General features: G+C 43.9%; 2 protein-coding genes across 4 annotated transcripts; one reads left to right on the top strand and one right to left on the bottom strand.

Annotated features, from left to right (window-relative positions):
• Positions 1-1,359: 1,359 nt before the first annotated feature.
• LOC124470431 (cadherin-7-like) lies at positions 1,360-56,696 on the top strand. 2 transcript variants are annotated; one of them, XM_047024309.1, is made up of 12 exons: positions 1,360-1,736; positions 5,973-6,625; positions 20,096-20,390; positions 26,174-26,293; positions 33,474-33,641; positions 35,955-36,142; positions 37,236-37,489; positions 39,038-39,174; positions 40,981-41,102; positions 48,337-48,454; positions 50,262-50,510; positions 54,692-56,696. In XM_047024309.1, the coding sequence occupies exons 2-12, from the start codon at positions 6,359-6,361 to the stop codon at positions 55,213-55,215; spliced, it is 2,442 nt and encodes an 813-aa protein (XP_046880265.1). In that variant the 5' UTR covers positions 1,360-1,736; positions 5,973-6,358; the 3' UTR covers positions 55,216-56,696. The 2 variants fall into 2 exon arrangements, with proteins under 2 accessions (XP_046880265.1, XP_046880266.1); XM_047024310.1 differs by lacking the exons at positions 1,360-1,736; positions 5,973-6,625 and adding an exon at positions 19,727-19,832.
• A 14,297-nt stretch (positions 56,697-70,993) lies between these two features.
• Positions 70,994-88,238, bottom strand: cdh19 (cadherin 19, type 2). 2 transcript variants are annotated; one of them, XM_047024312.1, is made up of 13 exons: positions 88,012-88,238; positions 80,881-81,278; positions 80,458-80,752; positions 79,083-79,202; positions 78,309-78,476; positions 77,142-77,329; positions 76,271-76,524; positions 74,761-74,894; positions 74,239-74,360; positions 73,641-73,758; positions 73,124-73,375; positions 72,711-72,757; positions 71,875-71,956 (listed from the first exon to the last, which is right to left on the bottom strand). In XM_047024312.1, exons 2-12 carry the CDS (start codon positions 81,112-81,114, stop codon positions 72,744-72,746), a joined length of 1,899 nt encoding a protein of 632 aa, XP_046880268.1. In that variant the 5' UTR covers positions 81,115-81,278; positions 88,012-88,238; the 3' UTR covers positions 71,875-71,956; positions 72,711-72,743. The 2 variants fall into 2 exon arrangements, with proteins under 2 accessions (XP_046880267.1, XP_046880268.1); XM_047024311.1 differs by lacking the exon at positions 72,711-72,757 and having other exon boundaries at positions 70,994-71,956; positions 88,012-88,235.
• Between the last annotated feature and the right edge of the window lie 46,157 nt (positions 88,239-134,395).

Here is a 134,395-nt window from a genome sequence, read left to right on the forward strand (position 1 = left end):
GACCTTTTGATACTTTACTTCATTCAGTGCGTCCGTGTAAACTTAAAAACTTGATTGCAGGTGTATTTCAAGAAACGTCAGTTCAGTGCAAGTGACAAAACACATACTAATGACACTTAACTCCCCAATTTTCTTTTCACTTTCCTGGAAGCTGTTCTCTTCTAATTGGACATGCTACAGTAGGCTACTTGCAAAGCTACTCTCTGAAACAAAATATTGTTCTTGTTTCACACATTTAATGCCCCCGACCTCCACCCCAACCCCCCCCCCTCCGATTGGACTGCGACATCTGGGCTTCATTAGACTACGTTCACATAGTACGTAAACTGCAGTACCAAGGGTATATTTAATTGGAGACAGTTCTGTATATTCATTTACTGCATGTTAACGAGGGGTCTGGAACAACATTCTGTCTAATATTGGATTATTTTAGAAGATGAGCATTGCATCAGCAGGGTCAGTCTCCTCCCGCAGTATCTGCAGCCCAAGGAGATGTTTTACTAATTGGATAAAAAACAAACCTTTGTTGTGACACAACATATTTTTAGTTTGGAAATGAGGGATACTAAAAGGATCAATTTCAAACCTCGAGACAGGCCCCACGGGTCAAACTGGAGTTGCAATTAAAGAAAATGTAGAGCATGTTCTGTTACAAATGTATGTTTCTGTTGTCCTTGTACATTAATCAATCATTTTAATTCTTGATTAAAATTCAGTAAGGCAATCTTAAAGCAAATTAGACAAATAGTTAACACTCCACTGCAAGTGAGTTGAGACTGCATTTTTTTATAAAATGAAATTTTGAAAATAGGAGCCATGCATTTTGGCTAGAAGGAGTTATGATTATTTTGATAGATGGAAGCGATAAATTCATTTAATCCCTTCACAATTTCAAAGTAGAGTAAAGTAAATGTTGATGTCATAACTTGACTTTCAAGGTCATTGACGACTTTGTTCTACTTTGTGCATATTACTGTAAATAAACACATTTTATTTCAATTGATTGTGGCAAGGTCAAGACCTTCCTATAGGAGTCTTGACTTTATGTTTCATACTGTAGAAACTACAGAACATACTGTAGGCTTACATTCCAGAAGAACTGTCGTTATAATTGCATGTAGCCATGTCAATCTTAGCCTGTTGCGTATGTTAAGCCATTGCTTTGAGTTAACACGATTGTGCGTTACCAGCTGAGGTTAAAAGTAAACCGTGAAGGTGTCAGAAGTATGCTTCCTCGGCGTTTGGTATTTCTAGCGGTTTCTGGTGTTTTTCTGGGCTTTTCTGCCTCAGTGTTTGGTGTGTCCGCGTGTGTGGGAGTAGCCAAAAACCTCGCAGCTGGGTGCCACCGAACGGAGCAAGCACTGGTCAGATACTAGCGTTCGGAACAACTCAGAGAGCATCGGCTCGTTTGAGTGAGTGACTGTGAGAGGGCGTGTGTAAGAACGAAAGAGAGAGCAAGAGAGGGACAGTCAGAGAGAGAGTATAGCTGATCGGACTTGAGCGCGGAGTGACTGCGCCGCATCTCACTGCTCCTGCTTGTGTGCGCATTTACGCGCTGTTTGGTTCGTAGTTCAGTTTCGTCCTAATTACTCTGTATGCGACCAGGAATAATTCCCTACGATGCTCACAAGTGGTACGCCGCACGCATTAGAGGGACGCGGTGAAACCTCAACTTTTATCACTCAAAACCAACCTCGGCTGACAAATGTGTGATGAAGTTGAATCCTTTCTACTCGGTGAGTACATTCTAAACGTATTTGAGCATGTGCGTGCAGTTGCGGCTCGCAGCAGTTGCGTTTCAGTGATAGATCAGTTTTCCATAGGATCTACAGAAGTTGTTGTATGGTTAGTTCATGAAAAACGGTTTGGTGGCTAATTCTGTAATTAGTATTCAGAAGACATGGGGTTCCTGCAGCGGTCGGTCGTTAACTAAGATGTTGACTAAGGTTTTCTGTGGAATGTTTTGCCATCATGGGTCTTTGAAATGATAAATCCAACTCCTCTTTCCTGTACGATTACCTTCCAGCGGACCCTGAGCTGATATGTTGATAAAATGTTGTCAGTCTAGTGGAGGATTTCGAATGGAACAGTCTAGGTTGAATATAGCCTACAGTAAGAATGAGGTTGATCGCTCTACGCATGCAACAAGATGATCTTGGAAAACAGGTGCGTCTTTGTTGTATACTGAAATAAAACAGTATTACATAAAAATTGAATGACAAAAAAACTTTTTTATAACGGTGTATGGTTTATTTTGTACTCCGCCCAATGGCATTTTGTATGATCTTAACATACTACAGCCCGGCGTTCTTGATACTTACAGAAGTATAAAGGTAGCCTAGGGGGGAGGTAGACGCTTTTTTAGAGGCTGAGAGCTATTTGAATTCTGCTCGTCTGTTGGTGGGAAGATAGACTTGAATTGAGTTCCCAGGTAGCCCAGCCTCGATGCTTCCATGGGGCACTCAAGCATGACAGGATTGTGTGCAAAACATCCTGCAAACGTACCAAGGACTTATTCTGTCTTCGTTTTGGATTAGAGAAACTATACTGCCTTTAAGGGGAGAGCTGAACGTAGATAGCCTAGGTGGGTGTTCAACACGGAATAGTTACAGCCTAGATTTTAAGATATAATATTAATGTATACGTTTTCATGCTCTCCAGCTATAATTGATTAATTTCTTCGCCAATAAAGGGTTGAATTAATAAGCAATGCTTTCATAATTGAAAAATGAATTAAATGAATGAATGTCGCTTGAGATTGGAATCTTTATAGTGTTATGAATCAGCAGTTATTCTGCCCTACCAAATTAATCAGCTAATTTTTGATTAGAGCAATGCTATTAATCACTGCAAAACCTCATTTCAAACGTTGTTTACTGTTGCAGGTGGACACATTGCAATTTAAAAGATTAATTAATGAATTCATTTATTTGTATTCGTTTGTATTGGCTAATAATGTATTCATTAATTCATATGGTAGGTTGCACCTGACTTTTAGATTTTCTTTATTTGTACTGGACTCACTAAATAGCCTACTTAATCTCTATGTCTTCACTCAGGCCAATTGTTATTTCTAATAACCACTTATTCTATGTTGCCGTGATCAAACCAAGAGGATCACGGAACTTGAATTACAGTAAGAGCTTGGTTATAGCACACCTCCTCATGTACCATAGAAAATTGCCCACAGACCGCACCAAAACTTTAGTACTACTAAAGTCTGAGTCATTCAGGGAGCCTTCTTCCCTGGTTTGAATTCCCTTATTGAATTGGGGTGAAAAATACACTATTTTGAAGGATATGAAAGAAATAAAGTGAATGATTGGTTACTAAGCAGTTGTAATCCTGTTTCTGGTAAATGGGATTTGGCCCCTCAGTGAGAGACGAAGGGATAGAGAGAGGAAAGAGAGAGAGAGAGAGAGGGAGAGAGAGAGAGAGAGAGAAAGAGAGACAGATGGAGGGGGAAAGAGAGAAAGCGATATAAGGAGAGACAGGCAGAGGGGGAAAGAGAGAATTGGAAGTAGAGAGAGAGAGAGGGGGGACAGAGAGAGTGGGAAGGAGAGCGAGAGAGTGACGGAGGGGGAAAGAGAGAGTGGGAAGGAGAGAAATTCAGAGAGATGTGTTGGTGTTGCTACATCTTTGCAAGGACAAATAAAATAAAATTAAAAAAAAGTAAATGAGTTTAGAACGCAATTCATCCTATCGTCTTTTAAAAACCTCACAAGATGAACAGAGAGAAGGAAGTCTCAAAGCTGAACACTGAATACAGCTGCCCAAATCCCCCCCCCCCCACACACTCCCCATCGTCCCTCCTAGTCTTCAGTGATGCAGATCACATCAAGCTTCTGACTCCCCTGACAACTCACTCCCAGTTCTCATCTATATGGCTGTGGGTTAAGTACAAACAAGGGGCATTAATTCTAGACTCCACCTCAGCCTGACCCTTTGCCTAGCTTCTCCACCACAGAGTTATCATCTAACAGAGCCCACCTCCACGGGCTTGACTCTGCCTCAAGCTGAATGTGCTCCACTTTCTGCTGCTTCCATTAAATTCCCATGCAGAGGCATTACTTGTGTGTGTGTGTATGTGTGTGTGTGTGTGTGTGGATGGGGGTAGGTCCATTTGTGTCCGTCTACTGTATGTTTGTATGTCCAATTTGTATGTTTGTCTGCAAAGTGTGTGTGTGTAGATATATCTTCTGCCTGTAAATTTTGTATGTGTGTGCGTGTGTGTGGGAAGAGTGGAGACCCTTTCTTTATCAAGCACAAAGGCAGGTTACCCTGAAGGTTTTCTTGTCTAAAGGTTTGTCTGTCTGTGTGTGTATTTGTGTGTTTGTGTGCACACCAGCTGGGAACAAAAATGTCAGAGAGGTGGGAGGGGTCTTCAGAAAAAATGCCCAATGCTGTCATTGGGTAACAAATGAGCATTGTTGTTAGAGTTATAGTTTTCAACCTACGTAGATGAACTAAGATGTCTTCCTGAAATGATTTGTTAAACTGTGACATATTTCACAAATGCAAGCCATACATGATTCAACCCCTTTTGTAAATCCAGAGTACCTATGGCAAAGCCTAGTGCATGACTTCCACAGGATTTGATGGTGACACATTTTGCTTGGAGGGGAAGAACAGACAGCCAAATGAGTGTTTCGAGAGTGTGTGAGGGAAAGAAGAGGTCACAATGTGCCAAGGCTATTATCTCCATTGCCCAGGCACCTGCCAATACTATTCGTAGAGGAGAGGAAAAAGAGAGGTCAGTGAGGAAATAAATACATGTGCGGTCAAGCTCTCAGTTTCTCAAGAGTCTGTTTTCAGCACCTCCCCTGCAGACTGTGTGTGGTTTCTGACCCCAGCACATCCTCATTCAAAGTCATGACTGGAGCTGCGATCTTGTTACCCTTCCATGTTTCCTCTGCTGCAGTCACCTGTGGATAAAAAATTATACCAAACATACCACTATTGGCAACACTTCACTTTTTAAATGATCTGTTACCTAATTACTCTTCAGTATGGTTATTGCACAAGTTGAACTTGGTGTGGGTAGGTTGGAATTTGGAGGGGTAAAATGATGAGTCTACATGCTAGAAACACAGTAGGATTTTCATTCACTCGATAAAAATACACTTGTCAAGTTGTTTGCAGAAGAACTGTTCATAAATCACCCAGATAAAAAAAAGCTTTAAAAAACAGAAATCGTCCTCTGTCATGCCGTGTTGTGACTACACCTCATCCTTTAAACATGATATGAACCAGTTGGATCCATGTCTCTCACTGTGCTCATCGTTGAACCAAGGCTTGTGTGGCTGGTGTCTGAGAAACAGCTCTCCTAGCCTCGTCCTGGCTAGCGGGCCCCGGGGACCAGGGGTCAGGGGCGCTCAGGTCCATCATGCTGCTGACGGCTCCGATTTATTTTTAATTTGGGGGATGTTGAGGGCTCGCCACGCAGATCCTGTGGCTTGTTAGGTGTTAGTGGTGAGCTTTCCTGCCCCCTGCTTTGCTCTCCCATATAAAATAAATGTGACAGAATAGCGACCTTGGTGGATTTGCAGGAGAGGTGATGGGAGCCCTGCAGAACGACACTAATTGATATTCCAAACACCTGCTATTGTTACCCTCTACGGGGGAAAAACTCTGCTTGTGTGTGCATTGAAAAGGCAGGCCATCTCCCCCCACTTATGCTCTAAGTAACATTTGACCTTATTCAATTTCCTTGATTTATGCATGCAGTGGTGTATACAGTCAAGTTCCCCAAAGGATGTGTTGATTGTATTTACTTTATTTACTGTCTATTCATTTTTTGCCAATTCCTTTTATCATTGCCGAAAAAATGTCATTATCGTTGCATCAGCAAGCACATTACTTGCTGTCGAAAGTGGCTGCGGTCACACAGGCAATTTTGCTGACAGAGATTTCTCCCTCTCTCCCCTTCTCTCCCTTTGCTTCTCGTTTTCTCTCTCTCGCTGTTCTGATAGGTGTCAATTACTTCACCTCTACAGTGAAGAATCAAGCTTGTCCATCGTCATCGACCTCCCCAAAGCAGCCTTCAATGTCAACTTTCTTCAGAGTGGAGGGAGATACCACATAGCCTTTCAAGTTGCCACACCGAGGACCACCAACCACCACAGCCGACAGTACAGCTGGACTTCCTCCTCCAATCGCAGCCCTCCAATCCCAGCCCTCCAATACGGTCCTTCAGGGTAGTATTCTCTCCGAGTCACCTTTTTCTCTGGAGAAACTGAGACTCACTACATGTGTGGATAAGACCCGTTTTTTATCCTGACATTTGTACTCCCCCATTCGTTGTTTTTTTTAACCGGTTGATCTGGAACTTGAGCTGCTTTTGGGAAACGGGGCCCAGATGAGGTGGTGTGGCTGGGGTGTGTGGAGAGCCTCCGTGACTCTCCTGGTTCTGCTGCTCCCCCTGTGGGAGAAGGCCTGCTGGGGGGTGAGCTCCATCTCTGGGGCCCTGGAGGAGGGAGAGTCCCCTGAGGATAAGCCCCACAGGCCTTGGAGCTCTTCCCTAAACCAGCGGGACGGCCTCCGCAGACAGAAACGCAGCTGGGTGTGGAATCAGTTCTTTGTGCTGGAGGAGTACACTGGCAATGAGCCGCTGTACGTTGGCAAGGTACGTGTTCACATCCCTGTTTTGCTCGGTAATCACATCTCAGTGGATTTGCAGCTTTGTCAAAACATGCCGTCGATACTGTTGCATGTGTTTTGAAATCCTTAACAAATTTGGAAGATTTAATCAGAGAAATCACTGAGAAGAACCTGCATTCCATTTAGATAACTCTCTGATTTTCTTATGTTTTGTTTGACACGTTGTTACATATTTATTTACAGAGTTCAATTCAGCAGATGGTACATATTAGCAGCCTTGTTTGCGCTCTTACATGCCTAACTTTAGGAGATTTTCTATTTTAAATTGTTACACACAACATAGCAACACATTGGACATATGTCTCAATACAGCCATCATCTACTGTATTTTACTTGGTGTGCCATTGTAACAATAACACCTGCTGTGTCATATCAGGAACAAGCAGTACAATGTGAACCTATTTATCCATTACTTTACATATTATACATACCGTTCATTCACTTTCAGATCATACAGAACAGGTTTGGCTTCCAAACTGCACATTGTATGGGATTTTACATGGATGAAAAGTTCTGTTGATGACACAGAAGTGGTTCTAGAATGTTTGTGTCACTGGCCTCTTCTAGACAGACGCATAGTTTCACATAGAAACATTGGTTCCTCAAAGTGTTGTTTCAGCACCACGTAGCAGACGGACAGCTCCTTCACACAGAGTTGGCTGGTATCTCAGTGTCGGCCAGATGGGTCGTGTGTGGGCTCCTGGATCCATGCATCCTTGAGGAATTTTCTAGTGTTAATATCAGATCAGATCTCATCTTCCAGCTCATGTGCAGGATAATCTTCCAGGCCTGGGTGTTATTTACTGGGTCTGGACTCCAAGACACATTTGCTCCTCGACTCTGAACTAGATTACCGCCTGCAGCAGGAGTTTAAAAGAGGGTTGGTTCTCACAATACTCTCCAGTCTATTGCCTCCTATCTCTGTATGCTGGAGCAGGAAGCAAACCAACATTAGCATATTTATGAACATTGTTATGGAGATAGTTATAGACATGGTTAGGGATTGAGGCACCGTCCCTTCCTGAGTAAGCATCTAATGATGTCAACTCAGTTGCAAAATATTATTGATGTGTTTTGTCATGTATGTTGGTGTGCACTGCATCAACAATCAGGCTGAATCTGCATTTAACCTTTGAAATAACTTTTTATATGCATACACTTTGAGGTGTGCTTGTGTAGGCCTTATTCTGACATTTTAAATTAGCATGGGGAGGTAAACCAAAGGTACGACTGATCAGGCTCAGGCTTTTCCGGCAGGTTCTCGTCCCAAGAGGCAATGTTGAAGATCCACTCCCATTGCTGAACTCATATTGAACAGTTACAACGAAATCTCACATGCAGGGATGTGAGACAATTAGAAAACCCTGATAAACCTTTCCCTCAAATATTCCAGATGAAAGTTTTAAAATAGCACAATGTTGGTTCTATAAGGTTTTTTAGAGTGTTCTGTCGAGATACAAAAGTCCAAACCCTTGTGCTCCTGCACATATTTGATACACTTGATATTACTGCGAGCTTATTGGTGTTGGGTGGCTCCGCCTCCTCCCTGGCCCGAATCCCCCCTCAGCTCATGCTGACCCTTTCACACCCCTGACAGATCAGATCTATTTATTCCCAGAGGCTGTGCGAGTTGCCTGGGAGCTGTCACATTACTCGTCCTCTAAGATCGCGCTTGTCACACGGCGTGTGTGACATGGCAACAGCACAGTGCTGCGGAGGCTTGTGTGCCGTGACCTCATGGCGTGGAGTGAGGGACGAACTGACCCCGTGTCTTGTCATAGAGAGGAACTTCCTGATACGCAAGATAGTTTGATATATGCTTTGACTCGGGAGCACAGAATGGCAATTCTAATTCAGATCATTTATAAAGTGTTATCTTGGTTGGATTAATCCTGCATGTCATCGACATTTTGTTACAGAGTTTCACAAGACTGCAATAGAATTGCTTCTGTCAGTCCAAAACACTATCTAATATAGTCAATAATCCATAGTATAATCTTAATTCAAGGACTGAACTGTATCTAACATGATTCCCTCAGCTTTTTTAGGCCATTTGTGGGAAAGAATAAAGAAGAAAAAAAAGAGTAACGATGGAAATCTCAATTGCAATCTGACATTTGAGTGCAAACAATGTAACAGCCACCACATGGATCCGGCCATTTGTGTAACCAGAACTGGAGGGAAATATGATGTAATGGGTAGGAAATGAGAAGTCATCACTTTGGCCTGGCTGCTCCCTCTGCATCTGCAGTCTGTTGGGCTTTAATGCATTCTGTCAGATTCCGAATTTCACAACCAAATGTCTCATTATGCCTTGGCTCCCTGCCTGGGGTAAGTGCACTGGCCTGAAATCAGCTGCAGTCACAGAAAGCCAGAGAAAACATACATTAAAGCCTCACAAACTACACAGACTGAACTGAAAATTGGTGACAAATATTTCTTTTTTTTAGGGAAGTGACATGGCAGAGTTGCTCATCCTCTTAAGCAGGCATACGCTGGTAAACACGACTTGATTATCATTTTGCGAAGGGTGTCCATGTGACAAAATATTTGCCACAGTTTGAATGAGATGATCTGTAGCTGGTGCCAAATTAGTGATCTAACTATCCATGCTGTGAAAGACAAATATAAAACAGCACTTTTTGGCTAATTGACTTATTTTCCCATCATTTCTTTCAAGATTTTATTAGATTTGTTTTGCCTCAGCTGCATTTTCAAATACAAAACGTGTTCAGAACCTCTGGCTTCTCCAGAAACAACTTTCAACAACGTCTATGTGTTATGTTGTGGCTCTGTTGACAGCAACCCACAAAGACTGCTTCAGCCGTCCTCGTGGCTCTGTTCACGATTCACTGAGTACAGAGATTTTCCCATCATGCCCGAGGCAGAAGATCTCCTCCCTCAGATCAGATGGTTGGCCGAGGAGCACATCAGACCGGACCCTTGTGTTCCGTCTTGTGCTTCTTCACAGAGCCATGTCCAAGACTAACCGTCCAATTAACCGACATACTTATTTTTACTGCTCATGCTCTAATGGCAGTGTTTGGGAAGCAGTGAGTTTTGTCTTCCTGCCTAGCACGCAACATCATGCCCCATGCTATAAAGAAGCATTACATTACATTTAGTCATTTAGCAGACACTCTTATCCAGAGCGCCTTACAGTAAGTACAGGGACATTTCCCAGAGGCAAGTAGGGTGAAGTGCCTAAAGACACAACACCTGACTCACACCGAAGCACAAGATTATGTATGATGGTTGACTTGGTCCATTATTGAGTGGCCCAAAAACGTTGATGCCATGCTTGAAGAGTCGTTGCATGTATAGTTAAATGTGGCTGCCACATGAATGACTGGGCTGGTTTCTATGGACAAAATCTGGTAATTGGGTCACAGAATCATGTTAATATATCATTGGTTGACAGATTTTTTCCCTCCTTGGCCGAGCTTTTCCCACCGGGTGGCTGACACTCTGTGCTGTAAGCCTGTAACGACAGTCATTCAATTTAGATGGGAACAAAAAAAAAGAAAGAAAAAAACATCCTGCAACATGTGTCACGGGCATTAAGTGTGGCCCTCGCAGGCACTAACATCGGAACATGCAGCTCCTGTACTAGCTGCGCCAGCCAGCTAACTCATTAGCATTCTGTTAGGGGGTTCTCTTTCAAATGGATTAGCATCAGCGCGCGGCGCTACCACAGAGGGGGTCACTCTCAATAGCTGCTACTCACTCTCCATACCTAAGCACAAACAGACCAGCACAGCTGGCGATTGGGCAGAGAGCAGTATGGCTAGCCTGGGAGGACTGGATGCAAGCTGACAGGGGGGACAGTATACATGAGGTACCCAGGTAGGAGATCAGGGGTTGGGGGGAGCTCAGTGCCGAGGACCCCATGGGGACGTGGGGAGGCCTATCTGTGAAGCAAAGCATCAAAGTGGATGAAGACGGAATGAAGACGTGATGCAACTGACAATCAGTCATTTTTTTCAAAACAGAGAAAACATGTTTGCATGATGTCTAATTGCAAAATTGGACATTTGCATTGTCACCTCTTATTCACGATACAGTATATCAGTAAGCACTTAGCAGTTAAAAACTCCAGCAAACTCCGTGGAGTGTCAGGGAAGGTTTGATCTGGTCATAATTAAATACAATACTTTATGCCGAATGACCATATTATCATGTTTGGGTAAATTGATTGAAAGCATTGAAGGGTGCAGACTTCAGTTACAAGTTTGAGTAGTTCTTGGAAATGTTGATGATGTAATTTCTCTGCCTTTAGTACAGTCCTCCGGGTTTATTTCTCTCACTTTATAGTATTCTTTTGTTGGGTTGCTAAGAAACAGAGGTATGAAAAAAGAAGCAAAATCATTGTTGAAATGATTGTACCATTCGGGTTTGTTTGATGCCCTTGTTAACAGTGTTTCCTCATACTGCATGGGTGCAGCAGATAGGCGTTCATGGTGTTAATGTAAAATAGCTACTTGTTTATTCATCACCATACACACACATTTCCGTTTTCAACTGTGTTTGGAAGTTTGTTTTAGATTTTGGGGTATTTCAACAATACAGATCTTTTGAATTATTAATAAGGTGGCCTCAAACAATGTAGAAATGATTGTTTGAAGAAAATGTTTTTTGGGGGTACAAACACACACACTCCATCTTTTTTTTCCAATACAAACTTTTTTTTCTGTTTGGATTTTAACAGACTTTAGATAAAGAGTCATGGAAGAGAAATGATGATTGTCTTAGACCTGCCAGTGGAAATTAGACTGATAAAGTAATCTGATCCAGTTGTATACATGATCCAGATAGTATGAATTAGAGGAAGTCAACCTACATTGTCAACTGTGTGTCTAACTTAATAGGACGAGTCAATAAAGGAGGGCGTCCATTTTCATGAGAGCAGTAATTAGATTACAGTATTGATGTAGAAGAGCTGATGAACGTCTTTTTCTAATGAAAGCAGTCAGATCTGGGTGTATCAAATATCAGTTAACTGGTAACTATTTTCATTTGTTGTCTAATTTACCATATTACAGAAGAGACTCTGGAATAATGATAACATTATTTAAAAGTAAAGGGATTTAAGGCAAGATGCTACTGTACTCTGTAGTGCACACTGCGATTCATACAGGTTTTCAAAATAATGTATAGTTTTTTCAGTTAGTCTAGTTTTACTCAGCTGAAGACAAACACACTTTCATTCTAAAAGGTTCCTGTATATTCTTTATAAATCCAACGCTATGAGTTGTCATTTGATCACTGTAGCTTAAATTCACATATGCTCCACGGTTGTTTGATATGTTTCTGAGCAGTCATTCTATTCTCAGCTCATTCATTTTCAGCAGAGGTGATGACTCTCTAGTCTTGACAGTGTTAAATTATGCCCCTGGCTGACACTTTGCAAAGACTACAAGATGATTCACAGCTGGGATGGCCTGTAGTCCACAGTAAGGTGCTTTGAGCATATGTGCTGGAAATGCATCAGAAAGGATGTGGAAGTGGAGAGAATGATTCACTGTGTTTTTGTGGACAGGACTGAATGTATTCACTTCTGGAGGTAGTGTGTTCTCTCCCAAAGGCGCTCTCAAGCTGAGGTTTAAGGTAGTGTATTGTTTGAAGTGCTACTGCTTTTGTGAGACGCTTTTAATCCCCTCAGCTAGAGCCACTGTACTTGGCAGCAGCACTGAGAAACTGGCATTGTCCTTACATCCACATCACTACACCACAGGTATCAACTTTCACCAACATTCTCTAAGTATTAGAGTTTCGGAAATGAAACATTTCACCCAATTTATAGTCTATTTTCTCTGAACGGGGCTACATCTTCTATCTCAGGACAAAAGACAGATATGGATTTTAAACTAACTTGATTGGATGGTGGCCCATAGTGTTCTATTGCCACCTTGTTCTAGACCCCCTATGTTCCAGTACGTTAGTCACAGTGTGGCTCATGCATTTGTTTACCCCTGGGGGATCTATGATGGTAATGTATGTATTGGATTCTCCGCCGTGCTTGGTCCATACGCACTATCCAATCAATATCTTGTTTCAGTTTCTATTTGACAAATTAGTGGCTTAATGAATCTAATACAAGCTGGTTTAAATTAGACTGAGCAGAAGTCATTGATAGAGTACAGTATATACATTACAGTATTATCTGCATGCAATCAGAGGATGAACAGGAGTTAAAGTTGGTTTTACCTTGATACAAAAGAGTTGAGTTAATGACGGCAATGTCTGAAACCTCTAAGTTTTTTCGTAAAGTAAAATAAGTACTTGCACAGAACTAAGAATGGGATCTGAGAATGTGTTTTTAATCTTTTCAAATACTTCAATGTTGATTTAGCTTTTTGCAACTTGACCAATGGGCTAGTCCCAACACATCAGAATCAGCTTTACTCGCCAAGTAAATTTGCACAAACAAGGAATTTACTGTGGCCGGAAGGTGCATACGGTAAACATATACGAGTTTTTAATATAAAATGTAGAAAATATAAAATGTAGAAAACTGACAATAGTATCTGAGATAATTCCAACCACTACTATACAATGAGTTTTTTTTAATATGCAATACAAATAAAATAAGATATAAAGAAGAGTGCAATGTGATTTGTGGAATGCGCAATGTGATCCAGCATCCACCTCACTGTCTCGGCAAATTCAAATAAACACAGGGTATTTGAAAGGATTTTTTGTCCCAATTGATTTACGTTGTTCTTCCTTCCACCTTCCACAGTATTGTAGGAGAAGGCCAGCCTCATCTCCAAACCTCTTCACGCCTCAGCTATGACTTTTACTAAAGGCCACTTTCAACAAATGTCAATCGCCACCGAACATTGGTAAACAGTTTTAGTTCTGACCAAATTTCAGAGCACTGACATACATGCTAAGGTTGCCATTAGGGTAGAAATACCACAGTTCAGACCTGAAGAAAAAGGGCATTTTAAAATGGAACATGTCTCCAGTGACTTGATATGTTTATTTAGTTATGGGTTGATGTTTTTCCAAGACTCTTGTTCAGAGTTGTGTAAATGTTGACAGTCTTAACGTCTGACAGACTTGACTTCTGGTGAATCAATCACCACAACCCGATGCAATGCAATTTGAAGTGTAAAGATTTAAAAATGCAGAAATGTGCTTCTACAGTAAATGTGTAATGGCATGCAAAACATAGATACCTAAGTTGGTACAATTATTGAAGGTATACTTATTATTTTATAAACAACTGTTGATACGTCCATGTTTAACTTTTGTAATGTGTGGCAAAGACGCTGCACTTTATACAGTTCCATCAAGTACAAACAGTAATGTTCCAATTCAAGGCTTTGTATTTCCCTTAGATTAGGAATTCCCTTTTTCAACCTCATGACATCCTTCCCTCACAAATACTCTTCTGACAAAATGTTCTGTACGAGGATGATAAAGTTGCCTGGCTCTTAGAGGAAACTATTGATATAATTGCTGTCAAGTGGTTACATGGAAGTTCTTGTCGACACAAGAACCCTTCAATGAACAGGTTTTTAATCTAAATAATCTGTGTCAAGCTTGGCTATCACAACATGTTAACCATGAAGAGCACTCGAGAGAGTGTGTGCGAACGCGAAGTGTAAACAAACACCTGCAATTATATTTTAGCCCTTGTACATATGTAGATACATTATTTATATAGAACACAGAGATTGTTTGTATTGCCTGTTGAAGAGAGGGATTGAGTAGTTGAAGTAGTCCTTTTGGCAAGGACATTAGCGTTAGCAGATTGTAGCTATGTTGTTAACATAGACAACGACTACAGAATTCATTTTATCAAAACGGTTTGAAATGTTTTAGTCCTTTTCATTGCATTTGAAAAGCAATATATGTTCCAAAGACCCATTGTTGTAGATTGGCTTCTTTCCCTAATTTGAATGAATGGAGCCATTATAAGAAGTGTCAAAGGTCTGTCTAGACAACTTACATTTCACCTTGCCAGATGCAATGAGATGATGTTGTTCACGTCTGAAGGAGTGGCATGGCCAGTCATTGCAGCATAGGCACTCTCACACACACCTACACATACGCACACACACACACACACGCCTACACATGCGCACACACTCACACACACACACACACACACTCACACACCTACACATGCACACACACCTACACATGCATACACACACACACACACCTGTATCATCCATTGCCCATCTCAGCCTTCAAACAAAGGCTTTACAGTAAATCTCATCTCATGTTTTCACAGCAACCATCTGGCTGTCTTTAGAGTTGCCCTTGACATGTGTTTGTTAATTAAAGACATGTAGGAGTATGTGTCTCTGAGGCCTTTAAATCCACCTCCCCCAAATCCTCTCCCCCCCCCCCTCCTCCCTTGTCGCCTCAGTCTTGTCATTATTGCCACCGTGACAATTCGTCATCGCCGCCAATGAAAGTCATCAAGCTGGCTTTCCCTGTTTTCCTTCCTCACAGTTTCTGACATTCGGCTGGCTGCCCCCATCCCGTACAGGCTCACACACAGAGGACATGAATAGGCGTCACGCTCAAAGGGGGGAGGGAATCAAAGCTCTTTCCCTCACTAACAGGCTCCTTAGATACAATCTTTGTGACCTTTGTTCTGTTCTGGGAGCAATACGGGTCCCGAACTGACAGCTCACTGACATACACTTTTGAGTGCGCCCACAGAGCGCTTCCATGAACAGAGTTGCAATACATGAACCTGGAATTTGCATTTATATTATTTTCCTCTATTGACAACCCTCATTCTGCCCCAATAGTAGGAGCATCATGTGCTAGACTTCAAGTGGATTAGGAGGAGATGACAGAAAAAGGAAATTTCAGAACAAACAGCTCCTGACACCAAACAAACCACCAGAGTAATGAGAAGACCTGAGAATTGAATCTTGGAATTCATTTTATGGACACAATTCATGCCTCCCCCCAAAAAGCCTTCTGCTGATGGTGTTGCAGGTAAATGATGGATAAATGGGACAACTTAAAACCTTCAGTAACATTCACTGGGCGCACTGTGTTGTGTAAATACCCTGCTTGTGCTTCTGTGTTTGGTCGACATTTTCTCAGTTTCTCATTGTCCATGATCTAAGTTTTGTATTTGAAATCTTGGCTATATATTAACACCCTCCCTCCCCACCAGCCACAATTTCATAGTCATTTCTTATTTATTTTTTCCCTTTGGTAACTGGGCTGTGTTCTTGAGTTATTAAGAGGCTGCCAGCAGGTGCACGTACTGTATGAAGTCTATCTCCTCTGAGGGAGACGAGACAAATGCATAAGTGGCAATCAGAATAGTGAAAATCATTGATTGAACGTTGAAACGTTTCGACGTTGATTGAAAGGCGATTCGCTCATGTGCTCAGCAGCAGAGATCAGTGAGGCTTGCATTACCCTCACTGGGGGGCTGGCTGTGTGTACTTCCCCATGTATCCTGTGAAAGAAGTCATCTCCAGATTCTTTGTAGCTACTGTCAAGCATTTATTCACATGGTGGTGCCAGCCACATGGAGTCAGAGGGCTGATAAACGACCTTTTAACTCACTTGAATCGGTTTATTCAGAGAAGAAAATAAAATTTGTATTTGCTGCTTTAGCGAGAGGGAAAAAATAAATTTTTGTGATTCTGTATAGTTTTCGATACAGTGTGAATTTAAATGTATTTTTCAAGTGTCTGTGTTGATGTGTGGTCTCAATCCTGAGAATCCCCAATGAATATTCTCTCTCTTGTTCGCACAATCAAAATCAGACACATTACTCAACTCACCTCAGCTTTCTGAAGCTTTGCCTGGTTTCATTTGCTAGTCAAATCAGTGTTTTACATCTTTAAGCCATGACGAAGAAATAGGTAGACTAACACTAAAGGAACTGGAAGCACAGCCTCTACATTAAACACTTGGAGCTGATGGCTGGTGGCTGTCCCAGATAACTCAGCCAGACAAACGGCTTGTCTCTGTCTGACACGTAGAATCCCTACGCTAATTTACTTGATGCATCATAGGGGCAATATGTTCCTCATGATAACCTTGATGGTACTGTTTGATGGATATTACCGCAATTGTGACTCTCTTTGGCCTTTCTCTATTACCGCACCTCGGTGTCTGGAGCGACAGGTCACTTTATTTGAGTATGAACCTAATTCACCATGAGATTCTATGGTGTTATCCCTCACACCCAGAGAGACAGGACCATCTCTCCACCTCTCCATCACACCTCAGTGTTATAGTGGGAACGTGCCATATGTTGCTAGATCTCTCTAATGAGTGGGTGTACAGTAGCAGTCTGATGGATTACTGATTTATGTTTTTGTGCAGTAATGCTCTAAAAGGTTTTGGTTGGTATTGATACAATCAATAATTTATACAATGATATCGAAATGAAAAGCGGTGCTGGCTTCAAGTCAATGCTGGTGTCACAGTCCTTGTCATCAAACACAAAATGGTGTTTACATGAGGAGACTCAGAGCACATAATGGGAAATTAACTTAATTACATTCTAACTGCATGTGTCTCCCAGATTGAAGAAACATGGGTAGGAAACAGATGTGCCGTGTGGTTTTTGGCTGAGGAGTTCTCAGCATCCTTGTGGTCTGTATTTGTTTGTGTGGGGGGGCGTGTTTGTTTGTGTGTGTGTGTGTGTGTGTTTGGGGTTATTGAGCATAAAAGACAATTGCCTCTATAGATCCCGGCAGAGTAAATAGGAGAGGATGTTGTGACTCCCCGCCACCCCAACCTTTTTCACTGGGCCTCATGCTTATTTGTAGACTCCAATTTGACAGTGGGTGACTACATTGGCATTGTTGTATTGTAATCGCTGCAACTATGTGACGAGAGGACAACAGGAAAGCATATACAACTGGTTCACAATATTGCTTTCTTACCCATACATGTGTTTGACACTGTAGAGAGACAGAGATATATTTTGACTGACAGCGGGGGAGGCTGTTTCTGTTTGACTCTCCACCTTCAAAACGTTAAGCTCTGCAGCGGGGAGAGGCACAGGAGCACACCAGGGCAACATCACAGATGCTGTTTCTTTTAAGGTTTTTATTTTGGGCTGTTTGTGAAACATTTTACAATTCTTGTGGAAACCCCATTACACTCGACCGTTCGAACCGCGCTGCGAAATGTTTCTTTGGGGCGATTGTTGATTAAGGGCCTGTAGCAGCAGTGAAGACTGTTTGGCTGTACCGGAGCCAGTGTTGCTCATAGGATGCTTCTGGGTATGGACTTTGTATCTGTGCTTGCCTCAAAACTGTGTACACAGTCCACTGAATGGAAGAAAACACTGCCTCCTCCTGAGAGGGAAATGATACAAAAGCTGAAACAGTTTTTTTATTTATATATTCAGTTTCCCCATTTTTATTGCCAAAGGCCTCCTTTCTTTCTCCATTTCTTTGTATCTGCACCGTTAAAAAGAGAAATGCATCAGGTGCAATTTTACTGCAAGTACTGTCAGCCATGCTAGATTGCTAACAGAGACATTCTTACACACATACTTCTTATACACATATTAACTATAAGACACTGAAAATTGCATCCATCGGGACCAAATTTACTGAAGCGAAATAGGTCAAAAAGAGGTACAGCAGTGTTCGCCATACTACCCAGAATACATTGCAGTGGAAGTATCATTCTGTTTATCCCTGAAACTGGATTTAATGAATTCTCTAGAGAAGTGCCAATCATTAGGTACAAAAATATTCAAAAAGGCAGCAAAAAATATCATGGTTTAAACTTTACATTAGCTGCTGTCTTTTTTCAGAGTATTACGGTATCTCCTGCTTCTTCTACAATCTGACACATTTTCAACAAATTCCAGGCCCAGTCCTGTGCAGACAACCACAATGTAACCTAGCTGAGAACATCACACAAATAGAACAGTAAATCACACTTTCAAGTCACGCACCGCCATTCAAAACCACACATTGCCTTATCGTTATCATGATGGGATGCGTGCCCCACATTATACTGTGCACAGTAACCAGGTGCAGCAGTGAAGTTCTGTCAGGCTGCTCACCTGTACAGTTTCCGCTTTCTTATTCCACGCCCCCGAGGTAACAACACAAACACAAAACCAGTGTGATTGTCCCAAGGGAGAGCTGCCTGAATACAGATTGACGATAAGTGTCAGCCTTGATTCCACTTCTGGTTTTGCTTTCAGATCTGGCTGGCTCCAGCCCCTATGCTCTCTGGCGTGTTTTTCAAGCAAGGCTCGCCACCACGGCCCGCTGAGCTATGCTCCCCTCCAGGGAGGCAAAGAGAGGAATTATAGAAAAAGCTATTTACATTTTTGCAAGAGAAGCAACAATGGCTCTAGATGAAAGTCCAGCATAACGAGAGAGGAGGTTTCAAACACCACCTGTAAATGAGCAGCGACGGTTCAAAAACGGGCGAGATTAAGGAAAAGGGGTGGAAAGTGTTCAGCTTGGGTATTCTTTAAATAAGACGTGCTGGTACATGCGGTTTTTCATATGCTGCTCTTACTGTTGATTAGATCTGAATATAAAACTCTGGAGGGCAGTCGTTTCCACACTCTATCTGACTGCTGTACTAACACAGTGGAGGAACTGAATTACAGAAAGCAAAAAAAGACAAATTATACAGGCAGCTGAACCCAGCGAAAGCCGTCAGAAGACTACATATAATCGTAGGACCTGTGACCCTCAATTGCGTGCTTTGTTGGCTGACAGCTTTGTCCTCCGTGGTATTTACCAGGACAAACTGCCACGGTTGGCTTGGCCGAGATTAAATGTTGACTCCCGCCACCGCAAGACAATTTGCCTCAAGTTTTCTCCTGACAGCAGCATTAGGTGAACAAACATACTGAGGCCATTTTGAGAGTGGCAATTGAAGCAGTTTGAGGCATGAACATGAAACTAGTACTGTCATTATGCCAGCCAACCTGTAATCTATTAAGAGTCTGATGGATTTCTTTAAAGACAAATATGGGTGATCTTGGAATATTTTCCATGAATGAAACTTACATACAGAGTTGAGTGACTCACAGACTCTTTTTATTCAAGACATTGAAACAATGTTATTGACTTGCTGGTTTTGCCTGCGGTAGCGTCATTGACAACGTTTTGTTTGAGAGAACAACCTTGAACATCACCAACTTTGGAAGCATTCAACCAGACAGCAGTTTACTGGACAACGTTGCTGTAAAGTATTTCTTACACAATACTTCTTTTCACAGCACTGCCAATCTTCTTCTCGGTTGTGAAAAAATGCAATATTTTGTATTCGCACTGATGAATGAACAATGAATTCATTTACATTACAAAGAATATGACTTCTGTTTAGGATAACAACAACACACTTGGCATGTCTTTCTGTCATGACTGAATGTGTCAGTTGGTTTGACAACACCAGCCTCCAGGACATCTGTCACACCAGCTTTCTTTTGTGCTCTCTCTCTTTGCAGCTCCACTCAGATGTAGACAGAGGAGATGGCAACGTGAAGTACGTCTTGTCAGGGGAGGGCGCTACGTCCATCTTCACTATCGACGAGAACACCGGTGACATCCACGCCACTAAGCGTCTGGACCGGGAGGCCCAGGCCTACTATACTCTACAGGCCCAGGCGGTGGACCGCATCTCCAACATCCCCGTGGAGCCCAAGTCGGAGTTTGTGGTCAAGGTCCAGGACATCAACGACAACGAGCCAAAGTTTCTGGACGGGCCGTATCTGGCTGGAGTGCCGGAGATGTCTCCCCTAGGTCAGCCTGTGTGACTCTCCCTCTCCTCTCCTCACCTCCACTCTCGTCTCTCTCTCTCTCTCTCTCTCTCTCTCTCTCTCTCTCTCTCTCTCTCTCTCTCTCCCCCCATCTCATTCTCTCACTTCCTCCCTCTCTTTCTCAACCAGCTTCTGTACTGTCTTGCTTTTTCCCAAGACAAATCACCCCTTTTCGCTTTCCTTGTCACATTCTATCTGTTCTCATCTCTCTCTCTCCGTACACTTCAGATGTTAATGACTACTGAGACGGCAAACTCTGTCTCGACAAAAAATGAAATTGCAGATGATAATTTTTCATCTTTCAGGCTATGATATCCGTTACCTTGGTCACAGTAATGGGAAGCAAGATTAGCACTGAAGAGGTCATCTCCCATGCTGTGCACTTCTCATTTTATCAACCATACTTTCTATTTATATACATATGTATGCTGTATATATACAGTATATATGTAGATAGATTATTTATTTTTTACATCCAAGTTAATTGTTAAGTTTTCTATGCTTTCACATTTGTTGCTATTACACATTGTGTAATTACTGTAATAGCTTTGAAGATCAACTAGTCCTGTTCAAACAAATACAACACCTCAAAATAGTGCACAGACTGTGAGTCCAGAGATGCTTAGATAGTTTAAATCCAACAGGACATGTTTGGAGCACCTCCTGAGGTATTTCACCATGGAAACAAAAGCTTAGCTCATGCAGCCGAGGGACCCTGGGAGCCAATCCTGTCAGAATGGAAAATGTGGATTAAGGCTCCATTTAAAATGCATGTGACAATCTGCCAGGAATGGAAAAACAGCCGCCACATGCCTAGTGGCAGACAATGTCTCCCGATCTCAGGGTTAAGTGATATGACAGCTGCAAACACATCCAGGCTCAATATTAGACACAACAAGATGCGATGAGGGGAGGAAACATCCCGGCCCTACGTCCTCCCCTCAGTACAGGATGATATAGGCCAAGATGATGGGAAACTAAGGGACATGGGTCGATCGTGGCATTTTTCAGTATCTTTGCTCATTTGAAAGGAAAACCATTCCAGGCTGGAGGAGGGTGGCAGATCCAGGGAGTGCTTTGCTTGTGATTTCGACACTAAGAACTCATAAGGATAAAAGCGCCTACAGCAAACGGATGGAATGTCTGTGTGTGATGGGTGGGGGCGGGGGGCTGTACAAGGACTCAGGCTTAAGGAACTCATGGATTAGAGTACAAGGGCTGGAGAATCTTGTGTCCAACCGGAGATAAGAGAGAATCTTAGCGTGTCAACGCCACAGAAGAACGCCACGGGAAGCAGACAGAGCAGAGCCCCAGGTCGCTCTGGCGGGGTTATTTACTCAGCCCAGCCCTGTGAAGGTCTTCATCTCAAGTTGTTTGAACAACACGTGAATAATGCATGTTTCGCCTTTTAGAAAATATCTGCTCAAAGCAATTATCAGAGCGGTAAAGCACAGAGGGGTCCTGGAACCTTGTGTGCTCAATATCTCCTTTATAGATGTCTTTAAATCATTAATGGGCAAAGACCTGGACCGTTGATGAATGGCTTCAATTTAGAGGAAATCATGAATTGAATTAATTAAGTAATTAGGTGGTGCTCGTCCACACACATGGAGACCTTAAGGACTGAGGATTTCGGAGGGCTTTTGTCTTAATCACGCCTGGGATGTCAAATAAAAGACAAGAGGGCTCGAGGACGGTTGGCTGTGTGACAACCCTGAGCCCGGGCAGACTCCTGTTCCAGGGAGGACGACCCAGCGAGCGGATTGAGGGCTCATTACAAGAATAGGGAATGTAATGTCAACCCAAGGCCACAGCTTTTGAATTTACTACCCAGAAGTCCTCTATCCACCTGTCATTGTTCCTGTCTAATTCAAGAGGCCCCCCCAGATCAAGGATGGAACAGTCGTTTAATACCGGGAGAGAAAGGGGGTGGGGGGTGTTTTGCTGAAGTTGACAGACAGACGAACTCCAGAAAGCCGTGGTAATGCGACAGTTGATTCCAATTATTATTTTCTTGTGGTTAGAAATGCGGAAGTGGTAAATGTAATATTTGAGTTTAACTTTTTGATAGTGTGTTGATTTTGGAAATGTTCAAGTGAAGATTATGAAAGTATTGCCACCCTCGGAACAAAAGAACCCAAATCTCGAGCACAGCAGGCAATTATGAACTCTAATGGTAACAAAAAGGTAAATTTTGTCATCCACTTCCACTCAGCAAATACTGTAACTCGACTCAGAGCAATAATCCGTGCTTATCTGAAACAGAGGGGCACTGGTGTGTGAGCGTGCATGAATGTAATCAACTAATCATGTATGGCAGTGTTCAATACTCATCAAAGCCTTGCAAAATTGGTGAGCTTAAATGGCTTCCTTGATAGAGCTTTCTTTAAATAGGCAATTATCAGACACAACTACACGTTGAATACCCTTTTTTGTTAATATGTTACAAGTGAGTTTGTTTAAAAGTCGCTCTTCAGTGGTCTCAGACTTTGCGGACTGTTATGTATGTATGTATGTACAGTTTTTTTTGTAATAAACAATACGGTGCAGACTAAACATTAAAGCTTAAAAACATGACATTAAGTATTCTGAAAGAGATGACTAACAAGTTCAAACTTTGGAATGTGCAGAAACGAAAATTCCAAATGACAGTTGTGTCTAACAGTTTCTATCTGTGAGAACATCGCTCTCCCATTCAAATGTGATGTGGTATATTTATTTTCATTACTGTCAGATGACAATTGTTCTCCCAAGAAGCGGAATTGATTAGGCAACACTTTTTGTTGACATTCTCTGAAAATAAATGAAAATATGAAAATTTGATCAATCATAGCAATGAAGATGGACAAATAAGGAAGTGACACGGACAGGAGAAATGCATAAGTGGAGAAGGTGCTGGACTGGAACCGTGTAATGGATTCATATTTCAGGGTATTTATCAGTTTGAGACAAGCACAGATCCTTGATGCCTGTCTATTCTTATATTACTGTTTCTGTCTAAAACCCGAAGCAATCTTCAGTTACTAAACAGCACATACGCCACACAAAGCATAAACACAACCACAACACAGAAACCTTGAGCTAGCCATAATCCTCATCATAGTCCAGATTTAGTGATAACTAAATCCCGATAATAATTTTGAGCCTTCTGTAAAACATTTTCAGATGACATACTGGACGTCAGTGGTACGCTCTTTAATACCTTACTGTAGTCAATTGTTAACCTTGATTGTTTCAAAATGTTGTCATTGAACTTGTCAGAAATGTAGGTGTTAATATAATCTAAGGCTCCACATGGAGCCAAACCTGTTTAAACTTCTTCTGGTCTAAAAGGCTATATCCTACTACCTTCAGATTCAGGGCCAAGCCTGTTAATTTTGGTTTATAGCTCCAACGGGGGGCCCTAATCTTCAATTTCCATGATCACTTCATTCTGTAAAAGCTTGTAAAATACAGCTCAAGCTAGAAAGAGGGATTTTTTTATTAGGGTGTTTGCCACAAAATAAAATATAACCTACTTATAAGACGGCACTTTCCTTTATATGCTTCAGTGTAGGCGATTGCGTAGCTTGCATGAGTGGCTAGTTATTAAAGTGAAATATACAAACATAAAGAACCTATTCATCTGATAATGTTCCAAACAATGTTTTTATTTCAAGGTTACTTCACCAGTGATGTCTACCAAGGATAATGACACATTTTGATAAGGAAAGGGGCGTCAGCTTTTATATGGCCGTTGACGTCAAGTCTGAGTCTTCCTAGGCTTGATTGTCTTCCTCAATCTATTAGACAGCAGGTCTTCTACTAAAACAGCTCAAGAATAGATCATCGTTTTAAAAAATATTTCAAAACAGAAGAAAAAGCATAGAATAGAAAAACATTTGGACTTTTTGGTCAGACGTTTTATTCGTCAGATGTTTAAAAACATCACTTTTCTAATAATGTTGATTTTGGTTAACCTGTAAAAACACTTTATAAACTGTATGCACAATTGCACTAACAGCGTATTCAGCTATTTTTTTTTACAATGTTTTCTCATATTAGCCAAGTAGCCAGTGGCCAGTGTCAAATGCCTCTGCTGTGTGGGATGGTTGAAATGGACCTGTATTTTTGTATAATATACCATGAGTATAAGCATGTCACATCCTGAGGCTAAGACTATAACCCTGTTGTATTCTATGGTTTTGCTTACAAAGCCTTAATGAAGGTCCTCCTAAGCCTTTGAAAAATCTTCAAAAACTGTAATTCAATCCGAGTGGCAACTATGCGTTTCTATGGCCACTGCTAAACTGTGGCACTGAAGCCAGGCCCTCGCTGTAATGGTTCCCTTTATTAATGCTACAGGTGAATAGTCTGATTAGGTTGATTAGCAGAACTGTTCTAGGTGGGATCTTGCACAGTACTTATGCCTCCGTTCCCCCTAGACTGAACTCTTAACCTCAATCATATCGGCTGACATTCTACTGAGTAAATGGACGGAGACTCGAGGGAAAAATATTAGATTTTTCGGGTTGGAAAAAGTCCTAATCAACAATCACTTCAAAAATCAAATCCCATTGTGCTGTGTTGATATGGCTAGTAGGACAGGCTTGTATATTAGCGTAGATGAACAAGGACAGAGTGATTCAGACCTGTGCAATATCAATCAACAGAAAAACTGGTTTAAAGTTCTGACTGTGGGTTGCCAGAATGCTGAATTTCAGAAAGATAATGGAACACAATAGTGAAGAACATCCTACACTACTTCCAGTGCTTCCCTCACCTTCCTCTTTAGTCCACATGCTTCACCACCTAACATCAGCTTGTATTGTTCTACATTGTTCTACATAATACTATATCATTTGTCAAATTGTTCTCTGTTATGGGGGGTCTAAAACCCTCCCCACTTATTGGGATGATGTCAATCAGCGAGCGGAAAGATGAATGACACCTTAAAAGTGTTGGCTTGATTTATTAGAGCGAGCTCGGATCAATCAACCATCAACATATAAGCGTAGCTAGTTCAGGCATGGCACTCGGGCAGCGCGCGTCATCCGCTTATCAACTACACCTGTGTTAGCCAGCACAAGCCCATTGGGCCATATCCGATAAGGCGGCATTAAAAGGCCGCGCGGATACGCACACACTAACCCCCCGTTTCTGTATGATCTGTGCTACTGCCGCCCGTCCCCCACCCCCTTTTCCCTCTTGCTGTCTGTATGTTCTATCATCAGGGGGATTATATCTCTATTGCTTATATCTCTATTGCTCCCTGCCTCATATTTCATGTTTGTGTCGCATCGAGGAGGCAGGGAGTGCTTCCCTTAGATCATCCACTTAAGTCAAACCTATTTCCATGTCATGGTTATCAATAAATGGTCAAATCTAATACGTGAGTGTTTTGACTGAACTAGCACTTGGTGGTCGAATGAGTGAAATGGGTTGGTTACAGAGTGGTTAATATACACTGGAGTACAGTTTTAACATAGGTTCCATAGAATATTTCCTTACTGGGCACAGAATGTAGTCAGCATATTCGTATTCTTGAAAGGTCATACCTGACAGTATCATAACTCATTCATGCCTTGTCTAATACTTTCTCCTCCCTTGCTCCTGTCTGTCTCTATCACGAGAGACCCCAAGTTATATATGGACCTTGTGTAAAGTCCCCTCTTGACCATATACAGACTAAAGCCCTTCTTACACAGAAACTGCACATCAACACTAGAACCCTCTCACTAGGTATGATGTTGTCTTGTAAACTAAAAAGCCCCCTCTGTTTCACAGGAACTATGGTTGTCCAAGTGGCAGCCACAGACGCAGACGACCCCACCTATGGGAACAGTGCCAGAGTGGTGTACAGCATCATCCATGGCCAGCCGTACTTCTCTGTGGAGCCCAAGACTGGTAGGTGCAGCAGTGATGACCTCTAAGCAATGGATTTTTTGGGGTGATTTTCTTCCAGTGGAGAAGCCTGACATTCTACTTAGTCTGGTTTCTTGTATGTTTATCTCGAGGGCCACAGTGGGAGTGCACCCATTTCCAAGCCCTGTGGATGAACATCCAGCTTAATTATGACTCCAGGCTAGCTTAATTTCCATCCCTGATCGACAGTATTGATGGTGTGAAGTCATGTCCTCAGTTTAGAGTTTGGAGATCTAGTACTGCAGCACTGCTGTCGGTGGTTTATTAATTACAGGTCTGTTTGGCTTCTGGACATACTCAGGAACACCTGCAGAACTGTTGTCTTGACATTTTTGCTTGTTTTTCCAAACTCAGTCAAGCTGTTTTTTAACACCTGGCTCCTTCAGTGAAAATGTTTCCCCGGAAATCAGTGTGGTACCATTTATTGTATATATGTATTTTTTACCATGGCTGCTATATGAAGCAGGGTCTTTGTTCCTTGGTGCAAAGTGTGGAAAACGGTGGGAAAATGCTTTTTCAAAATGCCCAAGTGCTTCTCTCCAGGTATTAAAGAAACATGAGGCTGGGATAGAACTCTGGGGGTGATAAAAATATGAGTTGGTTTTAAGACTCTTGGGGTGGTTGGTGTATAGTGAATGCTGGTGTGTGCAGCTGTTGTCCCCCCCCCCCCCCCCCTATATCTTCCTCCCTGGCTCATTAGCCACTGTCCCGCTGCGGTTTGTCTGCCTCATGCAAAGCACTCTGAGAAGAAAACTATGAAAATATGGGCCATCCCATAATATTTGGCTTGTCGCCGTCCTTTTCCTCGGCACCTCACACACCACAGATCTGACCACATGCTGGGGTTGTAGAACAACTGTACCGCCACTAAGACAGTTACTGTGTTGCAGCATTGATGAACCATCATTGCTACTCGGACCTCTTGTTGAGTGAATCTTTGAGATTATTATTACTCACCTGCAGATGAGTTATCATGCACTAAACACTTTTGATAAGATTTTAATGCTTTATATCAAGTGCACTGTATTACTGTGTAATTAACTTCTGTTCTTGTCCAGTACTCTGCATAATACAGCATAGTTACATGGCATAGACACATAATTTTGTGTTTGGACCTGAAGTTTAAAGGCTAGTATCTGCTATTATACCTTTAGAATAACAGATACTAGTCACAGAAAAACTTGTAACTGTATTTGAAGAAAGGTTATGACTGACTCATGATAATGACGTGAAACTTTATTAAAGTAAAGCCACTTCTTGTAATTAGCTTAAGTTTTCCATTAGCTCATGAGCCACTATTATAATTACGTAGTTATATATGCTATTGTAGGTGGCCTTCCCATTCTGCTGATTCTTTGACTTGAAAACACATTAGTGGATAGCAGAATATGCTAGCTCGAGAGTGTTTCGTCATTCGGCCTGCTGTGAGGCCACTCATAATACTGATTTGAACACTTTAATGCTTCTTTTCAATGATCTTTAACTAAGTTACAGATACCAATTTAGCTCAGCAATGACCCTCAAGTGGAACCCCTTGACTTTTATACCAGCTGGAGTGAAGGTGTATGTTCAGGTTAAGGATGTTTCACCAGCATGTCTTCCTCACAAAGACCCATTACTCTCCCACAGTGGCTATGCTAAGCAATGAATGCTTCAAGGAACTTGTCATGCTCTTCACACACTTTCCATTTTATTAGCTGAGTAGCATTCAATAAATTATTACAGGTCAAGTGCTCAACCTGTGCTTGTCATTAGTAATGCAAGGTTTTAGGTTTACAACAGTAAGAATACCCTTCTTATGTTTGTTTTCTGTTGTTTAAAAAGTTATTGTGTTAGAAACTGAAGCCAATCAATTGAAAGGTGCTATGAGAAGAATGAGAATTCTAATAGTCAAACCATTGGATAATTAATGTGTCCTTTTACATGGAAAGAGGATATAACCAATGTACTTTGTGCTACGCTTATCTTCCCATGTTCCTCGATAATCCACGTTGGAATATCAATATTCCACATTGGAATATCGAGGAGAGACTTTGACTAAGTACCTTCTCTGAGGCACACTCTATAAGCTCTGCACTACCATACCGCACTGTCAGTTAAGGGTTTAGAAGTAGTGGACAGGGAGCTGGACGTGAGACCTGGAGTTTGGGGGTGTGCGTGTGTGGGTTGCACCCTGTCTCACATTGGTCCAGCAAGTCTCTTTACTGGGTTTCTTAATCCCAAATTGAATCCGCAAGGTGCCCTTGGGATGGATGCTTAATCCCGAATAGCTCCAATAACTTCCAGGCGGTAAACGTAATGAATAATGTTGTGAACAAAATACATAGGTTGCCCTTAGTAACCTTGTGTGCCTCCATTTTGCGATGTGGGAACTCGTGGAACAGAAGCACACATTAGTGGCGAAAGGTGAAATTACAATGTACGCGCTGGTTGCTGCTTTATAATGGACGAAAGACACTGAAGAATGAAACAGTGTGTGTGTCATGACACCCACTCAGAGGCACACACACACACACAAACACACAAACACAATTTGGAGGCAGATATGCCCAGTGAAGCATATCAGCCTGGATAGAAATGCCTACCTTTCCACAGAACCTGCACGTCCCAAATGATGAGCGGGAGCAAAAAAGCCAGACGCCCGAGTGAGGATTAATGATGTTTTGAAGGGCTATTTAAGACAGAGTCTGCGTGTGTCTCCATGTGACGTACACGGCACTCCTGAGATGGCAGCATTTCTAGATCCAGCCTCATCTCGTCTGTCTGCCGCCGGTCACTAGAAAGGAGATCATTTAATTAAAGATAAAAACATGCTCAAATAAATGAAAAGGCCAAATCGGGTCTATTTTCCAGGTGCTCCGTCAGCTCATTGTGTTGCATGCCGAGATAGTGAAGCCAGGGGACGGTGTGGACACCTGTAATCCCATTCTGATTAAGATATTGGCATGGCCTTTACAGAGCTTTACGGTGGGGTGTCGTCTAATCTGTTCAGATCAGAATGTTTTTTTTTGCTTGAACGCCACTCTGCGGAGCTGAGCACCTCATCCCTGGACTGGATCCTGCCTCTGCACGCTCCAGTGACTGAGAGACACTGCAGCAGATAGGAACAAGACCTAACACCATCCAGACTGGTACACTGCTCCACTCTGTGTCTGAGGCCCCAATCAGACTGAGATACCGTGTACGGACAGAGAGATAAGTAGTCACATCACTGGGTTGTTTGATATACTTTTGAATTGTAGGATGGCTGTATTAGCGCCTTTCGTTATCACATGAATTACTTAGGTCAGTTGAGATGGCACACTTCACTACTCCACTTTGTACCTTTTTCATACATTTATGCAACAGTAGCCAGCCCTGGAGAGAGGGAACTCCTTTGCGGCAAGTGCAGCACAGACTGAAGCTTCCCAAGTTAGCTCTGCAGGTTACAATTACGTAAGATGTTCCAAAAATTGGCTGTATTTGAAAGACAGGTCATTTTGGCATTCAATACAAACCACCAGGTGCCAGTTATTTATTTCCATATGGTCCGTTTCCACGGTACCACAGGATCTTGTTCTATGTAAGTGGGCCACCTGGAGGTTCAGGAAAACACACTGCTCTTGTTTAAGTGTCCATCTCCCCTCTCTACTACCTCTCATACAGCTGCCTGGACACAACAGCCAGGGGCTTTCTCCAAAGCCCCCCCCATCCCCCATCCCCCCTTCCTATATCCCAACACACACACTTTTATTTCCTCTTCCAAAGACAAATGTCAGGGATGTAGGCTTTAGCGGGGAGCGTGGCCCACTCTTCTGCCGCCAGCGTCGGGGAGACAGCTAGATAAATGCGCGGCTACGGCGCGTCTGCCTCCCTCGCACCGGAGGCACCGGGAGTTGCGTTGCGGCGCGGGGCCGTGCCGCGCTGGCAACAGAAGGATTTTAATCATCGCCTCTCCCCAGGAATGACACCAGCGAGGCGCGGGGTACAGAGATAGAGAGCAGAGGGGGGCCAGGCACCCAGCAGACAAACAACAGCCCTGAGAACATAGCCTCACGGATTAGCCATGTCTCTCTGTGAGAAATATGTGTGCTTCTGGCCAGGCGGGGGAGAAAACACATCGCCGTTATTTTTTTTTTGTCTTTCTTTCTTTCCTTCTTTTCTTTTTTTTTTTCGGCGCCGGAATCAGGATTCATGGCATCATTAAACAAGACAATATCTCCCAGGCTCCAAACGCAGAGCTGATATTAAATAAGTATATCAATTGTATGTGAAGCCCATCTTTGGTTAGTGGGATCATTCATTTGTCTCTCTCTCACTGCCGGCTGCACCCCCTCAACAACTCTTCTGCTGGCTTGATCTCAAGTTTGAGCCTGTTTAGTTGCTGGAGTTGTTGTTGTTTAAATACCAACCATTAGGCAACTTTTCTCTGGCAGCCTTTACTCTGAATTTTTAAAAGACTGCTCTTTCAACCTCTCTTTCACTCTCTTGTTTTTGTCCCTATGGTGATGCTGTGTGAAGTTGAAAGGAGAGAAAAGCTGTGTTCGTTTTGTACCTTACCGGGATTGAGGGACCTCAGTTGGAGTGAAGACTTGAAGCATGCTCTCTCATGCGTGTCAGTAAACAGGGTTCACAGGTGTCACAACAGCCGACACTGTTGATGCTCTTTAATTGGCTGCGAGGTTGCTCTGTGGAGGAAACATCCCCCTCCCAAAAAACAAGGGATGAATGGATGGATGGAAGGAAGGATGGATGGATGGATGAAGGGAGGAGAGGATGGCTGCAACAGCAGTGGAGGGCTGCATCTGCACATCCACACAGACCTACTGTAGACAGATGCTTTGATAAATCACATGAAGGGTGCTGGCTTTAAAAATAACCCGATTCCTGGCCTGACATGTTGTGACTCCTTGTCCTGAAAGAGCAGGCAGAGGAGGACGCAGGCAGCTGAGCCTTCACCCTGCATTTCACCCCCCCCTGCTGCTTATTAGCTTCAGCGATATGGAAATGACACGTTTTTGAGGACAGCGACAACACTGCTTTATTGACAGTTGTTATCCAGTAGCTGGCATGTGACAAAGGCCTTGGATAAAAAGAGGCGGACAGCTCGCTCTAATTTCTCTAATTGAACGATTTAGTTAGGCTGGCCAATAACACTTTTCAGCTCGAGGGCTTTAATGGTATTGATAAAGACAGACAGAGAGAGAAAATGAAACACTTAATAGGATGGTTTATTTTGCTGGCACAACACAGGTTTCTTGTCAAGATAACCAGGTACTTCGGCTCCTTGTTCCTCTTCAAGCTTTTAGACCTCATTTAAGAGATTTATTTGTCCTTCTTTCCGGGTATCCAGTTTGTTTTAATTACAAAACCTTGTGAAAGTGTTGCCTTTTCAGCATGTTGCCTTTTGAACTGCAAATGAGTTTTAGGATACGACCATCAGAGGTCTTAATAAATATGCCTTTTCTGATTTTTTTCCCCTCCAAATTCCATTATATTTTGGAAGGGAATCATAGCATACCTACCAAAATCCCAACGTCAGAAGTGGCTATGAGCTTGCTGCTGTGGATAATACAACACTCCTCTACTCATCTCCTTTAAAACACGGTCTTAGAAGAGAACTTTTGTAACGTAATTCAACCCAAATGATCTATATCTTACCCAGTTACATTTACATTTATTCATTTAGCAAACGCTTTTATCCAAAGCGACTTCCAAGAGAGACCTTTACAAAAGTGCATAGGTCACTGATAAAAACAACGAGAGAGCCCCAAAAACATTGCGGGTAGCCAAAACATGAAGCATACATTGTGAAAAGCAAATAAGTGCCAATGGGAAGAAACATAAGAGCATGTAGTTAAACAAATTGAAAATTAAACAACATGAAGCTCAAGTGCAAGAGTGTACCTGTAGGAAAGCAAACAACAATAATATAATTCCACCATTGGGGGGCCAGACAGGGAAAGTGCTTGGATTGGGAGCGGGCGCTCTTGAGAGGTGAGACCACCAGACGGTTGTCAGAAGAAGACCGAAGGTGGCGGGTGGGGGTGTAAGGCTGGTTAAAAAAATAAATAAAATGTTGTCACGGTTTGAGGAGTTACAGAAATCCCTTGGCATCCTTGACTTATAATCACACCTCTGTAAATAACCACAACTCTGTAAAGCACCAGACATGGATTACTGGAGTCAATCACCAGCTATGTATTGTAATAGCATGTAGATCATGTATGGTGGTTCCAAATGTCTGGTTTTCCTCATAAATTGCTCTGTGAAGTCAGACACCCAAAAATACTAAATCTTTGTGCAGTCTTTACTGTAAAGAAATTCTACTTTGCCCATTTTTATAATGACTTTAGTCACAATCCTATTTATCAGCCAGATGGTCAATTATGAGAGTGGTTTTATGGTTCTTTTTGGACTTTTTCCATTGAAAATAATCACAGACATAGTAATTCTGGAAACCTTAAAGATCAGAACAGCTGTACATACAACTTCAATCACAGAGATCCTTACTGGGGTCCAATACAATATTTCCTAAGATTCTGAAAAAGGATAAAAGTTCAATAGAGCCCAAAAAAACGGTGATTCATTTCGACAGGAACTCTAATTTGTATTGTGAGTTATTTAATGGGTAATCTTTCATGTTCTGCAGGACTCCCCAATAAGTGCTTTTAATGAATGAAACAGAAATGTGTTGTAAGCCATTAACTCTGAAAGCAACAGCAATTCCACAAGAGGGATAAGGACAATTTATTGCATAAACGCTTTGTAGTAATTTAGTGGGATTATTTTGATTGCCATCTTTTGAATTGGGGAGATAACATTTTGATTTCCTTTTCATTAGTTGGGATATTATTTCAAAAGCAATCAAAGAAGTGTGTGTGTGTGTGTGTGTGCATGTGAATGTGTGTGTTTACTTCTCTCTAACTTAACACGATTTATTTCTCTCTATCACTCTCTCCCTGTTCTTTCTCTCCTTCCCAACCTGCCTTTCTGCCTCCCTCCCCCTCTCTCTCTCTCTCTCTCTCTCTCTCTCTCTCTCTCTCTCTCTCTCTCTCTCTCTCTCTCTCTCTCTCTCTCTCTCTCTCTCTCTCTCTCTCTCTCTCTCTCTCTCCCTCCCCCCTCTCTCTCTCTCTCTCTCTCTCTCTCTCTCTCTCTCTCTCTCTCTCTCTCTCTCCTCCAGGCATAATCAGGACAGCTCTGCCCAACATGGACCGTGAGACACGGGACCAGTATGTTCTAGTCATCCAGGCCAAGGACATGGTGGGGCAGATGGGTGGTCTGTCGGGCACCACCTCTGTCACCGTCACGCTCACAGATGTCAATGACAACCCACCACGCTTTTCACACAGTAAGATCACCCCTCTCTCCTCCTTATTAGCCCTTTTGCTGTCTCTCTTTCCGTCTCTCTCTCTCTCTCTCCCTCTCTCTCTCTCTCTCTCTCTCTCTCTGTCTCTCTCTCTCTCTGTCTCTCTCTCTCTCTCTCTGTCTCTCTCTCTCTCTCCCCCCCATTAGCTCTTTGGTCTATGTGTGTGTCTGTGTGCATGCAAGTCTGTTCGTCTATCTGTCTGTTCATCTGTCTGTCTGCCTGTCTATATGTCTATCTGTCACTAAGGTTTCTCTGATTCCTGTGGACCTCATCTGACTGTTCACTCTAACTGACCTTGACAAGAGGTTGTCAGGAAGCTTTGACAAGAAGTAGACAGCATACATGCAGTACATGGTATGAGGAGCACATGTATCGTTAGAGCAAGACTAAATCACCCCTCAAACACAGTTCATCCTTTGAAGTGTGCCCTATGTGTAATATCCCCTTCAACCCTTCAACCTTTTTCCAACCTATCTATTTGCTGGAGTGTTTTCAGCAGTTTTTCGACGGGTAGACTTCAAATGCAGTCACCCAGGGGTGTTTGCACCTCTGCCCCCACCCACCCACCCACTGACCCAACTCCCTCATCGCCCAACCACTCCCACCCCCTCCCCACAGTATCTTCCCCTTGCCCCATCTCATGGTCAGAGAGGGGTGGCAGCAGTGCAGGTGGATAAGCTAGGATCAATCAGGCTACTTTTTTTGTCATCAGCCTATTTCACAGACTGCTAATGGGTTCCAGGGCTGGCTTGGGGATTCAAAGGAGCGAGGTGCTTCCCATGATAATCGCTTTACTACTGATAGCCCTCACTGAACAACCGACCTGCTACTGCCTCTCTCTCCCTGCCTCTCTCCCTGCCTCTCTCCCTGCCTCTCTCCCTGCTTCTTTCTATCTGGCTTCTTGCCTATCTTCTTTCCCCCCTGTCTCCCTGCATCCTCCCTCCTTCTTAACCTGCCTTTCTGCCTTTCTGCGTCCGTCCCTCTCTCTCTCTCTCTCTCTCTCTCTCTCTCTCTCTCTCTCTCTCTCTCTCTCTCTCTCTCTCTCTCTCTCTCTCTCCCTCTCTCCTTCCTTGCCTGTCTGCCTGCCTGCCTGCAGCACTCACCGCTGGACTGCATTGAAGTCAAGTCAATTTGCAGGACCCCGGGGGGTGAGGCAGGTTCAACGTTTCGCACAACAAGTCGTCAATGATGCTTTAACCCAGCACCATCACGCTGGGAAGAAAGAGGCTTTAGAGGAGCACAGCCCCCGATGCCTCTCTCCCACCCCCCTCTACCGTCCTTACGGGGTTATAGGTCAGAATCAATAGAGCATTACAGTGCATCTCAACTGATAGACTGTAGTGGCGATATCACTTTCTCTCCCTCTTTTTCTCTTTCTATCTCTCGGATGAAAGGATAAAGAAGGAAAGACAAGGGTGAGGGCATTGGGGGGCCGGGGGGGGGGGGGGGGGGGGGGGCGGCTGAAGGGGGAAAGAATGGAATTGGGAGGGAAGAAGACAAGCGCACAGGTTGAAAATAGAGGTTGGAAAGCAATTTTTGGGGGATGGGTGGGGTGGGGGTCTTTTAAGGAACCGCTATTCCACGGCGAATTAAAAAGCCATTACAGAGATTACACGGACGCAAACAGTGTCAGGCTCATTAGCATTTAGACGGCGAGGGAGGGATCTACTGGGGTGGGGAACACGGAACATTCTAGTAATGAGCTTCACCATGATGATTGGGAAGATTATGATTATGAATATGATTCCTTTATTCTTATGAGAGGGCTTTAACATCAGAAGGTGCAGACAAAAGCTCTGGGAATATTTTGTAATTTTTTTTGTTGCGTTTATAATAGAATCTTACAGTGGACATTTCATCCAATGAAACATTATTACTCTGGAATGATTGATTTGTATTATTCTTGGTCTAAAATGTTTTCCATGGATATTCATATTATTCTGAGAATTTTCAGGGGCGCTCAGATAGTGTTCATTTGGATGTGAATGCATACCATTGTCACTAAAACTAAATTGTACTAAAAGCTGATTCAAAAGGTTGTTATAGAGATGCTGAATTACAGTTGTTATTGAATTATGGACTGTCTCTCAATTTCTTTTGCTGTATATGCTTAGGTTATTAATCTCATTTTTGTTTCGTTCTTTTGGAAGAGATACAGCTCAGTCACCTACATCCGTCCCCAAGTGTGTATGGCAATGTAACACTGCATTCTGACAGGGCTGCTGAACATGGCTGAGGTGTATGAAGACATAGGAAAAAACACAATCTGTAACTCGAATCTCTCCTCTCCTTCAGAGAGCTACCAGTACACAGTACAGGAATCCCTCCCCGTGGCGTCCGTGGTGGCAAAGATCAAGGCGGTGGATGCAGACATCGGCACCAATGCTGAGATGGACTACAAGATAACGGATGGCGACGGCCCGGGCTTGTTCAACATCACCACGGACGAGGACACCCAGGAAGGAGTCATCCTTCTCCTCAGGGTACAAACACCTTCTCCTTCCACATGTGTCACACCTCCTCTCTAGTTCTTCAGGCACCTGTGGGCGAGCGACAGGGGCCACCCCTGGACTGAGAGAGGAACCAACACACTTCAGAAGTTGTGTTGATTCTGTGTGAATGTGTGCTGTGTCTGTCAATCATATCTGCTGGTGCTGGTTATCAAGGTTTAAAAAAAAAAAAAGAACATTTTCTTGACGTTTTTCTGTTGTTGCTTCTTGTTTTTCAAAGGGTTGGACCGGTCTTCTCAGTTTTTTGATATTTTGTTCTCCTCAGCTGAGAGACTATTGTTAGCTATCTGCCACTATTGTCAGGGAAAAACATAGCATCTATTGTGTGTACTGAACTGTTGCTTACTCCCTGACTTTACAAAAGAGAGGCTAGTCTCAGACAATGCATGTCACATCAATGTCCTTCTGCATTGGCCACAACATATCAAGAGTCCAATAATCCAAACAAATGTGAGCGTATTATGTCAACACTTGCCTTGATGTGTGCCTTTTCTTGCAATCAATAGTTTGCCTTCACACCACCACAGTAAGTCAATATAAAAAGGTCTGGATGAAAGATGTGTTTGGTGGGTTCTGATCTCGTGCAAGTCAAGGTTGCCTAGAAGCTTTGGATTCTACAGTCAACATCATTTTCATTTGTTCATATATATTTGTTTTTCAAGTTTGAGTGCATCGCTAGGCCACGACAATGGTTAACACATAGACATGCTTTTATGACTTTGTCCTTCCAGTCTACTGCAAATAGTGCCATTAAGCTGCACTCTGAACTGTCCAATCAGTGGGTAGCATTATGGGAAGTTAGTGAATGGATCGCTTGTGAGCCAATCATGTCCTACCTTACGCTTTCATGTGATGAGGTATAAATATTCCTCCAGGGGCAGTCGTGAGATTTTATGGGCCCCTTAATGATCTTTAATACAATATAGAGACAAAGGATCAGAAAATGTTAGATATGGTGAATAATCTTCTATTGTCTTAACACTCTACATGTGTTGAGGGAAAAAAGACAGCTGTTGTTGACACATTACTTTTTTCTCTCCCCCCCCCATCTCAATGCCGTTTGCAGCCATTAGACTTTGAGACAAAAAGTAGCTTCTCCCTCCGTGTCGAGGCCACCAACCGGCACATCAACACCAACTTCTTGAGTGCGGGTCCATTTAGCGACACCGCCACTGTCAAGGTGATCGTCGAAGACGTGAATGAGCCACCACTCTTCTCCTCACCACTCAGTAAGATGGTGGTATCTGAGGATGCCAGAGTGGGAACATCCATCGGGAGGGTGTCTGCTCATGACCCTGACAACTCCAACAGTGCCATCAGGTAATCACTGTACTTCAGGACTTGTGGAGTAACTCACCATTAGAGGCACCATCTCTCTGTTGTAACTGTTATTTTGATCTGAAGTGGCTGGCTTAATGTTTTCTCAAACAATCCAGCAGCAGTTGACTTTCCTTCAGCATAGTGGCCTAAGCAAAACATTCTACCTGTATACTAGCCCCCTGTGTTTCAACATATACTTTTCTACTATGTGTTCCTGACAAAAGACACCACCATTTACAGAAGTACTACTCAGAACGCTAATTTGCTTATATTCAGCCTTTTCTTTTCATCCATAAGTGGATTTGTTCGTTTAACAACGCCATGGGACTTAGAGTTATCTACAAAACACAGAGACAGACAGCCAAGATCCCTAGATCCCTCTGTGACTGCCATGAACCCAGGCCAGATGGTGTGTGTATTCTGAGCACTGCAACATGAGCAAAAGTAAAATGCCATCTTCAACAGGAACAGAGCCTCCTGAGGGTCAATACTCACAGTTTGTGCTTTGGCATTTCAACCACAAAACAAGCCCTCCAAGAGGCAATATGTGGGTGTCTTTCAAAACACTCCTGCCCATTATGCATTAATTGAAAGAATATTGGGGCTGTATTCACGCCTGGACCGTACGGATTATTCGTAATCTTAATCAGAAAATCAAATTACTCCACCATTGTGGTTGCAAATTGCTTCTTTTTCCTGTCGTGACTGCTATCAGCTTCTGCAGTTCATGCCACTACTTCTGTTGAAATTAACATTATTGTGGAACTAAAATGCAACCCTGAGTCAAATTACATTGAATAATACCCCTTGGATATAGGCTAATTGAAGATCATTTTCTCCACAGAAATGCGAGCCGCACAGTGCCTAAATGGTGTTTGTTTTGTGTTCAGGAACTTATAAAAGTGGATGTAGATCAGTTTCCATCACAATTAAAAGTTAACATTTTTTCAAAGGGATTTTTTTCCCTGTCAACCCAACCCACACACATTCTGCTAATCTGAAATGAAATAATGACACTGAATATTAGGTTGCACCTGGACTTGATAATGATGAGATAATAGCCAGAGAAACTAGCAGGAATCAGAAATGATAGAGAACAAACCATGATGGTGCATGTTAATACAATCTACTAATGGTGCTGATGAACTGGATCCAAATGTTCTCCAAATTGTATATTTGGCTCATGTTTTAAAGGGTAAAAAGGGTCATCGATCTAAAGAATGTTCAGAAGGGGATGCTGGGATTGTTAATTCAATAGTTTTGTGCTCAAGCCAAATATTTCATAAACCCTTAGAAAAAAGAACAAGTTCTTTAAGTTATCTGATAACCCTGGCTCACTTTCAGTTGAACCCATTTGGGTTTTTTATATAACCCCTTATTAGTTATGCCTTTTTTATAGAACCTTTGTTTGATTAGGCAGTTCTGCTTGTGACTCCAAATACATTGACATGAGTTTTTTGGAGGGTTATGTATTCTGTGGAACCCTTCATGATTCTACGGTATAACCTAGTTTTAATGCTGACATAGTGTCTCTCCATCCTTCTCCAGGTACTCAATAGACAGGAACACAGACCTGGAGCGGTTCTTCAATGTGGACGCGCTCAGTGGGGTCATTAGCACTGCCAAACTCCTGGACAGAGAAGTCAACTCAGTCCACAACATAACCATCTTTGCAATGGAAAGCCGTAAGTCCACAACATTCTGTCGGCCCCTTTCAATACATGTACCGGAGAGCAAACGATCGGTCTTTTCGATGTGCAGCGCGGTGGCCCAGTGTTAGCAGCAGACCCATCCAGACACACACAGCCATGCCTCGTGTCAGGTGGCCCTAGTCACAGATGTCAAGTTGTGACTCTTCTGTGTCATCTGGTCTGGATGATTCCAGTCTTCTCATCCTGCCATACAGACAACTCAGTCTCCCATCCTCCCATCCCTCTGTCACCCCCCCCGTACCGTCCCGTCACGCTCCCCCCACCTCTGTGCTTACATTAATACGGGCAGGCGTGCGCCCAGGCATGGGGGTCATGCGGGGGCTGCTGGGGAATGTTAATTTGGAAGCGGAGGGGGAGGGAGAGGGGAGGGAGAGGGGAGGGAGAGGGGAGGTCGCCCTGACCTCCGGGTCTCCCTGAGCCGTAGTGTGTGCTAGGTTGGGAGGTGCTGACTAAGGCCGGGCCAGCTCACCCATTGGTGAACTATGCTAATGTGACGTGGCGAGGTGTCGCCGTGTTTCGCCTTTGACTCGACCCTTCTCCGCTTCAAGGACGAAGACTGCTCCTCTCTGTGTCTCTCCCCCACCGTGTCATTTCACAGCCATGCAAGCACACATGTCGCTACCCAGACCATAAATACCCAGGCCCTTGTCTCCAGGCACCTCAGTGTGCCTTAGAAAGGGCTTAATGTCGCATGATCAGCGATTCCCCCTCAATGCCTGTCTATTGGTCTAAATTAAGTCTTGTTTGTACCATAAGGTAAACATCTCAGCACATAGATCTGTCATCATCACAAATAGTCCTCTGCTTTATTTTGTTCTTGCATTTCAAGTAGGATACAACTCTAAAAAACTCTTCAGAGAATGGCACGCTCTGATGCATGGAGATCTTCCGTAATGACTATGTGGAATGTGGCTGTCATTCACAGACGAGGTTTGGCCTCTGACACGAACAGTGACACTCCTATTCTCAGCGAGCAACTTTAAGGTCCAGAAAGTACACAGCCGTTTTCCTCCGCTCCGAAAGTCATATATTAATAGAAAATTGGCTTTTAATGTTCCTAAAGAGGGCATGAAGGGAGAGAGAGAGACGAAGAGAGAGAGAAGGAGAGAGAGAAAAGGACAAAGATAGACATTGCTGCTGGCAGAGGGATGTTGTGCACTTGCGCTGTGGTCGCTCAGATTTCACCCCTTCTTCCTCCAGCCCCCACGCCAACCACAACAAGCCTATGCCCCGGGGGGGTCACGCGGGCTTTTTATTATCGTCAAATCAGCCACCCCCGAATGTCAGCGACGTGTCAGTCCTCGTCAGGCAAGGCAGGGACGCCAGGCCAAATCATCATCCTGTCCTCCCAGATGAAGCTGCAGCCATTTTGGCCATCAGTGTGTGTGAGCCAGGGTGTCCAGCCCCCAGGGTGCTGGGTGGCTTGTTCTACACAGGCAGCTTCTATGTCGCATCAACCAGGCAACGGTTCTAATGAGCTGCCTGATCACTTTGGCTCCTCGCTCCCAGGCCCGCCAGCTGATAGTAGAGAACATTGCATATTCCATCAGAGCAGCAGTTTTGGCTTAATTTTCTCGTTTCGCCGGACCTTTGTGATTAATTAAAAAGGCATGCGGAAGATCAATATCCCGGAGAGTGGATGAGCACAAGCAAGAAGTTAAGTCAGGGGACGTTTTTGTATTGGGAAATTGGCTGAAATGCACTGATATGAGCATGTCTCTCTCTGGCTCTCTCCATCTACCTCTCCTCCTCCTCTCTCTCTTTCCATCTCTTTTTCAGAGGATCCAACCCAAATTGGAAAAGGTGTTGCTGTCATTACTGTTCTGGACATAAATGACAACGCCCCTGTGTTCGCCATAGAATATCAGACCATTCTCTGTGAGAATGCCATTCCTGGGCAGGTAAGAGGCTGTCTGTCTTATCCAATATGGTGGCGGGGGGACGAGGGGATGGGGGATGGGGGGATAGGAGGGGATGGGGGGCTGGTAAGAGGCTCTTTCCTATTATCCAGTATGGTGAGGGGGGGGGTGTAATGGGGTGCTGGATTTATACTGCATTCACAAACATTACTGCTGCAGTCTTTGTTTTCATCCTCCACAATGAGCGAGATTTATTATCCTGAGAGTTTTCTCCTCCACCTCCAAGGAGCTCTGCACTACTCTGCAAAAAGTATCTGAAAGTTTGTCGCTCGCCTTTATCCGAGTATGATGCCACTGTTTCAGGCCACTTGATGTGGTCTTAAATAGCTTGTGATTTCTCTCCTCTGCTGGAGGGCATGTCAGGGAGACAAAGTCATTTGTTTGAGCCACGTAGCGCAGATCAAATTGCAGGTATCATCTGTGTTCGTACACTTCGTTGGAGATGGTTCCCCCTCATCTCTGCCAGATGAATTAATGTCTGTGTTTGAATTTCCCTGTGGCTCGACTCCACAATGCTATCACACACCAACATGATATTTCATGGCAGGGTGGCATTGGGTGTCTACCCTGGTCTGATTCCCTATTCGCGGAGTGTGTGTAATTAGTGGATGGCGGAAAATGCATCATAACAGTGTACGAGCCGAACGAGGAGGAGAGGGAAGAAGGCGCTCGGAATTCAGGTTCTCTAAAAAGAGGCGTGTAAGGGCTCCCATGAGATGTGCCCCCTCCCTCTCCCCCCTATGTTTAGCCCTTGGTCTCATCATCGCTACATGACTCGTGCGTCCTCTCTGCCTATTTGTCTGCTCCTGGCATCTGGAAAACACAATGAGACGCAGCACGGAATAACCACAATTGATCAGGATGATGCATTTGTATTGGAAATTGGAAATCAGGGCCCCTTTTAAGTATGTTATTTGCCCTCTTTGTTGTTAGTCATCTTGTTCACGGAAGGCTGCACCTGAAAAGCGACATGATGTCATCTGCGAAAATGTTTTTTCTTCTGAGTTCTCTTCTCCATGTTTCTTCTGAGCTGCAGGTGAGGAGGCAGAGTAGAGGTTCTGCCTCTCTGGACTGCACGGGGACTCATCTTGACTTGATTTGCCTTCAGCTCCGTCATGTTCACTGCAGGGGGGTGGTGCTCTGGTGTTTAAACTTATGCCTCCAAGCTCCCAGAAAAAAATATCTAGTTTAGCCAGCATTCAAAGCCATAAACTTTGGACTCCAATTCTGTAGACCTTTACAATGGATTACCCACAGCTTGTTGAATTTCCTCAGCCACATCTCGTGGGGACTGTGTGTGTTGTGTGTGTGTGTGTGTGTGTAGTGTGTTTGTGTGTGATGTGTGTATGTGTATATGTGTACAATATTCGGCAACACTCCACATATGAGGATTTGTTATATGTTGTTGTTTCCATCTCGTTACCCCGGTTGTGTTTCTAGAAGTCTGTACCTTTTATAGGAGCCTCGCATCACTGTCCTATCCTTTTATCTTCTGCTTTTAATAGAGAGCTTTCGGCTGCTCTTTTAACCCAGCCAGTATATCATATACATATGTCCTTGTCACTTGTTACACGGTGAAATTGGTTTGCTTTTCCACACTATCATCTCCTTCACTGGGGTCGAGAGGGTGAAGTTGTAAACCCTAGCGACAGAATCTCCTCTGAAGGGAGATGACGATGGTTACACACACGCGTCGTTGGGAGAGATGCTTTGTAAAAAAAGGTGGCTGCAGGTCTGAGCTTCCTGGGTTGTTGGACCCAACTCTAGGTAGGTATGGTGAAGTCACATGCCAAGCTTAGCATCAAACAGGTGAAACATTGCTTTCCACTGTTCAAGAATTCTATTCTGTCATAATACCACCATGGTGATGGAATCAGTTTGTTTCACAACCACCGTCTTGGATATTTCGGAAGTTCCAAGATACGACATGAGTGTGGTTGTGTCTGAACGAGGCATGAAGGATAAGAATGGCAGACATCTGTCCTTCCACTTCACATCATACTCTGAACCCCTGTGCAACACTGTCTACCATACACATGACGGTCTGCTTAAGACACTGCCTTGTTTTGCCTGTGGCGTTACGTAAATGTACACCTAATAAACACACATTCAAGAAACAAAGAAAAAAAAGACTTGACATTTTGAGTGCAAAAACAGCATTTGAATAACAACCACTGGTCGAATGGGTGGACTGGGTGAGACTGTCAGTAGTCCTATCTCCCCTGCCAGACCAAGACATCCTCATTAATGTGTCTCTCTCTCCGTGTTCACCCCGGGGACGGGCCACAAGTGCCAACCCTTCCCACAGACGGCTCCACACGTGAAGCATCCTCACCTCGGCCAGCTCAGCTCCTATCCAGGTCCGCCCACTTACTTTCCATGGCCTGGCTCGTTGGCACGGCTAGGTCGCCACGGCTCGGATTAAATAAAATAGGCAGATATTTCAGGTGGGGCGGGGGGGGGCCGAGGCGGAGGGTGTGGGCTGGCGCTGTGGCGCTGTTCGGGCAGATTAACAGGGAGCACGGAGGTTGAAATAACCTGCCATCTTTCTGGCTTAATTAGGGCCGTCTCGTGGCGCTAGCCCTCTCCCGAGACTCCACTTGTTACGGATCAGCGCTGCGTCTGTCTCCTGCCATAATATTAATTGATATTAAAACAGTGGGGGGAGGGGGCAGAGGGGAGATTGGGGGAGGGCACAGGCACAGGGGCCGAGGGAGGGGGGAGGTGGGGTCATGTAGATACAATCATTCCCATCAGTGTCGCCATTACATACATGAGTGGATTTTCCCTGGCACTATGATGGCCCCAATCTGCCACCCTGCCCTTCAAGCTACCCTCCTCCCCTTATGTTACCACCCCCCCCCCCCAGTGGGTCCAGCAAGGACTCTTGGTCATCATTTAGTTGAGATTAATTTGTTAGTATTTAATGTTACATTTAAGATTACTTTATGGGAGTCAGGTGGCTGAGCGGTGAGGGAGTCGGGCTAGTAATCTAAAGGTCGCCAGTTCGATTCCTGGCCACACCATGACGTTGTGTCCTTGGGCAAGGCACTTCACCCTACTTGCCTCGGGGGGAATGTCCCTGTACTTACTGTAAGTCGCTCTGGATAAGAGCGTCTGCTAAATGACTAAATGTAAAATGTAAATGTAAGATTATTGTTCCAAATAGGTGGTTGGAATACAGGTACATTTTGGTTTGTCAAAAATATGACTGATTTCAAGAGATGTGTGTTCCATGTTGCGCCCAACCCTTCTTTGTAATTATCAGTTCATTCGAGGTGTTTTTTTGGAGGTGGGAAGTGAAATCAACGATCATACCACAGGCAATGGGGGGTGAGGGGGGGTCAGTGGGTGGTGATTGTGTATACTTGTGTGTGTGCTTCTGAAGAGTGAGTGTGGGGGGGGGGTGTGAGCAGATACGTGTGTGTGTGAGAGAGTGTGTGTGTGTGTGTGTGTGTGATTGTGGTGTTCTATATAAAGGCAGCACCTGGGTGTAGGATCCATGTTCACCCTGTGACAGCAGGAGATTCAGCGCTGCAGTGCAGGTGCTCCAGAACCTCTGCTCAGGCCTGTTCTTCATTAGTATTTGAGGTTTCATCTTGGTTCTAGACCAACTCAGACATCATTTTAGATGATCAATAGAGAAATCCACGGAGCTGACAAATAGAAATGAACGGAGATTGAAAGGCGACATTTGTTGAGAGCTACGTATTGATTGCAATCAAACCCAGCATCTGTCAGAATTAGGGTCCTCAGCAGGGGGGGGGGGGGGGGGGCTGGGGTAGATTGTGGGCTCTGCTTGGTGATTTGTAAGTGCTGGCTGCCACTGATGGGCTGGGTGTTGTTGTGGGTGTTGATGTTGCACATGGGGGCATGAGAGACACAGACAGCAAGGGGTGTGAAAACCACAGCACCCCCATCCTGAGCCCCCTGCCCTCTTTGACAACATCACGCCCCCCTCCCCCCAACTCTCCTCCAAACTCACACCCATCACCGCAAGCAACTTGTCGCCGCCTCCGCGTCTCCATGGCAACAGCCGGTTGTCACTCAGACACTCCGTTGCTCACTCGGATTCGATTATATTCACACTGTCAATCCAACTTTGAATTACTGTGCCCGTTATCTTGTTGTGGTGCGCTCCCCTCAGAAGACAAACCCCTTTCAGTGTCCAGCCTCATCTATATTTGGAGAAAAGAGATTATGCTCTTAGGTAAGGCACGTCAAAGACTTTTGTGCCGACCGATCCTGTCCTGATCCGTCTGTGGCGAACGCCGGGGTCATGACCTCCCACAAGTTCTGGGGGAACTTCTGCGCAAAGAAACAACAATTACTGTACTTATTGCAGCTGAAAACCAACCATGCAATTGGTTTAGAGCCAGATCCCACTCTATAAGTCTGGAGCCCCAACCACACTTAGAGTGCTCATGTCCTAACACTAGCAGATAAGGGCCTCCTTTGCCTTATCTGCCTTTGTTGCTCCAGGCAAACTGTGAGGTCATCCTACATTATGGGAACCAATTTATCTGTCATTTCTATAAGTATGTTGGGTAGCAGCAGTTTGACCTATATGTGTGAGTGTGTGTGTGTGTGAGTGTGTGTGTGGGTGTACTCTGCGAGTGCATGCTAGCCAGTGAATGTGTGCTCCCATGAGTTTATGCTAGCGAGAGTGTGTGTTAGTTGTGTGTGTGTGTGTGTGTGTGTTCTGGGCGCGGGTGTGCAAACAGCCCTCAGCTTTCCCACGTGTGTTTACTCACTACTCTTTGAAAAAAGTAAAAAATGAAACCACGGCCACCCCTTTAACATCTATTACATCTGACACCCAGACTTGTGTAAACTCAAAACCCCTTTAATTCTCTGATTTATCTGGCTGCTCTGTCTCCTGGCTGACAGGCTCCGTTCAGCTGGTGCCGTTAATGTCTCTTCATGGAAATGGATGTTCACAGCCCTGTCTTACTCCTTCCGTATCCTATTCAGCCCATTAGAGGATTCAGCGACCAAAGCCCCATGAAAAGGGTTTGCCTGGAAGCGCTGCTAACGAAAGGCATAAGATGTTACAGGGTTGGATTTACGATTTACGAGCTGTATGAACTAATTTGTTCATAAGGTCAGATACAGTCTGAATCAATAGATACATGTGTACACACATACACTGTATGTGTGTGTGATCTATTGTTAGTTGGTGAACCTTGGTGAGGCACACCCACCTGATGCTAAACACACATTGCACTGCTCAGGCAGGGGAAGATAGGAATGAATTGTCTGTTCAGTATGTTCCTCTGAAAAATAGCATATTTGATGATGGACTGCATAGAACATGTCCATCTGCACTAATGATTCACACAACAGGATCAAGAGCCCAAAAGATGTCAGTTATGTGGGATTAGTCAGGAGGAATGCGTACATATGCTGGAGATAGTGTAGATAACATGTGCTCCGTCAGTCCATGGAAAATATTTGAATCTGACAAGAACTATGTGGAGCCAAGAAAACCGTTCCGGTTTCTGTTTTGATTCATTTATGTTTTTGTTGAGTATTAGAGTGTAAATTATTCAACAAATTTCACTGGATTCTGCCAGTTTTAATTGGCAGACAGTCTCCCCAACCTACTCAGAGTCCTCCTACCTGACAGTCTATAGACACAAGCATTTAATCACAGATGGCAAGTGACAATCCTGGTCGACCACTGCGATGCACTCTGCATGGAAGCCAGAGTGCAGCCATGGAAGACAAGGCTTCTGTATCAGGTCTACTTTAAATGCAGGCCTGAATGTTGTGACTATGTGATAATTAACTGTGAAGGGCTTTTAAGATAGCTCTTGAAGGCTCTCCCTGGGTTTTCATGGTCTTGGGAGAGGTTGGGGTTCGACGTTTAGAGTGTGCGATTAGAAGAACAGAAGAACAGCTGTTAAGTCTGTGAGATGTGCTGGCATCATACTGGAACAGGCAATGTGTTTTTGACTTTAGCTGTGGCCTGGATGTTTGTTCAGAGGTTATTGGTTCTGGAGAAACACCTCTTTGCACAGATAGGTGCCAGCATTGAGATATTCAACCGTGCAGGATTTGCTACTGGATGTTGTTGTCTAGAAGTATACTTGTAAGGTATAACACTGCGGGAGAGTCTTTAGCAGTATGATCAATGAATGTAACGGGAGTCTAGAAGGTCTCTCATGGCCAAGCTTTTAAATACGATTTGTAAGACTTTCAAAGCAAACCTAAAACATCTTAAAACTACAGTATAAGTTGCCCAAAAACACTTACTTCAGGCTGTTTGATTTGTGTGGCAACAATTGTTTAAACATGCAGTACATTATACATGTACAAGGGAGTGAGAACACAATCCACAAATACTGTTTACTCCACATTAAATCTCCCATGAACAAGATACCAGAGATGTTCTTCTTTTTTGCCTGCAGCAAGCAATAAAGCACAGCTCATCACAAGTCAATTTAACAATATGAATTCTGTACAGTTGCTGAGTTGCCTGGTGCGGTTTTTATGGTAAATCTTCATCATGAATAGACTTCTGTGTTTCTGAGCCTTATCGGGAAATAAACCTCGCCTTTCAGCAACAGCAAAATCTGTATATTTATGACTCTGACATTGTCCAGCAGTCTGCTGATGAAGTGCATAATGTCAGATGGAGAAACATTGATGTTGAGCTGTCTCTTGTGTTCATTCTATGTTGAAGACCATTGGTGAAGAGTTCCTGAGTGTAACAACGCCAATAGACAAACACATTTGACTCCTTCACATCCTGTGTCTTTTAGAAAGCGTTAGATTTGTAAAAGGAAATGTCATCCTTAAGAGCCTCAGTGGCTCTTGCCAAATAAGCACTTACTGCAAGTGATAAGTGATGTAAAACCATTGCCAATGTCATAAAATAAATCTTTTCAATAAATCAAATTCAAGTTGATTTGCTCCATTTTACTCAGGCTATTACCTTGGCTTGGTGTTGGGAGCGATTTATATGGGTATGTGCATTAGCCTATACCAGAATAGAACCAAGTCACCCAACCATGTTTTTTCTAACAGAGCTTATTTATACCGCCACCAACAGAGAAAACATGTCCTCGGCTTTAGATTTATGGCCAGAAGATAATCAAGCCATTGGGGTTGGATTCAATCAATCAACCGGCCAATCAGAGGCCGTAATAGCCAATTTGAAGAACAGGGGGAGCCAATCAGGAGTGATTCAGCCTGTCCTCTGCGTCCCCAGGTGATCCAGACCATCAGTGCGGTGGACAGTGACGAGCCACCCAGCGGGCATCGTTTCTACTTTGCCCTCGCTGCAGCGGTCGCAGGAAATCCCAACTTTACCCTGCGAGACAACAAAGGTACCGCTAGTGTCATACATGTGCATCATCCACACACATGTGCATCCTCCACACACATGTGCATCCTCCACACACATGTGCATCCTCCACACACATGCTCAACCTCCTCACACACTCACAGTGCCAACCAAGAACAACACAAGCACATTCACAGTGCCTACATTCAACACACACACATTCACAGTCCCTACATTCAACAACACACACATTCACAGTGCCTACATTCAACAACACACAACTCAGAGTCAGATGGCTGAGGGGTTAGGGAATCCGGCTATTACTCAGAAGGTTGCTGGTGCCAAATGACGTTGTATCCTTGGGCAAGGCACTTCACCCGTACTTGCCCCGGGGGGAATGTCCCTGTACTTACTGTAAGTCGGTCTGGATAAGAGTGCTAAATAACTACATGTAAAATGTAAATTCACAGTCCTTACATTCAACAACACACACATTCACAGTCCCAACAATATTCAACAATACAAGCACATTCACAGTGCCTACAGACACACACACATCCAGTGCCTACTGTTTCTCTGCACAGACTTGATACCACCATACCAACTAAGTCTCCACTGTAGCTCTTTAAGATCACATTTACTAGCTCTTTAAGCTTGCATGTCATTTACTTGCAGGTAATTACGTTCCTACCCCTTCACCATAACAAGCCAATCACTCACACCCTGACCAAGTCTTAACACACACTGAGAGAAGAAATATTGTAGTTCAATGTTGAGCCGTTACTTAGCACCTGGCTCTGCTGGGTGCTGTGTGGTGACAGTGTAGGTTTGACATGCTTTCCACTGTAAAGCAACCATAGCCTTGAAGCCGTACAAGGACTTGGTCTGTCAAACTAAGCTAGAGATTCTTACAAATCCTCAGTCAAGGGTCAATGCTGAATGATTATTTATGTACTTGTTCATTATTATTATTATGATGTGTGGGTGTTAGGTGTATGAATGTTAGATTTATGGTGTATGGTAAATATGCAGAATATGACATGTACATTGTAGTGTTAAATGTTATAGCTAATCAAGGTTTTACGTGTACTATAATGATCCCAATTGTTTTTAATCTGCAAGAGTATCAAGCCCCTTTTACCAAAGAAAAGTAATAATTTTTGTGACAGTTGACTTGGTCGTCTTGTTATTCATTGCTGTTCACATGAGCTTAAATTTCAATGTTGTTTGAATGTGAATGTGGTCATGGAACAAATGGCCAAACGTACTCAATAAATGGTTAATGGAGGACTCTGATGGCCTCTTCATATATGAGATTGTGTTAAATACCAGTCTACGAATGACTTGGCTGCTGCAATATTAAACTTCATGGAAATTACTCTCCCTGACCCCGCAGAACTCATTCTGTTTGTGTTAATGAAAATTACCAGACAGCTGTTCTCATCTATTCCATTAGTGAGACTCCTATGTCTATCTAAATATATGTTGTTGCAGTGGCTCATACAACAGCTGTTGATGAGATGTTACGTAATGATTGACAGTTTTCTATTTAGTACACCTAGGTTGAAAATGCTAACAAAAATAATTTCAAGTATGTAAGTATATTTAATGCGTCTTGTGTGGCACAATGAAACCCCAAACCACCTTTCCCACCTGGCCCTTCAGGCATTCATAAACAAACAGACCAGTACTTTAGTGGGGTTATAAACAGTTAGTGGGATTATTAGTGGGATTATAAACAGTATTTTTATGGGATTGTTGTTCCTAAACTGTCCAGGTGCTAATACAATAATGCTTTGATGGTTCTTGTCTTCCTCCTGATTGACCAGTCTCCTCACCCTCCCTCGCAGATAACACGGCGTCCATCGTGACGAAGCGAGCCGGGTTCAGGAGGCGGGAGCAGTCCATGTACCGCCTGCCAGTGCTGATCATGGACAGCGGTAGCCCTGCCCTCAGCAGCACCAACACCCTATCGGTGAGCGTGTGTGACTGTGACTCGGACGGCGAGGCCCTATCGTGTGGAGCGGTGGCGTACACGGCGACTGGCCTCAGCACCGGAGCTCTGCTCGCCATCCTGGGCTGCATCCTCACTCTGCTGGGTGAGATCACACACATGCACACTTACACATATACTGTACATGTGAACACACACACATACATGCACACTCACACACTTACACAGTACACATAAACACACACACACAAACATGACTAAATTGACATCATCACATTATCTGTCTGAAATCTGCTTATGTTCTATGAAGGTTTAGCAGTTATAGTGGTGTACTTATCTCCTATCTAAGGGCCATCAGGCTAGGTTGTCTGCAGATAGCGAGGTGGGGGTCAATTCCCTGTCAATTCAATTTGTTACAAATTTTAATTGACTTTGGCAGTTCAGCTTAATTGAGGTTATTCATAACGTCTAATGATTTACATGATATTAATGATTAAGAAAAAAACTTGGGGAATACATAACATTTTCCTGGGAGTTGCGTTCTTAATGAAGCACCCACCCTGACCCTTCTATGATAGAAGTAGATCTGTTGGATTGATGACAAGTGATTGGTTAATTAACTCTCTAGAGATGTCTTAGTTTCAGGGAATAAAAGTATCCATCTTAGTCTACTTCACTCTTATTTTTTAACTTAATTTAACCTTAATTTAGGCAGGCAGCTCCTTTGAGAGATAGTGGTTTGTTTGTGTGTGCCAGTCTCACAGTGATAACCGCATCGTTTGGTGAGCTATTTGTAATAATGCTTTGAACTTTTTAAATGAGATTGAATTAACAAAGTTAAAGTAAGATGCAGCATCGAACAATCATAAATGGGGTGTTTCATAGCCAATAAAACCCACATACACAACATTCAACCACACAGCACAGGCAGCCCCATTGTTTTATGCACTGGTACACTTTACTGGAAGTTGAGATTGAGTCTAAGCAGAAACACATAATAACGAAATAAATGTATCTGAGAGGGTCGAAAGTCACTTTTGTTTCAGCTCTCAGAAATGTGCCTCATTCACTGCAACAAGAGAATACTTTGGTGATAAATGAGAATTTCAAAGGAGCAGCAGGTAGGAGAGGGAGTCTGTGGAGCTCTGAACTCAGCATGGACAATGGAACTCAGGCTCTGTGCTGCTCTCCATGGCCCCAGGCCACATTAGAGGAACTAATGGCCTCTAGTTTAATATACCTCCAACCCTGTGTGTGTGTAGGTATGTGTATGTGTGTGTGTGTGCGCACACCTACACCTGCATGTGTGTACCTGCTTTAGCGTATGCGTATACATCTCTTAAACTGCCCTCAACTGTGGCTCCACTGTCTCAGACAGTTGCATTCTCTTCACAATCCTGCAGAAGTTCCCTCCTTTCCTTCTCTTCCCTCATCCACTTTTTTCCTCTGTCCTTTTTTCTCTACCCTCTCCTTTCTTTTTCCTCTATACTCCATCCCTGTCTTCCCCATCTTCTCTCTGTCCCCTTCCCACACCTATACACACACACTTTCACACACACACATACACACTCACACACACCCACACACACTCTGGTGCATTAACACCCCACGCACAGGCTACTTTCCCTCTTCCTGGTCCGTCAAAACCCGGTTCAATCTGCCATCCTGCAGTTGTGCCTGTGATTGCATGTGATTGCATTGTTTGGCCTGCAAGGAAAGCCTTGAATCAGACCTGTGGAGGTGTTGCAGTCTTCCTCAGGTGCTGTCAGCTGCTCAGACCTGGTCTCTCATCACAGCCAACGCTGCAGGCCAATCCAGCCCCCAGCCCCACCTGATTCCAGTCATCTTTCATCATTGTAGTCTAATAGCCCCATAGGATTTCCTTTTGAAATGGAGCCGTGCCTCTCAAGTCTGGCCGCCCCTGAACTGGGCATGGTGTTCATTAGAAGGCACCAGGTAGACCTCCATCTGGAACCTGGCTTAGCTGCTGTAGCTCACTGAACCACCTGTTGTAAGAGGTCCTGTGTCTGTTTAGATCTTAGTGAGTGCCTTTCTGTGTGTTCAATTGTGTGTGTGTATGTGTGTGTGTGTGTTGTGTGCTTGTGTGTGTGTCAGTCTGTGGGTGATAAAAAAGGCGAGAGAGTATATCATCTCACACTTTCACACAAGGCGGTCGTTAGTCATAGTTTCATTCCCCACCGTGACAATGGATTTGATTGTCCTCACTGCAAAGTTTTCACCTGCGTGCACTACTAGACACATCTTCACACTCTCCATCTTAGTTTTATTCAAATGTCATTTCCTTTTATTCCAGATGAATATGCACAAGGTTACTGCCACATTCCACAGAGCAAAGCTGGTTGACACATCATTCATTGAGAAGACGTAGAATGTCTCTCCAAGCCTGAGTGCAGGTCAGGGAAGGCTTCATCTCAGAAATGTCTCATTAAAACAGTTGCCATGGGCCGCTTGTGCTGTCGTGGTGGCATCGGTCATTTGCCTTTTATAGAGACTTGAGTGTTCAAACTGCAGGGCATATTCTTGTTGCCTCTGGGGAGGTGAATTGTATACCTCTGTTTGTCTGTCTGTCTGTCTGTCTGTCTGTTTGTCTGTTTGTTTGCTTTTTTATCTGTTTGTCTGTGTGTGTCTCTGTATACCTGTCTGTCTCCCTGTCTGCCAGTCTGCCTTCCTAGCTGCCTGCCTGTCTGTCTACCTGCTTGTCTTCGTGTCTGCCTACCTGCCGGTCTGTCTGCCCTGTTTAGTGTGCACACATTCAAATGGTGGCATAGCCTGAAACGTGCGGCATAGCATGTCCTAGAAATCACTAAGTGACTGTCCTACCAAGTAAGCGATCAGCCTTGGGTTTGCATGAACTCAGCATGACAGCGTCCAGACGGCCTGCATTCTTCCCCGAGTACAAGACTGCATGCTACACTTCATTATAATCCTGTGTACTGGTTAGGAGAGCGCTGCAAAGAAAACCATCCTTGCTCAGCATTGATTGTGCTTGATGGATCGTTTAAACAATTCAATTACTGCAAATCCAGGATAACACCGAATTGCTGTTTTATTTTCCCCTTACACGGTTTAGTGTCTTCAGTGTAAATCCGACATGAAAAGCGTATTCACTGTGTGATAGTGCTGGGCTTTAGTGGAAGAGGCTAGTGTGCGGATATCATCCAGGCCTCTTCATGGCTGTCACGGTGGGGTAGTTCATATGCCTGGCCACGCTGCTTCCCTCTCTCAATTGGCAGTTGGCCGACACCCAGCATGTGACATACGGCCCCCAGCTCTGAGGTAAGGCACCAAAACGACAAAGAGCTTAGCTGGAAAGTACGGGAAATATTCCATTTTAACATTCCACGTGCCTCGTGATTCACTCAGCCTGCCGGAATGGAATGATCTGGAAATTTTGAACAAGAGCTACTGCGAATGCTGTGACAGGTGACTCTATGTCTATAGACGCCATGCTAGAATGTTTTCTCTCAGAGGCAACATTTACCACAGCCCCAGGCACAGTGCATGTTCACAGTAGGAATGAGCTGAGGTGAACAGGCAGCACTGCCAGGCACTGAGACACTAGGTAGACTGACCACTCCGGTACTGACTAAGACAAGGCTGAGTTCTACCTACATACCACTGCAGCGGAGTACAGCCAGCCAGCCAGCCAGCCAGTCACTAACAGCAGCAAGAAGAGGGCTATCCATTCATCAGCTTCTCCCCCAGCCTTTCATGTGACACTGCCTCCCCTCCTCCTCCTCCATTTGCTCTCTTATTATGAGGTGTGAAGCGGTGTTTGCCTTCGGTTCTACGGTCTCTCTCCCTTGCCCGTGGAGCCCAGACATGGCTAAGGGAAGAAATATGGGGCCATGGAGCGATATTTCACTGGCACCCGCGTGACAGTGATGGATGGAGGATCATTAGACATTTGCCAGTTTGCGAGGGTGCGGAGAGTTATTTTGAGAAATAATATATGGGAGAGGGAACAGGGATTGGAGGAGGGGTTCACGGAACTTCTGAGAAGGCCCAAGATTCCAGTTTGAGGAACTTTCCCACCAGTTAGGACGTTCTGTGCAAAATGGAGGAAGGTGGAAGTAATGGAGTGTATATTACTCTGTGTTGTGCAAGGGTGTCTGTAAAAATGTTTCCTATTTGTAAAATTTGAGTCATGATTCTTATTTCAAATCAAAACACGGATTAATACTCCTCCCATATCAATATTCCTTTAGGTTTAAGTTAATAGTTGCACCAATATATATTTTTTATATATATATATATCAATATTGGACATGTAATGTAAGGTTATGCTGCTGCTCTGGTCCTCAGTGATGGTGCTGCTGATCGTGAGCATGAGACGGAGGAAGAAGGAGCCTTTGATCCTGGAGGAGGAGCGGGACATCCGGGAGAACATCGTCCGCTACGACGACGAGGGCGGCGGGGAAGAGGACACCGAGGCCTTCGACATGGTCACCCTCCGCAACCTCAACGTCATCCGGGACCCCAAGGTCCGGCGCGACGTCACCCCAGACACGCCCACCTTTTTCCCGTACCCTTCCTCCTCCTCTTCCTCGCGCCCCGCCTACAAGACGCTGCCGGACAACGTGGTGTTCCGAGAGTTCATCTGGGACCGGCTGAAGGACGCCGATGTGGACCCGTCCGCTCCGCCCTACGACTCTTTGCAGACGTACGCTTTCGAGGGAAGTGGCTCGGTAGCAGAGTCCCTGAGCTCACTGGAGTCCCTAAGTACAGACTCAGAGCACAACTACGACTATCTCAGCAACTGGGGTCCACGTTTCAAAAAGCTGGCCGATCTCTACGGCAACAGCGACAGCAGCAGCGTCTTCTCATAGCCAAAACTTATTTTCCTCCACACGCCCCCACCCTCCACCCCCGAGTTCGAGCCGAACTTAGAAAAAGCCAACAATAGGCGTTTATTGTTACAGTACCTGAGGATAAAATGATCTCTTCTGCCATAGTGGAGCAAGCTTCAGTGACAACAAACATGAGATTGATAAGCAAAAAAAAGAGAACATACCGATCTTGACTTCAAAGGATGTGGTTTGTTTACTTCCCTTGTTAGGATTTTCAAAAGTGTGACACCACAAGTTCTGAAATGGACTTCAAAAGGGACATGACTGAAGGCAAAACCTTGTGAGCAGAGACATTAAAAGGTTTTGTGATGCTGGACCGGGGTCCAGTCATTGACAGCAGATCACATCCACAGTACAGTACTTTTTAGAGAAGGCACCTGCTCTTTCATTACAGCAATGAGTACAGACCGAGCACTCAGACCCAGAATTCCTGCTTTGATGGGTTTCTTTGCTCTTTTGGCAAAACAAACGAAAAAAAAACAAGAAAAACAAAAATCCCACAAACTTGAACAGAAGTACTGGGCCACTTAGCTAATTGGTAGTCCCTCGCCCGTTCCTTTTTCAAGTCATTGAGTGTGTCGATGTTTTGTTCCGTTGGTCAATTTGAAACAGATCTGGAAGACAATCGCCTTGGACTTGAGACAGATTCCAGACAAACAGCTTATCAGGTGGTTGAACATCTCAGAGTGGTTTACAAGAGCCCATAGCCAGCCGCACACACTGGACCTACCTGTTAGGGGGGTGTATTCACAGCAAAATAATGACATGTTGCCAGTTTGTTTGTCTCCTTTGGTATGGAGGTAAACATGCATTTTATTCCTCTTAACAATGCATTTTTCTGATATTACCGTGTGGTGTTTGCCTTTCAATCTCTTATCCTTAGGCCAGACTTGTTTCTATTGCCAAGTGGAATTTTGTGTAACAACAATGTGGTAATGATGTAAAACACAGTACCAAGATAATTTTTTTCTTTGCCCTTGTTTGCCCTTGTTTGCCAAGGAATTGTTTATGGTCAAACATGTTACATTTGGAGAGCTTTGTTGAAAGGGTTGGCATCAACGCTGTGCAGGGTCCTGAAAGGTTCCTGGAAACAAGACGCTAACGCCTGAAGAACGTCTTTGAATCTGGGAATGATTCGCTTGAGTGACTTAACTGGACAAAAATTCCCTGGTATTTGTAGAGAGTGTATCAAATCTTTCTTTCGAGATGTGGTTGGCACAGTTAGATGAAGGTTGTCTGTGGTTCTTATTGTGTTTATTGAAGATAAAGGACACACTGTTCGACAATGGTATTGTGACGACAAATTTGTCATATTTTCAAACAAAATTGGTTTTGAACTGTTACCACTGGACGTCAAAATGTTAACCGAAAATGTATTCTTATTTATTTAGCAGAAGGCAGAAATATGTGACAGATCTTTTTATCCTTTTTGCTGACAATAAAATGGACATTCAGTTCCTCAAGAGACTGGCCTGACTTCTTTCACTTCTTTTATTTCACAAAACGAAACAAAACCCATTTCCCTTTCCTCAAGAACCCAGATGGGAGGGTGGGGAGGGTGGGGGTATGTGGAAGAGGGAGGGAAGATAGGAGGAAGGTTTTCTGTTTATTTCACGTCTCCTTTCTATGGGGCTTTGTAGTTGAAAGGCCCGCATGAAACAAAGTGTCAGACTTGGCGCTCTGCAGAGGCGTGTGATGAATGGCGGCTGCTCTGCCAGTCACCGTAACTAGCCTTTTGCAAATTAGGCAGGTTCTGCCCCTGTGGTTGGTGAGGCTCTAGGTCAGGGCAGATACCTCTGCTGGGGGCATGGAACAACACACATTTATTGTAGCGTATTTGTGTAATCCCTGTTGTTTTTCCAATTGGTTGTGTGTGTGTGTGTGTATATACTGTACCTCACCCTCTTCAAGGTAATGACTACACACCAAAGCTTAAAGATGTGTTCTTGACCCCATCAGGAATGCAATTTCCTGAGTAACTCAGTCAATTTGCCAAGTAAAAAAAATGAAAAATATATATATTTAAGGGGATTTTATGATTGGACTGTTACAACGAACACATTTGAGATAGATGTTGGTTGATTGGTTGGTTTGAATGCTATCTTTAGTGCCCCTGTCAACATTATCTTGGCCTCTGAATTCTCCCTTTAAATCAACTGAATGTGTGGGAATTTCTTTTACAAGCCAATTCCACACCTTTGACAGCAAGGACTACTACTTATTGAAGTGTAACCCAACATTTAACCTCTTTTATATCAAAGGTAAAGAGCCTGTTAGATGTAATTGAAATGCACCATAACCAGTGTTTTCTTTAAATCCAATTTACTTCCATATCTGTCCAAACAGTTTTTAGGGAATCAACAGTACTGTTATTATTGTGTAGAATCCCAGACAGTGTTCCTCCTATATTGATAACAGTATGTGATGCAACACTGAATACAATGCCTGCTTCGGCTTTCTAAGTCGCCCTCAATAGCTTTGAGTCGTATGAATACAATTGACGGTGCTGTAATTCACCGTGATGCAACAATCAGCAATGGGACTGTTATGCATGCTCGCCCAGGCAGGGTAAATATGCAGTCTTTCTTCTTACAGGTATTGACATAGTTTGCTAAGCTTTGAAGAAAGCAAAAGCAGAACATCAGAAGAGTAGCCTGTGTAGAGGACCCCCACCAAAAATAAATAAAAGGCCGCTATTATGTTCATAGTGGCTAGGGAACAAAGAGGGCTTCTTTGACTGGACGCAACTGGAAAAAGTTTTTGATGTTAGCAACAGGGAAAGTTAGTTGTCTTCTCCAAAGACGTCAATGTCAAATGCCTTTATATTGTCAAGTATTATGTATTCTCAGATTCCAAAAGATGCTACTGTGCACTTTAATAAACTTAACATTTTACAACTTTAACGTTTTGTACCAGGGATAAAGTATGGTTTGAGCAAGTACAATCATTAATCCCAACTTTCTTTTCAGCCATGTACTTTGGCAGCAATTTTACAGTCACACTTCAACATTGATTCTGTAAATTCTCGAGCTGGAAAACATCCAGTAGTACTTATTTGAAACAATGTTTTGGGCTACAGACTGTTTCCCAGGCTCCTTTGTGATCTTGTGTGCTGCAAAATCTGAACAGGTGGTTAGAACCAGAATTATAGTGAAGCTTTGTGCTGAACTTTTTGTCCGGAAAATTGAGAAAATAATGATTAATTGACGTGTCTCATAAGTTCATTACCAGGCTGTGCGCCCGTCCTCCTTGATCTGCTGAAGAATGTTTTCAGTTCCAGGGCAGGAAGGTTCTTTATATCAATCACACAGTGGTCTCCTGTCCCAGGGGCTTATGACACAGATCCAAGTTTTTGTATTTTATATTAGGGAGCTGGTCTGAATCAATACACATCGAGATCTTGCTTTAGCCTGTCTGGGGCTTTAAGGGTTTGAACTTCGCAGACTACTTTTAGAGGACCATTGTATTGTAGATACAGATAGAAAACTTTTCTATCCACAATAATGGAGATGGCCTTTTATCCTGGCACCAGAACCAGCACATTTGGAATCCAGCATTCACCTGTCAATCAAAATCAGAAGAAAGTGTCTTGGAAGCCAAGGGCCGGGGGGTACTTAGTAGCAATCAGGACACTCTGGTATCACAGGCTCAATCTGAACCTGGGCAGATTAAGCTTGCTGGCCCAGGGGCTGGGTAGGCATCAGACCTTTCACTGTGGCCTTATCATAACCATGCATCAGCAACAGATTGTTCTGAAGGCGCGCTGGCCATTTTTAGAGACAAGAGAAAATAGACATCCCCTGCTCCAGACTGTCAGATGGAACATTGCTAATAGAGTCTGACCTCCCTGTATTCGGCTGCAGAAATCACTTGTGTCTAATAGCCTTATCTTCTGGCATGAAGGAGGACTGGTGGAGGGGAGAACATTCATCTGGCAGCCCTCAATCACTGCTGGGACGCAATCATTATTCCAAGACTACTCCTGCAAACACAAATGTATCCAAGTGCATCTTTACTTTTGTGTATTTACCAAAACAGCTGTGATGTCTACCTCTGTATGGTTGGCAGGTGTTGTTGCTACCTGTCAAGATATTCTGGCGAAGTGAACATTAACGCTGTCCAAGTGTGTTTTCTACTGGTGCAGTGAAAAGGACAATTTAATGAGATACCACAGAAATCCCTGCCAACATCTGAGATGTACTGGATAGCAGCAATTAAACAATTTCAACAGCAATTTCTGACCTAAAACTGTCTGATGACTTAAGCTGTAAAGATAATCAGCACAACAGGCATTGCTGACAACATCACATGGAAACAAGTTGCTTGCCCATAAGAGCAGTCAGATATTTTATACTTTTTCTGTGTGTATATTTACCTTCTCTTCAAATCTGACCTAACAACAGCCTGTACCAGTGCTATAATGGCAACACTCACCACATTGTTCTGGCCTATGGCTGAAAATAGATAAAAGCTGGTCTCAGCCTTCACAAACCACATATTGATGCATGTGTCTTCAAAGATATACTCAGCATGAAACTAAACTGCCAAAACTGGGCGAGTTCAACTTTTTGTCCTTCTCCACTGATAGAAAACTTGCCAGTGCTACCCCTGGCCATCCATGGGTGCCTGACGGTGGCAGGTGTGTTCACGGAAGACAGTCTGGGCTCGTCTGGGCCACACCTCTCCCCACAGCACAGTCTTTTGAAAAAGAGAAAAGGATGGAAAGGAAGATCAAAGGGGCCTGCCAGCACCATGTTTTATTCTCTCTCTCTCTTCTCTGCTGCGCACACGGTTCAGCTAGCGCCTTCAGCCTCTGGAGTGTTAGACCGCAGGGCGCTGTAAGGTTCCACTCAAATGAGACCGGTCCTGGACCTGGGCAATATAAATAATTCTCTTGTGAGGTGTGAAAAAGCAACATCTTATCCTAGGGCACCCAGAGAGGCCGAACGACTGTGAAAGTAGACCAGCAATGGGAGAAACTAAAGAATTAACGAGAATTTAAATTTGCCCAAAAAATAAACTTCAATTGAATTTACATTGGACTTATTATTGAAATATCCTTGTAGCTAGGGCCATGTGGTGATTTATTCTACATGTAACTATTTATCACAGAACAGAGTAGAATTGAGGAAGGAGTCAGACAGGAGGCTTTCAGTGTATACTAAGGCTCAGCGAACAATTCTATTATCACTGTTGGCACAGCATCAAAAGGAAACCAACAGTTTGAAACAAGATGTTTAAAGACAATTCTAACTTGTATCCTGTGCAAAAACACAGACAGTTACGTGAATATTTCCAATTACCTGTTACCGGTTTGACTGTCCAATCTAGAACCCCTCTCTAAACATACCTCTTCAGGGTATGTTTGTCAAAATGTTCCTTGCTAAATTATACGTTGAAAGAATGGTCGGGTATGACCAATTAAAAACAAACAAGGTATTAAAATGATTTTGTGGAGTTAACCAGAACCTGAAGATGAAGTCAAATGACCAAGCTTATTTTTATTCGGCAGTAACTGTAGAGAATCTAAAACCCAAATAATAAACATAAAGGTGCTGGACGGTCGTGAGCAAGCCAATGTTGTTATGTTGTACAAACTATAACAACATCGAAATTCAAGTAACAACAATACTTAAATAACATACCTTAGTGATGATTGACAAAAGCCTGTCAAAGTCCTGTCAGTACCTAATGAGCCTTAATGGACCAAGGCCTAATTAGCAGACGTGTATTTTCTTACATATGTTTACTGTGTTATCATTAGCCAAGCTTGGTGAGATACGTGTGGGTGGAGTATGTGCTTGTTTATCCAGTAGACATGGAAAACTGTTACACGCTACAGAGCAAGCATCTCGTCAGTGGGACCTGTTCTGTATTAATGGGTACGGACTTCAAGACTAATTGATCCTCTACAGACTTGAGAAACGGATGCGAGTAACAAAGCAATCTTTCCAAATGATTAGATTTGGGATTTGATCGTTGTACTTTTCGCTGTCTTTGTGTTGAATTGTAAATGCTGGTTAACAAAGAGAAATTGAAAAAGGCCAGACCCAATGAGTCTTATGACTTTTTTAAAGCCTGTAAAACATTTGCTACCCTGTGAGAGTGTTCTTATTTGGATTTTCGAATGAAAAATTATTTTCCCACTGGGAAGTCCTGGAACACCTGTGGTCCATAAGACATGGGTCCACTTTTCAGAGAAAATATTGTCTCAGTTTTTTAGCACTGCAGACCAGACCAACATGATCACTAAAGACAAAAACTTACTCTAACCTTTCTGCTGGATTTTCTGTATGCTGTATTCGTACGTGGCTTTGGATGAAACCTGCTAAAGTGCATTTGGTTTAAAGATTTTCAACCTTGTTTTTTGTGTAACCTACATAACTTAAAAAATTCAAAATTTCACCCAATCCCTCACAAAATCAACCTACCAGTACTCCTTAATTTCAATCTTCAACCAGCCTGTCCCCCGTGCCCACTTGCTGCCCACTTGAAATTCTGGTTATTTAGTTTGTAAGGAGACTGTTTGATGATTTTTGCAAAATTCTTTGTTTGATTATCTGTTGGATTTCATGTTCAGATTGTTGTGTAATAGTTGTGTTTGTTTAATAAATACTTAATACTATAATCAAAAGAGATTTAACCATTTTGATTGTGTGCTCAGATTTACACTACACTACACAAGGATATGTCTGTGCTCTTTTTAAATAATAATTTAAGGTTTACATACAGCAAAACCCCACCTCTAATTGTAGTTTGTCCATCAATACCAAATTATTTTGCAACATTACCATCTGGGTGGTACATGAAAGGGTTGGGTTCAAACTATAATTGACAGTATTATCTTCCCCTGGCTGACTCTTCCCCTGGGCCAAGGAACTGCAGATATGCTGCTCACAGTCAACCTGCACATACACACACACACACACACACACTCAAACAAACACACACACACAAACACACACCATGCACACAAACCAAACACACAAACTCTTTCACTACATCCCCCCTACAACCACCACCACTCACCCCTCTCTCTCCCTCTGTCTGCTTGGTCTACATTATTCATGAGGTGAGGACCGGAGCATCTCCAGATGACCTGTCGTTTCCCCTTAGTCTCCATCACGATGGCCATACGCTGCTGACACTGGAGGCGGCCGGGGGAGATCTATCTGAGACCTGCCTGAGACACTAACACATAAACTTATATGCGGGCAACACCCACTCACTTCCCAAATATGCAGGTGAGGCCTCTCGGGGACCAAGTCTGCCATGGCATATTTCAATCTTGTATCGTTCGCTAACCAGCTTCCCTATGCCACTGTTCCATCCTCCACAGTGCTCTCTCACAAGTAAACAGTGCATGGTTGTTACCTCAGCCCGTTGGTGTCAGTTTGGGTTGCGGAGTTATGTAAAGAAAACAGGAAAGAAGTGATGGGGTTTCCTGTTGTTTTCAGTAATAATACTTATGTCCATGGCAGCCACTTGGATGCGAATGCTTCGCTCAATATCTGTGGACTTTGAAATACTTAGCAGATGCTGAAGACCTACAACGGCTGACAAAAAACACTTTTTACCAATGTTCAAAATGTTTGTTGTCTTGGTTGTCTTGATGCAGCGATGAACAGTAAATGAATCATAGGGAGTCGCAACAACGCAACTCTAAAAAACTTTTAGACTAACAATCATACAACGCTTCTAACTTTCAGACTTTGTCTGGTTCCACCCTTGTGACATCTTGTCAGCTGCCTCGAAGACAGCCTTTTCCAGCCTGGCCCCCCACTTGCTATTTGTATTTACGGAGTTTATTTGCGTGACAAATTCCCACAAGGCCTTTTTCCTCTGAGGTAATTGGGATTGCTGTCATTTGGCCTCCCCATCGTCGAAGAGACAACATTAACATATCATTAGCTCTTTCTGGGACCGTTCACTCAGAAAATTAGAGGTCTCCGTGGACCCCAGGCTCCATCAGAACGGAAAAACACATGACGTCCTCCTTTCATTCCTGGAGTCAGTTTCAAATATTCCCTTCCTCACCACGGAGCGGACAAGGGCAAAAAGCTGACATCGAAAATAAAGAAGGAACTTCCTTGTTTTTTGACAGTCGATGTGGAATATATTTTTATTTTAGAGAGGTTACTTTCACAGATCCATTATTTGAGTTTCATACAAAAATGAAAGAGTGCTAAAGGAGAATTAGCTCAGGTTTGCTTATTAACAAACTCTTGAAAGCTGTGATTTGCACTGCTACCTAATTAGAATTGACTGTTCTTACGTAATGATTCTCAAAGTTAATATTGAGCTAAAATCCGGTTCCTGACAGTTATCGCTTGAGAAAATTGCGTTATAAGTTACACCAGTGCCTCGTTTAAAGTAATTTCTGTTGACAAGACACCAGCAAGATAGAAAATGTGTTTTGATTAAACACCCTTTTGTGTTGTAAATCAACCATGATATCCTGTACTGATGCGTTTATTGCCTAACTTTTGTGTAATGTACTATACCTTGATCTCAACATTACAAGGTGTTTCTTACTGAAGCTTTGTCTAATCAGAATACATTACAAGATGATATTAAAAAGCAATACCATCAAAGGAGATATAAAATAAACTCTCTCTTGTTGTCTATCTGCAGTGTCAGCTGTACCACAAAATCCCTTCTGTGAATTACAGTAAGAGCTGGATCAACGAGAAGACATTCTCCAGAAGGATGGCGTGGGAGTCCCTTGTCCTGATATCTCCTCAGCTGGCTTCTAGCGAGGGGGCTCTGGGTAACTGATCTGTTTCCTCCTCCTCCTGCAGGACACCAATCTGCATTTCCTCTGCATGCTTTGATGAAAGAGCAGCCAAGCTGTCCAGCTCTGTTAGAGGCCTCTCTGATTCTGTACTGCACACTGACAAGCTGCTGAAAGAGAGAGAGGAGAGGGAAAAGTGATGGGAGGAGAGAGGGAGGGAGGGAGGGAGGGAGGGAGGGAGGGAGGGAGGGAGGGAGGGAGGGAGGGAGGGAGGGAGGGAGGGAGGGAGGGAGGGAGGGAGGGAGGGAAAAGACTGCAAGAGAAGCAGACGGGGAAAAAAGAAACAGAGAGAGCGCAAAAGAGAGAGAGAAACAGAGAGGGAAAGATAGATATAGAGAAAGAGAGAGAGAGAGACATAGAGAGAGAGAGAGAGAGACATAGAGAGAGAGAGAGAGAGACATAGAGAGAGAGAGAGAGAGAGAGAGAGAGAGAGAGAGAGAGAGAGAGAGAGAGAGAGAGAGAGAGAGAGAGAGAGACTGCATGAATGTGTCCAGTGAGTGCGTGGGTGTGTGAGCTTGTTTTTGTGTTTGTGCTTGTGTGTGTTTTTCTTGTATGTTTGTGAGTAACTTACAGTGAAATTCATAACCGGAGCTGCCAGCTTTCCCTATTTGGACAGCATGAAGGATTTAGGTGGAAACTTCAACAGAGCTGTCCCAAATGTTCAACATTGTGACACCACACGTGGGAGAAAAAGTCACACATTCCCAAAATGTTGAATATTCTTGTTCAGAAAAATAAACTATACAGAAGAATTTAGATAAGATTTTGACCTCTGGCATTTTGACTGTTTTTTGAAAAGGAAATGGTATTTTGACATTTCATCCCACATTGGCTAATATGCCCCCTCTCACCACAGAGCACCATTTCAAAAGTTTGAGAGGAATGTGAAAATGTCAGCAGTGTCTTGTCCCACTTCAAACAGTACAATGGTCCAAATATCTTGAAGGGCACAAGAAATACATACAATCCAACTCACCACACACACCTACACACACACGCAAAAACCCACACACAAACAAACTTGAGGTGTACACACAGGATGGTTAGCCGCGATAAATTGAGCTGAAATTGGGCAATGAGTTCCGACGCGCTTGTAATGTGGCTTAAATTGCCTGCCCTTTGAGGAGGGTCAGTGGACCCTCTCAATGTCAGTACACTCCCCCACACATGTTGAGTGCTTAGTTTGCCATGCAGGGCACAATCCTGGGATCTGTTTAGTATTCATTCACTTGAGTTTCCTAAAGGTTACCAAACCTAATTAGACATTTATGCAGGATCTTCAAAGGTCCTGGTGTTATTAATGATGTGTCGGCTCTAAGGAGAGCATCGATGCCTTGTTTTCTGTCTGTGAGAATACACTCCTCACAATATGTTCACCCAAAACACTGAGAAAAACCTGGAAATGTGATCACTCACACCGGAGAGCAAGGTGGGGAGATTTGATTATTTTATAAAGATTTAGATTTAATATACTCAAGCACTGCTCTTTTATGTTACATAATGGAGTCATACATATCAGAATACCCTATGTGAATTATTTAATAGAATCTGATCTTGGTCGTCTCCATTTTGTCAATCCTCCACTTTTCACAAAGTGTATGAGAAGTTTAAGACAAGTAAAGTTAGGAAAGTAAAGAGAATACATTGGCTGCCCTTTCAAGTGATTAACTGAATATGATTGGCAAATTACTCTGCAATTACAGGGCCATGTTTGCATCGAGAATGAGCAGCGCCTTGGGTAACAGTAAATGACAAAACATCCAGAATAAAATTACATTTCTGTTCATTATTTATATTCTGACTTTAATCAATTATGAATGGCAGCTAATTAGTGGTATCCCTGTGCCATTCCTCTCTTCAATGTCAGTTCCTTGTCAGTACATGAGCTTGTGATGACATCACTGTACACCTCGGCACAGTGGGCGGCGAATCTTTAACTCAAGAGACTTCACTAATAACCTGTGAAACTACAGATCTGTGCTTTTGTATGTGTGTGTGTGTGTGTGCGAGTTTGTGCGCGCAATCGTAATAAGGCTAGTGAAAGTGAAGAGGCTCTGAAATGTGGGTGAGTCATTTTGCATTTTCCTGCTCCACTGCACGTCTGTGAAAGCCCTGCATTTTGAATGATGGGCCAAACAACGCACGGTGAACAACACACCCTGTGGCTCAAACAGAAGGGGAGAGAGGGAGAAAAACAGAGAGAGAAAGAAAGTAAAGAGGGGAATGAAAAGAAAAATAAAGATAAAAAGGGTGAAAGAAACATCCAATATCAATACCTCGATAAGCCCATTGAACATAACCAGAAAAGTGGAAAATAATACAAAGCAAAGATAAAAAGTCACCTACAGTTGGCACTTGGGTAGTTCTGTAAGGACCTTTCAATGGACAGATTTAATGAGGAAGCATCAATCCTTTAGCAGGCAGAAAGCCCTGACAGCGAGTGAAAGTAATCTCTTCTTTATTAATGGGACTTTTCACTTTGGACCCTGAGCTTTGGTATTCCATAATAGTATTCTCCCAGTGTGAACCTCAGGTAGGAACAATATGAAATCAGATCATGGAGTTGTGAGATGAATGATGAGTAGCCCACCAGCCTCACTCAGTTTTAACAGCTGTGCTCGCAGAGACAAAATGAAACATCAATGAGCTGAAAAAGAATAAAAGAATGACGGCTATAAGGGGTTACCTTTCATGCAAAGCGATGGTATTCAAGACACAAGTGAACCCACCTTTTTAGATGCCTTGAAGGTCATTCTTAACCCAGTTTGAGTCCAACCGATAGTGGAAAGAGTATGGTGGAGCATGTTATTTGTTATTGTGTTCAATTTGCTATGGCATAATATGTACTCAATGTGTGCAAACAAGGGTTTCATGTTGATCGAAAAGTGTCAGATTATAATATAATTTCCACATGTAGCAGAACATATTGGCAGGGTTCCTAGAGAGAACCACTTTCAGACAACACAGAAGTGAGTGGTTTCCATTAAAATGTTCTCGGTGCAAGCGGAAAAAACCCAGGAGTTTCATCCAATTTAAAGTGCTTGTATCTGGTATATTTTTTAACATAGCGTTCCATCTTTCTACCATCCTAGGATCAGAAGTTAACCACCAATACACGTGTGAAGCCTCTCGTTAAATATTTGAAGGAACATGTATTCAGAACAGCCTGAAATATTCACGTTTGCATAATGTCAGACAGCATTTTCTGTCAGATTCCACTCCAACACACTGCGTGGCGATCATAGAAGTGGCACAGTACAAGAGCTTGCAGATAAAAAACGATTTCTCTTGGTACCAGTTTAGCAAAATGCAAACCAAGTGTGGTTAAATATTGATTTTTGCAATGCATATTTTAATTCCAGATATGAATATCTAAGGCTTGCTATTGACTTTATAAGCTTATCCCAGACCTTTACTGTCCCTGACGGTGCTTTGATCAGTTTAATAATAAGTTGGAATGGAAGTGTGAATCTCCAATAAATGAGAATCTCAATCTCTGATATTTAAAAAAATATCCACATACAGACCTCATTAAAGTGAACTTCTGTACAGTAATCCGTAACATTAGGTTAATTAATACATCAAGTACCTTGTAACTTATTAGTAATAACTGTGGAAACAAAACTGTGGTTACACAGTGTATATATGACATACACAGTGTATATATGACATACACAGTGTATATATTACCCCTAATATTGATATAATATTGCTGTTACTCATGTGAAAAGTAAAGATGTACGCCATCAATATTTTTCCAGCACCACACAAGCATTTCAAAGCCTGATGAAATCAAAAAAGAGTTTTGTCTAAGGAGAAGCAGAGACGGCCGAGGTGGTTTCTCCATCAACCTGCCTGCCATGTAAACAAATCTTCAAAGAAATCTTCAAGACCCCCCCCATGCCTCCCTCTCCCTCATGCCCCCTGCCCTCTTGGCACTGCACAGAGAACCACAGTGAGATTGGGAATGGCTTTAAAAGAGGAGCTAAACTGAATACCTGGACAGGACCCTGAGCCACAAGACATTTGACAGTGTGAAATCTCTCACATCCCGGTAATGGACTTGATGTAAAGAAAAGACGGCTGTTATGTTAAATTAAGCCTGCTATTCACTATGGGTAGTGGCCAAAGAAGAAGTCTGGAAGGTTAAATAGCTCTCTGGTCTTAAAGGCTCCGCTAGGAACCCTTTGGAAAATGGAATTACAAGAGAGGATTCACAGGCTAATTCAATGTGGTGACTGGTGTGAAAGGATTTTGGATGACACCTGAATGCCTTCTTGGAAATCAATTGACAGTGAACTCAAATTTCATAGGAACTCTTTGATAGATTGCCCATGTAAAAGGTTTCAAGTTCATGTTGGCCAGCAATGTTATTACAACTCACAGCATCAGCTGTGCAGTGTGTTGTAGCAGAGAGGACAGTCAAAAGAAGCAAAATGCTAATTGTGCTTTAGGTCAAACTCAACATCCGCCCCCCACACCTCCCTCCCAAGTTACCACTTATACCTTAAAACCTGAGGTTGTTCTCAATGCGCAAAAACAAGTTAAACAATGATTGGAGAAAGCAATATCACTGCAAATCATCACTGACCTTCACCGACGACAAATCGACCAATTAGCCGATGAGGAGGATGTCGAGGGCTGGACCGTTGCACACGCTTGTTGCCTTGAAACGTCATCCCTTCTTTCACCCATTCACCAGCTCCACACAAACACTCTGTCCTCTCTTTTTTGAGACTCTCTTTGTGTCACGGCCACAGCCGTGCCCCCCTATTGTTTTTGGTTTTGCCCTGCCCTAGTGTTTCCCTGTCATTGTCGTCACCTGTCTCGTTCAGTTGTCGTTAGTTTCATTGTGTTCACCTGTGTGTTGTTTGTTTCTGTGTATTTAGGTTCCTGCTTTGTGTCCAGTCTTTGTCTTAGCATTACCCTTTGTCACTGCGTGTACCCTGTCTGTTTCCTGTTTTGAGAATTAAACCTGTGTTCCTCGCTATGCCTCAGTACTCCCCTGCATTTGGGTCCAACCCCACCTCACGTCGTGACAGAATGCTAAGACCCAGATGGGACCCAGCAGAGAGTTCACCCAACCCTTTCCTAGGGACCCGCCAGGCCTTTGGTGGACCCCGAAGCCTGCAGCTCAAGGCCCACCCCAAGTCCTGGTTCCAGCCCCAGCCGGAACCCCGACTCCAGCCTCGGTCCTGCCCTGGGCCCCTGCCTCGATCCTGCCCTGTGCCCCTGCCTCATCCTGAGGTTGTGCCGCCCTGCGCCCGGACGAAGAAGGTTGCGCCGCCCAGCACCCAGACCACCAAGGCTGTTCCTGCCAGGGAGAGTCAGCCGCCTGCCGCCAGAACCCAGCCCCGTTCCTGCCCTGTACCCCAGCCTCGTTCCTGCCCTGTGCCCCAGCCTCGTTCCTTCCCTGTGCCCCAGCCTCGTTCCTTCCCTGTGCCCCAGCCTCGTTCCTTCCCTGTGCCCCAGCCTCGTTCCTGTCCTGTAGCCCAGCCGCGTTCCTGTCCTGTAGCCCAGCCTCGTTCCTGCCCAGTACCCCAGCCTCGTTCCTGCCCAGTACCCCAGCCTCGTTCCTGCCCGGTGCCCCAGCCTCGTTCCTACCCTGTACCCCAGCCTCGTTCCTGCCCGGTGCCCCAGCCTCGTTCCTGCCCTGTGCCCCAGCCTCGTTCCTGCCCTGTGCCCCAGCCTCGTTCCTGCCCTGTGCCCCAGCCTCGTTCCTGCCCTGAGCCCCTGCCTCGCCCCGAGGTTGTGCCGCCCAGTGCCAGGCCATCCGAGGACTCCTGGCCGCCTCCTCCTCCGCCCGAGGACTCCTGGCCGCCTCCTCCTCCGCCCGAGGACTCCTGGCCGCCTCCTCCTCCGCCCGAGGACTCCTGGCCGCCGCCTCCTCCGCCCGAGGACTTCTGGCCTCCTCCTCCGCCCGAGGACTTCTGGCTGCTGCCTGCCGCGGTGCCCGCGCTCCCATGCGCCCCGGTGCCCGCGCTCCCATGCGCCCCGGTGCCCACGCTCCCAGGTGCCCCCGTGCCCGTGCTCCGGCGTCCGGGCCGCCCCCCGGACCTGCCTCTGCCCTGCCTCCGGGCCGCCCCCCGGACCTGCCCCGACCCTCTGCCCTGCCTCCAGGTCGTCCCCCGGACCTGCCCTGACCCCCTGCCCTGCCTTGTGGGTCGTCGGGTGACGTCCCTTGAGAGGGGGGTACTGTCACGGCCACAGCCGTGCCCCCCTATTGTTTTTGGTTTTGCCCTGCCCTAGTGTTTCCCTGTCATTGTCGTCACCTGTCTCGTTCAGTTGTCGTTAGTTTCATTGTGTTCACCTGTGTCTTGTTTGTTTCTGTGTATTTAGGTTCCTGCTTTGTGTCCAGTCTTTGTCTTAGCATTACCCTTTGTCACTGTGTGTACCCTGTCTGTTTCCTGTTTTGAGAATTAAACCTGTGTTCCTCGCTATGCCTCGGTACTCCCCTGCATTTGGGTCCAACCCCACCTTACGTCGTGACACTTTGTGGTTAATCTGAATCACTTGAGCAGACCTCGAGCCTCCCAACACCCCTCGAGCCTCCCAACACCCCTCAACACACACACACACACACCACTTTTCTTCTCCTGTTTTTTTCTTCCACTTTCCCTGCCAGAGTCTTTTCACTGCTTGTTTTGCGTCTCTCTCCACTGGCAGTCTGAAGAGGATGTTTGGTGTCCAAGGCCCTCCTCTGCTGTCCGGCCTGATTGCAGGTCAGACTGACGACAGGTCAGCCTGATGAAGGCTGTGTGCCTCACAGAGCAGCAGAAGGCTCTGGCACATGTGCAGTACAGCCACGGTATCCATGTTCACATGTCCTGATGGTTTGGTGTGAATGTAAGACCTGTGAGTGCCTCTCATCGGCTCAGAGGTTGGCTGTGTTTGATTTCTAGTATACAGGGAATGTTTTTAGGTCTGCATAGGTCCTCTGCATGGAAGGTAATCATGTCAAAAGTATTTTAAGGATATGCTTTATATACTGAATAATAAAAACAAACTGTACTGTAAGAGGTTATCTAGAGCATCTTTCATATGAATTAATCTTTATATGAATTAACATGAGATCAATTAACACAGCATGGCACAGCTTATATATGACAACAAAACATGAAGGGTGTTAATTAGAACATTTGCTTGAGTGTGACCCAAAACAATGCATTTAAATACTTTTGTCATAACACTAAAATTAGCCACACATCCATGGCCAATGCTCCCTGTCATACATTAGCTGTATGTTACATTACATTAGGTGTATGTCCAGGAAGGTTAAATGTATTCATTTAAATTTTGACCAATGCACATATGTATATATTGTAACTGACTTTGCTGTGTCTTCTACTAACTGTATGTAACACTGGGACATTTCATGAAGTCATCATCATACCAAGCCTCAGAAGGTGGTCTCCTCCTCAGCCGCCCCGAACCATGGGGTGAGCCTGACCAGGTGTGGTCTGGGGTCACGGGGACGTGCGTGCCGCTCAGCGCTAGCCTCGGAACCGTAGGACTCCAGGGAGCTGAGGGAGCCTGTGGCAGAGCCGGTCCCCTCGAAGGCATAGGTCCTCAGACAGTCAAACGGTGGGGCGTAGGGGTCTTGGTCGGCTTCCTCCAGCCTGTCCAGGATGAACTGGCTGAAGACCTCGTCGTCGGGCCCCACCAGATGGGAGTGGCGGAGGGACATGCGGATGCTGGCGGCCACCTCCTCCCTGCGGAGCCTCCGGTCACGGCGCCGGGGGTGGGAGCGGAGGGGGACGGGTTGGCAGGACGCCATATCTCCTCCTCTTCCGCCTCCTCTTCCTGGTTCTCCGTAGCGTAGCACCTTTTCAGTCAGTTCCAGGCCCTTCTCCTCCTCCCCCTCCTCCAGGGCCTGCTGCTGCTTGCGCCTGTGTCTCCTCACCCCCAGCAGCAGCACACACAAAGCTGGAGACAGACACATGGGAGGGAAGCTTCACAGTTTCAACAGCATGGCTGGAGCAGAGAAGAGAGCTTCTAGGGTCTGGATAAACCATGGCCCCCCGTCCCGCCCACCTACCCACGTACCCCTCTCCACCCCCACCCCTGCCCCCCTCCCTACCCCTGTCCCTCTAGCCTGCACGAGCATTTCGCTAATGATTTGGGTCGGGCCAGAATAGATTCTATCATCTGGGATTAATGTGAATATCTTTTAACGAGAGGACAAATTAGATGCAATTATTTTTGCAAAGAAAATTATATTTGATCTCAGTCGTCGTCAGTGCATTCCAATTCACACACGCACACACACGCACACACACACACACAGGAGGAATTCCTCCTGTGTGTTTCTTAACCTCAGGAATCTTAAATAATGGATTGTCTATTGTAACTCGCGAGGACTGTTGCTTAACTGAATGTTATCTGGATGTTAGCCTAGCAAGCATGGCTATTAAAGTTTCATGGCGTGTGTAGGGGGAGTACCCCAAGCAGCGTAGGTCATAATGAATCTTCACACTATGCAAACCCACCAGTGTCCCAACACAACATTGGCACTGAGATATATCTACAGACACACTCATTTCTTGGAATTCTTGGTCAAGAAGAGCGTTAAGTGTTTTAACTGTTGTGTTAAGGGAACACTGCATTTGTGGAAGTTATGCTGTGTTATTCTATGGGAGAGGAATTGTCCATCTGTTTTGGGGGCAGGCTTCATACTTGCCGTGTTGATGTGGTGGCGGAGCCTTAGCGCACACTAACACAACAGATCTGCTGAGAAAGAATAACTTATAACTTTAACTTCAGACCATAACAGTTGTATTGGCATTGAACTGCAACACCTTATGTTACGCAAACACATTATATGGACTAAAAAGATGACACTGAAGAAGAAAAAAGCTATCACACAAGAGCTCCCGTCTAGCTCGAGATTCTAAGAGAACGTCCCTGTCTGATTTAAAGAGTCCTGCAGAGTCTCAATTTCCAGACCATCTCTCCGAAAACCTATTGATGCTGTTAAAAAAGATCCATTCGCTCCTACAATTTCAATGGAATGAACTTTCCCCTTTTCTTAGGGGAATAAATAAAAAAGGAAGCAAATTTTTTTTTTTATGAATTCAAATGAAGTCCATTCACCTGTGAGTGTGGCCAGGCAGACCAGCAGGCCCAGCATGGTTTGGAGGCTGACCCCCATGGAGAGCGCCAGGGCCTCCACTCCCCCAGACGGGCAGTGCCCCCCCGCCTGGCAGCTACACACAGTGATGGTCAGGGTGCTGGTGCTGGAGAGAGCAGGGGAGCCACTGTCTGCCACCACCACAGGCAGCTGGTACTGGGCACGATCTCTGCGGGTAAATGAGCTGCGACGAGCCAGGATACTGGCTGTGTTGTCTGTGGAGGAGACGGAGGAAAAGGATTGGGTTTAGGAAAAAAAATAGGATTGGGAGTTTAAGGTTCATTTAGGGTTTGGGTTAGGGAGGGGTAGGGTGAGGTAAGGATTATATTTCAGTGAGTGTTATGTGCTGAAGTATAACCATGTGTAATGTAGTATTCATTCACCAAAACAATGGGCCTAAGAGTGTTTAGCATAAGTAAGCACTGACACTGCTCAGCTCATTCAGACAGGAAGCCTTGTAAGGTGTCAGCAGTGCCTGACCTTGGTTGTCTCTGATGGTGAAGTTGGGGTTGATGTGCTTATCTGGGACCATAGAGAAGTAGAAATGATGTCCTCCGGACGGCTCGTCAGGATCCACAGCGCTGAGCAGCTGGATGAGCTGAGGAACACAGGCCCATGGAAAGGTGGGAGGGGGCACACGGGGGAAGGTGTTATTCAGAGGGGGGGGGGGGGGGGGGGGGGGGGGTCCTGCTTGTCATTTCTCACCATGAGGACTTTCTTTTTATGGGGCTCAACTTTTTCCGGTAGCGCCCCCTTGTGAAGATGTCACATCAATACGTTTCTTATAGCTTACATTTACATGTATTCATTTAGCAGACGCTCTTATCCAGAGCGACTTACAGTAAGTACAGGGATGTTCCCCCCTCCAGCTTATCTGGAGGTAAAGCTTAGCCTTATGATACCCACTTGTCACATTTGTCATGAGTGGCATTTCCTTTTTAATTCACCTTAAGTACTTTAGACATTTTAAAAAGATTCCATCTGTATACATTATCACTTAAAGTGGACTTACAGTATGTGGACAATAGGTAAACATTGTCAGACCGACCAGTGAAATGGAGTGTTATGGAGTTCATACCTCGCCAGCTTGAGTTCCCTCACAGATATATGGCTGGTATTCTCTGGCCAGCCTTGGCGCATTGTCGTTTGTGTCCAACACTTTGATGAACACAGCCACCCAGGAGGATAAATGGTTTTGGTCTAGTGGTTATGAAGAGACAAGACATTTTGTTGGAGTCTATCATAAATGCTTTCTTAAAAGCTCTTGTCAAAACCGCTGTTTAAAGTGATACATGTAACTGTAAGGTCCATCTTGAAATACAGTGGAGATAGAAATGGATACTGGCAGCAATGCTTCCCCCCCCCCCCACCCTCCCCTTTTCCCTTCTAACTCCGAAGGAAGACAGAAGTATTGAACAGACTAAAAAGCAATAAAAACATTTGAGATCCCATTAATACTTTATTGTGCTCAGCCCTGTCTTTTAACTTTGTATTTGTGCTGTTCCACCATTGTTATCAGTAAAAAAAGAAATGATCTGAAGCAATGTACTCTAGATCTATTATCATAATGTTATTCAGTAGAGGTATTGATTTGTCTTACTTGTTTCCTTGGCTGTGATAGTCATATTATGCCAGGCTGCTGACTCGCGGTCCAAAGGTTTCGCCACAGTGACAGTTCCATTGTTGGGGTCTATTTTGAAAACTTTCCTGATATCGCTTTTGTCAATTGAATATCTTGAAGACAGATCACCAGGGCACACATTAAGGGAGCTGTGCTGTTTAGAGCACACACACAGAGCCACAGAGAGGCTTCATAGAGAGATGGATTAGGAGAAACATCTCATTTTTCTCGCTCTGCTGACAGGGATCTAACTAAGATCTCCACACGACTCAAGATGACAAGACTAACAAACACAACCACAACAAAACAATATGCCGACATTAATGTATTCACATCATTTTTGGGAGTTGAACACTGCTACTGTTAGACACAATGGGGTTGATCTGTTACCATACAGTTGCTAGTAAACACTATTTCAAGTCCATCAGTATGAAGGATGGTGTGGGGATTGTTTCTTTAGCCTAGCTGGGTGTAGCATTGGTGGCTAACTTTTCCTAGGCCTTATCTGAAACAAATGTTATCCATGGAAAACATTTGAAAGATGTGCGACTTCACCTCATTGACACCATTTGGTTTGTTACTGAAGCTTTACGATTAAAGGCAGAGATGCCGAACACTGGTCTCTACCTACACTCGTTAGTTAACTCTTCCCTTACAACAATATCCCCTCTCAACAGAGCTCATCAGCCATTTTCAACAGGAGCATCGCACCATGTGACAGGAAGCCTCAGTTGATCAAACAACAATGGGGGGGAAACAAACAAGGCCAAATTGGACACGTAAAGTTATCTCTCACATCATTAAGCCACCAAAGTCTGATTTACTCCATCTCACCGATGTGCCAATAACTTGACCCCGGGGCCTATGGTGAGCGCTGTACTCTGATGGTGAAATGCGGCAGCTGCCAGTCCTAAGCAGCACTGGGGAGGGCTAGGGGCGACACACCGTCACCACAGCAACGTGACGCACTTGCAAATGACTGCAGATCTGAATTCCATATGCCACCTCGTACAGCTCTTTATTACATCCCAGCGTCCTGCGCCTCTCCCTTTGTGATAATACCATGGCAATAGATAGAAACGCCTGCGAGGTATAAAAATGGCCATGATTTATTCAGAAGGCCTCATTTCCTACTAAAGTAATATAAGATAAATATGACCATGTACAGGGTATCCATGGAGATCAAGGGTAAAAATGGATGCACCAAGCCTCTAACACTATTGGAAATGGAATGATTTTTCACCGCATGGAGAAAGCTGTCTTGGGAAGTGACACAACCCAACACCCCCCCCTGCACTTCGACAGCACACATACTCACACACTGACACTACCAAACATGCACACGTGCACATGCACACACACACACACACTACCACCCCCCTATCCCCTAAACTGATTATCCAGTGTAGTGAAACATACTGTAGGGCAACCTGATAAGCAGTTACAGGGTTTGTAACAGATTAGTTTCCAGTTGCAGACTCATATCTACCTGATAGGGTTGTTGACAGCATCATTGTCCCTGGCGGTCACAGAGCCTACCACTGTCCCCACCACCACGTTCTCCACAACCTTCCATTCATATACAGGCGTAAGGAACACGGGAGGCTCATCCACATCCTCAACCACGATCTTCAGAGTGGTTCGGTCCTGGAATTCGTTGTAGCTTAGAAAACGCGTGTCCACAATGTTGTTGATGGCTTCAGCAGCCATCACAAAGCGTCGCTTGGTCTCGTAGTCCAGGGGCTGGAGAAGTTCAGAGATCAGTACAACCCACTTGACTGGAAGCTACCTCGACATTCTACTGCTCTTTTGTTTGTTACTTTGTACTTTGTTGATTGGATTTGACGGCATGCTGCATGCCACTTTAAATGAATTGGCCACTGTTGACCACTGACAGGTAAATAACAGCTAAACAGAGGGGACATTTACACACAAACACACACATAGAATTCCTACAGATCAAGAGTGACGAATGTTTTTTCAATCAAGTCGATTGGGCCACCAGCTGTGAGTTTGCACTTAACTGATGCTGCCTGGTTGATTGTTAAGATGACGCTGAACTAAAAACCCTTAACCCTCTCCCAAAGCAGTGTTATTTAGCCACTTTTCACCTTCCCTAGCGACAAACAAAATAGCCTCTAGTGACAAATTTAGCGACAAATCTAGCAACTTTCCGCAACGTAAAATAAATTGTACTTCCATGTTGTCATAGCCTCCAATCATATTAAGTTACCCCCGCCCCCAGAAACACACACTAATACATAATCAAAAGACGTTCACATATTTGAATTCCTATTTAAGACTATATTTGGCTAAATAAGATTGTTTTTGCCAAGATAACCCAGGCTGCAGGTTTTTACCTTGGCCAGCAGGACAACCCCCTCCTGTGTGACCGGGTCTGTCTGGATCCTGAAGGTTGCGCTCTCCTCCAGGTCCTCCAGGCTGTAGTTCATCCTGGCGTTGACCCCCATGTCTCCATCCTCCGCCATGATCCTCCCCACCGTGGTGCCCACCATCGCTGACTCGGGCACGGAGAACGTGTACTGGTCTGGGGGCACAGGCAGGGTGAGATCCCCGTCACAGTGGTTTTAAAACTTGCGGGGGTCTCGTACAATCAGTGTTACCCAGAACACCACCCACTACCTTGGGACCCCAAATGTGTTCTGTTATGATTGACATTGTGAAACTAAGGATGCCTGGATATCTGTTCAGCAGACTTAAGAACAGGATAACTGAGTCAGTAAGGAGAGGCTGCACTGTTGCTGAAGATGATAACAAGAAGAGAGGAGATCATTTATTTGGTTGGAGTCAATTTGTGGGAGTCAAAGATAAGTCTCTGTGAGTCTATACAATCTTGACCTGACTGTAATAAGAAGATAAGAAAATGTGATTATGTGCTCTGGTGAGGCTGTTTGGACGAGACCAGACAAACAACAAACAACAAAATGTTTCAAGTCTAGTGACACTTGAAACTTTCACACACAAGTTTACTTGTAGAATGTGTATTGTTTACTGCATTCTCTTGCAGAGTGAGAACCCTCCTCACTCTACAAGGGATACCAGAATAGCATGCATGGTTAAGAGCCCCATCCTTGTTTTCCATTTCCGTGGAATTGATTTCTTCCTAAGGCCTTCATTTGGAGAGGTTTATCTCTGAGAAGGCCAGGTTTGTTTCCAAAGGTCATGACAAATGTCCTTTCATGTGTGAATGATTAAATTCATCCAGCGGGCTGGCGCACGTCTCTCTCATGCACACAGACACACACAAAACACACACGCAACACACATTCACAGATTAACAGCATCACTAACACACACACCCACACAACCTCTGTTTTGAATTGCAGAGTGAGTAACATGGGGTGATACAGCATTGTAGGGGTATGGTTTGAAACAAATCCCGACCAGGCTCGATAGCTGCATTACGAAGGCAGTGCAGCTGGTACTGCCGGCATTGCAAATGTGTTTTTGTGTGGATGTGTGTTGTGCATGTGTGGGTGTGCGTGAGTTTGATTGATGCCACTCACTGTGCTGGAAGGTGGGTCCGTTGTCATTGACATCGGTCAGGCTGACGGTGACAGTGGTGGAGGAGGAGTATCCCCCACTGAGCCCCAGCATGTCTTTGACCTGCACCACCACTAGGTAAAGCTCTCTGGCTTCCCGGTCCATGTTGGCCCATGAGGTCACGATGATGCCTGGGCGGGGTTGGGGGTCAGAGAGTTTGATTTTGATAACTTCTTTATTGTCGTCAAAGAACTGGAACGGATTCTGAGCTTATAACTCTTAGCATCTTGTCTGACAGTCATAGCACATAACATGACCTCACAGGTAAAAATACAGCACCCCAAAGGTGTAAAAATAAAACAAACAAACAAAAAACTGACAACCTGACAAAAAGGGAGGGTGGGAAATGTTCAAACACAGGAAACTAGAGAAGGAAAGATTGAGACAGAGGTTCAGGATGTCAACAGAATTAATCTGTGGGTGGTACCATTTTTGTCTAAATGTACCTACTTTCTGGCTCACTACATGCCCAGCTCAAGTATATATCAAAAAAGTGTGTGGAGAGAAAGCACTGAGTGCACCATCTTGTACGTTCTACATTAAATGTATGAAGTGAGAAGTGAAATGAGTGTTCAAAAACTATACGAAAAGAGTGCAATGGCCAAATGGTCCAACAAGAACCTCAAGTTCATCAAGGAGCTTCTCCAAATTTTCAAAAACAACCAAAATCAAAAAGTTGTAAGGAACTGAAAATACAAATGTTTAATCTTTCAGGGTGTGTTAGTAGTTTCAGGTACCTGTCTTTGGCTCCACAGAAAAGTAAGGCTCCCCCTGCAGGATGGAGTAAATAAGTTTGGCGTTGTTTCCGAACAGGGGATCATCTGCATCTGTGGCTGTCACCTGGGTAACAGTGGTTCCTGCAGTGGGGAGGAGGGGGGAGAACGGGGTGTGGGAGGGTGAAGGATTGGAGGAGCAGAGGGGGAGGGGAGAGATCACACGAAGCAGAGTTGGCTCATGTTGCAGTTCCAGTTGACGGGGGAAATAAAGTGATTATGCCACAGTCCCGTGGGGGCTGTCTGTCTGGCTCTGGGGGGGGGGGGGGGGGGGGGGGGGCCTTTCACAAACCACTGAGGCTGTGCAGGTGTGCGTGACAACCTCTCCAGCCCTGCTGTGCACATCTTTCTCGCTCCCTCTCTCTCTCTTTCTCCCTCCCTTTCTTTCTCTCTGCCAACCTCCCTTTATAGCCTTCCTTCTTTCTCTTCCTCCTCTCTTTCCCTCTTTTTCTCTATTTCTCTGCCCTTTTCTTTGGCACTTTTTTCTCACTTCCAACGACTGACACTCTATCATTCTCTTTCTCTCCACTACTCTCTCCCTATCTTCCGCTGTCTCTCTTGTGGTCTGTGTGTCTATCTATATGGGGTTTCTTCTTCCAGTGACCACTCTGGTTCTTCTTTTCTATCTCTTGGTCATGGTATTATATCTATGTCTCTCTTTCTCCGTACCCCCACTCCATTTTCTGTCTCCTTCCCTTCTCTTAAGCTTTCTTCCTCTCTCTCTCGCTTTCAAGTGAAATGCATTATGATTTATTACGAGTAAGATATTATTCGCCAAAAAGCAGATTACATATAAATTGAAATGGTAATGCTTGTGCTATGGAGCAGCCTGGTAATAATAACATTATTTAAGGAAAAATAAATCATATGAAGGGATTTAGAGGTGTGATACCTAAACCAATACTTTAACTTCCTGAAGGACAGACAGAGAACATTGTATTCGTGGGACAGAGGAAGCAGTTTCCTTTACTTTCTAAAAAGGATCTGATGAGACTATTAATTTTGAATTGGTCTCATTTTAAAGCTGCTGACTTACCTTCAAGCCTGAGCGGTGGGACGTTATAAAATAATTGGATGGAAATATAATTACAATCACAAATTCCTTTGTATCTGACTTTTATTAGACTCATTTGAATTATATGTTGCTATACATATTACAGTACTTGGTTCATTCTAACCTCCTGAGTTACTTTGTTAAACGTAACATTAAATGCCAAATTCAACCATTGTTTAAATGCAAATGCATACATTAAACTATTCTTTAGTTTCTTTCACCAGGGTGGCTGAATATCAGACAAGAAAATGTTTATAAAAGATTGGAGATGAAAACTCAACGTACCGACAGGACACATCTCAGGGATGCTGGAGATGTAGGGCTCGTTCTGGAACTGCGGGACGTTGTCGTTGATGTCTTGGACCTTGATGATGAACTCTGACTGCGGCTCAACAGGTTCCTCAGTCCTCCTGTTGATAGCTTGTGCCTGGAGGACGTAGAAGGCCTTCTCCTCACGATCCAGCCTCTGCAGTGTCCGGATCTCGCCGGAGAACTCGTCGATCTCAAACACATTCCCAGCTCCCTCACCTGCCAGGATATACTTGATAGAGAACTCCCCTCTATCATAGTCAGATTTAAGCTGTGGGGGAAAAAACTATTTGTATTTAAATGTGTTTGCTTAACTAATAGGAATGCAGTGCAAAATGTAGGAAAAAAAAGTCCCTGAAGCAGAAGGCCATTCAGAAAGGTTCAGAGTATCGCTGGTACCTGCCCAATGACGCGAGGAGTAGGGTCTTCTTCGGGGACGAACAGCTGCTTCCAGATCCAGCCTCGTCTGAGGCGGCGATGCGTGGAGCCAGAGCCAGAGCCTGGGGAGAGATGGTCAGCTTCCACACCCAGCAAGGCTCTCTCCTCACCCCACACCCAGCAGGTTATCATGGACAGTATAATAACTATGGCCAGCGCTCCAGGGCTGCTCATTCTCACGGTCCATTGGTGCATTTTCTCCCCTTATTGTCCCGCTGGTCCAGAGCACGGAAGTTGCAGGTGTCACTGGGCCAACACTTCCATGCCACCTTTCAGCATCACAGCAAGGCAGCTTGAAGATGACCACAGAGGGGCAGTCAGCCATCCACACATGGGCTGGTCTCTGTGCGCGTCCATACCTTTAAGAAATAAACATTAAGGACCTGTGGTGAGTTGTTTCTTGGTCAAAGCCCTCAAATGCCAGGCATCATTGCTATTAGAGACCGCAATTAGCCACACTGAATACGACCATACAATCTCTCTCTCAGGAAGTCCTCTGCCAAAATCACATTTCACAAGATCATGAACTTCTTGTTTATATCCTTTTTTCCACCCCAAGTTTTTTGGGGGGGAGGTCCTGACATCACATCCTGTGAGGAATAAAAGTCTCTTTGTTGAGGCCGAGAACAAGACAGTGCTGTCTGTCATGAGTGGGACACAGACAGCATTACTTTAGTATGGGCACCACAGCTGACTAATGGAGAGCTCTAATTGAATCACCCTATGCCGAGACATGGATTATAGAGACACATGCTTTTGGAGAAAGAACTGTGATGAAAATGAATGCTCCAATTATAGACCCAGTCCAGGGTCAGAAGCATGAAGAATCCTGGTGAACAATATCCTAGAGCTGTCCAGCAACATCAGAACAACCGTACAACATCCTATCACATCAAATGTTTAACGAAATTGCAACGTTACGCTGATTTAAAGTACTTAATGGTGGTCCGAAACTGAACTTCTTACGTCAAGTAGCCATTGCTTGAAATGTAATACATCACATATATTAAAAAATAAGACTTTTGTCTGTTCATACATGGTTTTCAGAAACCAATTTGCCCCCACAGCAATGAACAGAAGTAGAAATCAATAGTAACACATTACAAAGAAGCTAGTGTATCAAATGTTTCCACATGTTATATAACACTATTTTCTTCTAATCCTTCCATTTTCAGTCATTCAGAACTGCACACCTCAAGGTTTTTTACATTTGTTTGTCTATCACACAGACTTAATTTGTTCCAGAACTTTCATTCCTCTGCCATTTGAGAGAGCAGGTGTGTGATTGGTCTGCAACAGAATCCAATAGTCAATGTTCTCTCCCGATGTAGATATTGGCCAGCATTTCCTCTTAGGTTTTATATTTGTGGAGTATCTCAGATGGCTGGTTGAAATTAGACTCAGAATTGACAGTTACACCAAGAGATTTAACAGCTAGCTTTGAACAGGCTGTCCAACACATTTAACAGATCAACATATTGGATTTTGTTGTTGTTCAATTTCAATCGGATTCTTTGACTAACAACCAACCGCAAATGGCTCCTTCCCTAATATTACACAGTTAATTTGTGTAATCCATCGATTTATTAATAATCAATTTACAATGACTGAACATAGTGATTTCACTCAATTGAAAAATAGGTAACACTTTAGAATAATGGTCCGTTGTTAATGAGTAGCTCTGCAGGAAGTAACAGGTAGTTCTACATTAACACTGATTTTAATACTATGAACTAATATGGAACCAAGATTAACTAAGCAGTAAGTAATAGCGAATTTAGTACAAAGGTAGTTCCTTGGTTAGAATTACTAATCACAAAAGTTATGTCTAAAAAGTGAACAATTGTTTTTTTTTACTATTAACATGGTCATAACATTTCAAAAGCTTTTGCCTGAAATCAGTTCTTTGTGGAAACCAGTTTATGAATATTAACGTTATAACACGTCCCTGTATGATTATGGGACATGTCCCCCCACCCAATATTTGATCATACTGTATGATTATGGCACACGTCCTCCCCAATATTTGATCATACTGTATGATTATGCGGGCAATTTCGATGTGTCTGCTATTAGGTCTTTCTGCAGCTCAGAAAATATCAAATCACGGCCGGTCCATTTTCCAAATCCAGTCGACTTGGCTTACCAAAACCTAAATGTCCTAAATCCATGTCATGTTTTCCCTAAACCTATACTGGTGCAACGTCAATGAGTGAGTTAGGAGTGTGAAATCATTTGGCAGTGGCACATTTTGATGGATGGTAAATATCCAGAATTTGGCTAACATACGACAACAACGACTCGGTGAATTTCACTAGAATTTCGAATTGTAGAATTAGTGCAAATTTCGAATTGTAGAAAAAGTGCTAAATTTCGATTGCAATACTATACAGTTTGTATGAGGGACTTTTTACAAGCTTGCCGACAGCTATAGCCTGGCTTTACAGCTAGCAACAACTGTAGCTGCGTTTTGGGCCATGTTCCTTTTCTCTGAATTGGGTTAGGTTAACTAGCAAGTTATTTTACAGTCCTGCCATTTGTTTTTTCTTCCTTAATAATTTTTATTCCTTTGGAATAGCGTTGCTGTTGTATTTCGCAGTAGTGACCAATGCTAGACTCCTGAGTAGTGAACAGGCCTATACGTTGATTTGGGTTGGGTGAGCCATGTACTTACTTATTACTTATTTAGCCATTATGTTTGACTCAGTTTATCATCACAGTTTGTTGAGTGTGTTGAATGTTTCATTCCAAAATACAGAATTTCTGTTTAAACGCTAGGTTTCATCATTGTGCAAAACAAAGAATGTTTAATTCAGACATATTTTACAAAATGCTTTATTCTTGCATGCCCATGTGCATTTTTGCATTATGTAGGTTTTTCTTTTACGATTTCATGGAAATCTTGCAGTGCATATAATAAAAACAAATGCTATCCAATCACTGCAGTTGTTTTATGTTGTAGATCTTGTGAGGTGACATGTTAGTGAGGTGTTAACATGTTTTTCACTTTAAAATAATGGTCCAGATTACAGTTACTGCGGAATGACAAGGTAACTCTTGAGTAATTAGTGAAGAGTTAACATGTTTGTCACTTTAAAATAATGGTCCACATCACAAGTAGTTACTGCAGGATTACAAGGTAACACTTGAGTAATTAGTGAGGAGTTAACATGTTTGTCACTTTAAAATAATGGTCCACATTACAAGTAGTTCCTGCAGGATGACAATGTAACACTTGAGTAATTAGTGAGGAATTTACATGTTTGTCACTTTAAAATAATGGTCCACATCACAAGTAGTTCCTGCAGGATAACAAGGTAACGCTTGAGTAATTAGTGAGGAGTTAACGTGTTTTTCACTTTAAAATAATGGTCCACATCACAAGTAATTCCTGCAGGATGACAAGGTAACGCTTGAGTAATTAGTGAGGAGTTATACTGGTTTTCACAAGTAACGGGCCTATAATAAGTCTAATTTTATATTTGACACATACGGTACAGGCATACATTTCTGTGAGGCACTAGTGATATTCTAACAAACAGTGTAATCTGGAAGATGTGGTTGTGCGCTTATCGCAACATAAATGCAGGATGCAAATTGTTTTTGAAAAGAGAACATCAATGTTTATATTCATATCCTAAAGAGAAGTCCTCCTCAGGCGGCTACTGTAACATAAAGGTAGGTCTTTGGAGTCTGAGACATTGAACTGACACTCAAGAGCTCATAATAGTGAACTAATCCAAACATGAGTGTCAGCGTCACTTCCTAATTATAATTTTTTTTAAACAAATTATCATTATTTATATTATACCATGTTTAAGTTTGAAATAAACAGAGAACATTCGTCCATCCTTTGGTAAGAGTAGGCAAAATCTCAACATGTACTTAACGTATTTGGGGGGATATGATGTTCATAAACTGGTTTCCACAAATAACCCATTTGAGGCACAAGCTTCTGAAAAGTTATGACCATGTTATGAGTAAAACAACCAAATTGTTCACTTTTTAGACATGTTACTTTTGTGATTAGTAATTAATAAGTTATTCTTTGTTAATTGGTCATTGTTCACAAGTAGTTCTCAAGAGGATACATTTATTTAGTAATAACCAAATACCTACCAAGGAACTACCTTTGTTGTAAATTAGCTATTACTTACTGCTTAGCTAATCTTGGTTCCATATCAGTTAATAGTATAAAATTCGGTGTTAATGTAGACCTACCTATTACTTTCTGCATAGCTACTTGTTAACAACGGACCATTATTCTAAAGTGTTACCGAAAAATATCTTATGTTAGCTGATTTACTTTATCTATAGATGAACCATTGGTTGAGGTAGGCTACTTTTAGAAAATGTATTTCCTATAACATTAGATATGAGACTCAAATAACTAGGATTTTTTGCAGCAGTAGTATCAGTATTCATGTTTGAAGAATGCATAATGTTCTTGTTTAATATAGTGATGTTGAATTGGCTGCCAAGCTCAATTTAAAATGATGGGATGGTAAAAATCAATTACTAATGCTTGATTTCCTTTCTGAAATTCAATTTAGTTACTCAATGTGAGTGAGTGAGAGTGTATGTGTTTGTCTCAAAGCAAGTCTCAACCGAGCATATTCATATCTGGGAGCCTTGTGGAGTGACAGTCCAATTAGTGGCCAGTGAATCGTGAGCTAATGACGGACTTTCCTAGAGCTGCTAGGAAACCGCCTTGGGCCTAAACAACAGACAACAGCCCCTGACATTACAGAGAAGAACTCTCATCTGCCAATGTTTAGCATCTCACAAGTATGCCAACCGCCATCAGACAGGAACAAGGCGCCCGCCAGTGTGGTTGGCACGGGCCGGCATGCTACACTGCCCGGTGGATTCTGAGATGGTCAGCTGACAAAATGGGCACATAGTGAAGGATCAGACTGAAGGCAAAAAGAGAGCTTGTGGACAAACATCTTATAAAGCCCTTAACATGTCTTGTTATTTAGATAGATTTACTGTCTTACTGTGAAGGCCTATGCTATTTGTTCATGCTTAGTATCAACAGCACTATAGAACAGGATACTTTTTAACAAATAATGTTCTCCTTGTGATGTGGGGGCCAGATGGCTGACCAGTTATGGAATCGGGCTATTAATCGGACAGTTACCGGTTCGATTCCTGGTCGTGCAAAATGACCTTGTGCCCTTGGGCAAGGCACTTCACCCTACTTGCCTCAGGCAAATGTCCCTGTACTCAAGTCTGCTAAATGACTAAATGTAAATGTGTTTTTACTCACGTTGTATAAAATGATGTTCAAATGTATTTAATCTTATTTATGGTTGGTAACCTGCTAGCTAACCTGAAATGTATTTATGTGAACTGAAAATATACAGTTTTAATGGGGGAAAAAAGAGGTGAAGTCTTATTTGAACGTTTTAAAGTACTGTACATTGCATGAGGTACCACTCTCCATGTTTGACATCAACAAACTGTAATTTTTTATCAATGAAACATACCAACATGTATGCTGTATGTACCATGTTTATATTTAAACTGAAAAAGTAACATAGATGGAAGCTGGCAGAGAAATCACACTTAAACTCAGGGAGTTGAGTGAAACCTGACAAAAATCAGTCGAGAAGTGCAAACGAACGCTGGGATGTACCCCTCTGAAAACTCAGATAGGGGTCTATTTCCTTCAAAGACTTTCTCACCTCTCGGGTTGAGAACATGCCGCTCTGGGAGAGCTGGCAGCTATTCATTACCAATAATAGTCTTTTCCTTCCATCTGAGTATACCTCCTGCAGCCTCCACATACACTGTTCCAGCACATGACAGAGTGTGAATTAGACCGGGTCTCACAGTGTTAAGCACAAGATTCAAAGAGAACAGTACTTTATTTCCTTTTATGAAGATTTTGTGGAGCTCCCTTATCAGACATATTACAGTATGGCTGTGAGATTTTAGCAATGGACTGAACATACACTTGGAATAAACAGAACAAGAACAGTAGTCTCGGGTGTTGACATCTGTACGCAACTGTGAGGCCCTTTGAGAAATTAACTGTAAAAATAACTATATATACAACTACAAAAAACACAGACCACACTGTAAAAAATGATTACAGTAGCGGCAAAATGATTACAGTAGCCGCAATCAAAAAACCACAAGTGTTCCTCTGAAAAGTTTCAACTTCGGTTTTCTCGAGACAGCCTAACAATCGACACGGCACTTTGAAGGACCAGCTGAAGTAACACAACCATCCAACCTCTGTTCACTACTTACTCCAGATCGCTACGACTAAACACTCTGTAATTGGTCATTGGGGAGCCCATGTTGGGACTTGTTGTTTACAGTTCTGCGCGAGAAGACAATGACATTCAGCCCCCCCTGTATCAGGACCAGGGTGAACCCAAGCAGAACAGGAACACTGGCAGAGTGTCTCCTCGTCACACACTTTCCCTGTGATTAGAACTTTCCGTTTGTTTGTTGTTTTGTGTACGGCAAAATTATCTCTGTGTGGGATCTCTGACAGATTTGGTAAATTTCCAGGGACTTGACTGTTCTTTGGCATCTTTTCTCCTCCCAGACAGAAATATCATTTAGAGAGCCTCATTAACGAACCAGAAGCTTCAAATTTGTCCACTTGTCATGTAAATTCATTAAACTGTCAGATGGTGAGTACATTCAAATGATAATGATTACCATGAAAACTATTATTAGTGTTGAATTGCCGTGAAGACCACTGAAGTCTGTATTATCCAAGGGATTGTATGAAGAGCTATATCAGTGACGACCACTAGACAGACAATATGATGAACAGTTACTGGTTCATTGAGAAACAGTGAGGTCATTTTCCAGCAATGGAATCCACTGTGTCCCAAAGGCCACAGTGAGTTTCAGGACAGGCTAGATACACAGCATCTATTGTATTTCTCCCCATGTATAACGCATTAACTTGTATTTAAGTATTTTGTTACGTTTTACGTTGATATTAAATAAAATACACAGGGAGACTCATTGTCATTAATCTCATAACAAACTGACAATGCATTCGTTTAAAAATCTGTATCATGAAAATGCAAAAACTTTATAGTCAGTAAGCACCACACCCACCTTCAATTGTGATTCTGCTGTCCCCTAAACCACTCATCCCCAGCGGCTGCCAAGGAGCATCATCATGGAGTAAAAGAAACCAAACAAAGGCTTAGCTACAGGCCCTGATAGTGCTGTTCATCCTCTCTCAACAGTAGGGGCAAATATACATGGTTCTCACAAAGTGTAATCCCCTTCACTGACATCCTCCTCTTCTTCTTTTCTGACCACTTTTCTCTCTCTCTCTCTCCCTCTCTCTCTCTCTCTCTCTCTCTCTCTCTCTCTCTCTCTCTCTCTCTCTCTCTCTCTCTTTCTCCCTCTGTCTCTGTCAAACATCCCCGGGAAGAACAAACACAGGGAGTATTGTCAGGGTGCACATCTGACCAATGCTGAACACTCACAGCCTTCATTGCCATGCAAATAGTCACAGCCTGGAGATACAAATGGATTTCTATCTTAGCTTTTCTATCTCAGCCTCCCTCCCTCTCTCTCTCTCTCTCTCTCTCTCTCTCTCTCTCTCTCTCTCTCTCTCTCTCTCTCTCTCTCTCTCTCTCTCTCTCTCTCTCTCTCTCTCTCTCTCTCTCTCTCTCTCTCTCTCTGTCTTCCTCCATATTGCTCTCACCCTTCACTCTCTCTTTCTCCTTTTGCAAACAATCCACCTCTTTTAGGATGTCGTTGGTGTGGCAGGATGGCAATTCATCTGAGGCCTCTGTTCCTGTGTGTGATAAAAGGCCCACAGTGTGTTTTTGACATTTAAACACAAGGAAACCTTCATCATGCCTCACCTTCATATTGAGTTGTGGAGGATCTCAGTTCCACGCCATTGTGAAAGGCTCGCTCTACCACAGCGGTTAATGGGGCAGTTATCACCAGTGACGATGAAATTCGGACCAATTTCTTAATTTTGACAAAATTGCGAACATGTACTTGCCTGTAGAACCCTCCGCACCCATGCACCCCGAACATAAACACAGATTTTCCAAACAGCAGATTCAGGTTTTGACACACTGACCCATGTAGGTTAATTGGATTCCTAAACCATGCTAATAGATTCCACCATTAAGACCGGCCACTGGAAAAAACTAGTGTCACCTAAAGGAGATCTCCATGGTGCCTGTTCTCTCTCTCTCTCTATCTCTCTGTATCTCTCTCTCTTTGTCTCTCTCTTTGTCTCTCTCTCTCTGACTCCATGTCTCTGTCTCTATGTCTCTCTCTCTCTCTGTCTCAAACACTGTCTCTTTATGTTTCTCTGTCTCTCACTGTGCACTCTCTCTATCTCTCTCGCCCCTCCCTCTCTCTCTCAGAGCCAAAGCAGGAACCGGGTATGTCAGCTTCTGTGTTACTGGTCAGTTCCAACATGTACTCCATGACTCTTCTTTTTTTGATTCCTTATCAAACAGAAAAATGTCAAGACCTGCTCTATGACATTTCAAACCCCTGTGCTAGACTGTGTCTAATTGTGCCTCCCTCATTATAATGAGGAAGAGCAGTCTGGAGAGAAGGCGAGAGGAAATCTCAGTTCCACACCGGTGAAGCATCCCTATTTTCACTATCTTTCGTTTTTTCTTCCCATTGCCAGATAGCAACGCAAACGTCTGTGTGACTTCCTGTCCCCTGCAGAGTGACAGGCCAACCTATCAGGTTAGATGGTCCCTCCTATCACTCATCCCTGTCTGCTCCAATCAACAAGAACAATATCACTATCAGCTGTTATGTGATAACATGACATTTGAATGGGAATTATATATTATACTACTGTATGTGAGCAGTCATGGTTATCTAAAAAAACAGACACACTGTGCTGTACAGTATAGGGACTCTGGAAAATGTATTTTTTCTATTGGCATTATTTGGTCATTTCATCCATAGGTTGACAAAACTGATGCCCCTTTACAAACTTTTGTTTTACAACACAACATTTGCACAGACCATATCCTTAACACACAATTCACGCAGCAAAGAACTTTTCTGACTGGAATCGCAAATGCGCAGAGAGTTCAAAACGACAGGCCAACTTCCTCTCCTGGGTGCTGGAGGGATAGCTGCCGTTCATCCACCCCGTTAAGGCCCGCTCACTCTATCGTTTTTTGGAGGGAAGAATGTTTTAAACGTCATTGGAATTCCGCCCATTCCGCCGTTGAGAATTTGATGAGGACGTCACATTAAAAATGCATGTCGCTCATACGTTCCGTGGCCTTTGTCTGCAGCCGAGGGAAACGACGGGCACTTATGACAAATAAGGACACAGCTGACGCCGCCTGGGGTGTGTCTTTCCACTCGACAGGATACCTTGGCGTCCTCTCCTCTTCCTGTCAGCCTCCTCTGCAGGAGCACTCACATCTGTAAACTGTCTGCCTGGGAAAGACACAGAGACAGGGAACCGGCTGTGTTACATTACATTCCTCTAGCTTTGCACTTGATCTGCCTGTTGTTACTGACATACTGCAACTGTTTGTTAATCCTACCATACTCCATGCTGTAGTAACTGTTTGTTATGGCACACTCCATACCATACTCCATACCATACTCCATACCATACTCATTCTACTCACCCATTATGATATACATGTTTGTTTTCAAGTAATTAACTTTAACAAGCTGACTGTAAATAAAGCTTTATTAGTTTTACTGCTGACATATCACGTGCAATATTGAGTATATACGTATAAATACTTATATTGTCATTAGTAGAGAATACTGAATGCAGTATTTTACAATGGACAAAGCATATACAACACAAACGGCTTCATATTCCTGCTTCAGGACTGTGCAACAGCTCCATGCAGAGACAGTTTTTCTGTTATTTAAGCCAATTAATGGTGCCAAATGTATTTTAAGAAGAAAATAATAGTTATTAATAATCCATGTCTATATAATGTAGGTAATGCTTCGCCTGCTGGGAGGCCACAGGACATCTCTTCTGAAAACGTAATGATGGTTTCAAAGCAAGCTGGGCTGTCCTCCAGGGAAATATGGTTTGGAGCCGGCCAAAGTGTGCTAGCCGTCATACTGGTGAAACGCATAATTAATCCTCATCGTGTCTGTAATACTTCTCCAGCTTGACCCTTTGGATGGAAGAGACTGTGAACTGGCTGTAACAGTGGCCAGTTCATATGTATTGTGGCTGAGTTGTCTCCACTCAGTGACGGGGAGACGCGTATGATTAATGGACAAGGTTAGAAAGCATTTACACAAATAAGTTGAAAACAATCGATCCAACGTACCGCACTGTCATACCCGTAAGGGATGAGAATCCCTTGGAAGAATGCACAATCCCCTTGGCCAGGGTTCAACTGAGAGGCAGATTGTGTCTGATTGATCAATGAGAACCACAGCTGAGCCATCAATCTAACGGGACTGGAATAGGGGAAAGGGAGAATTAACATGTACAAGCTGCAATGTCCTCTAGCTCGCGTCTGAAGAACACACAGTATACCTTCGGGACAGGAGCAGAGTGTCTGCATTGTAAACACTACACCTGCGACAGGTAGGTGTTGTATGAGTGGTATGGGACAAGCGATGTCCTTAGTTTAGCTGTGATAACTGTCACAGCTACAACACACCCAGACTAGGCTCATCAATCCAGAAATGTAATACTAACACACACCTGTCACAGCTCCAAACCAGGAGAATCAAAACATACCAGTGTGACCGTTTGGTTTCTGTTTATGGATGTGAGAAACCAAAAGGAACTACCCAAATAATAATCAAATACATTTTAATAACCCTAGGCATATTAGTAGCAATAAAATCGAAGGAACCTGTTTTTATGATCTGTTTAATGGTTTGGGCCTTTTAGACTCGCAAGCCTCCAATAATGTTGAATTGTAGACAATTCAGTTTATGGTGTCTTAAGTGCTTCATTAACATAATCTCATGCATATGCATGAGGGGGCATTCAAGGTATTGGGTATAATGATGATGATGAAAACAAAACAGAAAATAAAACAGGCCTGGACTGTCTGTGTGATCGTATGTGTGTGTGTGTGTGCGTGTGAGAATTAGCTTTACTCCTGGTAGTCACTGTGATGCTGTGGGCCAAACACACCCTGTCAGACTGGACAATTGATACGTTCAACCCAATTGGAGCCTTCAATCTCCTTCCTGATGATAAGGACAGAGAGAGAGGGAGAGAGAGAGAGAGGGGGGAGAGAGAGAGAGAGAGAGAGAGAGAGAGAGAGAGAGAGAGAGAGAGAGAGAGAGAGAGAGAGAGAGAGAGAGAAGGAGAAAGAAGAGAGAAGGGAGAAGGGAGAAGGGAGGAGGGAGGAGGGAGGAGAGAGATGGAAAGGGGGGTTAGGGGGTGTGGCGTGGGGGGTGTTGAATGGAACTTTCTTTTCTTGACAGTCTGGTGTCAGTAACAGAGGAATGTCTATTCGATTGGTGAAGAAAACTACCGAGCCACAGTCCTGCTGTTCAGACACCTCAGTCTCAGGATGAACAGGGTGAAAAAGCAGATTAGAGTCTAATGATTGTCAGACAGAGAGAAACCTGAGCCATTGAGGCAAGGTTGCATGAGTAGACTTTGCTTGTCTTTTCTACTAACTTATCAGAAACTCCCAGTGATCAGCCCATTGATTTGATTTGACTTTCCTCGCGGCGCCCAACACAGCGCTTCAGAGCACACAGCAGAAACAGTCCAGTTGATGTTCAGTTAGCTGTAAACCGTCTTTGAAAGCTCGTCTTTGATTAAACAAAACAACTGAAACCTCGTATTTGTTTGCCTGCTCTCTGAATTTAGAGGGAAAAATACGTTCACTGCACTGCTAACGTATTGGGACTTGAGGGTGTGATTAGGAGTATGCAGGATATCTGTCCCATCAATCATGGAGGAATGTCTTGAGGCCGGTTGGGGAATCTTAGGAGTAGCGTAGATTAACCCTGTTTAGCCCCTCCCCCACCACTCACAAAGGACCCTGGGGTCTGGAGTCCAGAACACCCCTGCGGCCTACAGATCTCATTGTCCCTCCGCTTATTGATCCAATAACTCATCAAGCAGGGTTTCTGGATCGGACTGGGTCAAATGACTAGACTTTGCGAGTCCCCACCAACTCATATTTCCATTTCTGATTTGAACACACACCCTCTGTTGCAAATTGCAAATTGTTTACATTGTGAGGGTCTTAGAAAATGGGAAAATAAACTGGTGGATCCTAGCTTAGCAAGTAGCAATGTGGTAGCTACTGCTATTTAGAACCAAACCATCCAGATGCAACACTCAAAAGCACAGCAGGAAATAATACATTTTGATATACTCACAGTGGAGTACTCTCCTAAGGAGTTTATTATATTTGTGTGACGTTTCAAGCGAGAAGGTCTCTGTCAATGTGTGGGTATTTGTTTACTGCTGGATGGCAGAATCCTCTCTGTCTTCTCAGTGTGACCCAACTCTGAAAGGAAACAGAGCTCCAGCTCAGCGATCAAGAGCAGGTACCCTGCCGGCCTTATATGGGCTCCTGCTGCTAATTAGATTATTCAGAAAAACCAATCATAGTGAGTCTGTATTGACAAGGACAGCTGGGATTCCAACTTTGTGTGATACCTTGTTCATCCACCTTCTGCAACTGTTGCATCATGGATGAAAGAGCAAAAAGATTTAACATCTTAACCGTGTATTTCCCCTTGGGGATTAACAAAGTACCATACTCTCCACTCTAAATCAGAATGATTTTTGATAATTGCAATAGTTGCTTGATCTGTGTTCACCGAGGCAATAACAGAGACTAGCGTGCGCCACACAGCACCACACAGCATCAACCAACCCAAAGATGACAAAGATGGATAACAGACACAGGCAGCAAGTCCAACATGAAGCCAAATGAAAGGGGAGTTGCCTTCTGAAGATGCTGTAAATATAATCATTTTTCTCAATGCTCTCCCCAAAGAAAACAAATCACTGCTAACAAGGAAGCACATTGCTGTAATATTGTACACTGCTGTGGGGCCCTGTGGAGCATGGCTATCAAAGAGGAGCCTCCGACGCTGCCAATGTGTGGCTGTTTAAATCCACATCTAAGAACGTTAGTCTCTAACAAACTGAAAGGAGTCTTTCATCATTCCGACTTGCTATCTTGTCCTTTGACTAAATTAGGGCTGAACTCGTGTGTAAATGTATGTAATTGACAGTTTATTATGGACAGATTGAACGTCGAATAGACAGATTTAGACAGTATATGGCCTTGCAACACACTCATGAGGTTTTCTTTGAACTTTATCCATTAATATTAGTGAGAGAGAGTCCTGCAAGAGCTAACAGTACAATAATACTGAATAGGAGGATGAGGATATAGTCAGCAAATGTTGTGATTGGGCTTCTGCAGAGTTGTGAGTTTGGATCCAACATGCACTGCAGAGGGTGTCAAAGCCCCCATCAAGGTCAACCTTCTAAGAGAAGGAGAGAAAGAGAGAGAGAGGGGGGAGAGACTGAGCAGATAGAGGGAGAAAGAGAGAGAGGTCTTTGAAAAAGAAATCTAGCCCATGGCAGCCAACTTAGAACAGGAGTGTCTCATCAAGCCCTCCTGATAACTCAGCATAGAGAAGTTCACCGTTAGCAATATGGCTACCTCCACCCTCAAAGCACTCTGCTACCGTTAGACACCTCCTCCAGCACACGGAGGGGAGACTGCAAAATAGAAGTCGTCATCAGAGACATAATGAGGGTAGCAGGAAGGGAATTCAACACGTACAGAGGATTTTCCTATGAAATCGCTTAAAGCATTGCCTACAATTAACAACAACCCTTCATTGCCATACTGTGTGAACCTTTTTTCCAAACAAAGTTGACTATCTTGGGGATAATTCAGGTATGTCCAAAAGGCATTGTTACCTCAGTGATGCCCCCCACAACCATTGTGATTGGGAGTGTGCTTGACTGAACCCTCTGGGGTCAATTTCATGGGCCGCGCGGAGACAGAGACCGCCTGAGGTTGGCATGAGCGCAGCGTCGGCAAGGCGATCAATAGCACAGATGCTTATCAGTTGCAGAGTGTGTTACAGACACCTAATTGCAATTGATCCCCTTTGCTGTACCATTAATTGTAAATCCTCTCTCAATCACCAAGTGCACGCCACGTAGGTTGTACTCTAAAACTAAAACTTAATTCATCAGTGAGTTCAGCATCGGTTTCCAATGAGACACCAGCGGACCCTGACAGACCTTAATGACACCAGTTATGTAAAGGCTGTTTAGTCAGGTGCTTGCTTACTGGTGAGTGGCCAGTTCAAAGGTCAAGGTCGCCAGTCCGAGACAGTCTTTTTCTATAAGGGTGGTCTAACAGCTGAGAGCCGTCAGGTCAGTGCACAGACAACTACAGGCTGCCAGGGACACAGATGGAAGTAGAACAAATCTGAAAACTGTCAAGGACTTGATTGGACTCAACAGCTGTGCCACTCATGGAACAATCAAGCCTCACAGAACAGAAATGCATTGAGGTGATGTTTTCTTTACAAGTGACTGATGGCTTTGGGGTTTGTATTATTGCACAGTTGGGTTAGTATTTATTGTACTTTTCATGTACAACTTAACTTATGTACATTAATAATGGAACTTTGCACGGAACGTTTTGTATTGAGTATTTATGTTAAACCGTGATTGTGTTGTGAGAAATGAACACCACCTGGTTTGGTACACTTTACCATCGTCCTAGCATTTGTATTTACTTAATCTTCTAGCCGTTAAATGGTCATTCTCACCATGATATATATATATTTTTTTTTTTTTGAAAGGAGCATGCAAGTTCCTTATGTGAACGACCAAAAATGTCACTTAATCATAAATTACCCTGGAGGTTTCTTCTCTTCAACAGCAGTGCTGTCACAGGTAACCTTGCACGGAAAACCCCCTGTGGAGAAATGAACAACAAGCTTTGCATGTCCTTGTCTCACACGCAGCCAGTGTGGGTGTCCCTAGGACTTTAAGAGCCATTATTTGACCTATACAGGCATGAGCATAATCACATTATAGCTACAATAAGGCAGGGAGACTGAATGCAACTCCAGTGTTTTAGATACAGGACACACATATCTAAATAGCAGCTAGGGTCTCCTTCACAGCATCAGCTCTGCCAGGAATCCCTGGAAAGAAATTGGATATTAAATAAGGTGGTCCAGGGATAAAGATGTCAGCAGTAATAATGCTTTTCATTTTGACCGTGATCTTATTTGTTGGGAGAGCGAGTGGGGAGAGCCGGCAAGCTTCACCACGTTGACATAAGGGTTTCTCAGAGGGGGAGGAGAGATAGAGCTGGGAGATTGATCCGTCAGCAATGTGTGTGTGTGTGGGTGGTTGGTTGGGGGGAGGTTGAGGATGTTAATGTGTGTCTGTGTTGTATGTGTGTGTGCCTGGGGAGGAGGGCGTTTGGGTGTGTGTGAGTCTGTGTTTGTATGTGTGTGTCGGAATGCCAACTTTGTCAGGACAAACTAATATAGTGGAACTGCAGTGCTGGCGGTTTCCATAGGGAGGACACATTATCTCTCACACACACATGCACACTCACACACACAAACTAACACACCAGAGGCATTCACACTGAACACACTAAAACACACAGTGATGACTTGTAGGGCTAGGTGAGGGAGGTCATGCTGAACAGAGAGGGGCAGGAGAGGAGGGCTGGAAGGTCAGTGTGTCCTGTGGTGATGAAGGCCTCAGCCCAGACATGGCCTGTTCCTCCAGATCAGCCTCTTCCAACCTTAGCCTTCCCACGGTGCACTCTATTTTTCTTTGGTCGGTGCTAGTACACCATTGTACTCAGACTATTGTGTGTCTATCTATGGTTGCGCTTCAGTTTTTTTCAGTTTCTTTTCTTGAATCTATGTGAGAATGTGTGTGGTTTTTGTTGCAATCTTTGTGTGACACATTTTGTATTGGCTCTTTTCTCTACGGTGGCCCTGAAGTGCAAACCACACCCCCTAATATGAGTACATCCCCAAATCAAACTACTCCCCCCCAATACGAGTCAACTCCCCCCAAAACGGATGACTTGTTCACCACCCCCCAATACAAAAACCTGCTCTCCCCCAATTGAGTCAACTCCCCCCAAATCGGATGATTTGTTCACCTCCCCCCAATACAAAAACGCGCTCCCCCAAATGGAAAACGACATTACATTAACTCAAAAACACATTACATTAACTCTGAACGGAAAGGGTAGGTACTACACTTTAGCGCTGATTGGATGCAGTAGGCTAACTAACAAGAAATAAGAAATTGATCGACAGAAGTACAAAATGCAATAGCCTGGCAGAGTTACGTGCACCAGAACATGTGTTTGGCTATAGAAGAATGTAGCAAATAGTAGGCTACTTCGGCAAAAGTATTTCGAGTGAAATGTAAAAATCGATAGCCAAACAACTATCCTGGTCCACGTTACTCTGTCATTGTGTTATTTAATTCTTCTGTAGTGGACTATTAGTTTTTTCTTCTGAAAAGTTCTGCTTCCTTCAACTGCGTTTTTAGCGTGCGCATAGGCTACATATTGTGAAACGTTAACAGCAGATCCAAGATTATTTCATAGGAATTACCCTGATTAAAATAAAGAGTAGTGTAATGACTCTGAATTGTAAACATTAATGTTTCCTCTTTCCTTCCAATCAAAACGATTAAGTTCATGATAATGAGAGAGTTACTTGGACTAGTTGTTTGGCTATCGATGTTTACGTTTAACACTGCAATTTATGCTTTTGCATACATAGCCTATGCTACATGCTTCGATACCCAAATAAATGTTCTGGTGCACGTAACTCCGTCAGGCTATTGCATTTTGTACTTCAGTCAATCAATTTATTATTTCTTGTCAGTTAGCCTACTGCATCCAATCAGCGCTAAAGTGTAGTACCTACCCTTTCCGTTCAGAGTTAATGTAATGTGTTTTTGAGTTAATGTAATGTTGTTTTCCATTTGGGGGAGCGCGTTTTTGTATTGGGGGAGGTGAACAAGTCATCCGATATGGGGGGAGTTGACTCGTATTGGCGGGGGAGCGCGTTTTTGTATTGGGGGGAGGTGAACAAGTCATCCGATTTGGTGGGAGTTGACTCGTATTGGGGGGGAGTATTTTCATTTGGGGGATGTACTCATATTAGGGGGTGTCATTTGCACTTCAGGGCCACCGTATTTCTGGGATCCCCAGATCTAATCCCAGATCTGTCGAAAATGTTATATCTTTTTAAACTATTTAGTGTGCTTTATTTGGTTAAAAGGTTTGACTACCCAGAGTAGAGAAATAAGAGGCAGTTAACATGTGGTTCATAGTTTCTCCCTGGAAACTCACTGCAAAGTTAAACAGGGTGGGGTGGGGCGTGGGGAAGTCACCAGGTCTAAGGCTATGGCATGCAATTTGCAATGTCTTTGCATTGGCTGTGAATCTATTTACAGGTTGTCAGAGACAATGGAGTCTAATTAAAAAGAACACAGTTATCAACCTCATTAAGGCTGGGAATTCAGGCAAGTCAACTCAGGCATCTCATTCAATTAACTGGCCTTTAAAAGCGACTAAGCATTAACGAAAAGTGAGTCTCTCCATCTTTTCTTTCACTACCCCCACTCTCTCTCTCTCTCTCTCTCTCTCTCTCTCTCTCTCTCTCTCTCTCTCTCTCTCTCTCTCTCACTCTCTCTCTCTCCTTCTCTGTACAAGCTTCAGTGTTTTTCTGCTCCATCTCAAGGACATTACATGTCTTTTCCCTCCCCTATTGTTTCGTTTGGCAGTGCTGTGGAGCCGATACTGCTCTTTTGCTTTCTATCACTGGTAGGAAAAGCATGACAGTGGTGTGTGAAACAAGCTTGATACAATGCTGGCAAAAGAAAAGGGCAACAATAATGGGAATTGGTCTCAAGGTTACTGGTTGCTGAACTTGAGGTCATAGTCCAGGCGGTTTGATGAAGAGTCAAGTTGCATTTTGGTGATGACACGCCAACTTGTTTACCTCGGTGTTTGATTGTTTTCATCTGACACTGCAGAACCAATGGACTGTCTGCAAAAAAATGCACACCCACCAACTTGGCAATCCAGGCAGATTTGAGCAAACACTCAAGTCCTTTTGCAGCGAGATCTGACCTTGAGCTCGCAACACCTCTGCAGAGAACACAATACAACTGCCGTGGACTCAACAACGCTTAGAGATACACACCTACACGTCACTTTCAAGCTTTTCTCGTAACATGGACGCTGGAGTCCACTCAATAAGTCGATTGTGCGCTGCGTGCCCCTGACGTGTCTTATCCTGCAATGCATAATTCAGTCCTACCAATGAGCGGCCACTCGATACAGCCTCCTCATCGATTAAAGGCTGTTTTCACACCTGGGCCTTTTGGAGGCTGAGGTTCTCCTTGACCGGAGCTGGGAGAGCGTGGCATGCCCTCATCGTGGATCAATGTTCACACCTCAGTGGGACGCAGAGGCGACACGGTTTCCTTGGGTCCGTCGATGGACTCCCACTGACTGGCCGGCATTCAGCTCACGGAACCTGCCAGAAGCTTTTACGTCAGGAAACCTCTCGAATTCTGTATTTTTTTATTATTTTTTTTGCAAGAGAAACAAAGTCAACTGTGAGAAGTCTGTGTTATTCATAGACAGCTACATCCTATAAAAAGTGTGTCTCTTGAGACAGGCAAATATATAGCGAAGGAAAAATTCTATATAAACATAATGTTGTTCTTAAGCACTTCTCTGTCTCGATCCCAACCTTGAGTCATTGTAATTATGCATTCCATCTCAATAAGTGGCGCAGCACAGCAGTCGTCCTGGTTGTTGAAATGTGGGTCATCAGTGCTTTGTGTTCTTCTTTCTCTCTCTCTCTCTCTCTCTCTCTCTCTCTCTCTCTCTCTTTCTCTCTCTCTCTCTCTCTCTCTCTCTCTCTCTCTCTCTCTCTCTCTCTCTCTCTCTCTCTCTCTCTCTCTCTCTCTCTCTCTCTCTCTCTCTCTCGCTCTCTCTTTCTATCTCTCTCTCTCTCTCTCTCTCTCTCTCTCTCGCTCTCTCTCTCTTTCTATCTCTTTTTCTCTCTTCTTAATCTAAACCATATTTAAGAGAGGGACAAGGGCCAGACAAGACCAAGGCTCTACATCACCCAGTAGGGTGCCTGTCTGCAATAGCCACAGGGTCCAGTCTGGGTGATTTATACCACAATACCAATGGCTGTGATGGTAATATACTACAGGTAATTGAAAAGAAAATTGAACTAGGTCAACAGAAGCAGTGACATAGTCACTGGGTGTCACACAAAAGGCTGTACAACTATAACATCATCCAGCAGCCCAGGGCCCATCCCTAAGCATCCTGCCAACTCTAATATCAGGCGCTGGGTAATTGTCCCCATATTTCATTTGGACTTAACACTCCCTGAGCATATGGCACAAGGTGTTGGATCCAAACAGCACTGATAAGATAGCTTAGTAGTGGAGGGGTCTAATAAGATTGAAGTCGGCTGACCTGATCTCTGCATGCTCGATGGGTCTTTATGGGGTCTCACATAGGGTCAACCAGGGCCCTCTGAACAAGGGCAGAGAATGGAGTGTGTGGGATGAATCATAAGGATAACAGTAATTGACATCACTACAGTATCATCTTTACACAGTATATTACAACAGCAAGTAGTGTCTGTCACGTTATAGTTTTAATAAATGTATCTTCTATCATTTTCAATGACCTTTAAAGCTTAATCCTATATTGGGAATTGGTCAAATTCCACCTTGAATGTTATTTGGCCGACAGACGGCTAAGCAATTACTCATTATAACAGTTTCAAATGACACACAATGCAATTAACAGATAACAAAATCAATTAATTTGGATTTACTGTGACACCTTGGCCACTTTAAAGACAAAGCAACTTGTTTACCAGAATCAAAGACAAAATTGCATTTTGTTGATAAATTATATTGAGGCCTTTTGAGCTGCAATGAAGAACATCAACAGAATATTAAAGAACTGGGCGGCAAAAAGCTCTTTAAAAAAACTGCTGTACTTGGCATGACTCCAAATGCTGCTAATGCTATTTATTCATCTTGTCTGTGTCAACTTACAAGTGCATATTCTCTTTCATTAAAAGTCCCACAAGGGAAAACGGGAGTGTATCAGATCTAGGAAAGAACTCCTGCTTTAGAAAGCTTGCACACTCACCACAATGTTTGGGTCATACTGGCTCAACCGTCTACTAGTTTGACAGGAATAAATCTATTCCAGTGAAAATATATATATATATATCCTAATTTCCTAAATATACGTATTTTTACCCTCCTAAGGGTCAAATAAAACCTTGCTTTATATACTTTTTCCATACTGCATGTATTCTTTAGTGTACTAAATATTCATGAGATTATTATGTCATCTGTCTCAATCTGAATGGACCTTTGACAGGTTTGGCCCTTCTCTAAAGGATTCAGTATGGAACTCGCTAATTAAGTATAAAAAAATATATATATATGATGTCTGTTATGGTCCAACGGAAAGGATGGTTACGTAAATCTCATCTCAGTCTAGAAAAGGATTATGGGAATACACCTGCTCTCCATCATACTCCTCTGTTGTAGGACTACTGTGGGAGCACAGTTGTGCTTGACAGAGCCAGGTAAGAATGAGAACATCATTCCCTTCAAGCAGAGCAACAATGGGTTTCTACAATGAGTTTAGCTCAGTCAAATGAAACCCTTTAAGTCCACAGCTGCCATTTTCTAAAAGAGGAGGAGGGGGATGGCTTAGAAAATATAATATGCATTGCTTTCATTCACAAAATTATTACCTCTCATGTGGAAGATGGAAATGGGAAATGTTCCTGTAACAGCTGGGTCACAATCCTTATTTGGCTGGTGTTGAATATATTCATGATCTGGCCACTGGATGCTAATGCCTCCGCCTGATTCCTTAGAAGTATTGAGCAGAGCTGAGGGTGATTGCTGAAGACAGGTTTGTCCGAAAGGGGAAGAGGAGAGGAGACAAGAGTGACACAAACAACCATGGTCCCCTGCAGTGAAAAGAGAGAAGGAGAGAGAGGGAAAAGCGGGGGAAGGGGGTGGGGGAAGTGTGAGGAGTGAAGGAGGAGAGGGAGGCTAGGTGGGTAAATAGACTGATTCAATTTGTATCCTTGACTAAACATTGCTCAAATTCTCCCCAGACTCCCTCTACCTGACATGAGGCAGACGATGCTAACATGTGGGGGCAGCGAAGGACACACGTGGGATAGAGACAGCCCAGAGAGAGTCAGAGCCTCTTTCCCAAAATCCTCCCTGACATGCGGCTTAATGTCTTAATTCTGAACAGAGGCTAAATGGAACGTCCACATTCCCTGTCCTCTCTGAATTCTGGCTTTTTCCGTTTCCCAGGTAACACCACTCGATCAAAAGACAACTCTCACATGCAACTGACTGGCGAAAGCTGACTTATAAAGAAAAGGTGCAGTTTAAGTTCAGCATGAGGTGAGTGTAAAGGTAGACAATTAACACTGGCTCAGATTTGAAACAAGACACAGGAGAGCACGGGCAAAGGGACTGAAAGGCACCTGGGGTCTACTCTAAAGTGATGACAGCGTAGAGATATAGAGAGCAAGAGGAGAGTGAAAGAGGAGAAATAGAAGAGCAAGTTGAGAGACAGAATGAGGGAAGAAAGAGAGATAAAAGAGAAAGAAGAGGGAGGAAGAATAGAAGAGAGATAGAAGAACAACAAGAGAGAGAAGAGAGACAGAAGAGAGAGAAAGAAAGAGAGAGAGAGGAGAGAACAGATCTGTGATCAGAGGATGTCTGGGCCTGCTTGGCCGAGGTGGTGCCAGTCGAATGCAGAGTGTAGTCCTTGACTTCACATCAAACGCACGCCTCTAAGGGGTGCCTCTGAGCTCTGGGCTCCCAGATCTCTGGGGCCAACCACATGAGGAGCCCACTGACATGTCCAGTTTCATCTCCCCCTTGCTTGGGCCTTCATTACTGACAGCAGGGATCCTATTCCGAGCGTACAAAACAGAGCACAGTGGTGCAAATATGCTTCTCTCAGAATGAGATGAGAGCAAGAGGATGAGTAGGTATAAAAATAATTATATACACAAAAAAACGTAAATAAACTGTTACTACAGTACTGTGCTAATATAGGCTTACTGTTCGGTAAGAAACTAAACTGGAATCTATTCATAAAATTGAGAAATGTGTGCTGGAGCACAGCAAAGACACCAGGGCAATCGAGACTGCAGAGAGAGGTAGGGAAACTTTGATCAGACTCAGAAGTTGTTTGCTGCCTTTCTGGTATTTTGTTGTACTGAAAAAAAATATATATACAATAACACATACAACATATACAATAAGTGATACTCTTTCAATTTTCAATAAGAAAATATAGACAGGAAAGCAGTCAATTTCAAGTAAATTACAACAATTTCACGAATGTAGGCCTAGCCTACTCAAGATTGTAGCTTCGGAAAGTGGACGCAGCCAGATCGAAATACAGATGGTGTTCTTCATCGAAATTGACATTCTCATTGCTCTACTGTGTAATAATTTGCATAGAAAACCTATCATCATTTTATAATGTGTTTGTAGCGATCTTTCCTTCAAAATACATGTTCTAAAAAGGCTCCTCAATGCTGTTGGTTATAAAGCACGATAATCCCCAGGTCAACTTGACAGAATTCGCTAGCCTGAAGGGCCGGAAAATGTTGCATTTAATTGCAGTGTTTACAGTGTTCCTGGGTCGGACAAGCATGCATAAACATAAAAAGGTCTGCGTTTGTGTACCAACGCCGTTAGTGCCCTCGTATTGATCAAAGTTGACAGCTACACATGTTTGGTAAAGAGAAACATCATGATGATGTATTTTTGTTGCATTATTTACTACGGCTGGCTTAGCAAGGCGACGCTCCCTGAGGTAAGAGGTCTCCAGATACATTACATAAGACATATCGTACGTTCCACGGTAAAAATTCGTCACTCATCGTGCCTTTTTTAACTTCCCCGTATTGATACTTAACATGTTTATGTTTAAGGTCGGCGTGCGCAACGTCGACTTTTCTTATCCATTGTTTTAAATTGACACAAATATCAAGGTTTGTCTGCGTGTGTACTTATTTCTGCAGACTCAAATCCACATGTTTTGCTGGATGTACATTTTTGAGAACATCCTCATTTGAGGCAGTGAGGAGACAAATACTCTAAAATGCATGAATCAGTTTGGAAGGTATTCTAAAGAGGATCAAGACTTCATGAGAGAGCAGAAGTATTCATTGATATTGTATTCACTACTGTAGAAGTACTTCATTGATACAATATGAGGTGGTTTACGCACTGCAGCCTCCCTACTAGCATCCCAAGCATCAACTTTCACACCATAATAAAAATGCAAGAAATGACCTCTCTCTTTGTACAGTATTAAGAACATTCCACATAAGTCGTCAAGACAACTGGGACTAGGGCCATGCTTCCATGTGGTGCTGTGTAGCTAACGGCCCCCATTAGTCATATCTGAGGACATATTAACATGCTTGGTAGCATATGTAGGGTGTTTGCAACAATGCTCGAGTGATTAGTGGGTCTGCTTGCGACCGCAGCACCCAGAAATCTGCCCTGGAGCACAGGGAATTCCTCTGTGGCATTGTGGCGAGATGTTTGAGTTCCCATGCGGAAGATCTGGGCTTTAAACCCCACCTGTGACTAACACACACAGATTAGGACTCGGCGCCTGATTGACTGCAAAGGGGGGAAGTGGAAAGGCAGTATTATTAACATGCTCGGTAGCACGCATGCTTGGACCGCGCCTCATCTTGATGTGCAACCTACAGGGGGCATGATATGTGGAAGAGAAAAAGTGGATTTCTCTCCTGGTCTCTGAAGAAACCTTAGCTGGCAAATGTGAGAGCTGAGGTGAGGGCTGGAGCTGTGGAAGGTGTTTTCATCAGTTCAGAGGTGTGGGAGTTGTGTTGTAAATGAAAGGGTGGTTGTGATATCCCTGGTTGGGGAAGGTTTCATCGGGCGCAGGAGCATCATTGAGGGAGTGGAGTTTGTTTTGTTGGCCACCATCATGTTCACTTTAAATCTACAGAAATATAGCAGATTTTTATGACTTCACAGACCATACACTCATACTAGCTAAGATAAATGCACGCAGTGATACACACAAAAACAAACAAACACATTATGCACACAGCACACACATAAACATGCATGAACACACACACCATTGCCCTAATATTACCCCAGCAATTTGGTAATTTTGAAATCAAACAGAGATACAAAATGATAAGATTCCACTTTACATTTCAATTGGAAAATAACGGTTTAATTATGATAATTTTCTATCTCAGTGGAGAATACTAATGATTCTGTTAAAAACAACACCTGTTAGTCAATATGCTGGAGATCACACGTGAGCTAAACGAGAGAGAGAAAGAAAGAGAGAAAGAAAGAGAGAAAGGGAGAGAGAAAGAGAGATATAATACATTCTTAGCGATTGGTTTAAATTTCATTAAACTCCTAAGATGATTCTAAATGTCTAAATGAATGGTCCTCACAGTAGGGTTACTGTTGAGTCAGTCCCTGGTCACTGAAGGACACCTTTTCCCTGTGCAGGTGAGAAGGCAGCGTTTAATTTCCTGAAATTCTTCTGAACTAACTTATGAAACTCCCAAGATATAATTATTCTCTTGGTAAACCCATGAACTCCAATCAATTTCAATAGTCCTCACAGAACATTTTCTGGTCATATACTGTTCAGTTGTTCCAGGAAAGCTCTGATGAGCGATGTGTGTGTTTGACTAATAACAACCTAGCTGTACACCCTTCTCTTTGGTGATGTCATTAGTTATCTCTTCACTGACCTGTGTCTTCATATATTGAGGTGTAGTCCATCAACTGTACATACATATGCCCTTTGATTGACATTTCATTTCAAACAGCTGTTGTGTTAGCGTCTTGGCATTTACCCAGCATTAGGTGTTGCTTACAAGTGTTGATTGCTATCTATTGCCTAATCTCACATTATTAGTTACTCCGGAGTCTGTATAGGTGGGGAGAAAAATTCCACTTGCTGGATTTTTATTAGAAGTGTCATAGAGCAGGGATATTTAAACAAGATAGGACCTACTGTCTGTGCTCTCAAGAGTAATTCAGGATCACCCTTGAGGTACAACAGAGCATATGACAAAGTATGGGTGTGGATTTTATTAAAGCTAGGTAATGTTTTGGTTTTTGTTTACTTTCAAATTAAAACTAAAATGACAAATTATGCAAAACATACCTACAAAGACATCCATTGCATACCTTACTGAAAACCTTACCTTTTTTAGGGTTAGCAGGGTTTAGGTTAATGATGTGGTTAGAAATGACCATGGGAAGTCAGATAGACTTTGTAGAACACAAGTGGGAGCCAATGATTTTGTTGGGTAGTGCTAATATTTTTTTAAGCAGAGAACACTGGAAATTCAAGTTTAGTATTTCCCTGGACATTGGGAATGTTTTACACACATGAATTACGATACTGGAGGTGTGTGTATGTGTGTGTGTGTGTGTGTGTGTGCATGCGTGCGTGCGTGTGACCATGTTTCTCAGGTTCTGATGTGGTTCTGTGTTCTTCAGGTTTACAAGTGGGCAGACAGAACCCTGAAGATGTTTTGCAAAAAAAGGTCAAAATGTAATTTACAAATTAGATTCATACATTGAATAATCTGAATAATAAAATAAATCCAAATAAGTTTTTTCTAAAGTACTGATGAGATCATGTCTGCAGGGCTGGGTCAAAGGTGTTACATGTGGTGAAGGTTTGCATAGTTGGGAATCAATATCAGATCTATTTGAAGAGTGAACACTGACATCCAAATAGATGCTTAAGGTTTTTATGAGATTCCAAAATGTAAATAAACTTACAGCACATGTACAATAATAGTCCATTATATAAACTGTAAAATTATACAAAACAAATACAGTTTCATAAAAAATTACGTACATAGGCCTATCCAAAATGACACTATTGTCTCTCTATTTTTTTGTGTTCCCTGAGCTGCTAAGAGATCCTTTGCCGTTAACTCTGTGGCCCTGTGACAAGCCCGTGGTCCTCGGTGTGGTGGAGAATGTAAATTCCCGGGCACAGGGTAATTGCTCCGGTATCGAGGGGACGGCACAGAATTGGAATGAGTCTTAGAGGTCGGTGCCACACTGATTGAGAAGCGGGCTAGAGGGGGGGAGAGGGGGTGAGAGGGGGCGAGAGGGGGTGAGAGGGGGTGAGAGGGGGTGAGAGGGCCTTGCGCCTCCACGGGACCATATATAAGGAGGACGCAGGCGGGAAAAGAACAGTAAGGGAGCATCAGACATGTCTGAGAGGGGTTGTGTGGCTGGGAGGGGGACGAGCAGTAGCTCCTCTGTAATGAGTGAGAAATGTGCTCATGTGGCAGGGGTTCTGAGTCAGAGAGAGAGAGAGAGAGAGAGACAGAGAGAGAGAGACAGAGAGAGACAGAGAGAGAGAGAGAGAGAGAGAGAGAGAGAGAGAGAATAAGAAGAGAAAGGGAGGCATGCAGATACAGAGACTGTGATAAACCAAGAAAGAGAGAGAGATAGAGAGAGAGAGACAGAGAGAACAGGCTGGAGCTGGGCTTTGGTGTGGGAGGCTGTTTCCAGGTCCTGTTGGGCACCGTCAATATTTCATCTCAACGTAATGAATGAACACAGTCTGTGTGAGTGACACACCACAGGTGTCTCTCTCCTCCCTCTTTCAACAACACAGAAACTCAACTCCTTGGAACTCTCAGGAAGCAGGTAGCAAAAGCGTTTCTCACAAAACTTGGGTACCTCAGGCATGCGAGCGAGAGAGAGAGAGAAATGCACCGAGTGAAAACCCAGATGCCAAAAGGAGTAACAGTTATGTTAGTTTGATAGAGTAATGACTCTTCTCGTGTACTGCACAATAACATCTCAGACTACTGAGTGTGGCTGTAGGAATGCTAAGCTGACAAAAGGCCCGCAGGGGGAGCAGCAGATTTAAGGATATTTCTGCCCTGTCAGTATGGAGAGATGGCAGTGGAACTATTAGGGGATGTGGGAATATTTATTTTCCAAGCCCAGCACAGATAACACTGTCAGAGGTGCATGGGGTGAGTGTGTGTGTGTGTGTGTGTGTGTGTGTGTGTGTGTGTGTGTGTGTGTGAAGGGGGGGGGTCTTTTAATGCAGGCCTGCACACAGATCTGACTCCCCCCAGACGACCCAGGGATAATTAAAGGGGAGGAAAGCGCCCAGAGGCTGGTGAAGGCCGTGCGTCTGTCCTCGATGCAGGGACATGGAACACCAAGTTGAAGCACCACTTCTGATCTGCCTGGTTGCCGTGGCAGGAGAGGAGAGGTCAGGAGGCTGACTGGAAGGAGAATTCTGTCCTTTCTCGCCATCTATGTTCTCCCTCCTTCTTGCTGTCAATGTTCTTTTTAGAATGTTCTAGGAATTTTTCACTGTGAGCATGCGCACGATGTTAAACCATGTATAAATCCCAAGTAATACAGAAACCTGGACATGTTTACACACAGTAGGTAAAATAATGTAGCGCTCTACTGTCTGACATTTACCCTGGTTAATGCTAGTAAGTTTAATTGCAATCAGGGCCAGGCACAGAAATATTACAATTAAGATGATAAAGACCAGACCAATCAAATACTTGATGGACGGAGGTTAACGAGGCTCTGGGGATCTTGGGAGAATGTTATTGTGAGTAAGCGTACACATTTTCTGTGAAAATGTACAAATGACAGAAAATCACAATATACACATCCAAATTGGCATTTTTAATTGCATCTCTAACCTTTAGTAATAGCAGAAATTATGTGAAAAAGACAAAGTCAAGTAAGTCTTCCCCCCGCCCACACAATAAAAAGTAGAGCTTTGTGGCTTTCTCAGCCACAAAGCAGTGTTGATCATGTTTATCATCACCTGTGAAAAGCTGGACTGTGAAAAGATTAAGCCTCCACCACTGCCAAGATCTGAGAAAAGTGATAGTTCTGATTAGGTCTCATAAACATTGACAAGACCCCTTGACAGTTCCCCTAGCAACAGAACGAGAAGGACAACACTAGGACTGGTCCCTAGCCTGTCCAAACCCCTGCCTCTATAAGCCAGTCTAGCCTCAGTATTTCCTCCATCAAGGAGTTGTACTGTACTGCTCCCAGCAGCCCTCGCTCACTCCCCTGGCTGCAAAATAAAACATGGCTTCTGTCACAGAGGCCTGTGTACACGCCCGGCAGGGAGGAGCCTAATGATTGCAATAAAAAACAAATGCAAATGATTACCTTGGGGTTTCCTCTGGAGTGTGGAGCCTGTCGCTCAGCTCCCGGCTGAGGGGATGGATCACTGGCACGGCCCTGACACACAGCCACAGAGCCACACCACAAACACACACAGCCACAGAGCCACACCACAAACACACACAGCCACAGAGCCACAGCACAAACACACACAGCCACAGAGCCACAGCACAAACACACACAGCCACAGAGCCACAGCACAAACACACACAGCCACAGAGCCACAGCACAAACACACACAGCCACAGAGCCACAGCACAAACACACACAGCCACAGAGCCACAGCACAAACACACACAGCCACAGAGCCACAGCACAAACACACACAGCCACAGAGCCACAGCACAAACACACACAGCCACAGAGCCACAGCACAAACACACACAGCCACAGAGCCACAGCACAAACACACACAGCCACAGAGCCACAGCACAAACACACACAGCCACAGAGCCACAGCACAAACACACACAGCCACAGAGCCACAGCACAAACACACACAGCCACAGAGCCACACCACAAACACACACAGCCACAGAGCCACACCACAAACACACACAGCCACAGAGCCACACCACAAACACACACAGCCACAGAGCCACAGCACAAACACACACAGCCACAGAGCCACACCACAAACACACACAGCCACAGAGCCACAGCACAAACACACACAGCCACAGAGCCACAGCACAAACACACACAGCCACAGAGCCACAGCACAAACACACACAGCCACAGAGCCACAGCACAAACACACACAGCCACAGAGCCACACCACAAACACACACAGCCACAGAGCCACAGCACAAACACACACAGCCACAGAGCCACAGCACAAACACACACAGCCACAGAGCCACAGCACAAACACACACAGCCACAGAGCCACAGCACAAACACACACAGCCACAGAGCCACACCACAAACACACACAGCCACAGAGCCACAGCACAAACACACACAGCCACAGAGCCACACCACAAACACACACAGCCACAGAGCCACACCACAAACACACACAGCCACAGAGCCACACCACAAACACACACAGCCACAGAGCCACACCACAAACACACACTGAGGAAGGCGGCCCGCCACGCAACAATAACAATATGACTGTTTTCACTTTCAGATTGATGCTGTTTCCTGGGCCCACTTGTTCTTTGGGAACCGTGTCTAATACTCCTTCCCAACTGGGAGTTTGTGGGGTGTTTATGTTATGGGAGCACCTGGAGTTAGTTAGTGCAATAATGTTTGATTGATGGAACCATACAGCAAAGTTATTGTATTAGCATTTGTAATCTCTGTGTCACCTTGACTGGTGACTTTGTATTGTGTAGGTCATGTAATCAGCATGTGTCTAAGTGTTTGAAGGTTCTTGAAAACTCAATCCTCATGACGCGCATGCAGAATCGTATGCCATGTCAACACTATTTCTCTGAGAATTCTAGGGGAGAAAAAAAGACACTTGACAGAATTTATTTCCACATAATTAATTTAAATTACTACAATTGAATAAAACAATAAGAACAACAAACATTTTGCTTTTGTTGAAATTATTTATATATTCTTCATTTACAGGCCAACCCTGCACTGACCTACACAGTAGCTGCCTACCCTCCTCCATATCCTTATCTCTCTCTCTCTTTCTTTTCTCACACACACACACACACACACACATCTCACACACAAACACACACTTTTTTCTTACTGTATTTCAGATAGATTATGTCTGATAATGTATCTGTCAGAACATGCAGGGCACACATCCATCCACTAAACATCCATCCATCAAATTCTATGTGTCAAGTATCTTAGATGTCATATATTTACACTGTGTAGAGCTCCATTGACACACACACTATTGTATTGAAATGTTAAATTGAAAAGAGAGATGTTGAGGTCATCAGTCTACAGAATATCAGTGAAATAATGTGAGTCTGATTATACATTACAGTAAATGGACACAGTGGGGGGGCCTTATCCACTACATTAGAGAGGTTTGATGAAACATATCATTATGCACACAAAAAAAAAGTTAAACCCACACTATCCATGCCGGCAACTTTTAGCTGGACTCACCCTTCAGCTGAAATTACTTTTCTAATGATGTGAATTTGAATAATGTATTCTGGAACAGATTTAGATTGCAGATACTGTGATGATTAGAATATATGACTGCAGACCAGATGCTGCGAACCACCTCTGTGCAATTCAGGACATGATCAGATGATTAACAATGACTTACTGACACCCGCATGAGGCAAGTCTCGGAGATGGTTTTGTCCTGTCTGGCTCTGTCCTCCTTTCTGACGGAGAGGAAGCCAGCATGCATGGGGCTGGACTGATGAGAGAACTTCTAAGACGTGAGGCTGGAAACAAGTATTCATCTTCAGTGAGCAAGTCTTCATCTTCACACTTCAAGTTGCACAATGTTGTGAAGTTTTAAAGTATGCAAGACACACGTAAGGCTCGCATGTTCCACCCCTGCATGTCGTACTCTAGGGCTCAAGGGGGGGTAAGGACCACGCTTCCTGTCATCGGGTAACCTTTAAACTACAGCTACGACATGTTGTAGGGAACATCAGACACAGATGCACCAATGGGTTTGCTAGTGTGCAGGAAATGTGCAAGGTTAGAAGACATGGATTGTGACCACAAATATTTAATATGATGTGGTACTGTACGTTTTTCCAGTCCTGTAATAGGAAACAAATGATAGATTTTTGGACTATGTTACAGAGACCCCTGCTGGTGTACTTAGTTGCTGTGACACTGTGAACACCACCACAGATTGTGTTTGGCCTGAAACAGAGAACAATGACAGATGTTGAGCTTGCATGTTGGATCCATGGGTGTTTGTTTGCATTCATTTGTGAGTACCTTAATTTGTGTATGTGTTAGACTGTCTGGGGATGATGGAGGGGGCGGATGGGGGGGGCATATTGCGTCTCCTACCAACAAACGCAGATGTGTAGATTGGCACTTAAGATTGTGATTTAATTAGGCCTGTCTCTGGGGAGCACGTCCGTATAGCTGTTGCTACATGCTACCAAACTCATTATAGCTGAGGTGATGACGTGAGACACACACTTGGAGTTGTATGTGGGCCGCCTTGTGATTGTATTATTATGCATCATTCTTTGTATTATTCTTAATATTATAATTATTAGTAGTAATAGTCGTAGTATTGTTGTCCTTATTAGTCTAATTGTATTATCATTATAATTATTATTATTTTATCACAATCATTACAATGATCAATGTTGTGTTAGGATGTCAAGATTATTATTAATATTTTTGTTCTTTAGAACAAATACCAGCACACACACAGTAGTACTCACACATGAACACACTCACACACACACATACTCACATACACACACATTCTTTATCACAGGCACACAAACACAGTCATATATATATATATATATATATATATATATATATATATAATATATTGTACGTCAGGGAGAGCAACTGAGAGACAGGTATTGATTTTAATATCTAAATATATCACTTCATATATCACTGCCCCCCCAGTATACAACACCTATAGCACCTGCTATCAATTACACACCCTCTCCTGCCTCCCCCTACAGCTCGCTTGTGTTTCTGGAAGGAAGCCAATTCATATTTTCTATTATGTTTTAGATGTTACATTAGCCGGTTACATCTTTGTGACTGACTGCGAAGCCCCATTCCAGAACTAGTCTATTTGAAGCTAGTCATGTACAGACTGTGTTCTTGTTGTTGGTTATCTGGGCTCATCCAGTGCATGCATACATAATGTTGGAGCACCTAATCTAGCTGCTCGCACTGTGGACTCAACATGGCTTTCAGATTGACAATCACATACACCATCAATACAGTCTTCAGCATCTATGAATGCCCTTGTCACGGCCACAGCCGTGCCCCCCTATTGTTTTTGGTTTTGCCCTGCCCTAGTGTTTCCCTGTCATTGTCGTCACCTGTCTCGTTCAGTTGTCGTTAGTTTCATTGTGTTCACCTGTGTCTTGTTTGTTTCTGTGTATTTAGGTTCCTGCTTTGTGTCCAGTCTTTGTCTTAGCATTACCCTTTGTCACTGTGTGTACCCTGTCTGTTTCCCGTTTTGAGAATTAAACCTGTGTTCCTCACTACTACTCCTTCCAGCCCCAGCCGGAACCCCGACTCCAGCCTCGGTCCTGCCCTGGGCCCCTGCCTCGATCCTGCCCTGTGCCCCTGCCTCATCCTGAGGTTGTGCCGCCCTGCGCCCGGACGAAGAAGGTTGCGCCGCCCAGCACCCAGACCACCAAGGCTGTCCCTGCCAGGGAGAGTCGGCCGCCTGCCGCCAGAACCCTGCCTCGTTCCTTCCCTGTACCCCAGCCTCGTTCCTTCCCTGTGCCCCAGCCTCGTTCCTGCCCTGTGCCCCAGCCTCGTTCCTGTCCTGTAGCCCAGCCTCGTTCCTGTCCTGTAGCCCAGCCTCGTTCCTGCCCAGTACCCCAGCCTCGTTCCTGCCCAGTACCCCAGCCTCGTTCCTGCCCTGTACCCCAGCTTCGTTCCTGCCCGGTGCCCCAGCCTCGTTCCTACCCTGTACCCCAGCCTTGTTCCTGCCCGGTGCCCCAGCCTTGTTCCTGCCCTGTGCCCCAGCCTCGTTCCTGCCCTGTGCCCCAGCCTCGTTCCTGCCCTGAGCCCCTGCCTCGCCCCGAGGTTGTGCCGCCCAGTGCCAGGCCATCCGAGGACTCCTGGCCGCCTCCTCCTCCGCCCGAGGACTCCTGGCCGCCTCCTCCTCCGCCCGAGGACTCCTGGTCGCCGCCTCCTCCGCCCGAGGACTCCTGGTCGCCGCCTCCTCCGCCCGAGGACTTCTGGCCTCCTCCTCCGCCCGAGGACTTCTGGCTGCTGCCTGCCGCGGTGCCCGCGCTCCCAGGCGCCCCCTCGTCCGCGCTCCCAGGCGCCCCCTCGTCCGCGCTCCCAGGCGCCTCCTCGTCCGCGCTCTCTGGCGCCCCCGCGCTCTCTGGCGCCCCCTCGTCCGCGCTCTCTGGCGCCCCCTCGTCCGCGCTCTCTGGCGCCCCCTCGTCCGCGCTCTCTGGCGCCCCCTCGTCCGCTCTCTGGCGCCTCCTCGTCCGCGCTCCCAGACGCCTCCTCGTCCGCGCTCCCAGACGCCTCCTCATCCACGCTCCCAGGTGCCCCCGTGCCCGTTCTCCGGCGTCCGGGCCGCCCCCCGGACCTGCCTCTACCCTCTGCCCTGCCTCCGGGTCGCCCCCCGGACCTGCCCTGACCCTCTGCCCTGCCTCCAGGTCGTCCCCCGGACCTGCCCTGACCCCCTGCCTTGTGGGTCGTCGGGTGACGTCCCTTGAGAGGGGGGTACTGTCACGGCCACAGCCGTGCCCCCCTATTGTTTTTGGTTTTGCCCTGCCCTAGTGTTTCCCTGTCATTGTCGTCACCTGTCTCGTTCAGTTGTCGTTAGTTTCATTGTGTTCACCTGTGTCTTGTTTGTTTCTGTGTATTTAGGTTCCTGCTTTGTGTCCAGTCTTTGTCTTAGCATTACCCTTTGTCCCTGCGTGTACCCTGTCTGTTTCCCGTTTTGAGAATTAAACCTGTGTTCCTCACTATGCCTCGGTACTCCCCTGCATTTGGGTCCAACCCAACCTCACGTTGTGACAGCCCTTCATTTGTTTATGGCATCTTTTTCAGAGTTGGGCTAAGATGCCCCGTTAATTTCAAAGCTCCTTTTAATAAATGGGACATGGAGGACTTTGGCGTTTGGCTGTTTCACCCTCTGTTTCCAGCTGATGTTTGGAGACAGTGTAGCTGTATTTTTAGAGCCCTCTCACCTGCTCGTGAAACCGGTGGGCTCTGCCGTTGCGCTTAGCTAGCTTCTCATCTTTCACCCATGACAGAAATTACATGATTCAATGGTCTCGCACAGGGGCTGATGGACAACTGTCTCTAAAATGTTAATAAACACACCGTTTTATAGAGCGCCTTTTCATTTTTCATTGGCAAATACAGATTTAACCTTGTCTTGTCCCACTCCCCCCGCCCCACCATGCTGCGGAGGTGAGAGCTATATTGACATCTGCAATTCAATTCCTCTTTCCCCTCCCCCTCCTTTAAAAAAAAAAAAAGACGTGAAAATGGTTTAAAATGAGGCTCAAACACAGCTAGCTCTTGTCCTTGTCACTCCTGATCTCATCAACAGGGGGGCAGCGAGACAGAAAAAAGCTAGGTTAATGATTTTCAATGATGTTGTTGACCTTCCAACTGGTGTCTCTTGTCTGTGAAATGTACTTCTAATGCAAAGGAAACCTTGCTACTGCTAAGAAAACCTTGTTTTAGTCACTATTCAAGTTATTAAAGCATGGGGATTGTGTTTGTGTGTTTATGCATGTGTGTGTTTACACATGTGTGTGTCTTTGGCTGTGTATCAAGTGTGTATCCATAATGTTATTGGGAGCCTCATATTACATTCAGTATTAGCTGTTGTTAAAATACTGTTGTGTGTTCAACAGGCAGATTATTGACAGCAAAACAATGTATGAAATTAGTTTCAAGCCTTTCAGATGACAAATGTCTACCAGACATTGTTATGGGACATTTCATTATGTATTGACCTTTTAGAATGATGGATGTTTTATTTCGGTTGTAATACTTTTTCTGAAAACACACTCCAGCTATGTTGTTCTAAATAAAAACACACTGCAGGTAAACTTCACATTTTTCCAACTACATTTCTGTGAACGTTTCAAAATGACACCCTCTGAGTTAATGGTGTTTCTTACTCCTGGAACTGCATATTTTTTTAAGATGGGAAATACAGATATAATTAACTACCATCCAATTGCACTGTAATGGTATTTAAAAACCGTGAGAGGTGGGCCATAGATAGATGTTTATGGGGACCATTGTAGATTTTTATGTAGGACAAAAGTACAAGACATGTAACATTAACAGAGTTAATCTGCTCTTTATACCTGTCAGAACCTTTCTGAGTAACCATCTCAAATCTCTATAACAGAGTCACACTGCGGGAGTCTTTCACATAAACCAGATCATAACCAATTCGGATCAATGTAGTTCAACCCTTGTGTTTGCGATGCTGTTGGTGTCTGCCAGGAATCACACTTCACATCCAAGTATCTAGTGACCTCTTGTGGAATCTTTTTGGAAATACAACCTTTACATTGTTTTCTGTGAGTGTTACAGTGCACCATGTAGCCACTAGATGGACTTATTCTATGATGTGTAATCTGTTGTGGCCTTTACATAAAATCTTTGGCCCTGTTTGACTTCTTCCAAAATTATTTGAGCTCATCTCAGATGTGATAGGTAGAAGTACACCATCTTAATATTGCTGCAATTGATAATTCCTTGTTTGTGTAAATATCTAGGCAATTCAACTTTATTCTGATTCTGATTCTGATATTATGATGCTCCTGTTTCTAACAGTTAGTCTCCAAGGGACCAAGAGAAAACAAGGCGTCAGTTTGAGAGAATTCATATACTGTAGAGGTACCAGGCCTGATGAAAGACCCATTCCCTCCTCAAACATTACATCTATGCACAGTGAAATCCTTATAAGTTTAGAATTCTTTAAGGCGTTTCAGTAGTATATCAATGGTATTTCTTATTGTAGTTCAATCACCTGAGGAAATAAAAGTAAATTTTACAGGTCGTAATAAATTAGTAAACCATTGGGACAACCTAATGATGAAGAAAAAAGAGGGAGATGAAACAACATATGCTAATCTCCATTATTTGGTGTGGACTTTCCACTGTCTAGACCACGTCCATCAGACTGATTTGTGCTGTAATGGATGAACATTCAACACTGTAAGTCCACAGGGTTTGAAAAGGTGGAAGCGAGAGCGATGAGATAGCAGAGAGAAAGAGAGAGAAAAAGAGAGCAAGGTAGGCAACTGCAGAGAGGAAGAGAGAGAAAAAGAGAGCAAGGTAGGCAACTGCAGAGAGGGAGAGAGAAAAAAAGAGAAAAAGAGAGAGAGGTAGATCTGAGTGAGAAACAAATGCAGTTTTGCATAATTATTCACATCTGAAGCAGCAGGAGTCCAGCTGACTGTGTCTGACATTTTACCAGCCCTGTCTGAGAAGGCTGACCAGCCCGCCCTGGGAGACCAGGGCACAATTTGCACATTTTTACACAATAAACAGATTGATTCAAGATGAAAACCTAGGCCCAACTTTGAAAAGTGGCTTTTTCGAGTTGGAAGATTTTTTCTTTCTCTGCTATCTCACCTTCTTTCTGTCTGCAGAGAAGACAGACTGTATGGTACGTATAGACGGCCGGGCACATATTGAGGGGCACAAATTGTCCAAAATAAGTTGTTTATCTCCATATTGCTTCAGCTAAACTTCTCATACTGCGGCACAATGAGAAACATCCCCCTGAACACGAAAAGTAATCATAGAATCCTGTAAAAAGAATGCACTGGGTTATGAAATTATACCCTGTTGTTGTACTAAAAGTGCAACCTATGTATTAGTGCACAGTCACTCACTTTGGTCACAGGGTTTCAGACTGCCTTGTGTGGTATTGCCATTCATAATTAAGCAACCCATTCATGCATGTGGCACACCAAAATACAGTATACACTGTACGGTATGCGACTGGATGAAACATAAGCTGTACACAACACTTGTAATACATCTTCCAGACAGGCAGAAATTGCTGGGAGGCTCCGGCAGTGGTGGCCACTGAATAGAGGGAGGTTGGTTTCGGCTGGTCTCCTTGGATATGAAGCAGAGACACAAGCCTAGAGGGAGTTACTGCCTGTTTGTTATTCTCCGCTGAGGGAACTAATTTGAGTGTTACAGGCCAATTAGCTGGGTGTTCATGCTGTCGGGGGAAGCCAGTGTGGCAACGCCTAGCTGAGGTCCTCACAGTCCCCTCAGACTCATAACTCTCGTACACTAAAACTGCTGCCACACTTTCGGTGACGTTCTTTCTTTCTTACTTTATTTCAGCCGCTCTGGGGAAGAGCTACCTAGGGGTTAGTAATAGTCAATTTACTGAAATTAGACAATTTTTCAGGGAAGGGGATCAGAGGAAGGCGTTCTATGACTATGAGCCAGGAACAAAAGAAGTGGGTGTACTCTGTTCTGCTTCATATATCTACTTCATATATACATACCCACTGGGCACCACTGAGTGGAAGTTGGAAAAGGTTTAACCCTGACATGAGTTTCAGAGGTTATGCCAACAGAACACCAGGGGCAGCCTTCCAAACAATCTCAAATAAAATGATACCCATTGGCCTGAGAGATAGTTATGAATATGTATTATTTTGTTTTAATAAAGACCTCACGGAGATTAAGCCTGTTCTAATGGGCTGTGTCCTAGCCCACGCCAAGATGTAATTGGATTAGTGTGACTTTGGAAAGTACTCTGAGACCATGCCCAAGATGGAGATGAAGACATGCAGTCCGCTGGAGGGATAATTGACAAGGATGAAGATGGATGGAGCGGTGTGTGTGTGTCCTGGCCAGACATGGCTGGAGGCAGCTGTGGCTTCCACAGTGCATGGAGAGATTCAATTAGCTTCAAAGGCCTGTTATAGAGCTATGTTTTTGCCAGCATCTTGCTTGGACGTCAAGGTTGGCAAAGTTCTAGCTGCAGGAGATACAGATACTCCCCCTCGGTGTTTAAGTGTGTCTGAAGCCTCCCTGGAACTGGTTCACTCCCCCATCCAAACAGCTGCACTGCTCAGATCAACCTCCCAAATCCAATTTCCTGATTTAAAACCCCACTGTGGTGTATGTGTTTAGACATATACGGTAAGTGGATTGCCAGAATGTATACTATGATGAAAAAACATTATTTATATTTAATGTCTGCCTTAGGCACTTGGGAGAGATTAGCCAATGCAATGTCATAATGTTTTACATCCAAGTTTATAATGAGTAAAACCATAAAGATGATAGAATATCCAGTGTAAAACTAGCCTTGGTATTTGAAAGCATTTCAGTTGCAGCAAACGTTGTTCTGCATCTGCTGGTTTCTGTGGTGCAGTGGAGGAAGAGCTGTAACAGGTGGACACAAGAAGGTGCATTAATGAAGAAGCTAATGGACAAGCTGGAGAGGCAAACTCAACACCTTCTGGGTGTGATCACCCTAATGGCTTAATGAGCTGTCTAGCAACGCATCAAGGTGTGTTTGTGCCAGTGTGTGTATGTGAATGTGTGTTCATGCCTGGCGTGATAATGCATCTGTGTGTGCGTCCCATTATCCTCAGGTCTGTGTGTGTGTTCACACTTTCTCAACTGGTATCAACAAAATGTTTTTTTTTTTCTTCCAGCGGCTTGAAACTGAGACGGGTAATGCCCTGTGTGGCAGACATTAGGAACCTCCATCAATATACACACTTGAGATGAGAGATGACTAAGCTTGGCTTACTGTGTCTGTGCCTGCAGAAGTTGGTTTGAGTGGAAAGCAGGGATGTAAGGTGCTTATTTCTCAAACTTCCATTTACAGCACAGTAGGCCTTTTATAGATCTTATCGCACAAGATAGAAAAGCAGAAAGAAGAACCTTGCCTGAGACAAACTGCACTTACCACGGTTCGCCACAGGATGGCAGCCAAGTCAACAAGGGTTGTTGAGAAGTAACCCTCACCTACTCTGCAGCAGTGTCATTATAGATGTACTCCTTGCACAGATACAATTATATGTTAATCTATAAAACATTTTTAAAGCAACATACCTATATATATTGTAGGATCAAGGCTTGCCTAAACTTTTTTCTAATTAACTGCCTTTCAAAAACACAAGGACACAAGAATCAATACTGTATGTTGCTATTCAGTATTACCACCTAGTCAAGCCTTGCCCTATTTGTCAGCAATATTTGTTCCTCATTTATTCACTATGATAAATCCCATCATGCTCTGCGCCTATTTCTATGTAGGTTAATCAGGTATCTGGACAAGACAGAGCAAAGCAGCAGTTCAGACAAGACACTCACATATTAGATTAAGCATTTATTGATAACCATGACATGGAAATAGGTTAGACTTGGGCAGAGTGGATGATCTAAGGGAAGCACTCCCTGCCTCCTCGATGCGACACATACATACATGGAATATGATGCAGGGAGCAATAGAGATGTAATCCCCCTGATGATAGAACAGACAGAGAGCACGGGGGAGAAGGGGACGGTGGAGGGCGGCAGCAGCACTGATCATGCAACAACGGGGGGTGAGTGTGTGCGTATCCGCGCGGCCTTTTAATGCCGCCTTATCGGACGTGGTCCAATGGGCTTGTGCTGGCTAACACAGGTGCAGTTAATGAGAGGATGACGCGCGCTGGTCTCAGTTAGCAGCTTTTGCCCACGGTCGGCATGCGTGGCGGTGGAAGGGCGAAGGTGTCGCAGGCGGTTCCTCCCATTCATCAAAAGTTGCAGAACTGCAAAGAGTCGGACAGAGAAGAAAACATGACAGATTACAGAGGAAATGCTGCTGGTGCTCCTCTATTCCCTGTGGGCTGGGGGTCAGACAGCAGATAGGTCAGAATGTGTATTTGTGTGTGTGTGTGTGTGTGTGAGTGTGTGTGTGTGCGTGTGTGTGTGTGTGTGCGTGTGTGTGTGGAAGAGTATCAAAGTAAGATAGAGGGGAAATACCCAGTCAAGTCCTGACCAATCGTTCAGTGTCTCCTGGGACTTCTGGAACGATTCGGAATGGAGCCATTCTTCTCCTCTACTGCATTTTAGTCTTTCAGAGACTCTCAAACTACCCCTCCTCTTCCCTCCCTCCCTCCCTGTCATGTTCGGTGAAAATAAATAATAATATGCCCACACACACAGACATACTGTAGCTATGACTTTGCAAAGACATTGTTTGATAGTTGGCAGAGAACCGTAATACAATCAACTGATTCCATAGACGAAAATAAAACAGAAACACGACTGAAAGGATAAACTCATTCCACAGGACCTCCCGGCAATTCTCGCGTTTAACTAAAGTTGACGCTACTTTTAATGACAGAGCACAATACAGGACGTAATGTCATGTTTTGAAAATTTGCATGGATATTGTTTCTGAGATACCAGCAGTATATTCAGCAGACTCAGACGCTAACCTCTGCCCAGACAGAATATGTTGATGCTCCTTCTGTAACATTCAATTAGTTCTCACTCAAAGTTTTTCTTCTTTGGTTCTGGAGAGATGTTTAGAAATCGGTCTTGTATTCCAAAAGAGGACTGGCAGCTGGCTTTGTTTTCATTGCAGAGTCAGGGTCGTTGTGTCGAGATGCGTTTTTCTTTAAAAAGATGTGAAAGAGGAGATGAGGTAATCAGTGTTCCAGAAAGGGGGCCTGCACTTGGCGTCCATGCAATATTAATCCAATCTGCGGAGGCGGTTTGGCTCACAGGCTGGTTCCTCCCATGGGGGTCTCTCCATTACCTCTCCTTGCTTATCTTCCATTCTGCCGTTAATACCGGGAAAAAAAAACTCTCAAGCTCATCAGAAACTTCTGTCTCCTCCATTTTCTGTCTTTCTTTTTTTTTTACTTTCTTTTATCTACTCTCCCCCCCCCCCCTCTCCAGGAGATAGGCAGGCATCTCCCGTGAATTATTGATCAGTTAAACCCAGGCAGTCTTAACAATGCAGTATGAATATATTCCATTTCATCTCTGGCTTCTGATAATCAGAGACATCTTCATCAGGAGTGGGTTTCATTGCCTCTGACTGTTGTCATTGGTGGTTAGGGTTCAGTATACAAAACAAGGTTATGAAGGTTGGGAAAATACTAGCCTGTCATGTGGCATGAACGTGAGGTGAAACAAAAAGTAAGTACATTTACATTTATGCATTTAACGGACACTTTTGTCCAAAGCGACTTCCAAAAGAGAGCTTTACAAAAGTGCATAGGTCACTGATCATAACAACGAGATAGCCCCAAACATTGCAGGTAACCGAAACATAAAGCATACACCGTGAAAACTAAATAAATCCCAAAGGGAAGAACCATAAGAGCATGTAGTTGAACAAGTTACAATAAAACATGTAACAACATGAACCTCAAAAAAGAAAAAAAAATGCAAGGGTGTACCTGTGGAAAAAAGCAAGCAGCAAAAATATATTACACAGCAAGTACAGTAGTTTTAGGTCAGTTACAACTAACCAACAAGAGTAACAAGTCTCTCAATAAGAGTCATTGTGATCCTGGAGGAAACATCAGGTCCAGTCAATCATTCCTAAGTACCTTTGGACTCCTGTAAGTGCGTCTTGAGCCTACTATGTCCTTTTTCCTTTGTCAAGTTGTATTTATTTGAAGTGTATAATCCTACATTATTCAGTTTGAAAAAACATTGATACAGACACGTACACATACTAAAGATGCTTGCAGCTGTAACACCTTGGTTTGATTGTATGTGTGTGTGTGTATGTGTATGTGTATGTGTGTGTGTGTGTGTGTGTGTGTGTGTGTGTGTGTGTGTGTGTGTGTGTGTGTGTGTGTGTGTGTGTGTGTGTGTGTTTTGTGTGTGTTTGGGGGATGTTCTTTCTCTCCAATCTACACATTAAGAATGCAACAAAAGTTAAAAAAATTTATGATGATGGAAACCAAGGAATTAGCAAAGCAAACAGATAGTGTTGAAAAGTGCTTGTTATACTTTGATTTCCACAACACCCCACTCACCACGTACTCTAATGAACAGACTATGCTCTCATCTAAACTCAAACTGCAATTACAATTTTTTAACTGTTGATTAATTGCCATCTGGTGGTACATAAATTGTCACTCAATTTCTGTAGATTTTTTTTTGTAAATGTTAAAAAAAGATTGGTTAAAACTTCATCACAAAAGCAAAACCTTTTTAGGGGGAATCTTGGCTCAATAATAGGTTTGAGCTGGTGGAGCCAGTGACTTTCACCACAGGATCCCAAACAGCAATCAACAATTTGCAATTGAGTATTTCAATACTGTCCAACAACATTATCATTACCACAACTGAAAATTGTTCAGTGTGAGACACAGTTACAAATTGTAGACCTTGAAAAGGATTGAGTCCACTGTCAAAAAACTGTGAGGCAGACATGAGACCATAAATAAACAGAAATGTTTAAGGAGCGCGGCCTCCAGGTGTACAGACAGCAGACGTGGCAAAAGAAAATTAACAGCCCTTGTCCACAAGCCCTCTTTAAAGAGGCCGACCCCAAATGGCTCGGCAATGCTCTCAAGTTGCGCCATCAACACTGTTAAATATTTAATGGTCCCCCACCCCGTCATAGGATAGCACTTTTGACATTGACGTCAACCTCCACATGATGATCTACAGAGTGCGTGTGAGTTATACCGCCCCTCTCCCTCTCACTGTCACTGTCTACATCCAATACTCCTTCACATCCCATCTGAGTTCTCATAAGTTCTGCCCTGAGTTCATTCCTCCGTGGGATGTTAACACGCAAGCTCCTATGACTATCGCCCCCTGTTGATAAACAACGCTGTGTCAAACAGTGATCACAGAAACATTGCACACAGCACATAGATCCACCCTGTTCCTGGAGAAGTGCTAATGTGCTACGTGTTTTCACCTTAACTATAATCTAACACAGTTGTTTTTTTAGTTAAACAAGCTGGTTGCGTAACTCACAGCAAGACAGTTCTCCTTGAACAGAGTTGAGGAGCCTTGACATACAGTGTATGGTGATATAGTATGATCAAGCATTACGTAATACCAACACAAGATGTTTGGTTGTGTTTACCCATTGAGGCATTCCCCTGTGACTGTGCGCTGGGCCTATGGGCTTGTTGTCACCACGACAACGGCCCCGATGTGAGTCCTCAAGGTGAGCGTGAGGGGAGCTGGTTCTGTCCCCATGGAAATGATGCTCTAAATAGCCTGGTCCTCTATCTGCTCTACCTCTTTTTCCCCTCCCTCCTTTCTCTTTACTCTCTCGAAAGGAGATACTGTTTCCAGCAGGAAGCTGCTCAGCTCTGCACTCCACTGTCTTATTTCACTCACTCTCTCTTAACCCTCTCTTTATTCCTGTAGACCCTCCGTCTAAAGGAATACAGGTGTGAGACATTAGGGCTTGACTGCTACAGTAGGCTACATGGAAATGTTTTAAGATTAAATGAGCTGTTCGAAGCGTTCTATTGTTGTGCACCTCAGGGGTACAGTGAAACTTGTTCAAGCCATCAACTTGTGTGACCACTAAATACATGGCATAACTGATTAGGATGCAAAATCTTTCTGCATAGTGGACTGACCCATATTGGTGCCTAAAAATTATAAATATTCAATTTCTGAAATTGCAGGCAGTCTATTTCGTTTATTGCCAGCAGTTCAAAGCAAAACATTTAATATTTATTGGGTCAAGAAAAATATTACAATAATCGTATTGTTTTTCTCTGAAAAGTAATTTCCATTGCAAATGAACCAGCCTACTAATTTTCTTGTATTTGACTGCCTTGCCAATCCTGCTTGCCATTTGGCAGCGCTTAATTCCTACTCATTTTTTAATTACAACTCGAAAGGTTCAATAACAGGGTCTGATTAAAACATTACAAGGTCTAGGTCCCTCTAACCACAGTAATTATTGATTGGATGGCTGGACAGTGCAGAGAAAATTATTTTATTTCAACAATGCAATGGCGTGAATGCATCGCTCTAGACAGTTTAATAGTGCCCAAGCATTTATGTGGGTACGTTGAAAGGGTAATTTGGATCAGCTCCTCCATGCATTGTAATTGCATGGGAGAGAGAGAGGCCTCAACTCAACGTGGGGAGCCATCGCATCCATGTTATACTGTCTGTCTTCTCCAAGTGGGCAATAAAAAGATGGTGTCACCTCAAATCAACCAGGCACCAAGACCACCTGATCTGTGGATGACCTGCCCAAGAAGTTGATATCTCAAACATCTGGACAAAGGGCCTTAGTCCAACATGTTAATTTTAAGCAATCTTTGTTTTCACATATACTGATAATACGCAACTATGGCACCCTAGCGTTAATACAGTGTGACTTCTCAAGCACGTCAATATGACATTAAAAAAAGACGTCTAAAAACCTTTCACACAGTCCAGAGAAGACATCTCTGCATCCAACACCTTTACAACTGTCGTTGGATCGTGGCAGACAGCATTGGAAGGATGGGTGCAGGAGAGCAATTGTGTGTTGAAGTTATGATTAGAATGTCCGGCCAGACGTGTTGTGCTCGCTGTGCCAGGGGTTGTATTGGGAATCGATGCAGGTGTCTTATCTCTATAGAGCCACACAGCTGGAACACTACAAAGGCTAGGAGAATGAGCATTAGATCAGAGCTGGCGGAGATGAGGAGGGACCGCCTTGCTCCTGTTTTGGCACTGCAAACCGACCCAGAAAGAGGAGGGAGGGCACTGGGGGGGGGGGGGGGGTGGAGGCACAGGTGTGGGGAGTGAGGCAGTGGGGGAGGAAGGGGAGGACAAAAGGGGGAGGGTGGGGGGGGGCCTCTTCTGGCTGCAGCCTGCAAGAGATAAATGCCACTTGCCCCTGTGTTGGATGCCTCCCACTCATTCCACCCGGGGAGGCATTGTCGCGTCACATGTATCAGGGTTTCTGGAGAGCAAAGGTCTGTCTTTTTCATGGGGTCATGGACATGGATTAGACTGTATTCCCTAGTTTAAGTCTGCTTAAAGGAGAAGAAGAAATATTGAAATGGCTTTTTCTTTGCCCGATAGAATCCTGGAAAGCTAGCCTGTTATATGCTTCTATCGGAAGTACATTGGCTTTATCGTACATTCAGTTGGCCCTGCGTTAAAACTCAGAAAAATAAAGCATTTGCTGGCACTTATAATGTGGTTCCTGGTGTGAACCTGCTAGGATGCATTTTTTTTTTTACTTATGTAGAGGATTACATAGCTTCCCCAGGTAATGCGAACAGAGACACTATACCCAGGTGTGTGTACCTTTCTGTTCTGGATTCAGTGTGTGAAGACTCTGCATACACACTTGCACAGAGGTGTGTATGCATGTGTGTGTTTGTGTGTGTGTGTGTGTATGAAAGGTTGAGGGTTGTCTGCAGTTTTGTGTGGATGATAAAAAGGCGAGTGAAACATAAGTTCTGCATAGCTTCATCCCCCTCTCCCTCTCCCCGCCCAGCTGCAGGCCTTGTGAAACGCTCTGTTTACTTCCTGACTGCACCGCAAATCTCCTGTGAAACTGGATCCTGGTCAGGAAGCAGAAGAAGGTCTCGCCTCAGCAGTGTTCTAGAATCACACTGAGGTGGTGTCATAGACGCTCGCTGAGCGAGGGATCAGGTCTCCACTGCATATGGATGAACATGTCTGCGGAGACATGATACCCTGGATTACTGGTGTCTGAATCACATGGTTCTCCTGCAGTAGGCTATGACTGCATGGCTCTTTGTGGTGCAATGATTCAAACCACTGTGCTCTTGCAACTCAAGTCTTCAAAGGGACAGTTATGGTCAATGCAAACACTTGCTAAATATTGACTTCTACTAATTTGAATTTTCACCAACCCTGAGGTGTTTTCATTCTCTCTTCCAGTGCAACATTACCCTGAAAGTCCTTGCCAATAAGCCTGATGAGCGGCCATGTTGGCATGCAGAGCGGGGAAACTGACTGGTTTGATATTGACATCTCCCCCGGCAGACGAGATAGCCTGCAATTATACTGACCTGGGAGGCAGGCACGGCCAATCATCAGGAATGACATTAAAGAGTGATCTAGCAGGCATAGATCCCCTGCAGTTCCATCAGGAGTTGTTGTTCTTTTTTCGTCAAGATGACTAATCTTTTGAGTGGGGTTTTGGCTCGGGGTCTGCATTAAAAAAACCTTGGTTCTGGTGAGGTCATAACAATTAAGGCAGAGCTAGTGTCGCGTCTAGTTGCTTCTCTTAGAAGCAACTAGTTCGATTCGAACCTTTTGTGGAAGAATGTTTGTTCTGTTTCCACTGGAAATAGGCTTGAAAGTCAGAGAACTGTGTTCATAGTGAATTGAGAAAACAAAGATAACATACAGCCAACAGATGTTCAGAGAGATGTTTGTTATTCAGTCAGGAGCACTTGACAACTTTACATGACCAAATAAGACTGCAGTCGCTGATCTAACCAACTGTGATCGCACATAAGAAAGTGTTGCTTTCTCACATAGTTTGCAGGAAAAACTCTGCTGTGCTTTTTGGTAGCTCTCTATTGTAGAACGTCGCATCATCTCCTGATGCCTGGCACATACAGGCACCTTTGTATTTCTCAGTCAAATGTTTGTATGTTTTAACATTGAGTCATTCTTGAAAGCAATGCACACCAACACCAACATTCACACAGAAACAAAACAACATAGCAAAACTAATGTTCCAGAGATGCCAAATTAAGTTCAGCAAGTTATCAGGGGAGGCGACAGGATTCTCATTTAGCAAGGCTGGGCTATTTTCTACACGGTAAACACCATTACCAGCACAGCAACCAGACAAAGCAGCAATCTTAAAAGGGGATCCGATTGATTTCCTGTAGAATGAGCTATTATCTACAATCAATGGTGTTTACATGAGAAAGAAAGGATCGAATGAACACAGAGTAAAAACATTCACGTCTGATACATCTAGTCAGCTTGCATCTCATCTTCAGTGGCAGTCATACAGTGTACATAGAAAGGATGAGAAAATGAGAAAAAGATCGAGGAGAGAGAAATGGAGCAATGGAGAGAGAAAGAGACACATTTTCTACATCTATCAATTAAAATCTTGCTAACTTAACATCTCGGCAGGCAGACAAGGACGAGAGATGGATGTTATTGGTGGTTTTCTATCCAGACCTGTAATTCAGGCTGGAACCCGTCACCACAAGGCCACAGCCCTCTGGATCACCCTGCTGCAGACTTTATCTGAGGTCAACTGTGTCTCCAAAAAGATACAGATCTTAAGGAATGATCCGAACAAGCTCCAGAAGTTCCTCCCTAGAAGAACCCCGCCTTAGCGCTCTCCAATGAACCTGACCGTAGTCATCGTCAAGGGCCCTTGTGTACGGCATCTCCCATGTGTTTTCCCAACATCTCTAAGTGTTTAAGTTAAAGAGGGTTAAAAGAGAATATGTTCACTGAAGTTACAGTGAGATTTTCAAAGATATGGATGACGTCAACTTTCTTTTTAGAAGGTTCTCAGTAATTAACTTATTCTCTCTGTAGTCTTTGCTGTACTGAATAATAGAGCTCTCATAGACAGTATGTATAGATCACAGTACCAAGATCCGTTGTTATACTCCACCTTCGTTGGAGAAATTTCTGTCAGAATTCCAAGTGCTGGTTGTGAAGTTCAGTGAGGACACTTAAATATTAGTATGTAGACAAGCCCTCAAAAAGCAACAAGATAATGGAAGTACTCTAACAACCACCCCTTCCACCCCAAGCAACACCACCCCCACCTTTCTCCCGGTTCAGCTTTGTTAGCTTTTGATTGCTTTTGCTAATCCATCTTTGTCCTGTGGTTCGTCTCTTGACAGCTTTATAATTTATTTACCCTCCATGTGTCGCAGGTGCCTGGCGACATACAGCTGGGCTGGTTGAGCACCATAACTGCCCCTCTCCTACTCTCACTCCTCTCAGAATTCATCTGTTCAGCCCGCTGACGTCCAGCCCTCCCCGTCGCTCTCCTTCCACCATCCGTTTCATCCCAACACAGTGTGTGAGCTGCAGGATTCCATAAATATAGAAGGCAGATCATTATAAGAGTGTGTGCATGTGTGTGTAACACGCATGCGTCAGCCTCTGTTTTACACGTAATGCACTCCTATTTTGCCCAATTGTGGGCTGAAGTGATGAGGCTGCTCACACAGGAAATGCACTCACACATCTCTCCTCTCCCGGCACCAAGGACTTTTTCAATTAATCAGAGCCTCCATTGGTCCCTCATCAATAATGCAACGCAGCCAATCACTCCAGTCCGGGCCCTTAATGAGACGCCACCGCTACAGGGACATGATCTACACATTACTTCCCCCATAGTCGCCGCTCAGAAAAAATGTCACGGCAACCAAAGGCCCTCATTAGGGAGACAGCATCATTCCTGCCCTAAGGAGGACCTGCCAATCCCTGGAAGCCAAAGGATGCATGGATGACAGTCAACAAACATCCACAGAACCAGGGGGAAGAGCTATGTGGTCTCTCCCACACTGCAGTTGGTGTGTGTGCATGGATGTACCTGTACATGTGCATGTGTGTGTGCGCGCATGTGTGTGCATGTGTGTGTGTGTGTGTGAGAGAGAGAGAGAGAGAGAGAGAGAGAGAGAGAGAGAGAGAGAGAGAGAGAGAGAGAGAGAGAGAAGAGAGAGAGAGAGAGAGAGAGAGAGAGAGAGAGAGAGAGAGAGAGAGAGAGAGAGAGAGAGAAAGAAAGAGAGAGAAAGAGGGGGGGGGGGGGACTGAGGAGTGAACAGACAGGGGTTGTCATGTCTGTAGCTGGCCATTATTCAAGCACCCCTGCTCGGCACGATGGATGAATTATTAAAATCAGAGATTTGCTGTGACATAAGGAGGTGTTTGCATTTGATATCATGTTTGGGAGACATGCAGAGAGCCCATACATGAAAGGCACAGCCAGGCGAGGGAATTCAAACAGTTTACTGCAAAAACACAGCAAATGCAATGAGGTTACGCAAGGTTGGAACACTGATAGGATTAATGTTTAGTTTGGCACCTGTTCAGCTAAGGTGATAGGTCATCTTGAGTATGTTTCCATGGAGGGTCCTCAAGCTCCAGACTCAGGACACATGAACTGTATGATCTGTGATGATGTTGTTTTCTTTACCCCCTAGTACATAGCAAGAATTTGAACAATGTAGCATATATCAGACTGTGCCCTAGAAGGAAGGACATCTGGGGAAAGAGAGTAGAGATTAGAGAGGCTGAAGTTGAAGCTGGAAAGACCTTTTGAGCTGCAATTCATTCACACACAATCAATTTGAGCATAACATTACAGAACAAAAGCTCCTTTTTTGGCCTTCAGGTTTAAGTTTCACAAACAGACCAACTAGAATAGAGCTGCTCATTTATCACAACCACAAAAAGAAGACGAAGAGCCTAAACGACAACAAGATAAATACTTGACCTTCAACATCTCTCTCCTGATCAAATTCTCAATTTGGGTTCTGTATAAAATGATGGATACAGCCAAGCAGTTGGAAGCTTTCATCCATCTTATTCGGTTCTAGATTCAAGTCATGGTGTACCGTCCAACACATCTTCTCCAAAGCTATTACCACTGTCATCGGATCATCCCTCTGCATTGCCGCGGTGACACGTCTACCATATCAAGGACATAACACATCACATTTTTTTCTTTTGATCTTGTCATTTTGTTCTAACACTGAGCATGAACACACACATCCCATGAGTCCCTTTGCACAGCAGGCAGAACAACACACACAACACCTGTGCTATTGTGTTGCCGGGTATGAAAAACCACAATACGGGATGACAATCATAAAAAAAACATCCTAGATACACTTTCTCACTGGGATAGGTGCAGGATTGCATTGGCCTTGTCTCTCTCAATATCAGTTGGTGGTGTGTTTGCCGTGCTGTGCCTGCATATGTAGCCAGGAGTAGAGCAGATAGGCTGTCTCCCAGGACTTGAAGCAGATGAGCACAGAATCGGGCCATCTGGCTTCCTCTCTCCAGCTAAACCTCACTGGGGAGGAGGGGGGTGCAAGAGGACCCACCCCCAGTCTCTCACCAACCTGTCAATGTTGCTAAGACGACTCTTTCACAATAAAACAAGGCTGTCAGAAGGTGTGTTTGGGGAAATGGCGGCCTCCGTTTTAAGTGAGCTCTGGAATGCCTTAGTCAGGGACAATGCTGCAGATTCCTGCTAATACAGGCCTTTTTCTCCCAGTTAGTATACCAGAAATTGTCCAGGGTAACTGAATAACCTTCCCTTAACTGGTGTCTTAGAAAATTTAAAAGAATCTATTGAAGAAATTACAATTTCCTATCAGTAAATCTATTAACAGGTAGGATGCAGTGTTTAATAGACTGGTTTAGACAGGTTTATAACATATGGTGGCTTGCCTTTTCTGGGTTAAGCTTGCAGGTCCCTACTGGAGGGCATGTGCTGTTTCATGTGTCCTGAAAAGGCCACAAACAGACCAAATGTTTCCACTGAGGAAACATCATCATGAAATATGTCTCGTTAGGAATCAAAAAGTCACAATTTTGGTGATCTCTGCTTGCCTGGCATGACACCTGAGGTTCATGCTAGATGGTGAGTAGTCTGATTGGGTGGCAGGGTAGGAGGATGATACAAAGCTGTACAGTAATGAGCAGCTTACCTCCTAAACTCCTTGTTCACGATTCCCTCCCCACCTCAGGTTTCCTGGTCAATTTCTTATCTGGTAAAAGTAATCTTTCACCACATGTAGCGTACCAAGAAAGATAGAGAGCTTGTCGTACTGTGGATGGGCTTATGGGGACATAACATTTCTTAAGCTTTCACCGTGGCAATATCTTCATTCTAATGTCTGCCAGGTTCTTAGCTAAAGCACTATCAAAGGTGCCACTATGACACAGCCACTGTACATCCAGCCTGACGGAGCCAGACAGGGACTGTTACACAACGCTCCTCCGCCAACATTTAAATCAAATCATACCAAGTTCAGATTCATTGATTCATGCCTAATTACATTATTCAGGATGGAACACAGCCAGGAAAACGACAACAATTTGAGACACATATTTATCTCTCCTGCCAATAGTATTACTCTAGCCAATAAAACATGAGTGGCTGAGTACTGACGTCTTTCAGACCTTGGGGGCGAGCAGCGGCCACAGTCGTGCTGTGACAGAGGGTTTTGGTTTCCTGATCTTCCCGTAATGAACGAGTACTGAGTCTGTCATCCAGGAACAGCTTCTCCCGTCTGTCTGTCCGCACGCCAGCTGGAAACTGTCCCTCACCTCAGAAAAAAAACCCAACAGCTCTGAGGTTGAGCTACTGTAGCGCAGCGTAGCCTCGTAATAGACCGAAACAGCTCATTAACTCACAATATCGGCCTCTCTTGTTGAACAAAGTCGTTTTCCAACAGAACGGGTCAAGTCCAATTTGCGCTAACATTGTTAGGCGGCAGCTGAAGCCGTCTGTCAACAGAGCGAGAGTTGATGTTTATAAACACGTCACAGCGGCCCTTTGTGCTTGGTTAGCATTTGTGGACGAGCCGCAGGGGTTGAAACTGGAGACAGAGGCAAGTTTAAAGTTGGGGTAAGATGGCTGAGCGGTTAGGAAATTGTGCTAGTAATCAGACGGTTGCTGGTTTGATTCCTGGTCAAATTATGTTGTGTCCTTGGGCAAGGCACTTCACCCAACTTGCCTCGGGGAATGTCCCTGTACTTACTGTAAGTCACTCTGGATAAGAACGTCTGCTAAATGACTAAATGTAAATGTAAACCACATTCACAAAGGCCCCCCAATGTATAGCCTGACATGAGCAAGGTTCAGCCTGGCTGTTGAGTGAGACAACTTAACCTTGACTGTAGTAAGATAAATTCATAGAAACTAAGAGGTTAAGAAGAACTAAAAGGTTGAGAGGAAGTAAAAGGGTTTCCCTTCAAAAGCCAAATCTCAATCCATATCATAGCGTATGTGTAGTGCTAAGCAGCAGAAAGAAGATGTTTTCAGTTAAGGGCCAGATGTGAAACTTGAGCTGGAAAGGTCAAATAAAATCTTTCAGATTCAAAATATATATTTGACAAATAAGTATACTTAGCATTTTTAAGTTGTTGTTGCTGTGATAATGCTGAATGTAAACAACAGTTAGAGATGCAAGTTCAATTATTGTCATGCATCTTCCATCAGATCTGGGGAGATAAAAGAAAAAGCTCTTACCAACACAGATGACAGATAGCTATCTTTAATATCACGTGTCAAGCTTGTCTACAATGGCAGCAATTCTCACTTTTAATACTTGAGACTAAACAATCAAATCTGTCAATCATGGATGAATTTCACTGGTAATGGATAGAATGGAGAAGCAACCACTTCACTCTAATAAAAGTATATTCTTCTACACCATCACTCACCACAAATACATATTCCAATCCAAAACAAATACCATAATTTACATCAACTGCTTCCTCAAGAAAAACAAATATTTTAGTTATATATTGGGCATGCTACGACTGTATGTCGACAACTGACAAGTAACCTTGTAGTGAAATACAAAACATTCTATCCTCTATGATTTCCCCTCGGTTTCAGATGAACCTTGAATCCTGTGGATCAACTTCATTAGTGTGTGACGCTTTGCTTTATTGCCATGAAGGATTCCATTTTCACAACAGATGAAGCTCGTCCTCTGTTGTAAATTGACAATGCCCTGTATTTCCTCCCCAGTCAGCTCACATTAATACCAATCAGATTGATCCGGGCTCACGCCATCCCATAGCCAAACAGAGTGGTGTCAGCAGGGAAAACATTTGCACAGATCTACTTTCATGCCATTACTATTTGTAAGTTGAAAATGACCCAGAATGTGTGAATGTGTGTGGAGGGGGGATGAGGAGGAGGGGGGGGGGGAGGGTATAGTGGCTTAGCCATCTGCCTACACCTTGTCAACAGAAAATGATATTTTATTTCCAACTAACTTGCCTCCATCCCTATTTTTCTTGTCCCCTCCCCAAGGGCACGCGTCTCCAGATCTCCAAGTGAGGCTCCTAAAGCAATTCTCATTCATTCCCACCATGTCTTCAGATTGCTCAAACTGTGAGCAATGCCAACGTTACCAGCAATCTCACTCTTTCTCTCCCTCTCTTGCATTGATAGGTTAATTCTGTGGCACATCATAGCCGTCGAACAATGCCCTCCCTAGAAAAGCAGAATGTGGTGTGACTGATGGTGACTGCAGTAAAGGTTAATTAATGAGCCTTGGCAGGAGACATGGCGCTGTGAGACAGACACTCTCTCCAGGGAGGGATCCTTGGGAGCCGTGGATACAGATAGCACAGGGAGGACGATGGCAACTCAGCTGAAATCGAGTCCTCTGTTCCGTCCGGTTAACCTCTAGTCTCCAGCGTGATACTGTGTGAATCCTCTCGTCCAGATGCAATAGTAGTAACTGTTAGACGATGTACCTATTTTTTTAAATCATGTATTGTTAATCGTCCTCTGGCCCCTTGTTTTTTCTGCTGCTTGTTTATTCATTTCATTCTGGTTTTGTAGTGGTGTTTCTTTGTGTTTCTCGATGGGTG

This window comes from Hypomesus transpacificus, chromosome 8 (genome assembly GCF_021917145.1).
Source record: "Hypomesus transpacificus isolate Combined female chromosome 8, fHypTra1, whole genome shotgun sequence".
In the NCBI taxonomy this organism is placed as follows: domain Eukaryota; kingdom Metazoa; phylum Chordata; class Actinopteri; order Osmeriformes; family Osmeridae; genus Hypomesus; species Hypomesus transpacificus.

What these genes read in the sequence shown, in the direction of transcription:
- LOC124470431 (XM_047024309.1), top strand. Translation starts at nt 6,359, where the DNA reads ATGAGGTGGTGTGGCTGGGGTGTGTGGAGAGCCTCCGTGACTCTCCTG. An exon ending in AACTCCAACAGTGCCATCAG is followed by an intron (nt 37,490 to 39,037) that starts GTAATCACTGTA and finishes ATCCTTCTCCAG; the next exon opens with GTACTCAATAGACAGGAACA. An exon ending in CATCTTTGCAATGGAAAGCC is followed by an intron (nt 39,175 to 40,980) that starts GTAAGTCCACAA and finishes TCTCTTTTTCAG; the next exon opens with AGGATCCAACCCAAATTGGA.
- cdh19 (XM_047024311.1), bottom strand. Translation starts at nt 81,114, where the DNA reads ATGCACCAATGGACCGTGAGAATGAGCAGCCCTGGAGCGCTGGCCATA. An exon ending in GCTGTCAACAACCCTATCAG is followed by an intron (nt 74,895 to 76,270) that starts GTAGATATGAGT and finishes TCTGTCTTCAAG; the next exon opens with ATATTCAATTGACAAAAGCG. An exon ending in TATCACAGCCAAGGAAACAA is followed by an intron (nt 74,361 to 74,760) that starts GTAAGACAAATC and finishes CATAACCACTAG; the next exon opens with ACCAAAACCATTTATCCTCC.